The sequence below is a fragment of the Camellia sinensis genome, chromosome 12, assembly GCF_055761805.1.
Source record: "Camellia sinensis isolate YWXY chromosome 12, ASM5576180v1, whole genome shotgun sequence".
NCBI lineage: Eukaryota > Viridiplantae > Streptophyta > Magnoliopsida > Ericales > Theaceae > Camellia > Camellia sinensis.
The window spans coordinates 95006863-95151041 of record NC_138972.1 but is presented as its reverse complement, the minus strand read 5'-3'; the positions used below and the strand labels follow the sequence as shown (position 1 = coordinate 95151041).

The 144179-nt window shown below is 35.6% G+C and overlaps 8 protein-coding genes and 3 pseudogenes across 30 annotated transcripts; 4 read left to right on the top strand and 7 right to left on the bottom strand.

The window, feature by feature from the left end:
- Positions 1-15886: 15886 nt before the first annotated feature.
- ELF9 (RNA binding (RRM/RBD/RNP motifs) family protein) lies at positions 15887-30668 on the top strand. 5 transcript variants are annotated; one of them, XR_003638612.2, is made up of 15 exons: positions 15887-16110; positions 16736-16846; positions 17163-17276; positions 17369-17589; positions 18165-18353; positions 18716-18808; positions 18967-19005; positions 20200-20289; positions 20384-20486; positions 20880-20960; positions 25806-25882; positions 26667-26719; positions 27726-27936; positions 29868-29959; positions 30299-30668. XR_003638612.2 is itself a non-coding variant. In XM_028233193.2 (14 exons), the coding sequence occupies exons 1-14, from the start codon at positions 16071-16073 to the stop codon at positions 30420-30422; spliced, it is 1455 nt and encodes a 484-aa protein (XP_028088994.1). In that variant the 5' UTR covers positions 15887-16070; the 3' UTR covers positions 30423-30668. The 5 variants fall into 5 exon arrangements, 1 of the variants encoding a protein (XP_028088994.1); XR_003638610.2 differs by having other exon boundaries at positions 26639-26719; XR_003638611.2 differs by lacking the exon at positions 27726-27936.
- Positions 30669-33396: 2728 nt separating this feature from the next.
- On the top strand, positions 33397-41833 carry IQD5 (IQ-domain 5). 4 transcript variants are annotated; one of them, XM_028233192.2, is made up of 7 exons: positions 33397-33963; positions 36590-36706; positions 36813-37052; positions 37976-38203; positions 38660-38773; positions 40018-40507; positions 41189-41833. In XM_028233192.2, exons 2-7 carry the CDS (start codon positions 36623-36625, stop codon positions 41338-41340), a joined length of 1308 nt encoding a protein of 435 aa, XP_028088993.2. In that variant the 5' UTR covers positions 33397-33963; positions 36590-36622; the 3' UTR covers positions 41341-41833. The 4 variants fall into 4 exon arrangements, with proteins under 4 accessions (XP_028088993.2, XP_028088992.2, XP_082755427.1 ...); XM_028233191.2 differs by having other exon boundaries at positions 33431-33963; positions 36804-37052; XM_082899301.1 differs by having other exon boundaries at positions 33962-34183.
- A 414-nt stretch (positions 41834-42247) lies between these two features.
- LOC114289455 (serine/threonine-protein phosphatase BSL3) lies at positions 42248-70657 on the top strand. Of its 2 annotated transcripts, none has more exons than XM_028233190.2 (21): positions 42248-43451; positions 44450-44510; positions 44626-44704; positions 44823-44902; positions 45025-45119; positions 45209-45308; positions 45393-45462; positions 46369-46470; positions 46634-46715; positions 46828-47007; positions 64280-64553; positions 64679-64916; positions 65034-65204; positions 66341-66579; positions 67441-67525; positions 67646-67744; positions 67857-68056; positions 68145-68220; positions 69411-69546; positions 69644-69783; positions 70029-70657. In XM_028233190.2, exons 1-21 carry the CDS (start codon positions 43040-43042, stop codon positions 70110-70112), a joined length of 3003 nt encoding a protein of 1000 aa, XP_028088991.2. In that variant the 5' UTR covers positions 42248-43039; the 3' UTR covers positions 70113-70657. The 2 variants fall into 2 exon arrangements, with proteins under 2 accessions (XP_028088991.2, XP_028088990.2); XM_028233189.2 differs by having other exon boundaries at positions 65010-65204.
- A 4380-nt stretch (positions 70658-75037) lies between these two features.
- LOC114289472 (E3 ubiquitin-protein ligase PUB23 pseudogene) lies at positions 75038-76709 on the top strand (annotated as a pseudogene). Its single transcript, XR_014346833.1, has one exon. The product of XR_014346833.1 is annotated as an E3 ubiquitin-protein ligase PUB23 pseudogene (transcript).
- Positions 76710-80207: 3498 nt separating this feature from the next.
- Positions 80208-80729, bottom strand: LOC114286979 (uncharacterized). Its single transcript, XM_028230201.2, has one exon. The coding sequence runs from the start codon at positions 80727-80729 to the stop codon at positions 80208-80210; it is 522 nt and encodes a 173-aa protein (XP_028086002.2).
- Positions 80730-90334: 9605 nt separating this feature from the next.
- Positions 90335-90673, bottom strand: LOC145803746 (26S proteasome regulatory subunit 7 pseudogene; annotated as a pseudogene).
- Positions 90674-90677: 4 nt separating this feature from the next.
- LOC114258447 (uncharacterized) lies at positions 90678-93006 on the bottom strand. The gene is made up of 2 exons (XM_082897081.1): positions 92137-93006; positions 90678-90782 (listed from the first exon to the last, which is right to left on the bottom strand). The coding sequence occupies exons 1-2, from the start codon at positions 93004-93006 to the stop codon at positions 90678-90680; spliced, it is 975 nt and encodes a 324-aa protein (XP_082753207.1).
- An 11864-nt stretch (positions 93007-104870) lies between these two features.
- LOC145803745 (26S proteasome regulatory subunit 7 pseudogene) lies at positions 104871-105209 on the bottom strand (annotated as a pseudogene).
- A 1795-nt stretch (positions 105210-107004) lies between these two features.
- Positions 107005-107541, bottom strand: LOC145803744 (uncharacterized). The gene has a single exon (XM_082897080.1). The coding sequence runs from the start codon at positions 107539-107541 to the stop codon at positions 107005-107007; it is 537 nt and encodes a 178-aa protein (XP_082753206.1).
- Positions 107542-111213: 3672 nt separating this feature from the next.
- LOC145803743 (uncharacterized) lies at positions 111214-112174 on the bottom strand. Its single transcript, XM_082897079.1, has 2 exons — positions 111676-112174; positions 111214-111386 (listed from the first exon to the last, which is right to left on the bottom strand). The coding sequence occupies exons 1-2, from the start codon at positions 112172-112174 to the stop codon at positions 111214-111216; spliced, it is 672 nt and encodes a 223-aa protein (XP_082753205.1).
- Positions 112175-122963: 10789 nt separating this feature from the next.
- Positions 122964-128107, bottom strand: LOC114287024 (BEL1-like homeodomain protein 1). 14 transcript variants are annotated; one of them, XM_082899292.1, is made up of 6 exons: positions 127845-128107; positions 126481-127473; positions 125226-125605; positions 124978-125038; positions 123664-124409; positions 122964-123552 (listed from the first exon to the last, which is right to left on the bottom strand). In XM_082899292.1, exons 2-6 carry the CDS (start codon positions 127357-127359, stop codon positions 123543-123545), a joined length of 2076 nt encoding a protein of 691 aa, XP_082755418.1. In that variant the 5' UTR covers positions 127360-127473; positions 127845-128107; the 3' UTR covers positions 122964-123542. The 14 variants fall into 14 exon arrangements, with proteins under 14 accessions (XP_082755418.1, XP_082755421.1, XP_082755422.1 ...); XM_082899295.1 differs by having other exon boundaries at positions 126481-127400; positions 127845-128083; XM_082899296.1 differs by having other exon boundaries at positions 126481-127394; positions 127845-128042.
- Between the last annotated feature and the right edge of the window lie 16072 nt (positions 128108-144179).

Here is a 144179-nt window from a genome sequence, read left to right as displayed (position 1 = left end):
AGTAGAGCAGAGGCTGAGGTACAAAAACAGTACAATTTTCTAATTGTGCAACAAAGGCATTCAGGTAGAGAAATAGAAAGCATTATCGGGTGGAAATCCACATCCATGCATGAGCCATCCCTCGATTCTCGGGATTCATCAAAATGATGTTGTAATATTAGTATGTTGTGCTTAGAGTAGCGAACTTGTAACTAATTAGTTAAAATAGCTAGTTAGTTTTGTGTTGTAATTATTTAATTAGCTAGAATGGTTAGTTAAATTTGTTGTTGTAATAATTAGTTAATTAGCTAGTATAGTTAATCCATTTCATTTAGGTTGTAATAATTAGTTAAAGTAGCTTAACTAGTTCATTTATTCGGACCCTCCTGCACGAGGGCAAACTTGTAATAATGTGTATGTCTTCCAACCCCACGTCTTTCTCCCTTTTATTTACGCACTTATGATGGGTAATTAGAACATCATGTTTCATTTAACATATTCCATGATTTGCATCCACTTGTCTTGCATGAATCGAGGCTCGGTTCATTATTCTAACAAGCATTGTAGTTTACATACTTCATTGAAAACGTGTTAAAGCGCATGCTATCAAATTGATTCACATGTCATAATTAGTAGCCGAGCCTATTAGTTGCATCATTACATGTGTTGCATTAGTCATGTTGCATTAGTTAGGAGCACGCATGTTTTCTAACTCTTTTGTTTCTTTCGGCTTGCCTTGGAGTACTAGGTGAGCATTTTATTTTCTTTAGCACATCGCATGCATGTATTGTTGCACTGCTTAGCATGCTTTCCATGAGGTTAAGTGCTTAATTGATATACTTACTTGAATGTCTGTGGATAAAGGCTAATTGCTGAAATTGGAATAATTTGAGTAATGTACATATGCGATCACTTTTTTCAAGTGGTGCATATTCGAAACAACTTTCAAAACAAACAAGAAATCAAAGTGTTCGAATTTTTACAAATTAGTCTATACTTGTGTGCAACACATAGTAATGTTAGCATAATAACCGGAATAAGAGCACATAATGTCAATAAGATTCACATCATGATTAGTAGAGGCCGATCTTTGATCGGGCGAATGGGGTGCTCAATTCATGACCTTCCCCTCTCGTACCTAAATTCCCGAACAGAGACAATCTTGGTGATGATGGACACGTGGCCTTTAGCACGAGTCATTGGTTTTCATTTTTTGGTTTCAAATTCAACTCCATTTTGATTCTGCGAATGTGGTGCTCATGATGCGCAAAAATAATAGCTTTTTTCATAAAACTATATGGTTTTCCCCCCAATCATAGTTTTTACAAAAGAGAGTACAAGTTTTCAAAAGCAAAAGTAAAAACCTATCTGAAGCTATACATGTGTTGAACTACTAAAATAAAAGAAACTAAGTAAAAAAATACAAAAATCGGCGCCAGTCGTCTCAATCTTAAGAGGCCGTCTTCGTCCTCATCCTTAGAAGGGACTCAGGGGCACTGTCTCTGTCAGCACCGCTATCAAAATCAAACTCTAAGTTAGAGCCAGTCTCATCATCTCCGCTCTCTACCTCAGAACCAGCCTCGGTGTCATCTCCGCTCCCTAACCCCGAGCAAACATCATCACCTCCGCTCTCAGACTGAGAGCGTTGTCCTACTGCCTCCTTAGAATCACTGGCCTCAGTATCATTCTCACTCAATACGGGCTCGGACTCGCTGCTCTAGCTTCGAGCACCCTTGTCTCTGCCTCAACCTCGACGCTCATCTCGGCCACGTGTTGGAGTCTATCTACCTCTCCTCCCTACAGTCGGAGGAGGTGCCGCTGGTGCCGCTGGTGCCACTGCTGCTGGTGTCCTCAGTACAGATGGGATTTGGAAAACAATTGTCGACATATTAAGTACAGTGTTTGTATACAGAATGAGTGCAAAAGGTACAGTATGATTACAGTGTGTCAGTGCAGTGTGGGGTGGTGTGAATGTTACGGTATGCGTATTAGTGCACCAGTGGGAATGTGATAGTGTAGTGCACAACAGTGTGAGGTAGTAGTAAAATGTATGTGGAAAATAGAAAAAATACCTAGATACCGTGTAGATCAAGCAACATCTCTCTCCTCTACACCATGCCAATCAGCGAAGCAACCAGCTGGAGCAGGCCCTCTGTGTACTCAGTCAGTGCCTACAAGTGCATTTGAATGATCAGTATCTGGGGTAATTAATATCTCGAAAGAGAGAGTGCGGTTACAAGCTGTAAAGTGTGGTTTATACCTGAGGTGCACCACGGGCTCTAACATACCCGTGCCTTACCTCGGGTGGCTCTATCAAAATCTGATAGGTTGAGCCGGTCGGCCGCCAACATATAAGCGCAGTCGGAATCACTGGCCAACCAGCAACCTGCACAATGGGAGGCCCCCCCCCCCAATATTGGCCTTGGTCTCCTGAGCAGCCTCACCCACCAAAGGAGAACCTGCTGCATCACTCGTGCGAACACCTATCAGAGGGGACATGAGATGAGTCTGGATGAAAGTTGTATAATCACCCTCTGCTCTAAAATAATCAACATCCAGCCCCACCATAAACTGAATAATAACCCCAGCTGGGAGGCTATCAGCTGCCCTCATGGATATTGGAGGTGGCATAAGAACGACTGGAACAAGTTAGCCTAGAGTCTGGCGTATGAAATGCTCACCCAAGAACCAAGCCTGGCAAACTGGGCCCTCCAATAACATTCAGAATCGAGACGTGGCCTAAGCTCCGGTATATTGGTCCCTCACTCTAGCTGGCATCATCGCCCAAGGCTGCCATATGATCTGCAAATAGAGAATGCACAGATTGTTAGTTGTCAATTGTCGAAATATGAATCAGAACAGTAGTAAAGCAAAAATGACTGTGAGTTTCGGATTAGCTCATGGGCAATCACCGTGTCGAAGTATCAACAGTAGAAAGCGAATGTCATATTGTTATGGCTCCGGCGCGAGCACCGGCACTGACCGTCATATCGCCGCGAGTAAGACACGACATAAAGGATCTCATCCACTAGCTCTGGAACCAGAGCCGGGAAATAGGTGTAAACCCATAACTACAACAGAAAGTGAAAAACAGAAAGCACAAGTTATAAACAGATGTAAAACAAAAAGTGCAAAGCAGAAAGCACAAGTTGTGAACGAGTATGAAACAGAAAGTGCAAAGCAGAAAGCACAATATGTCAACAGAAAGGGCGAAGCAGAAAAGTGTGGTGCATACCTCCCAGGCACTCTAGTGGCCTCTGACCCGCTCTTCCTTCATGCGGGAAGTGGAACTCATATAGCCGTAGAGTGTGGCGAGGCCAGCTCCACCCCAGTCGTAGAACCGAACTCGGGACAAGGCCACGAGGGCGCTCAGTAAGTACAAACCCACGGGGTTCCACCTGTTCTCAAACAAGGTGGTACCGAGTAGGATCATCAAGAAGACCCGGACGTACTGCTCTACCTCCTCCAGTGTCTCGAGCTCACTTCCGTGGAAGTGCTCGGAGAACCAGCTGTATCTAGCCATCACTGGCCTTTATAGAGGTAAGCGCGCTCCAAGCAAGTAGCTCCAAGTCGACTCCCACTCACTCATATCCATGTCAAAGGGGATCAGATCACCCCCTACTCTTAAACCTGTGATCATGGAGAAGTCATAGGGAGTCATCGTCATCTCCCAGCGGAAGAGAAGTGGAAAAAGTTAGTGGTGTCCCACCACCTCTTCACCAGCGCTACGAGAAGAGCCCAGCTCGCCATATGTCATAAGAGTCCGATGCAGAATTAGCCAAAGCCATTCTCATCAACAAGGTCGCGGACCTCGGAAATGAGCTCATAATACCAATCTCTGGTTGTCACTGCCCCGTAACCCCTGTAAAAACAAAAGTCCCCCTGTGGCAAAGAAAGAGTGAATCAAATGAAAGACAGTGATAAAAGAGCATTCAGAAGAAAGGCAGTGTAAGAGATAGAGTCAAATGAAAGGCAAGAAAGCATGAAAATAAAGTTTGTACCTCAGAAGCACCATAGGAAAGGTGGAGTACGGCTCTCTTAGCAAAACGTCCTCTGGCATACCACTAGCAAAATCGTCAAAACGCATCATGCCGCCAGATGCCAGCATGTGCATGCAAGGGTGATAAGTGACCGGATCAAAGGGCCGTATCCTCTATGGTAATGGCTTAGGCTCGAGTCCTGGAGTGAACTTTGCCTCAAAGTCGGCCGCAAGGCCTTTCGCTGCTTTCCCGGCCTTGGCAACCGCCGACTCCTCTACCTTAACAGGGGGTGAAAGTATAAGTGGAGCCTCTGGAAGAGCCTTAGCATGAGAAATGTCATCTGCCATCTGAAAAGTGGGTGCAGACTGGTGAAAAGTGAAGAAAATGAAGAAAAATAGGGAAAACTTGGAAAAAGTCAACCCTAGAAGAAAGAGAATGAGAGAAAAAGTCAAAACCCGGTAATGTTCGCAAAACCTGAGAGAAACTCGAGGGTAACAAGCCTGAAGTGGTGAAAATGCAAAAAAATCAACGAAAACAAAATCTGTTCGATTCAAAGTGTAGAGGATTAAGGAGTGTTTACAAATAAAGTTTGCGTGGGGCATTAGAAAACGCGTATAAAGCATAAATCTAGAGAGAGGAAGCACCTAGAGAGAGAGGGAGAGTGTTTTCAAACTTGGGTGTGTGAGAAAATGAGGTGTGGTGGTGTATTTAAAAAGACCGGGGCCGAAATCCCAATTATGCCCCCGATTTTGCATTAGTGGCCGACAGTTTTCATTTGTGGCCTCATTTGTGGCCTAGTGCTGTTTTGTTCCTCTTTTGCCCTAGCAGTGTATGGGAGGTTCTCTTTTGGGTCCAGATTGGTTTTGAGGAGCTCAAGACTGTGTTCCGATTGCACCGTTCCCAATACGCGCTGTGTTCTGGCGCGCGAACGTTCTCCACTTGCCAATATGAACAGGGTGTATCCTTTTGAGCATGTTGCAAAGTCTCCGAGGGGTAAGTCGGAGGTTGTCGCCGAACATCACTTTTGTTCGTTTTGTCAAATTACATAGTTGTTCTCTTCTATTGCATAGAATGTGTGTTTCACATACACTTATGTTGCACACGTGCCCTGCATCGTTCATGACTCATGCATAAAATATGGTTTCAATTTTGCATAGAATATGCTCTTGTTTCTTGCATAGAACATGCTTTCAATTAACATCATACGTCGGTTGTCTATCTGGCATGGAACATGTGTTGTCACTGTATTGATCTGTAATCTTGTTCACTTTGTGCATCTATCGTACTTGTTCACTTCTTGCATCTATCGCACCTGTTCACCTCGTGCATCTATCGCACACTTTTACTACATTGTGTATTTATTGTACAATCTCATAACTTTTGGTCTTTATCTTAGGACGCGTGAAACGCGACCCTGAGCTGTTTTTCTCCTCTTCTCACAATTTTAACATGATTAGAGTATCTTAGAATTCATGAAACATGACCCTGAACGGTTTTTCTCCTCTTCTCACAATTTCAGCGTTATTAAAGTATCTCAGGATGCGTGAAACGTGACCCTGAACGATTTTTTTTTTCTCTCATCTTTTCACAATTTTGGCGTGGTTAGAGTGCGCGTTTTAGTTCTTCCTGCGTGAAACGTGTTTGGACTTCTTGTTTATTCCTTATCGCATCTGTTATTGCTTAGTGCATCATCTTGCATGATCATGAGTTTTCAAAATAGCTGGCTTCGCGAGGCGTGTGAGTCCAGTTTTCAAAGTATTTTTTGTATATATCATTTGCATCTTGCCTCAGAACTATGCTGGTTTGATTCCCTACAAAGGGAGACATAGACAGGTTGCGAGCTCAACGAATTTTATTTATATCTTGATTGTTTGCCCAAGTCTTACGGCCTTGTCAAAATGGGTCATCTTCGGGCTTTAACATTCACTCACGTCATGTCATAACTTCGAGCTCTGTCAAAGAGGGGCAACTGTAGACACTGCATTTTTGGCAGCCCTTAAGACTTGGTTACCACTGATTGATTACTTAATGATGAATGTGTATGCTTGTCAAATGTTCGATTTCCTCAGCAAGAAACCTCAATGTTGAACCTACAAACTTTATGCCTTGTTTTGGATCAAAACAGTGTTTTTTTCAGGCCTGGGCATCCAGGGACCTGCAGACCCACTAGTGTGGCATACCGACCACTAATGTGGCCTGCCGGCCACTAGTGCAAAAAACCAGATATTTTATGCCAGTTGTCTCTACAGATGCATGCACCATTCCAGCTGTGTTTGTAAGGATATTTTTGAGGGTCTCTCATATATTTCTATATATAGATGACCCTCTCTTATGTTGCAAAGGTTAGAAAAATTTTGGAATTTTGAAAATTTTAGAAGAGTAAAATTTTGAAAAATCTCTCTCTACAATTCTCTCTCTCTCTCTCTCTCTCTCTTGCAAGTTACATAACCTTTGCCTAAACACTCTAAACCAAACCTGGAGAGTTCCTTGCTGAGGTGATTTAAGCTTGCATTTTAACTCTAGAGGCACTTAAGAGTGTGAATTAATGGTTTGTAACTCAAGGGATCATTCTTCTTCAAGTGGTATACATTCTAGTGCTTTTGTACCATTTCTACACTACTTGTTTTCTATATTTTCTTGTTGTTTTTGAGTTGTTTATAACCTATCTTTTTGGGCTGAAACTTGTAATTTAAGGCCATTAAAGGTAGAAGGGTTGATAACTCTTCTTTGAACCTTGCTTCTAAGGCCTTTGCCCTTGTATTTTCCACCTTTTCATCAACATTTTTTTAGCTTCTTACCACTGATTTTCAGAGATTTTTCAGATGCAAAAATCATGTTTTGAAGTCCCAAAAGTGGAGGGGTTAGCCTCCTCTCCTTGTGCTCGTGTGCTAGTTTTAATCCCTCAATATTTTAGCTAGTTGTTGTAGCTGTTTTTGTCTTAATTTCAGTACTTTTTTGGATTGTTTTAGGATTGTTTTCGTGAGTTAGCTTCATTCATGCTTTGTATAGTATGCTTGTAGTGTAAGGGTCCTCATAGCCTTGGTGGTTTAGGCCTTAGCCACCAACCTATTTGTGTTGATAGCATTTATTTCTTGCTTTCCATACTTGTGTTCACCTTTAAGCATCCTTGCAACCTCCCTCATTTCTTGATTTTTCATTTGTTTTGAGAGTTGTTTTACCCGATGGATTGTTTAAGCTTGAGATTATGGTCGTTATGCTTAATGGTTTAATCTCTTCAGAAGTTCATTATCAAAGGCATAACATCTCTCTCATGCCTAAAACAACCCTTTGTTTGACACTTATTTCTATTAAAGGACTTAATCTTTTCTTTTGGACTAAATGAATTAAGAAATGGAAAGGTAATTAAAATGAAGTAATAAAACTTGGACTAAAATAGAACAAGATAATAAGATAATTTGGTGTTCAATCGGACGTTAATTGAACACATGGAGACTTGAGTCATTTCATACTTGTTAGTGATGAAATGGTTCAAGTTTCCAAGGTCAACCACTTCCCTTTATCAATCCATGATAGAGAGGAGGTTTTGTTGGTCTTTCCTTACCATTTATTGAAATTGTGTCCCTTAATTCATAAGTCATCATGCAATGCAATTGCACTGATTGATGGCTTGCGAATTGAGCCTATCACTCCTTTGAGCTATTTGATGATAAGGAGAGGCATGGTGGACAAACATCCCCTGAGAATACTCTGGTTTGTGCTTTGTTTGTTCTCTGTTGCTGTAGGAAAGAACTAACGTTAGTAGCTGGCATGCCACTTTTACTGGACTGTCAGCCACTACTTCTGGGTTGCCCGCCACTTTTTCCAGACAGACAGTGTCCTTTTTCCAGAAGAGCAGAGCAGAGGTAGAAAAACATTGCAATTTTCTAACTGTGCAACAGAGGCATTCCAGTAACAAAACGGAGAGCATTATCGAGTGGAAATCCACATCCATGCATGAGCCATCCCTCGATTCTCGGGATTCGTGAAAATGATGTTGTAATATTAGTATGTTATGTTTGGAGTAGCGGACTTGTAACTAATTAGTTAGAATAGCTAGTTAGTTTTGTGTTGTAATTATTTAACTAGCTAGAATAGTTAGTTAAATTTGTTGTTGCGATAATTGGTTAATTAGTTAGTATAGTTAATTCATTTCATTTGGGTTGTAATAATTAGTTAAAGTAGCTTAGCTAGTTCATTTATTCAGATCCTCCTGTGTGTGGGCAAACTTGTAATAATGTGTATATCTTCCAACCCCACGTCTTTCTCCCTTTTATTTACTCGCTTGTGATGGGTAGTTAGAACATTATGTTTCATTTAGCATATTCCATGATTTGCATCCACTTGTCTTACATAAATCGAGGCTCGGTTCATCAACATATAAGATTTGGCTGATCTTTTCTGTCTTGTAGCGGCAGCTGAAAGGATTTGGCTGGCCACTTTCTGTCTAATAATGCAGCTTGCTCCACGTATCTGGGATAAGGTTGGAGTCGATCAGGAGATAGCTGCATTTGATAGTGAGGTCCACTATGCTTCCATCCGATTTATGAGATTGTGATATTCTTCATCAATCTCTGAAGGAGGAGAATTAGGATCCTGGTTGTATTGCTCATTTCGAAAATGTTCTACATCATCCGCGGTCATGGCTAGTTCCAACGGAAGATCCAAATTTTTTCTCTTTTTGAGATTTAATAATATGTCAAGAGTCTCATTAATTTGTGTAGGAAACCTTTGATATGGTATGGGAAAATGGGTTACAAATAGTATTCTACCATCTGTGACCATAAATGGCAATTTTGCTGAGCCATAGATATTTGACGCTGCCTGTGAAATAGATATTAGACTGTCTATCCAATATTCTATCAAAGAAAGTTTTTGAATATTTTCTAATCGGCAATCTTCATCCAAATAATCATCTTCAAATTCTAAATCTTCAATTTCTTTAATATACCAAATCTGGTATGGTTGGAAAAAAATGTTCTTATTTTCGCCAACCAATAGTGCTGGAGATCCAAAAAGTAAAATATTTGCTCCATTGGAAGCCTTTTTCTACCCATGAGAGCATTGCTTTGATGATCATTGGATATTCTATCCATTGGATTGGATCTAAAATTTGGAAATAACTTGATTAGTTATTCCCCAATCTATGTCTTCAAAAAACTACATGTCATGGTTTGCCATGATGGTTATTTTGGGAATTCCATCTTTAAAATTTAATTTATCATAAGATCGTTCTAAAATTTGTCTAATCTTATCACGATGATCTTCAACTCAATTTTTGATTGACATAAAACTTTCTTTTGGAAGCAAAGTTCTTACTTTTTTAAAAAGACAAATTCTTTTTATTTTTTCAAAAACTAAATCAGAAAACTCGTCTGATATGAGGTCTGATAGTTGAAGAAAATTGTTTTTTTTTCAAAATTAAAATCTTCATTCCAATTCATTTGTTTAAGGATATTGAAACAAAGATTTTGCAAATCTTGTAATTTAGCTGTTTGCTCAACTAATTTGTTGGCCAGAACTCCATGCGTTTTCGAAATTTCACTTTGTTGTCTACAATGTGAGTTTTCCAAACTCCATTGAGTTCTATATAAATTTATCTGGATATACCAAGGTTAAAAAAATCTTTTATTTTAGATTCATCTGGTCTAGATGTCTGAACATTAGTTAGAACTGAGTTAGTTCTTATTTGACATAAATTCTTTTGATAAACAGGCATTGCTGGTGCACTGTAAAAAGCTTTTTTAGTTTTGGTCATGCTATCATATGCTTTATAACTTGCTCCTAAAAATCCCCAAACTTGTGTTTTGCAATCATTCCATTCTGTGTAAATTTCAGGTTGTCTTCCAGCAAACACAACATAAATTTTTTCTTCTCTGGGGATTGCTTTTTTAGCAATTGTCACCCAATCTCCTTGAGCGGATTGTTTACACTTATCCATTGTTTCCTCTTAGTCTAGAGGTCTTCTGCAAAAATTAAAATTACTTGTTTAGTAATTTAATTTTTTTGAAACAATTTCTACTAAGAGAATCTGCAAGAAAATTGTTAGTACCTTTAAGATGTTCTACCTCGAAAGTATATTCAAAAATTTTATTATACCAAGCTAATCTTCTTCCTTGCTCAATAGGTTTTTTATTGATCAAAAAATCTTTTACTGCCTTATTATCAGTGCGTACAATAAAATTTTCTAGGGCTAAATAAATATGAAAACTTTTTATAACCAATTTTATTGCAAGTAATTCTTATTCAAAAATAATATATTTATGTTCATTTGGTTTAAATGTTCCATAATTATATCCACAAATTAATTCTTCTTTTTGTAATTTAATGGGTGTTGGATTTTTTCTTGGTCTAATCCCATTTTCTGATAAAGTTATCTCTTTATCATGTCATAAATTACTAGGTATTGCTTTAAGAACACATCCCCAGCATGCTTCTGAGACATCTGTTTTTAAAATTAATTTATCACCTGTTTTAGAAAGATAAACATCTGGTAAAGTTTTAGCATTTTCTTTAATTTTTTTAATTAAAGCAACATCTTCTGTTGTCCATTCAAAAATAACATTTTTTCTTAATTTGGTTAACCAAGGAATTTCTATTTTTGAAAGATTTTTGATAAAATTTCGTCCATTATTTAAATTGCCTAATAAACTCTGCAATTGTGTTATATTTTTAAGAGTATCAGGAAAATCTCGTACTTTAGACAAAATATGTTCTTGTAATTTTAAACCTTTCTAATCTAAAATTATTCCCAAAAATTCAATTGATTCTTTTTCTAGTTCAATCTTTTTTGAGACAAAATAATTCCATGTTTTTGGAATTTTTCATAAAGTAATTTTAAATGTTTCTTATGCTCCTCATTGGTTTTAGAGAAGATAAGTATATCATTAATATAAACTACACAACAATCTTTAAGATTTTTAAAAATTTTGTGTAGAAACTTTGTAAAAGCCTATTTATAAGTTTGTAGACTTCGTAGAAACTTGAAAAGTTTTGACCGTATTAGTTTGGTAGTTGTTAACAAAGTAGATATGTAATAATGTTAGGATGACTTTTGGGTTTTGTTTGTATATACAACATGTAGTCTATAAATTGGCTTGCTAGCCAACATAATAAAGCATGTAAATTCTCTCCATCTTCGTTGCCAAAAACTTCTCTTTTTGCTTACTTCATCTCTAACTTCATAACTCCTTCATAATTTCATAAGAAAAATAGTAAAAAGTTCATTTCCTTTTTGTTTTTATAATTGGTATTAGAGCTTAGTGAAGAGTTTTTGAAAGCAAGATCAAGCTATGCAAGTATTTCTCTCTACGTCTAAATTTTTGATACATATAAGTGTGTATGGTGTGCTTTATGTTATAAAAATTAAAAAAATAAATAAAAAAATTTCATCAAAGTTTTTAATTGTGTATCCTTTATATTTTATATCTTCATAATTATTTGTTTCAGTTATAGTTGTTGTAAAACCTATATGCTTAGTGTATGTCAAAGCCCATATACTCATTAAGATCTTTTGACTATTGGCTATAATTAAGTCTTTAAGATCATAAAGAGAGGTTTTAGGCACCGAATAAATACACTAGGAGGGTCTTAGGTACCAACAACAATCTATAATGACAATTAACTCTGAAGATATAATATGCTTTGGAAATACAAAAAATAATGTTAATAATAAATATGACCATAGTTTGCATATTACTAAAGAGTCTACAAATATAAATAGTGTGTTATAGTTTAAATAATATTACTGATATTATGTGTTCTTAGTTTTCTAAATTAGATAAAAATCAAAAAATAAATCAAAATTATTTAGAAACCAAAGTTGAGTCTATAGAATCTAAAATAGACAATTTGGGTTCTATAATAAATATTGACTTAAACAAAGAAGCAAAAAACCAAATAAACAATTTGGTGACAAAATTAGAAACTATAACTTTCATAAATAATGATAGAATGAATAGTCTCAAAGATAATTACATTCCTAGACTATTTTATGGTACATAAGATATTATGGTACTTTAAACCCATAACTATAATAGGACTGAATATGAAAATATTGTTGAAATATTGAATTATTGGAGAAAATTATATAAAGACCCAAATTTAGGTATTGATAAAAGAATAGGTTACTAGACCAGATAAGAGAAACTTATCTAAAACATGAAACCCTTTTACAGTACTTTAATTATGATATTAATATGTCAACTAATGATGATGACGGCCAATCATCCTCATCTAAAGAAACATTAGATCAAGATATCTCACCAGAAATAAATAGAGAGAAAATAAAGAGAGAAAAGCCAATTGATCCCGAATTATTTGGTACATGGAGAGATAGAGAAAATTTTAACTTTAATCAAACAAATGAATTTAAAAATGATACTAACATTGGAAGTACCTCTAATCTTACACCTGAACCAATAATATCTAGAAAAGATAATAATCCTAAGTATTCAATAGTTCAAAATGGTACTTATTTAGACTTGTCTCATGTTCTATTTAAGGACCAGGAACAAACAATCGATGATTGGGCACAATCTTTGTTCATCATTATTACCAATTATAAAAATAGTTGGTCAAAGGAAAAATTCATTGATTATATTGTAGCAACTCTCCAAGGAGATGTGTTGCAATGGTTAAGACAGTGGGGAAAATATGAAATTGGAAAAAGTCAAAAAACGGCTTTGTTGACAAATTTTCTCACACTTGACATAATTTTAGCTGAGTTTGCAAAAATCATAAAAGAAAATTTATGTGATTTTGCAAGAGACACTAATTTGCAAGCAGATGCAAATTATATTTTGACTAAATTAGAATTATGTAATATTTGTCTTTTTGAAGACTATGTTCAAACTTTTAAAAAATATTACTATCTTATTGATCCACCAGTAAATCAACCTTGGTGAGATCAATTTTTCTATACACTCCCTAATACATGGGATGAGTTATGTATTAAAACATATCCTGATTTTCTCAAAAAAATGGAAAGGAAGAATATGATGGTATTGGTTTTCGCATTAATTATGTTCTAAGACTGATAGCAAATCAATGTCTAGAAGCAAAGGTGAAAAAAATAAATAAAAAATTAAATTTCCAACTCACAATACGGTAAAAAATGTTATGATAAAATTTTAAAAGAAAATTGAAAAATTGGTTGTAATACATTTCCTAAACGAAAATGATTTTCCAAAAAATGAAGAAAATATAAATAGAAACCTTGCAAAAAGAACAAAACTTTTTCAAAAAAGAAAAAGTATATTCGAAAAAAGAAACCAATAGGTGTTTCAAAAAAGAAAACTTATAAATGTTACATTTGTAACGAAGAAGGTCACTATGCACTCGAATGCCCAAAAAGAGAAAAAACTGTAAAGAAAATTATCAAAGTTCTTGAGAAACAAGATTTTGAAATAATGTATGGCAAAAAAATTTCTGATGAAGAATAAATTTTATACGAAATTTATAGTGATGAAGAAAGTTCAGATGAATAACTAATTTTCATGATGACTAATAATAGTCAAGAAATATCTCAAGAAGCAGATGATATATCTCAAGAAGAATTACAAGCCATTCGACTTGGAGATGTAATCGGAGAAGAAAAAACTTTTACCGACGAAGAATTAGCAAAATTCAAAAAAATATAAGAAGTTGTTGTTCTAGAAATTTATAAGCTTTCAAAATTCAATTTCTTTTCAGCAAGAGTGTTTGAACAATACAGTGGTAACACTCAAGCAAAATGATCCGAAGAAGGAAATATTAATATTCCTTTTTTTAATAAGAAAAATGGACATTAATGAAACATCTAATTTTGGTTACTGGAATTGATGGGAACCATACTTCTATACAATTCATGGCTAAAAATATAGGTATTTGGTTAAATGATAGCAAGTTCATTATATCAAAAATTTTATGTTTTCCGTATATGCATGGAGATTTCCTTATTGGAAACAATTTTATATATAAATACCTTCCAATACAAATACAGGAAAAAGTCATTTCATTAAGCATAAACAATGTCTTAATTCATATTCCCTTGTTAGAATAACATAAATATATTTGTGATAAAGAGTTTGCGTTCGTGTCGCGTGGTGATTTAACCTCCATTATCAAAACCATTGATGAATCATATTGGATTTATAAAATTTTAGAAGAAAATTTTAGTGAACATCCATTAAAACTATGGCAACGTAGTCCACGTTATTGTAGTTTGAAATTAAAAGATCATAATGTTATCATTAGAATAAGACCAATGATCTATACTAGACAAGATATAGATGAATTTGATATTCAACTCCGGGAATTTTTAGACAAAAAGTTAATCGAATAAACTAGAAGACCTAACTCTAGTCCAGCTTTTATGGTAAGAAACCATGTTGAAATTAAAAGAGGAAAAGCCCGAATGATAGTCAACTATAAACGGCTAAATGAAAATTTAGAATTTGATGGATATTTTATTTCAAGAAAAAATGTTTTGATTAACTTAACCAAAGGATCAAAAATCTTTAGCAAATTTGATTGTAAAAGTAGATTTTGACAAATTCAATTGACTAAAGAGTCAAAAAAATTGACAGCTTTCAGTACATCTAGAGGACATTACCACTAGAATGTTATGTCTTAAGCATTGTAGTTTACATACTTCGTTGAAAACGTGTTAAAGCGCATGCTATTAAATTAATTCACATGTCATAATTAGTAACCGAGCCTAATAGTTGCATCATTACATGTGTTACATTAGTCATGTTGCATTAGTTAGGAGCACGCATGTTTTCTAACTCTTTTGTTTCTTTTAGCTTGCCTTGGAGCACTAGGTGAACATTTTATTTGCTTTAGCACATTGTATGCATGTGATTATTGCCATGCTTAGCATGCTTGACATGAGGCTAAGTGCTTAATTGATATACTTACTCGAATGCTTGTGGATGAAAGCTAATTGCTTGAATTGGAATAATTTGAGTAATGTACATATGCCATCATTTTTTCAAGTAGTGCATATTCGAAACAATTTTCAAAATAAACATGAAATCAAAATGTTCCAATTTTTACAAATTAATCTATACTTGTATGCAACACATAATAATGTTAGCCTAATAACTGGAACAATAGCACATAATGTAAATAAGATTCACATCATGATTAGTAGAGACCGATCTTTGATCGGGCGAGTGGGGTGCTTAATTCATAACCTTCCCTTCTCGTACCTAAGTTCCTGAGCCGAGACAATCTTTGTGACGACGAACACGTGGCCTTTAGCACAAGTCATGGGTTTCCTAAATTTTTCAAAAATATTTAGGTGGCGACTTTATATCTGGAAAGACAGTCAATTTTTGACATTTCGATTCAAAATCGATTTTCCAAAAGATTTGCTGGATTTGGACTCTTTGGTGTTTATCTGTTTTACATTGCACTTGTGAGATTAGATTCAAAATCACGGGAGTCCGAACTGTAGAGCTAGTCATATCTGAAAGGAGCACGAAAAGTGGAGTTACACGGGGCAGGGGAAACTATCACCGTCCCCACCTTGAAAATTGTCAAAGATTCATTTTCGAATACCATCCCTAGTCTATCAGGAGTATTTTTAAGGGAAAAAACCGTTCTAACCAGGGTTGGGGGCGGGTCCCTGTTGAGTCATGTGTAAATTGCCATCCCTACCTATGAACCTAATCAATAGTGGTCACCGGTGACTATAGATTATAAAGAGAAAGAAAAAAATAAAGGCATAATCGTGGTCATGGTCGTCACAGATATCAAAGAAAAAGAGATATAGAGAAGCCATGCATAAAAAAAGAGGAGAAAATAAATACGTATAGGACTTTTGAATCTATATAAAATGTTTTAAAATTAAATAAAATATACACTTTTCGAAAAAAGATTTATGGATAATTTGTCCAAAAAAAAGGTACTTACCTCAAGGCCCAAACCCTATGGCCCAACCTGACCGATTCATCTGGTTTTGCCGCCCCAATCCGTATTCGGTGATCGTTCAAGCCCTAAAAACCAAAAAAAACCAAAAAAACAAAAATTTGCACAGAGAGCGGAAAAAATTGGAAGCTAATGAAATTGAGAAATGTGAAGTAGTGAATTTGCTTCATCTGATTTTCACAGAAGAGGAGTGCAAGAATGTCGTCGCAACAACCTCAAGATCTTCCTCAGATTACCGGTAAATTCACATCTTCTTCTTGTTCTTCTTCTCATGTATTGTATATATACAAGCAATGAAACCCTACATCCAATAATTGGTAGATAAACATGCTTATATGTATGTGTATATATATGTATGTGAAGTCGTGTACTTCCTGTGCTCACTGTTGTTTTCTTTCTCAATATCGTCTTTTGTTTTTCAAAAAATTTAAACTAGAATCTTAGGGTTCGGAACAAAAGTGGGGTTATGAATACATGTGTGTGTATATGTAGGGATATCTATCTACTCAGGGTATCTCCAATGGTCAAACTCAGAATTAAGCATAAATTTGAGTAAATGCTTCAGTAATTATAGAATTCTAAGTTTGAAAGCTGCAAAATGTTCATGAAAAGAATTGAGTAAACATTTGAGTCTCCTTGATTTGGGTAAAATGCATTTTGATATAAGTTTGAGGCAAGGAGTGTAGAGGTTTTTGAGTGTTTTTACCCAAATTTAAACTAACTAGTCAATGATTGGAGATGCCCTTAAGTTCTGCATTAGTTTCTTTTATTTTTAATCTGCAACTTTATTTTTGTTTTTGTTTTTTGTTTTTTGTGGCTACGATAAAAATTGAGTTATTTTATTTTATTTTTTGTATTTGTAGACACACAAAACAGTTTTGATGGGAATTATGAAAGGACTACAGAGGTAGGGTGGTATATTCTTGGTGAAGATCAGCAACATATTGGCCCTTATACTTTCTCTGAATTATGTGGTGAGTCTGGCATCTTTCTACTAATAATTGCTCATACTTTAATGGATTCATTGTTGCAGTGAAAATGCTGTACTGAATAAGGGTGTCTGTCTGTTAATCTTTATAGCAACTTGTAATTCTTTTATTTGTTTAATTTGTTGTGTCTTCAATTCTTAGATGCCATGCCTTCTGTTTTTTTACACTCCCTTCTCGGATTTTAGTTCTACTAGTAACAAATAGGTACAGTTTTGGGATGATTGTTCTGTCCATGTTGTGTTCAAATGGTCTTACAAGATATTGCACCACTTACTTAAGCTTATTCATTTCATCTGGGCAGAGCATTTTCTCAGTGGGTACCTCTCTGGAAGTACGCTGATTTGGTCTGAAGGACGGACCGATTGGCAGCCACTGGCCTCGATTCCTGAGTTGATGACTCAAATCTCTCAACAGGGTATTGATTATTTCATTTCAGAGGATGATGTCACTATCAGTTGCTAGTTTCATTTCCTGATTAGTGATTTTACTGTGTGGTGTATTTTGCAGTCCCCTCCAACAATGATGATGAGTTTGAAAAATGGCAAAAGGAAGTGAGTGAGGCAGAGGCAGAAGCAGAGGCGGAGGTGGAGGTGTTGAAGCATGACCCTACCGCTAGCAATGATGATACTGATAGGCCTTCAACGCCACCAGAGGGTGAGGAAGAATTCACTGATGATGACGGAACCACATACAAGTGGGATCGGGGTATTAGAGCTTGGGTTCCTCAGGTAGGTAATTGGACATTTGCATTAGCTTATTATTTTAGTTGCCTGGTGTTTGTTGATTTTCTTATGGCTTTGGCTTATGGAACATCTGCTTTGGTATTGGAGAACATAAGACAACGTCACCTGAATTTTTTATTTGAAGTGATTTGAGTTTTTGTACTCAGTTTGACACTCCAAAAAAAAAAAGAAAAAAAGTACACATTAATGTGTGTTTGGAAGGGGAAATATTGAGTACACATCTAACCTTTTGTATAGTAAACGAAGTGATGGTTCCAAGACTTGAACCTATAACCTTAAGGTTATTAGGCCAAGTCTTAACCATTGAACCAATGGTCACTCAGTTTGACAAACAACATAGAATAAAATTACTAACTGAATGGAATGTGGCTAAGGTTAGGAGGCCCCATTGCGTTATGCACTTACATATGTATGTATGTATGTATGTATGTATGTATGTATGTATGTATGTATTCTTTATGTTTAATGCTTTCTCCATCTTTGGCAATGTTTCTTTACTTGCACAAACAGGAACCCTGTCATGATTTGAATGTAGCTTGACTAACTTGATTTTATTATAGGATAATACATTAACAAATAGTGGGGAATACGGGTTAGAAGAGATGACTTTCTTGCAACAAGAGGAAGTCTTTCCAATAGTGCAGGATGTTGATGCCTCCTTAAAGGAAGAAATCAATGATACCAGTGAAGCAGTGGAAACCAAGCGCGATGCCAAGAGAAAGTTGCCTGACCAACCCGCTGAGAAAAAGGTTCTCCTTTTATTTATCTATTTATAATTTTCTTGTTTTTCTCTTTTTGTTAATTTAGATTTAGAATTTTCCTTTGCTTGTGTTCTTTTTCTTTATTTCTTATTTTCTTTTCTGTCCTAGTAATTAACTGAAATGTTGCTATATCTATAAGTGTGTGTGTGTATATATAATTACTTTCTTTTTCTTTGGTGAACTTAATGATTCCAAATGTTATTATTATCATTATGCAATTCGATTTGGAACATATATTTTTTTTTTTCTGGGAGCCTAGCTTGAAGATGCAGGCTTCTATTCCATCTACCTTATGACATGCCTTTCAATTTTTTTGTAATACATTTTTTTTTGGTGTGATAAATTTGCAGGAAGCAAATAAACCTCCTGATAGTTGGTTTGAATTAAAAGTAAATACACACGTTTATGTTAATGGGCTGCCAGATGATGTTACTTTTGATGAGGTAAGTTGCTCTTTCAAATTTTATGACTTTGATGAGTTTGCTTTGTGGTTACCGTGCATGAATATGACAGGAGTGTCTACTGGCGGTGTCCTCTTGATTTGTCCATTATATATATAATTTTTTCTTGTGGTGTGACACTAATTTTGAATTCCTTGCAGGTTGTGGAAGTCTTTTCCAAATGTGGGATAATAAAGGAGGTTGGAAATCTACACTTTAACACTGTTTTATTTTTCTTTCTTTTATCTCTTTCTTTCTTTCTCTTGGACTGCAAGAAATTTTTGGCAATAAAGTCATGGTTTAAGTTCCTGAACTTACTATGAGGCGATGAGCTTGCACTCAGCTCATATTGTGTCCAATTATTGTCAGCAACCCATGAATGGGATGTCATGATTGGTTAAATCATCCTTTTTTTTCCATGTCTCATTTTTCACCTTTTCATGTCTTTTAGTGTGTATATGACTACAGATTATTTGAATAGGTGAAAATCAATTTAAACTGAAAGAGTGAAGTCTGTGGATAATTCTTCAAAACTTGTATACACGTATTGAATTGCTGCACTGGCATAGAATTTGACACATCCATATTAAACCATTATATGGATTAGCACTTGACAGATTAGTTCCATATATTTTTTTGGGTGACAATAATTAATGATACGAAAAGTATGTATTATATATGTAGTAGTGAGTAGAAGAGCCTTAAGGGGTTATTTGATAACCTAAGTGATGAAAATTGATAGTTTTAGTGGTTGTTTTTTAAGTTTGTTGGAGCACACACTACTTATATAAAATAATTTCACTTAAAAAGGGTTTGAATTTTTAGTCAAAGAGACATGATTTTTTACTGAATAGTACAGATCATGTTCAGTGTAAGGTGCTTTCAAATTTTAATCTGAATTGAAAGATTCAGCCTTTTATACAATTTTACAAATTTAGTTGCTCAGTCTTCCAGCACTACAAGTTTAGCTCTAAAATTGTTTTACAGCCGAATTGGTTTTAGTTAAAACATTTTTCTTCCTAACAATGGAGAATAAAATAATTGAATTATGTTTTCTTTTTATAAATAAAGATAATTTTATTAACAAATGAACGAGTATCAAGACAATGCAAAGAATAAGCTGAGATTATCAATGAAATCCAAAACCTAAACACGAAGAACATCTATATTCTATGAAATCCACAAAAGCAAACAAATCTGGAGACACAGTCCCCGTGACCCAAAATAATTGAATTATTGAATTATGTTGCATATTTGCGAATGGTTTGGTTGTGAATGGTGATGTTGATGAAAGTGTTCTGAACCCTAAACCCTAAACCCTAAACATAGTGTGTCATTTTCACATTCATAGAGTAAAAAGTAAATCTAAATATTTTCATCATTGAAACTTTTAGGACCCTGAAACCAAAAAGCCTCGTGTGAAGATCTATGTTGACAAAGAGACAGGAAGAAAGAAGGGGGATGCACTTGTTTCTTATCTGAAGGTAATGCTGCCATTGCCTTAGAGTGCTGCGTGTGACATATTCACACTGTCATATCCTTATTTGTTGTCTTTGATTGTGTCTACCTATGTATTAGGAACCTTCAGTTGATCTAGCGATTCAAATTTTGGACGGGGCACCTTTTCGGCCAGGTGGAAAAATTCCTATGTCAGTTAGCCGAGCTAAATTTGAGCAGAAAGGTAACATGTGTGGGCTTCTATTTCTGGGTGATTAATCAAGACTTTTTTAGTAACTTTTTGGTTTTTTGGCTAAAATATGATGTAAAAAAAACTAGTATGTTTGGGGCAATTTTTTGGTTTTTTACGAAAAGATGTGCAAAAAGTAAAGAGAAAAGTGAATCTTTGACTTTTTGGTATAGGTTGTTGGCTTTTTAATTTTTTTAGTGACTTTTTGACTTTTTGGCTAAAAAAGTCACTTGCCAAACGAGGCCTAAGATTTTTTTTTGGTCCAGTTGCGTACTTACCATTTATGATATGCAAAAACATTTGTGTGTTCTGGATAAAAGACTGGTCTTAACTTGTGTGGAGGCTTGTCATTTGTGCTGATGAGTTGCCATTGCACCACTTCTCCAGGGGATAAATTCATAGCAAAACAAACAGACAAGAGAAAGAAGAAGAAACTTCAAAAGGTTGAACAAAAGATGCTTGGCTGGGGTGAGTTCTTATCACAGTTAAAAATCCTAGTCAGTATGAACATAAAGAACATTTTGTCTTGCTGATCAAAAAATAAAATAAAGAACATCTTGTCTTTTATGCTGCATGCCAGTTCAATTTTAGCAAGGGGAATTTCCCCCTTTTTATAAATTGAATTTTATGTGATTTCTTGAACGTTTTTGACTTATGTCATGAGCACCTATTTTATATATGAGCAGCTAACTTGTTTCATATTTTTTAATATACCACAATGCATTAACTTATGCGTGGATGAGTGACATTGAATTTAGGACGCGCATTTTTTCACTTGGAAGATGATTTGTGTATGGATATTTTGGGCCATAGAAATAAGTGGGCTCATCATTAAGAACAATGTTTTGAAAAGCGCACCTAAGCGCGCGCCTAAGCTCAAGGCGAGGCGAGGCGTAGCTCTGCGCCTCATGTATAGCAAGGCAAGGCGACATAGAGGAGGCACAGCTAAGGCGATGAGGTGTGCGCTTTTTTCTGAGGCTCGAGGCGTGCACTTTTGGCGCTTCGCGTTTCTTCTACTGCTACAACCCATCTGGTTTTGGTGTGAATACCCACATGGAATAAATTTTCTTTTACAATATCAAATGATCAAAACGTGGGTCAAAAGAGCAGGAAAAAAAAAAAAAAAAAACCTAGTGGAGAAGAAGAAGACAACGACGAAGGGCCACGATCGCTCTCTCGCTCACGATTGCTCTCTCTCTCTCGCCTTCTCTCTCGTGATCGCAATCGCGATCTTTCTCTCTCTGTCGGCTTCTCTCTCGCGATTGCGATCGCAATCGCAATCGCAATCGCGATCTCTCTCTCTCTCTCTCTCGCTCGCTTCTGTCTCTCCCTCTTTATCTTCTCACTTCTGTCTCTTCCTCTTTTATCTTCTTGATTCATATATATATATTATATAATACCTATTATATACCTAGAATACCTATTATATAATATACTTTATACTTATAGATAATATATAAAATATAATATATATTTATACATAGTAATAAAAAAAATAAACACATGTATATAAAATAAAATAAAATAAAAAATTAATTGAAACACATTATTTAAAAAATATAATAAATAAATAAATAATATATATATATATTAAAAAAATTAATTATTTTTTTTCTTCTTCTCTTCTCTTCTTATTAAAAAATTAATAATATATATATTAAATATTTGCTTATGTTGAAAATTGTACTATATTAATATTTTGCTTAACTTCTATAACTTGCGCCTCGCTTTGGTGAGGCGCGCGCCTCGGCGCTTAGGCTCCAGGTGACCTTGGCGCCTCGATGCGCCTCGAGCTTTTTAAAACACTGATTAAGAATTTATGCAGATTGAATTAGTGTTCTAAATTAGACATAGACTGTTAAAATAGATGTATTATTGATTGATATAATGTTAATTGATATTACAATGATTCATGATTCCTATATATAGAAGAGGGTGAGTGTGTAGTAGGTAAGGAGTAGGTGAAGTGGAGGTGGTAGTGGTGAAGTGGGTTAGGTTTAGTGGAGTAGGTGAGGTGGTAGTGGTGTAGTGGGTTAGGTTTAGTGGAGTAGGTTTAAGTGGGTGAAGTAGGTGATAGGTTTTAACAGCCCCCCGCAAACTCAAGGGGGATAGGAACTAACCAACTTGAGTTTGGAGAGTTACAAAACAAGAAAATACATAAAAATAAAAGAGGATAGGTGACACTGTATGGTCGTGTCAGACCATTGGTGAAGACACTGGATGGTGGTGTCATAACGTTGTAGAGGACACTGTATGGGGGTGTTATAACGTTGTAGAGGACACTGTATGGCGGTGTCAGACCGATGTAGAAGACAGTTTATGGGGTCATGTCGGACCGTTGTAGAAGACAGTTTATGGGGTCATGTCGGACCGTTGTAGCAGACAATGTGGTGACAGTTGTTGTAACAGTTTACAGAGTCTTGTCGGACCCTTGTAGAAGACAGTTTATGGGGTCTTGCTGGACCCTTGTAGAAACTAACCGGAATCAATGTCGGAACAATTTACAGAGTCTTGTCGGACCCTTGTAGAAACTAACCGGAATCTATGTCGGGACAGTTTACAAAGTCTTGTCGGACCCTTGTAGAAACTAACCGGAATCTATGTCGGGACAGTTTACAGAGTCTTGTCGGACCCATAAAGGAGCTAACCGGAATTAATGTCGGGACAGTTTATAGGGTCATGTCGGACCGTTGTAGAAGTTACACCCTCAAAAGGTGTGCCCAATTTTGTCAAAAGGCGTGCCATCAAAAGGCGTGCCCAATTCATCAAAAGGTGTGCCGGACATGATGGCGAGGCACGTGGGCGCCTTGGCTTGCGCGCCCGTTTTGTCGTCTGGTGACAAGAGGCGCGCGATGCGCGTGGCTGCCTCGGCTATTTAAGCAAGACGGAGGCTGAGGCTGAGGCAGACAAAAAACTTCTGAAAATCCTCTGAAACAAACTCTTCCTTTGCTGAGAAACTCTGTAATACTCTGTAATCTGAGAGAGAATTCTGAGAGAGATACTGTGTAACACTCTGGTGCCTAGAAAATGGCTTCATCGTCTTCCCGCGGGCTGCTCACCCTCTTTCCCGACCTCAACGAGTCAACGAGAGAGAGAACTGGTGCGGTGGCACTGGAAACTCAACCAAGCGCCCCGGAGTTTGCTCCGTTGAACTTTCCGATGCGGTCGGTGGAGCAAAGAATGACAGTGCAGTCAGATGTGGAGGCCAACCAGTATACTTTGAAGGCATGCGTGGAAAGCATGACGGCGGTCACAAACTTGTCGAACCGGCTGCAGAGTAGGACAAATGAGGTGCAGCAGTTAACCTCCCAGCTGGCTCTGCTCCAACGCATGTATAAGGAAGCGCGAGCAGAGATAAGTGTGCTAAAGACAGAAAATAAGGAGCTGAAGCGGAAGGCCACCGTGATGTTCCGATTTGGAGGTCCTCCATATGCTGCAGTGGAGGAGCAGGGAGTAGTGATCATGCCCAGTGGAGTGGGAAATACGGAGGCAACACCGTCAAGGGCCGTCCAAGACGGAGGCAAGAAGAAGAGACCGGCTGCAGAGTAGAGAAGAAAAATCCCACTGTGGGTGTGGTTGTTTTGTTGTTTTTGTTTTGGTTTTTTTTTTTTGTTTTTTTTTTTGTTTTTTTGTTTTTTTGTTTTTTTATGTAAAATGGGGATCGGGGTGAGCCCCGACATAAATAAAATGAGTTTGTGGAATGATGAATGTTTTTTTTTTTTTTTTTTGTGAAAAGTAAGGGAATCGAATAAAAAATAAAAAATAAAATTTGGGTGGTGAATGGGTGTGATTAAAAAAGAAAAGTAAGCATGGTGATGATGAATATATAATAATGAATAAAAATAGAGCACCAATTAAAAAATAAAATTTGGGCGGTGGGACAAAAAGATGGTGTAGAAAAAGAAGAAGAAGAAGGGAGGTGGTGGAGTGATGGATCAAAAAGTAGAATAAAAGAAAGTGCACATGGGTTGGTTCCAGAGTTATATTGGTCTCTTCAACCACTACCTCTGTCTCTTTGAAAAGTGAAAAGCTAGTCATCTCTCTCTCTCTCTGCACCTGGTCTCTCTCTCTCTGGCATGAACTGGTTCGGAGATGAAGAGATCACACGCATACACACATGCATCTCTCTCTCTCTAGATCCATGAGTCTCTTCGGTCTGGGCAGGAACCAAAGGACATTTCGCCCGGAGTAAGGGGGCACAGCTGAGAAAGCACATTGATGCAACATTAGGTAGTGGAAATCTGAGAGAAGCAGTAAGACTTCCTCCAGGGGAGGACGCTAATGAATGGCTGGCTGTCAACACTGTGGACTTTTTCAACCAGGTGAACTTGCTGTATGGTACCCTCACAGAGTTCTGCACTCCAGAAAACTGTCCTACAATGACTGCAGGCCCCAAGTATGAGTACAGATGGGCAGATGGTGTACAAATCAAGAAACCAATTGAAGTTTCAGCTCCAAAATATGTTGAATATATTGAATACAGGGAAAGGAAAATGGAGGAAAAGATGGATGTGGATGGTGGAAATAATAGAGTGGATGATTCTCCGAGCCCAACCCCGAGAGAGAGAGATATCAAGCATCTCTTGTGTATATGAGCTGGTCTGTGGTCTGTGTGGAGGATGGGTCTGGAAAAGCTTGGTCTTCGTTGGCAGCCATTGTAAAGGCAGAGAAGAGCTTAATTATGGAAGAAGGTATGTGTAAAAAAAACAAGCAGACTAGGTTGAGGTCCGGCGGGCGGCTAAGGTGAGGTTGCCGCCCGCCGGGAAAGCGAAAATACTAGATTCTTAAACCTGCTCTGATACCATGTTAAAATAGATGTATTATTGATTGATATAATGTTAATTGATATTACAATGATTCATGATTCCTATATATAGAAGAGGGTGAGTGTGTAGTAGGTAAGGAGTAGGTGAAGTGGAGGTGGTAGTGGTGAAGTGGGTTAGGTTTAGTGGAGTAGGTGAGGTGGTAGTGGTGTAGTGGGTTAGGTTTAGTGGAGTAGGTTTAAGTGGGTGAAGTAGGTGATAGGTTTTAATATAGACTCAGGAGGAAGGTCTATAAATTAAATACTTACAGCAATATTTTTTAGACACTATAGGCAAGTGTTGTGTAGTTAGCTAGTAAATAGCTACATTCTATAATATATATATATATATAAGTTCATGTTCTATTATATCATCTTTTCTTTTGTTTTCCTAATACTTATATATTTGCTTGAGCCTTTGCTCTTCTCATGTTTTGTTTTCTTATGCTTGTTATATGATGTATGATGTTTTATGTAACTTTTTCCTCTTCCTCCCCATTTTGATGGTTTAGGTGGCCGTGATGATGCAAAGGTCTTGATTTCAGCTACTGTTGTTCTTCGTTATATGTTCACTCCTACAGAAATGAGGGTAATGATTCTAAACCAGTGGGATATGAAAAAAAAAAAAAAAAAATGTAATCTCTTATTTGCTAATTTTTATTCACAGAATGCCAAAACTGTGAAATTTAATTCAACGTAAAAAATTACTCAAATCTATTATTTAAAATCATTAAACATACATAATACTATTTTATCAATCATTAAAAAAAAAAGCCCATTACATCGTAAATGTCAAAAGCATTTATGGTCTGTTCTCTGGTGTTTGAAGTGGAGTATATTGATGATGGATCGTTGATGGAGGCGGCCACTGATGATTGATCATTTGTGGTCTGTTCTCTTAAAGAGTTATGCGCCTTGCCTCTCTCAGATGAATCTTAAGGCTCAAATTAGAGGCATCGAACATATTGAACTTATTTTTTCTTTCAATTTTCACTCTCCTGTTTCCAAATATTATATTTTGAATTTTGATCACTAAATCACCTTTGTAAAATTATAACCATTGGCATGTCCAGGCACAAGACATGCCCTTGAAGTGCCCCTCAATGTGTCCACCGATAAAAATAATAAAAAAATTACACACCTCGTGGCGTGTCCGACATGTGTCTCCACATTACCAGCACAACCGAGCCATGTTTATGTCTGACATCGGACACTGCTACTACAGCAACTAAATGGAGTGTTCATGCTTCATAGGTTTCAAGCTTTTCAATTACTAAGCCCATCATTTTCATTTTGTTATATAAAGCTGTAACTCTGTAAGTTGACATTCTTGTAATGTTTACAGTCTGATGAGAATCTTCGTTCTAATTTAGAGGCTGATGTTGAAGAGGAATGTGTGAAGCTTGGACCGGTAGAATCAATAAAGGTATTTTAACATTATACAAGACTGAATAAATAATCTAGTTTTTTCTTCATCTATGCTTTTAGATGCATGTCATAATTCATAACCTAATGCTCACCTCCAAGTATATTCAGGGCCCTAGTGGAAGCTTTAGTAATCTGTGAATTGATGATTGTTAACAGGTTTTTGCTTAAGGAATAACATTCTTCTGATCCAATTAATAATAATAGGAAGTCAGATGTGATTTACGTGTATAATCTTTTCTAAAAATAGCCTGAAAAGCTAGAACCTATTAAAGTCTTTTTACCTGGTAAACTGAAGTTGAAAAAGATGAAAGTTGAAATGGAAGAAATCATTGAGGTTGTCAGTGGAGCGTGCGATTCCCCATAGTAGCAATCATCATGGTTTTCTATAAAAATAATCTCATTGTATTTTTTATTGTTTTTTATGCATATGTATAAATTTTGTTGACCTAGTGATTAGCCTGATTATAATGGCAAAAAAGGATAAATTGTTGTCTGACCTATTGTTCAGTGTTGTTTTAGGTCCATGTGTGGGCTTCTTGCTTTGAGTCTTACACGAAGTCGAGATGGCGATTTTGGGTGAACTTTGTTCATTTAGGCTATGTTTGTTTAAGGGATTTGGAGGAGGTATTAGAGGGTTGGTTGATGCTTGGGCCACACATGTCTACTAATTCCTTGTTTGCTTCGTGTGTCTGTGTGTTTTTTTGGATTTTGGAGGGATATACCCCATATGGGGTATTAATGTGGTATAATAAGTAATACCACCTCCCCCAGGGTACTACTTATACCAAGCCATGGGATTGTCTCCCTCCCTTCATTCAGCAATAAAAATAACCATTCTTGCTCATCTCATCCTCTATCATACTCTAACCAAACATAATACAACTAATTAAAAATACCATCCATTATCCCATAGTGTTACTTATTCCCACTAATTCCAACAGCATTCACACGTGGCCTTAATACTCTTTCAGACTGATGATCTATATGGGCTGCTTCAATTATAGGGGGAATTGCAACTCAGTGGGAAGAAGTGAAAAGTAATTGCAAAGATATGGATGTGCTGGTGGGGTTTGTGCTATGATGCAAGGCTGACCACTGACCTTACCACAAACCCACTTGCATATACCTTATGAAGCACGGGTACGGGTACGAGTACTGGTATTGGTACGATACGGATACGTCGATACGGTAAAATCTAAAAAAAGTAAGGTACAGGTACGACTTGGTACGCTTGTGAAAAAATATTTATTTTAATTTAGAGTAATGTAAAAATTAATTAAATGATTTAATTTGTTAAGATTCAACGTACAATTAATATTTAATGTCAAAAGTAAAGGTATAAATCAAAATTAAATGTCAATATATTTTACAAACCATAGTTTGATTTTAAAAACATGCTAAGTATAAAACTAAAAATAAAAAAAAAGTCTAGTGAAAGGAGTTTTATCTCTGTAGTAGAAGAAAATATTGTTTTAACTGAGATACAGTACGGTACGGCTTGAGTATATAGTAGGTATGATTGGGTACACCAAAAATTAAGAAGAAAAAATTTGGGTACGTGTTTCGTGTACCCGGTACGTATGTAGAAGTACCATACGGGATACCACATGCCAATAAGTACCCGGTATGGTTACGGCATGTTTTTCGAAGTCCCCATGCTTCGTAGCATATACCACTGACTCACTAGTGCACAGATTCACTTGAAACCCATGTTTTGCAATTATTTTCACTTCTTCCCACTGATTTGCAATGCCCCTTTGCTTATCCTAGTGCTGACAGGGCAATTAAGGGACTAATTCAACCTTGAGTTGAGGTTTACTACTATGTAACCCAACTCTATCCCACTACATGCGGATGTGTTACCAATTTTAATTGGTTCAATAATTTTCAGCTGACAAATACTCCATCTATTCTATTGTAATAGAGTTTTCATTTGAATCTTGAATTCATTGGATTGGGGGGATGGGTTAGAGGAAGGATGCGCCCCCATCTGTAGCACTTCATAGCTTTTAAGCGTGAAAATGTGAGATTGAGTTTAAGAGCAGATACTTTGTGCAAATTATGCTAAAGGGTAGGTCTATATGCAGTCTACCCCTCCAACATCCTCAATTTTGGGGTCTAAAATTGGGGAATGGCCACCAAGAACCTTGTTATTAAAATTCTAATGTTGACCCAAGCAGGGTGAGGCATTTGCTTGATCAACCTTATTGCAAGTCTTATCACTTGGTGGCAGGATGGCATTAAGTTGGCCTGGATTTATTGGTTGGTTGGCCATGACTAGATTGGCAAATTTTGCTATCTTTTTATTGTCCATCCAAAATAGAAGACAAAGTAGTAGTCACAACTAATTTCTTGCATTTCCACCCTTCCACTGGAATATTGTTTAGGCCTATTAGGATGTGTTTGAGGTGTAGTGTTTTCTATTATATGTATATTTTTATATGGACATGAAACTTAGAGAGATAATAGGCTGCTAATACCCTATACGCTGAGGAGCAAAAGGAGGAATCCACTTGAGGGGCTCACTATAAAGGGAGTGACATGAGGTTATAGGAAGACCAGGAAATCTTTGAGGAAGAGATTGAAGGAAGGAGATGGTTGTTGCCAGCAGCCCTCTCCATGATGAGCGAAAAGTGAATTAACCTTAAAATCAAAGCAGTACAGCTTGCTTTATTCTCTCTCTCTCTCTGTGTGGACTGCAAAATAGCAATCATGAGAGTTAAAGATGAAGATGATGTGTTTGTAAGTAGACATCAAAGTTGCATCATGAGAGCTAAAGATGAAGTATATGATATAATATAACACAAATAGAACTTCTTCCTAAATGGAAGTAGCAAGTTTATCACATATTAATGCTTGCTTACATATTCATATTCAAATTTCAGAATATCTTTTTTTCCTGCTGTATGCTAATATAGAGCTGACTAATTTGTTCTTCTTCATTAATTTATTTTTCCCCAGTATTAGTGTCCTATTATTTGCTACGTCATAGCTGTGTTATTTTTATTTTTACACAGCATAACTGTGTTTATAGTCATATCCAAATCTGTTTTTTTTGGGATGTGTCGTTTTTACTATACATTGAAGCTTCTACTTGTATTATGTATCGTGTGGCCATTTATGCTCTGATTTGGTTTTGTTTGCAGGTGTGCGAGAATCACCCGCAGGGTGTTGTTTTAGTTAAATTTAAGGATAGCAAAGATGCCCACAAGTGCATAGAGTTGATGAATGGAAGATGGTATAGTTCTGATCTTTTGAGAATTTTTTTTAGGTCTGTATTTGGGAAATAATAGTGCTTCTGTGTTAGTTGGCCTTGTGACCCTGGTTCAAAATGTCGTAATCCGACAATATTCTAGGATATAGTGAGACCAATACTGGGATTTACACAAAAATATGCATATTAACAAGAATTTCAAGCCATTGCTTTGTGGAATTGGAAGTGAGTAGTGGACCAACCTTTACTGATCTTTTTTGTAATTTGCAGATATATTATTGTGATGATTTATTTATTTTTATTTTTGAGATGTATTATTTTATTTTCCTCACCTTTCTGATCATAATTCTGTATGCTATTTAGGTTTGGTGGTAGGCAGATACATGCCAGCATAGATGATGGATCTGTCAACCACGCTGCGGTCCGGGATTTGGGCGCTGACGCCGAACGATTGGAACAGTTTGGAGCTGAACTAGAAGCCGATTGAGTTGAATTTTAGATTCGAATTCTAGGCGTATATCACCGATCTTAAATCCCCTTTTGTATAAGTACAAATGAGAGGACCCTATAAATAACTGATGCTGATGCTGTAACTCTAGTACTTTCGCATGAACAGACTGCTAATGTGCAATTTTGGAAATTTCCAATTTTATTATTTCTCAGTTTTACATGTAAATTATCTGGAAAGTTGTTTATTGGACTGCACTTGTAATTCAGGAAGTCATTTTTATTTTGTCTTTGAGATTCTAACAACCTAATTGTGTTCCATTGGCACAATATAAAATTAATTTATGTTAGTTTGCATTGAAATATGTTGCGAGAAGTGTAAGTAGTTAAATTGTATTTAAAAAATATATATTTTTACAACGATAAAGTTATCAGTGAAAGTGAGTAGGATTTTTTGATATTTCAGTCCAGTCCATGGAATTTACTTGTAATTGTCCTTAAAAATTAGGGTTATTTATGTCAAAATCTCCTCACTATTATTAATGAATGGAAAATTCTATTTACACACCATTAAATCTCTTAGTTCACACTATTTTTAAATTCTTTTTGTTTACAAATTTATCCCTTAATTAAATTACTTTTGTGGACAAACTCTACACACCAACTACCATCCTTCGATACATACACTAGTCACAACCCAACTATTTTTAAATTCTTTTTGTTTACAAATTTATCCCTTAATTAAATTACTTTTGTGGACAAACTCTACACACCAACTACCATCCTTCGATACATACACTAGTCACAACCCAACACCACTGCCGGAGCCACCCCAACCTAACTGTTTTTCCTTAACAGCTGCTTTTCATCCTTATTCTCTTACACCACACCTCCTTTCCAGCCTTCTTATATTTTTTTATAAGGTGTCAATGTTTGGTAAAGTTGGAAGGGAAGAGAAGAGGGTTGAAGAGTGAGTGGCAATGGGGAGAGATCGTGATTGTGAGGGAGAGAGAAAGAGAGAGATAGAGAATCGAAGGTGAGAGTGATAGAGAAATGAAAGGTGGAAGAGAGATCGCGATCTAATGATTGCAATTGAAGGGGAGGGGGCTGCAGTGGCGGAATGAGGCATCGACGACGAAAAAGGGCTGTAAAGCAAGGAAATAGAGGTTAGAAATAAGGAAACAGCAGCGGGAGGGAGAGAGAGACTGGGGAGAGGTGACAACAATGGGAAGTTGAGAGAGGTTGGGGAGGGAACGGCGCCAATAGAACGCGGTGATGGCTGGCGATGGTTAGGGTTAAGGTTTAAAAATTTGGAAAGATAGGGCTATTTTGGTATTATGTAAAAATTAGTGGGGTGTAGAGGAAAAGTTATGTATTGTGTATTGAGTCTTTATGTGGTGTGTAAATAGAATGACCCTTAAGACCATCTCCAACGGTGAATCAGATTCATCACCAGATTTGAATTTGATGAAAAAGTAAAACTTTTATCTCTCCAACGGTTTCACCAAAATGATATCAAATTGAAAATCAGCCAAAACTTTTACCAAAATGAAAACTTGGAGCAGATTTTACCAAAATACTGTGCGTTTACGTTGGAGGTGGCCCCGTTGGACAACCAGCTGGACGTCTGGCCAGTTATCTCACCAGTCATCCGACTAACTGAACAATTCTTAGAACACAGCCATTTGTCTACTTTCAAGTTTTGACTCTTCTCTCTCTCTGGTGGACACACATAACTGAGGCATTGTATGTGGAGGCTTTGCATTTAATTGGGTTGCAGAAAAGTTAGAGATAGAATAAAGAGAAAGCTTGGAGCTCTTTTTGAACAAGGGATTCAAGTCGGTTTCTTGTTTTTCTAAACTCTTTTCTTGCTACATTTCGCTGAATCAATTTGCTGCAGTATTTTCTTTGCCAATCTTTTTGAGATCTTTGGGTTCCAAGGTTTGAGGCTTTGATTTCATCTCTGTATTGGGTTTTTCCCAATTCGATGGTAATGTTTTGACTTTCAAATTTTAATGGGTTTGGAGTTTTGTAATTCCATGAATCTTTTGAATCTTGGGTCTTGAATTTCTTTGTAATTTGAGTCTCTCTCTCTCTTTTTTTCTTTTTTAACCTTTTCCCTAATCCTATTTTTTTTTTTTGTCACTTTTCCAAAATGTTGAACTAGTCCACTAGCTCACTGACTGAACCATAAAATCTGTGGATAGATTTTATCCTCTTCTTTTTCTTTTTTTACTTTTTTTTTCTTATTACATTTCTGGGTTTCAATTTTGCTGTCTTAATCTGGCTTGAATCCTCAGCTACTAGATTTTCAAGGTAGTCAAATCCAGGGTTTCTATTTGATCTGGTCAAAGATCAAAGAGAATTGAGAAGAGCAGAAGAAGAGATGGGTCTTTCAATACATCTTTTACTATAGAAACCAATTTGTCACTGTGCTGCTTTGATCATGGATAAAAAGACCAGAAAAAGAGATGGGTCTAACCATTCAACAGAATAAAACAAGAGAAATCTATCATTTTTGAGGAAATTGCAAGAGCACAAGCTCAGGGAAGCTCTTAAAGGGAAACAAAATTGAAACATAAATGGAGGGGGGAAAAAAAAATTTAGTGGCGTAATTGGTCAATTGGTCGGTCGTCCGGCCGGTTATCCCACCGGACGTCTTCAGGTATTTTATGCAAGTAACAGTGTTCATCATTGGAGCAACTCGTATCAAATTGAAGAAAGAACTTTTTTTTTTTTTATCAAATTTGATGAAAAAAATAGTTCATTATTGGAGATACTCTAATGAATATTACTTTTTGACTTATTTATTCATAATTATCCTTTAAATGATATTCACTAATAATAGATATGATTTTTTTACTTATTACAAAAAAAGATATGAAAAAAATAAAAAGATGATTCAAATAAATCAATAACTCTAAATAAACTAGTTATTTTTTGTGGTGTCAAAACCAGCCACGAATGGATTTTAGTGTAATTAATCTAAAATATGATTGAGGGTCACATTATTTAAACCAAAAATTGGGCCCGGTGGTCGCATGCAGTAGAATACGATGAGTCCGGAGCAGTTTATTCTCTGAGAGAGGTGAATGCTAAAATGCGCCTGGTGGTCACTGCCACCTAACCCAACCGATAACTGGACGCTAAGACCGCACTGGGGATCGAACCGGTGGGGTACGATCCGATTACGATAACAATCATAAAAAATCCCGTGATTGACTCTTGGTTTCATTCGTGAGAGCGACACGTCCACACCAAACGACGACGTACGTCTCTACTCTCAACCCACCCCCGGCGTACGTTAGTCCAGTCCACCACCAACCTCTGTCGTCTGCTCTGGCTTTTATCATTTCAGTGGGTAACCAATCCAATCCCTTTATTTGATGTGTGTGTGTGTGTGTGAGAGAGAGAGAGAGAGAGAGAGAGAGAGAGAGAATTTGATATCAAAATCAATTCGAATTCGATCTTCAAAGCTCTCAAATTGACTATTTGTTGACTGATTGATAGAGATCCACCATACAAACAAAAGGGCGCTCTCTCACTTTTCTTCTCTTTCATCAATGCCTCTCAAATTCCAGGTCAATTCACCACTATAATATATACTCTTTCAACTATATATATATGTACGTGTGTGTGTGTGTCTGTTCGTCACTGTGATTATGTAACTATTTCTGTGTATTGTCGGTTTCTATTTCATGATCTGTATCGATCTGCGTTGTTTATGCACTCAATTGGGACTTTTCTTTACTGAATTTACTTATCTTGGTGCTTCAATCAAGTATGGGTTTTTGGGATTTAGTAAGCATTTAACTTGGCTTTGCTTAGAACCAGGGTTACTAGTTTTATAAGCTGTTTGAATTAATAAATTTATCATCATCAAACTAGGATTACTTCAATTTAAGTCTCATAATTAACTACAATGATGTGTAAGGGAGTTGGGTCTGATTTTGTGACAGATCAAAAATTGATACCTAACTTATGTTATTGTGGGTCAATTTGGGGGAGACTTCTTAGGGGTCTCAAACATTTTCCATACATATTTGGGGAAGTTGTTTAAAGTTTCAAGATTTGTACTTCATGGACCTTATTATATTAAGATTTTTTATTTGTTGAATCAAAGTTTGAGTTGCATGCGGGTTTTGAACATAATTTTTCCTCGCTATAAATGAATGTATCTTGATTTTGTGTCATATATGTTGATGGCCGTGCTTCCAACATTTGGACTTGTATGGTCCATGGCGGAGTTCTTTGACACACCTGCCCAAATGTTTCTTCTTCTGCCTTTTTGTGAGCGTTGAGTGCAACGAGGACTTTAAATCTGGCTGTTGTTGTGTCTTTTGCCTTTTAATGGTTACCAGTTTGATGTAGTTGGTGGTCAAAAATATTAATAATAATTTAAACAAAAAATCTGTCCTATTTCCCAGGATACACATACTTCAAATCTTAATTTTAAAAAGGGTTCTCTCTCAATATTGTTCCAAATTGGCTTTACCAAGAAATTTAAGGTATTGAAGTTTCTTTTTCTCTTGCCATTTTGGCATTGGATGGTGCACATATTTGTTGTCTTTTGTCAATTATACAACTTGGCTTCAAGAATTTTATCACCATTTTCAAGAAGGATACTATTGTTTCCCACATTGGCTTGGTGCCTTATTCGCCATTAAGGGTTTCAAGGCTGCAAGAACCTCTTCCTTTGAGAGAAAGCGTTCTAGTTAACTACCCTCCTTGAAAGATAATTGACTGAAAACCATTTTGTCAGGTCTAGGCCACCATCTCCTCAACTTAGAATACAACTCCTAATAGAAGCTGACTATACCATTCGAAATATCATCCTCTAACGACAAAAGCCTGTCTCCAATTCGTATATTCTCAATAAAGATGCATTGTCTATGAGCATTTGCTATCTTGTGAAAGAAGCGGGTGTTCTAGTCTCCAACTTTGCAATCTTTAGAAACTCCTTATTGTCCTATTGATGCTACTCGACCTCTGACACCCTCCTTCCTTCTAGCTAATCCAAATCTCGAAGCTCTTCCAACACCTGCGCCATCTACACTTCCAAATTTCTAAACCCTCCTTTATTCCACCTCTTCATGCCTTGCTTCAAAAGCATCAATTTTAGCTTGCCCTCCATCTCATAACCTTTCCACCATCCGCCTACCTTCTCACGAACACTTCAACTTGAAGCCACATGTTTTTGAATTTGAGAGATCTCCTTCACTTGATACCCCCACGATCTAACATTTCAAGATGAGGACGATTACGCGGTTGATGGGAACCATGGTATTATGAGGAAGTGGTCCAACATTGGCCTAGGTAAAACGCATTGAATCACTTAAGCATAAATACTTTTCCCACTCTGAAGACACCAAGAAATTGTTTATGCTAGACATGGAGGGAGCCTCTTGATTGTTAGAGTAGGTAATAAAAGGTAGGAAGATCTATCGAACCCAAGTCATCAATCAAGATGGAAAAAATTCGCATAGATCTAGAGATATGCACACCAAACAACCTCCCTGAAGGAAAGCAAATGATATTCGAATCAGCCCTTAAACACCAAGAGAAATCCCATCTAAGTGCAACAGTGCCAATTCATCAAACATCTCTATTAAATTGGTGAAAAATGGTTTTCAAAGGTGAAAAGGGAGAGGAATAATCAAGCCTGATCAAGGAACCCTTCCCTTTGTATTTCTTCTGTAATTAATTAGTTGAGGGGGGTAGGAGAGGGCAAAGAACAAGGGGGGTTTTGATACTTAGGGAGACTTCTACCCAGCATGTCCAGGATCATCTATTTATTTTGATTTTTGTGTAAAAACTAGCCATTCATGGGAAGATATGTGGCCAGTTCTAAACTGCTCATAATAAATGGTCTTTGTGGCTTAAACATTGTTATGAAGTTGTGCTTGAATCATTCGTGCTGGTTTTATACCCCAGTCAGGCTAACACCCCAAGTGTCCATGTCTTACAAGCTCAGATTTCATATCCTTCTTCTAAGTTAAATGCTACTACAGTTTTTCTTTTCTTTCTTCTTCTCTAGGCTTTAATCAGTTTGTTTCACAAGAAGCTTAGGGTGCTAACTATCATGAAGCTTAATTATTTGTCCTTGCTCTGATTGTCTTTGCAAGTTTTTCTCTCTGGCTGCTAAGTGGGGTTATGTATGGGAAGCACAGGTCATGTACTGAGTTTTTGAAGACTTTTTTGTGATAGGTCCAAAGTTGTTAGAGCTAAAGCGACATCATCATGGGTGTCTCAGGAAAATGGATTAAAGCATTGGTTGGTTTTAAGAAATCAGAGAAGTCAGAGTCTTCAGAAAGGGATGAAAATGTGGGTAGCTATTTTGACTACAAAAAACTTGTTAAAAATGCCTATTTAGTTCCAGAGATTGTCAAATGTGAAACAGTTGGAAACTCATATTTTCTAGACATTGCAGAGAACTGGAAAGTTCCGGCACCGGAGAAAGCATTCAGTCGAGATTGATGCCGACATACTTCAAGACGATTTCAGTCACAATGCTGCTCCACCCTTTGTAGATGCAGACATCCGTTCAATGCCTGATGCTGCTGGGTCCCCTTCTATCTCGCTTCAAGTGGAGGATGCAGCTAAAATTCAACAGAATTTGAGAGAAGAATGGGCTGCCACCCGAATCCAAACAGCTTTTCGAGGATTTTTGGTACTAAATTTTTTTCTTTCAGTTTTTTAGCTCACCCAATTACACACTAAATTTCAGGCATTTTCAGAAGAAAGGTGTTCCAGAGCTCAACATCTCTTTAAACCATACCTTTTTCTATTTTCTCTTGTTGAGTATAATAGTTGTTTTCAAGGAGGAATTATTTTCTATTTATTAGCTTAAGCATGTGATGCTTAGCTCTTTACCTTCATGGTTTCCACATGCTTATTGTTTTCTTTGGATATTTTGTCCAATGATGTCTTGCTGACCAAATGGGACATTTTGGTTTTATGGACTACCCAAGGAGAGATTAATTTGAGAAAAAGAGAAGCAAACAAGGAAAGAAATTTATTTGGAGATATCCATCAACAGGCTAATGAAATTTTACCATGTTTGTCTAATGTTGTTGGAAACGCATTGCCTTCCAATAGATTGATATTCGGGCCCTTGACTAAAAAATAACTTTAGACTACATAATATATTTAGATGCTTGAATCATTTACGAAAATTGGACAAACTCAGAGTACTTATCTGAGGATCAAAAATTCTTTAAGCCTGACAAATTTGCTACGAGTTCCTTCGCTACTACTCATGAGATTCAGCCTAAAGAGACTGCTCAAAACTCCATGAAGTCGGATCTTTACTAGGTAACTTGAATATTTGACTCATTGAACCCTGTACGTATTGGCTGCAATCACAAATCTTCCTCAATCCTTAAATGCCAATTTTGCACTGAAACTTGAGTGATCTATATTTTTCCTTGAAATGTTTTATCTCTACAATGCAAGTTCGATATAATGAGTTTCTGCATGTAATGCATCTCGATAACTATAACTATATACAACATTTATGTTTTAAAAATCCTACTTGGGACTTCATTTTTATAATTTGGAGATCACTTGAAATATTTTGGTGATAAATGGCAGGCTAGGCGAGCCTTACGAGCTTTGAAAGGTTTGGTAAGACTTCAAGCCCTTGTTAGGGGCCACGCTGTGAGGAAGCAAGCAGCAATAACTCTTCGTTGTATGCAAGCTCTAGTAAGGGTTCAGGCTCGTGTTCGAGCTCGGCGTGTTCGTTTGGCATTGGAAAGTCAAACAGTCCAACAAAAACTTCAGCAACAACTTGAACATGAGGCTCGTGTTCGAGAAATTGAGGTAAGCATCCTCGGGTTTCTCTCAATGAAATATTTTTTTCTCTTTTTAATAATATGACAATAATTGGTGGTTGCATAAGGCTCATACCGTGATTTTTAAAAATTTACGTACAATGAACCGAGTCTGATGTCATTGATGTTTGGAATCTGATGTCATTGATGTGTGGAATAGGGATAAACTGGAGGTAGCTGAAACAGAAGAGTCAGGATCAGAAAATATATGCGTTTAAATTGTCTAAAGACACCTTTGTGAACCTGTGCTTGTTTAAAAATCCCATTTGCAGCAGGGAACTTTGGAATGTGTTTAATATGAATAATTTACTTGTGGAAACGGTGCTGTACTTGAAATGACAAATTTTCTTTGTTGCCAAATATATATATATATATATATATGTAAATGTATCACTTTCTTCTTCCACTTGTTGAGTGTTACATGTTGCTTCTGTTTTTGGCGCAGGAAGGGTGGTGTGATGGTGTAGGATCTGTTGAAGAAATTCAAACCAAGTTGTTAAAGAGGCAGGAAGCAGCAGCCAAGCGTGAGAGGGCTATGGCGTATGCTTTGGCTCACCAGGTAAGAATGCAACAGCTTCTTCCAAGGACATCAAGTAGAAAATTATGATTCTAACTAGAGAAGATTTGGACATTTATATCGTGAAGAGGGGTCCAGATCAGGATTAGGACAAAGGGAAACATATAGATGTTAGCTCATCTGCTTTTCAACAGCCTTGAATTTTTGTCTGACTTTTCTCTGAAATATGTTACTAGGTTTTTAAGATATCATATTATTTTGTATATGCTGTTTCTGAAACTTTCACTCATATTAAACTCTACATTTGCCATGATGTGTCTGATGTTGCATAATTATCCCAACACCATAAAACATTCTTGAAAATCTCTTGTCCTGGCCTTCTTTATAATTGATTCATGTTCTTGATAATGATTTTGGATTGGTGCTGAAATGATTCTTGGATGTCCTGAGAAAATGTTGTAGACAAGTTTAGTTTATTAGATTGTGGTCAGGCTGAAGTCCTGGTAGCTGAGTGATTAAGCGCTGTCGTGTCATTTAAAAAGGGTGCAGGCTGAAGTCCTGGTGGCTGAGTGATTAAGTGCTGTCATGGCCTTTAAAAGGGGTGCATTTTGGCATTTGATTCTTACCATTGATCTCAAGTTGTAAGTTATGATGAGTCATTAGAGTTCATTTATTTATTATGTGACTTGCTTTCATTCATGACTTGTGGGATCTTTGGGTATTCTTCTTGTTAAACCTTTTGACTTGACGAAGAAACTGTGGGACCCCATGGCTAGTGTTTCAACATTGAACGTTATATTAATTATTATTATTTTTTATTTATTTTTTGTGTGTGTGTGTGTGTTTTTTTGGGGTGTATTTTTAAAGTTTTAGTATTGCTGGATATGTTGTGCCCTAAAATTTCTTTTGATTACATTATGTATCTATAGGTTGAAAAAAGGTGGTATTGAGAAATTTGGAAAATTTCAGTTAAAAATGTGAAGTGTGTAACAATTCATCCATATATAATTCAAAACTTTGAAATGATGCCTAGGAAAATTATGACCGTCTTTGTAGCAATTAAAAGTTTTGGTAAAAGAAGACTTTTGGGAGGTGTTCTGGCTGATATGGTTTCCGGTGTTATTATCTACCTTCACATCTTGAAGAATGAATGTTGTGCCTATAAAAATTCTAGCATTGATACTAAATTTGTGGGGTAGTGCTGATTAGACATGCTTTGTAGGGTTTTTTATTTACTATATCTACAGCTGGCTCAAAGATAGGATCTCTCTATATATATTCTGTAGTGGCAAGCGGGATCGAGGCAGCAGGCAGCTCCCTCTGGGTTTGAACCAGATAAAAACTACTGGGGCTGGAACTGGTTGGAGAGATGGATGGCTGTTCGTCCATGGGAAAACCGCTTTCTTGACAGTAATATTAAAGATGGAGTGATGATTCATGAGAATGAATCAGCTGAAGAAAAGAATGGAACTAAAACCCTGTTAAAATCTGCTGGCAAGAAACCCATTTCTTCAAACCTTCAGCCAAACCTGTCAAATCGCAAAATGGGTCTGTCTCATTTGGACGGCTTTAGTTCGTCACCCAACAAGTTCACAAGTACACAAGAGGCAACTACTACACTGTTTATGAAGCAAAAATCTAAGCCACCTCTTGAAGATTTGGTTGAAGAAGCTGGCTCAAGACCTGGTATTGCGTCAAGATCCCACAGCAATCCTAAAGAGAGATCTACTCTTTCAGATAGGCAGGCAAAGAAGCGATTCTCTCTCCCTAATAGCGGTGAATTTCTCTCTCTCTCCCTCTTGCATGGTTATGCTCACTGAAGCTGTCCTTTACTCAAAAGGATTGCTAGAGATTATTGTGTTGTGCTCTTCTTTGGCTGGCTTAGCGTAGGAATCATTTTCTGGTTGTCATAGTCCTAGTACACCCAGTAGATCCTCAGTTGTGCATGCTAGATGTTGATGCATATCCATTGAGTAGATTAGCCAACAAATAGCTGTGCCTTGTTTCTGAGAGGTTTCACCTCTTACACCATTGTCTGTAAGCCAACTATGGAAGTATGAAACATTTAGACTCTGTTCAATTTTATTTTATTTTTTAAATTGTGTATCGAACGCGACTTCAATTTAAAGTTGTGTTTCGAAAACACAATTTCAGAAACAACTTGGGTTTGGGAAATAAGTCAAAAACACTAGTGTACCAACTAGTTATGCCATTATTACTGATTTCACCTATTATATAAATTACAAATACCTAAAACTTCTTAAATTATACCATATCATCTGTTAGTATATTAGTTAGTACATTAGTTGGTACATATAATATTATTCTTAAAAAAATGACTAGGGGTTGGTAAAAGCTCGAGTTTAAAGCCTTTCCTATTTGTGAATTTCTCTTCGTTTCTTATCTATATAGGATTTTTTCTACCCCCTTTTGATTATTTCTTGGTTATTTGACCAGGGCAAGGGCTTGGGGCTCAAACTACAAAGCCACCTGGTAGAACTGCTCTAAAAAGAACACCTACTGCACAGAAGCCTTTGAGAGATAAATCCAAGTACAATGGAAATGACGTAAATCTGACAAAAACTGTTTCACAGACTGTCAATCTGTAGCTTCAAGACTCTCACGGATGATCTTTCTCCACGAAAGTGCTGCCTTTTCACCTTGTACATTCCGGACCCTTCTTGCAATTGAGATGCATTTCGTTGCTTTGGTTTCTGTCTTTTCTGGTGGTGTCCTCATGGTGTAGAGTTGAGGAGATAGGTTTGTCGGGGAAATAAGAAAAAACACAGGATTTGATTAGCGCTGTTGTAATCTGTTATTATTGTCATCATTTATTTAATTGGTGGTATATTTACTTTTAATTTCGGTTTCTGAGCTGCTGTGCCTTTCTGTCATGGCATGTGTTTGTTGGTGTCTTGAAAGTTGTGAAGAATGCTCGCTGTCCAACCTCAGAAAGGGATTATTGGAGAATACAGTGTGCCTGAAACAGAAAAAAATTGTTGTAAATAGGGATTGTTTTATTTGATGGAACTATGTTGAACTAGCATTCATTTGTAGCTTTCTTATGAGATGAGTGTGAAAGAAAAGTTTTAGTTTTGTTTATATTTGTATTACAAATAGAGAAAGTTAAAAATCAAGGGGAAGTTTAATAGGGCTCTTTTTTGAAGTTGTTTTTTGCAGGATAATCCCAGTGTTTTTCAGATATGGTTGAGAGTTAGGTTATGCTTGTTTGAATAGAATAGAATGGATTGATTGGATTGGTATTTTAAAAATTATAATCCGGATATTATTAATCTGTTCAAATTGTGTATATATTTAGATTGATTCAAGATTAGGAGGGATTGAATTTTGTTTTTATCAAATCTGTAATTTAGCCAATTATTTCAAAACTTGGTTTGAGAATCGAGTAGTAATTAATTACATTTACTTTATCAATTTCACCGATTTTTTTTAATACGTGTCTTCACTCCACCAATCTTTTTAATTGAGATGAAGCCAAGAAAGAAAAAAATTGAGAATTAGTGAAGCTTTTTTCAGTCAGACAAGGATCTTTTTGTTTTAGGTACGTGACAAAGATCAGATATATACCAAATCTAATCTAGGTTTGATTAAGGCCCTTTAACACATTAATTTTTTTTAAATAACAAAAATAATCTATGAACATTTTTTTTTTGTTTTAAATAATAATAAAATGTGATTAATAAGATTTTTTACTCTAATTTTTGTTTACAGATAGAATATTAGCAAACTAGTAAGTTAAATTAATACTTATAAGAACTTAATAATTCTTTATATGTTTTAACATTATATTTTTGTCCAATATTAATATTTTAACAATAACGTAAACATTTAAAAAAAATGATTGCTAATTATATTTTATTTATTTAATTTTATATAAATAAAATGTAGTAAAATAATTAAAAAATATTTAGAGAGAAAAACAGAAAATCAGTTTAGAGAGAGAAAGCAAGGGATTGGGTACACTTTGGTTTGGGTGGTCTCTCTCTCCTGGCTTTTTAGATTTTCTCCTCCGTCCCGTTTCTCTTTCTCGACCGCCTCGAGGGTTCAGAGAAAGGAAAAAAGAGAAAAAAAGCAAATTCAAAACCTAAACTTTCTCTCACTCGTATAAAATTTTTCCCGTATTTTTTCAAAATTTGAATTGAATCGAACGATCCAAGCTAGGGTTTCCAATTCTAGGTATTGCCTTCCCGGCAATAATTGGATTTCAATATGTTGATCATAAATGCGAATCGGTGAGAATTGGAGCTCCGATCTAGACACTAAGGTAAAAAACCAAGGGTTCGAGATATGGATGTTGATTCGTCAATGGCGTCAGAGACCGATCACGATTCAACAGGCCCCAACAACAACGGCCCGACGTCTGAACAGGTCGAGCAGGCTCCGGCGGCCGTGACTTCTGGATCTCCGGCGGAGCCACCGCCGCCTCAGCCACCTCCGCCGCTGGCTCAGGGGCAGCAGAGCCCCGTGGCCGGGCCGAGGACTGCTCCGACGTACTCTGTGGTGAACGCAATCTTAGAGAAGAAGGAAGATGGGCCGGGGCCGAGGTGCGGGCACACCTTAACGGCTGTGGCTGCAGTTGGGGAGGAAGGGACGACGGGTTACATTGGACCGAGGCTGATTCTTTTTGGAGGAGCCACTGCTCTTGAGGGCAATTCTGCAGCTCCAGGGACTCCATCTTCGGCTGGAAGTGCTGGAATAAGTATGTGTTTGGTTATTGGTTTAACCCTTTTTTTGCCAATTTTCCAATTTATTGTATTTTATGATTTTTGGGTTTTCATTTTTGCCTATGTAGAAGAACCGTAGATACGTTTCAGTTTAAGTTGATGTCTTGTGTTTCTGGTTTTTTGGGTGTTCATTCTTGCCTCTGTAGAAACCCTAGATAGATATGTTTCGGTTCAAGTTATTTGAGTGCAATTTTATATTTTTATAACATGGGTATGCTCTTAATGAATGTAACTGGAATCTTTGTAAATCTTGATGTTGAGGTGCCAATGCCATAGTAACCGTAATAATGCTGAATTCTTGTTGCATGTGTTGGTTTTGTTTTTTCCCTTTTATGTATTTTGAAGTCCATCTGATTCAAATGGCATTTAAATGTGGGTTCAGTTGAACCCTAGTAAGTGAAGTTACTTTGGTTTTTGCTTTGTTCAAGTATTTTATGTCATTGTTCTTTATGCTTCGTTTGTGATGTAAACAACCCCAACTTTGTTGAAAAGCTCAACTATCCAATTCTCAACCTTAGATATGTAATTGATTTGGTATGAATGCAGCACAGGTATGCCCACCGAATAAGAGATGCACACATAGATGTGTGTGTGTGTGTGTTTTTTTTTTTATTTTTTTTTTTTATGCTTCGTTTGTGATGTAAACAACCCTAACTTTGTTGAAAAGCTCAACTATACAATTCTCAACCTTAGATATGTAATTGATTTGGTATGAATGCAGCACAGGTATGCCCACCGAATAAGAGATGCACACATAGATGTGTGTGTGTGTGTTTTTGTTTTGTGTTTTGTGTTTTTTTTTTTTTTTTTTTTTGGGGAGGGGGGGGGAGGGGGTTATATCTGATATTTGCTACCCAACATGGATGAATCTTTGTAAAATGAAGAATGATACTGTTAATTTTATGTCATTTTTAGAATGGAAATGTTTTACACTTTAAACCTTTGTGATCCTCAAGGTTGTGTTGGATTGTAGGGTTAGCGGGGGCCACTGCTGATGTGCACTGCTATGATGTGTTGACAAATAAATGGTCTAGGTAAGCCCAGACCCGTAACCACTTATCAGCTAGCAGCAATACTTTTGAGGTTATGCGTTTTTTTTGTGTGCTTGTTATGTAGTTCTATTATGCTTTAATGAGCTTTCTTTTGCAGGATTACACCCTTTGGAGAACCTCCCACTCCAAGGGCAGCACATGTGGCAACTGCTGTGGGTACTATGGTAGTTATTCAGGTTGGAGGACATATCAATAATTCAACAGTTTATCCTTTTTAGTGCTTTGGCTACTTTTTCTTCTTTCATTTAGTTAGTAAATAGTAACTGCGCCCTGTTATCTTTCAATCCAACACAGGGTGGAATTGGTCCAGCTGGTTTGTCTGCTGAGGACCTCCATGTTCTTGATCTCACACAACAACGACCACGATGGCATAGGTTAGATTCCGCAAAATTGTCCTTGCCCATTTATTTATAGAAGCACTTTCACATAAATGTAAGGATGTACAATTATGTATTTTTGTCATACATCTATTAAAGCAACATCAATATCCCTTTAGGGTTGTGGTCCAAGGTCCTGGACCAGGGCCACGTTATGGGCATGTTATGGCTTTGGTGGGGCAAAGATATCTGATGGCAATTGGTGGGAATGATGGTGAGTCACTTGATATCTGCTTTATTTAGTGTGCTCGAGTATGTTTTCCATTTTCTGGTGTTAAGCAATAATTTGATGTATGATTCTAGGAAAGCGTCCTTTGGCTGATGTATGGGCCCTGGACACAGCTGCCAAGCCATATGAATGGCGGAAATTGGAACCAGAAGGAGAAGGTCCACCTCCGTGCATGTAAATTTCTCTTGCCCAGACCAGTAGCCATATATTTAAAAAAATTTTAGTTGATCAATCATTTGTTCCTCTTGCTTTGAGTAGGTATGCAACAGCAAGTGCACGTTCTGATGGCCTTCTTCTGCTTTGTGGAGGGAGGGATGCTAACAGTGTGGTAAGATATATTTTTTTGCATGAACAATAGTTTCAATTGGTTGATATATTATAAGCCATGTACTTGAGCTAGCTTATCTGTAAGTAGTCTACTTTTCTCAGGACAATTGATGATTTTCTTTGTGTTTTATATGTTTTCTCCCCTAAAGTTGGTTGTTGGTTTCCTTCCTTGGGGAGCCAGGAGTTGTACTTGTTGAACAATCTGCCTTTTCCTGTCTTCTGGTTTGTTTTTAAGGAGCAGAACTTGGGACGGTTTACTATTTTTCATTTTAGTTTGTCTACAAGTGGTTAATTTGGCAGTGTTCCATATCTACTTTGATGGTGTCTAGTCATTGAACGTTTAAGAGCTTCCATTATGGGTGGCACTCTTTACTTTCATGAATTTCATCAAAAGTTTAAAAGGTGTTATTGAGGTTGCCTCAAGCAAGGCTTAGGAAAAACGCATAAAAGTTTTGATTTTTGGGTAACACTCCCCAAAGACTTGCGTATCAGAGTCTAAGACATGCCTCGAGTGCTTTTTTTTACACTTGTTGTGTATAAGCATATGAGGAGTATGCAAATGGAGAGCTTGGTTTGGTTGTTGTTAAATTTAGTCTAATACATGGTTTAAACATCAAAAAGAAGAATCTCTTCTTTTTTTTTTTGGGCATTAAGTTTTGTTCTCTTTCTTATAAGATTACTTAAATTTTTATTAGGATGATGTCTAATCCATGCATATATAGTTAGTTGTGTGTGTGTGTGTAGAGGTTCATGCTAGCATGTTTGTCTTGAATACTGCTGTATTTGCTGTGAATATTATTGTACAATTTTGTCTATATGATTCCTTCTCCCTATCAAGGTCAAGATACACCTCTTCCATTGTCATACATGTTTGACTTGTTACATCCTCTCTTAATGATTTTTTCAGCCACTGGCCAGTGCATATGGACTTGCAAAACATAGAGATGGTCGGTGGGAATGGGCAATTGCTCCTGGTGTCTCACCATCTCCTAGATATCAACATGCAGCGGTGAGTTTTTCTTTTAAACTCCCAACAAAAAAAAAAAAAAGAAAAAGAAAAAGAAAAGAAAAAGACCCCACTGTTAGTTGACATTCCCCCCCCCCCCCCCCCCCCCCCCCCCTCCTGTTTGGTATCTAGAAACCAGTCATTGAGATGTGCTATGCTCCTGTAGGTTTTTGTAAATGCAAGGCTCCATGTGTCTGGTGGTGCACTTGGTGGTGGACGCATGGTGGAGGACTCATCAAGTGTTGCGGGTATTTCCTTTATTTTCTTTTTCCCTGTAATCCAGCAAATGTGTTGAAATTGTTGGTGTACGAAATCTACACTTAAGTCTTTTTCTCAGATTTGTCATGTTTGTGTGTGTAGTTCTGGATACTGCGGCAGGAGTCTGGTGTGATACAAAGTCTGTTGTTACCACTCCCAGGACAGGCAGATACAGTGCTGATGCTGCTGGTGGAGATGCTGCAGTTGAACTGACGAGACGTTGTAGGCATGCTGCCGCTGCTATTGGTGACCTGATATTTGTCTATGGTGGTCTACGTGGTGGTAAGACGTCACAACAGAACACTCAATTTTTTCCCCTTTGTATTTAGTTCTAGACTTTAAGTTGACTAGTACCTTCTAGTATTGTACATTGTTTTGCATTCTGATGCCCAACATAATATGGGTCTGTCCTGATTTGTATTGTCGTAACACAATATTTGTCTACTCTGAGTTGCTTGTAGTAAATTGGTTGAGCCTTTCAAAGTGTTTCAAAGTGTTTGCATAACTTGAAACTACGGATAAAGTAGATTCATTTAGAGGAAAATGAAGACTCTTCTTCTGTGAAGTTGATGTCTATGATACTCAATTGATGGTTCATCCTTTTTGTGAAAATGTTATAGCTGATTCCCTCAAATCTTTAGTCTCATTGTCGCGGCACAAATTTCAATATAAAATTTGCATTGTTGCATGTTATTTATCATTGCATTGAGTTTTTGATAGAATGGTTTACTGAGTAATAGTTTTTGATAGAATGGTTTACCTATGTAATCTGGAGGCATGCTAAAAGATCAATGATGGCTCCTACTAGAGGATTAATGTTTATGTGTACTAATGGAAAGGGACATTGAATTGGCGGAGGATGGTGTACTTTGAACATGAAGAGAAGTGTGGAAATATATTTGAATTCTTATCTTGAAGAATAGATGACTTGGAACTTGCTGGTGTTGTGGAACAAGGTTTTATGTACAAATTTGTAGAAGATTTTTAAGATACTTGGCAATTTTCAATTGAGTGTCCGAAATGTAGATTTTTGCTAGTTTACATGGAGTTGAGTTTTAATTGGCCAGAGATGGTAGTATTTGGCAAACACAACAGTGATGTAATTTTTTTGGGAGTTTGAAACAAAATACATTGGTTTGGTTTGGGAAGTGGGTTGACTTTTTGGTTTTTTTGACTATTTTAGCTTGGGACTAAAAATCTTGGTTTGGGAAGAGTTTTTTGGCTTTTTTGTGAAAGAAAGAAGGTAATGGTTACAGTGTTATCAGAGGCGAGCCTAAGCGCTCGCCCAAGCGCTAAGCGAGGCGAGGCGAGGCTTCAGCGCTTCACACACCCTGAGGCGAGGTGAAATGGTGAGGTGATGGAGAAGCGCCTGAAGCGAGGCTTCGGCGATGAAGCGCGAGGCGAAGAGAAGCGACGCTTCATCAGATTTTGGCCTGATTTAAGTTCGAATCATCTGGGCCCTTCATCGACTTCGTTTGAATCATCTGGGCCCTTCATCGACAAAGTTAGTTATTAAATAAGAAGTCCAAACCCTAGATCGACTTCGTTCGTCGACGTCTGGGTCTTCTTTTTCCGAAGTCGAAGCATCTGGGTCTTCGTTTGTCGACTTCGTTCCTTCTTCGGACGTCGTTCCGAGGTGAGTTCCTACTTCTTCGTTTCTTCTTCTTCTTCCTTTCTCCTTTGTTCACTGTCGACTTCACCTGTTCTTTCCTTCGACTTCCCTTCGACTTCACCTGCTTCCCTTCGACTTCAGTGTTCTTCTTTGAACACTGTCAAACCTGTTAAAATTAATTCAATTAATTTTTAAAATTAATTTTTAATTCGCAAAAATTAATTCGTAAAAATTAATTTTTAAAATTAATTCAATTATTTTAAAATTAAATTTTTTTCAATTAATTCAATTATTTTTTTTCTTATGTGTTAAAATTTCAATTAATTCAATTAATTTCCTGGTTATTCAATTAATTATTTTAATTCAATTAATTTGTTTAATTCAATTAATTCAATTAATTTGTTTATTTTAATTCAATTAATTTAATTCAATAAAATTAATTTTCTGGTTATTTTAATTTTCTGGTTATTCAATTAATTATTTTAATTCAATTAATTTGTTTATTCAATTAATTCAATTAATTTGTTTATTTTAATTCAATTAATTTAATTCAATTAATTTCCTGGTTATTCAATTAATTGTTTTAATTCAATTAATTTCAACTATTTTAATTTCTTTATGTTCTTTAATGTTGTTAAAATATGTTCTTTAATTTCTTTATGCTGAAACATTGAATTGCTTGTTGGATAGAATTAATTTTTATCTATACCATTTATTTAAAAAAAATATCTTTTCTGGTCGCCTCGATTCGATGAAGCCCTCGCCTCGCCTCATCGCCTCGCGCTTAGGCATTAGGAGACCTTGTCGCCTCGGTTTGCTTTTCGCCTTAAAAAACACTGAATGGTTATGGGTTGGATGTGATGTTTTGTCTTATTGGGGATAAAAAGCCTATTTTATTTTATTTTTGGCTATTTTAGCCCCAAACCCACCCAAACCCACTTCCCAAACAGTGGCATTATTTGTTTAGATGTTTGTGGCTCAGTAGAGCTAACTTGAGCAAATAGATCTGTTAACAAAGACTAGCCATTCAACGAAGGAACAGATAAATCTTATTAGCAGCACTATTTTAGCTTAAACAATTAGCATTGAAAAAGAGTATCCCAAAATAATTTTAGCTTCGCTCTAGATGTTTCTCATGGAAGTTACTTTGTAATGGGATTGTTGAATAAGTTGTACAAGAAGTGGAAGAACCTACTTATCTTCTTTGGTTAAGTAAATTATATGATAGTTTATTTGATAGAGGAAAGATTTTCTACTCATTTAAATTTGGGAAAAAAGAAAAGAAAAGGAAAAGGACACATTGATAGTTGGTCAAGGATGTGTGATCAAGTGGCATAAGAATAGTTCGAGGAGAGAGGCATGTAGTTTTAGTTACTGAAAACTTACATTAAGATCTGGGGGTGAGCATTCCTCACTTAAATAGTTCATCCATAATTTCGTACAATGATGGTAGGCATGCTATTTTATGGTTTATTGGTTTAACCAAAAATATGGTCCTGTATAGAGCATATGGTGGGAATTCTGTTGTTGAAATTGGAGTTATTGAATTGTTATGTTCCCGGTTTAAACTAGGTATTGGAAGATTTGATGACATCTAAGGGCTATGCCGATTTTGATTTATGCCTTTTCATAAGGCAAATCTATTTAGTTTATATGATTGTAGTGGTGGTGTAATTGTCCAGTACTTTTTAACTTGTCATGTTAAAAATTTGATCCAATAAATATCATATTTTATGTCAAAATTTTGCCCCACTTTCTTCCCTTCACAAAAGTGTGTGTTCTTGTTCCTGCTCTTCCTTTTTGTTGTTATGAAAATTTTAAAGATTTTTCATTGTCATAGTTCTAATGCTCTTGCATTCATGTCCTACCCTAGCAACTCCTATTTCATCCTAGAAACTTGTTAAGTGTTAGGGTAGTTTGGTCTTTATGTCTTATGCTTATTATTATAAATAGGTGTAAGGGGGAAATCCTATTCTTTTGAATAAAATAAACAATATAGCAACTTCTCTCTCTCTCTTTCTGTTTCTTTTCCTTCTTCTTCTTCTTCTTTTTCTTCTTCTCATCTATACATTCAACATGGTATCAAAGCAATATCTTCCTCCTTGAAGATTGTTCCTCTTAGTCTCTTTCTTGTTCTTGTATCCTGGTACGTCTGTTTTACACACACACACACACACACAAAAAAAAAAAAAAAAAAAAAAATCATAGTTTGCTCGAAATTTAATGGGTAATCACCCTATAACCTCCTTTTGATTGTTTGGTCATTATTGATTGAGTTTTTCAATTTTTTGATTTTTCGTCAAAACTTGGTGATTTTTTGAAAGTCACTGTTTGAACCTTTGTTTGCTGGTTTTGTCCCTCCTCTTCCTATCCTGGGGAGCCGACTGGAGCCCTAGAGGGGTTTGTTATCCCTGGTTTAACGTAATTTGGCCCTACCTTGGCTTTTTATTGCTGTTCAGATGCTCTGTTTCAGTTTTCTGGCTTGTAGTTGATCTGGTTGCTCTGTTTTGGGCTTATCTTGGACTGTTTTAGCTTTAGAAGATGATTTGCTGTGCTGGTTGGGTGGTGTCTGGACTTGTTTGATATCTGGCTTATGTTTCTGCACCCTCTTTTTCTCATCTCATGGTTGACAGCTTGGTTCAGGACTTTAAGGGGAAGGAGGAGAGTGGACTGAGTCGTGGTTTGACTCTTGGTGATAGTCCTTCTCTCCAGATTAGTCCGGTCAAGCTTGATGGTCTTAATTACTTGATTTAGTCCCACTCCTGTAGTCTTGCTATTGCTGCCTGGCGTTCGACTAGCTATATTACTGGTAGTACCTAGCAACCTACTGCGGATAATGCTTTATCTGCGCAATGGATTTCTGAGAATGCTTTAGTTATGACCTGGCTAATCAATTCTATGGAGCCTCCTATTAGTTGGACTTTTCTCTTGATGGATACTACTCACAAAATCTAGATAGGTGCCTCTCAAATGTATTCTCAATAGGGTAATGATGTATAGGCCTATGAATTGAGAAAGAAGATTAGGGGCTTGGATCAGAAGGATCGTTCTCTTGCAATCTACTATGCGGAGTTGAGTGGTTTATGGCAAGAGCTAGATTACTACCAGAGTTTCCAGCCAGTTTGCTCCACAGATGCCGCTATGTTTCAGCAGGCTGTGGAAATGGAGCGGGTGTATGACTTTCTTGCTGGCCTGACTTTGGAGTATGATTAGATATGGGTTCAGGTGTTGGGTCGCTCTCCGTTTCCCGCACTACATGAGGCTTATGCATTGGTTCTGTAGGAGGAGAGTCGTTGTAATGCTATGGTACATGTCTCTACTCAGGATCAGTCAGCAATGGTTGCAGCCCCAAAGTCACGTGCTACTACGGGTCCCTTGGTTGATTGGGATTGGTTGAAGTGTGATTATTGTGGGAAAGATAGATATGATAAAGAGCACTGTTGGAAGTTACATGGTCGGCCTACTTGAGGCCGTGGTCGTGGTCGTGGTGTTCGTCCCCAAGCACATGTATCGGAGACTACTGCTAGTGCCTTGGGTGACACTGCTTCTCTTTTCCAGGATGAGCTTCACACTCTCAGACGCTTGATGGCTCGCCATGATTCTTCATCTACCTTAGCTCCTTCCTTTTCTACCTTTTCCAACTTTGCTCACACAGGTATTGTTGCTAGTGCACTTAATACCTCTTCGTCGTCTCTTTGGATCATTGATTCCAGTGCTACAGATCACATGACGGTTACTTCTAGTTTTTTGCGTTCTTATTCTCTTAGTTCTGGGCGAGATAAGGTTAGAGTGGCTAATGGCACTTTATCCTCTATCTCCGGCAAGGGTTCAGTTCATTGCACCTTTTTGCTTTCTCTTTCATTTGTTCTTTATGTTCCTAATTTTTTCACTAACTTACTTTCTGTTAGTAGCATTACCATTGCTCTCAACTACTCTGTAACCTTTTTTCCGACTCATTGTGTCTTTCAGGAATTGGCTACGGGGACAATGATTGGCAGTGGTAGAGCACCAGGTGGTTTGTACTTTTTGGATGCCGTTCCTTCTCCATCAACTTTGTCCTTTTAGGCTCTTTAATCCACTTCCGGCTCCTCTCTACGTCTGCTTCATCAGTGGCATCGTTGTTTGGGCTATCCTTCTTTTAGTATTTTAGAAAAAAAAATTCCTTCCTTAGTTTGAGATTGTCCTAGGAATAACTTTGTTTGTGATGTTTGTGAGCTTTCTAAGCATATACGTACTTGTTATCCTTCCATTAATAAAAGAAGTACTTTTCCTTTTATGCTTATTCATACTGATGTGTGGGGTCCTTTCCCTGTAGTGTCTACCTCTGGTTATAGGTGGTTTGTCACATTTATTGATTATTATTCCCGTGTGACTTGGATTTATTTACTTCGTACTAAAAATGAGGTTTTCTTATGCTTCCAAAGTTTTCATAAAATGGTATCCAATCTCTTCAATGCTAATATCAAAATTCTTAGGAGTGATAATGGGACTGAATATGTTGATGGGGCTTTCAGGCCATACCTCGAGGAGCATGGCATTCTTTGTCAGGCTAGTTGTGTTGACACTCCTGAATGGAATGGAGTTGCTGAATGCAAGAATGACCACCTCTATGAGGTTGCTCGTTCTTTCTTGTTTACTATGAACGTTCCTAAGCCTTTTTGGGGGATGCTGTTCTTACCGCGGCTTACCTTATTAACCGTATGCCCTCTAGTGACCTCCACTTCCAAATTCCTCTTGAGCTTCTTCCTGTGCCTTATCTCACTTCTTCCCTTCCCCCTCGAGTTTTTGGCAGTGTCTGTTTTGTTCATCTCCTACCTCGTACTCGTGGAAAGCTTGATCCCAAGGCTGTCTGGTGTGTCTTTCTTGGTTATTCTGCTACTCAGAAGGGCTAAAAATGCTATAACCCTCACACTTGTAAGCTATATGTTAGTATGGATGTTACCTTCCGTGAATCTGAGTCCTTTTTCTTGTGTCCTCCGCTATCTCCCCAGGGAGAGTGTTACGGATGAGATTGCGGATGAATCATATCAACATGAGTTGTCTTTTTTCCTTCCTAATTAGCAGGCTGTTATTTGTGGTGAGGGGGAGCCTAAGAGTTCTGTTGAGAAGGAGATTAATATCGGTGGTTGTTTAGATAGACCTGATCTTAAGACTTATTCACAGTGTCAGAAAGAGCAGACTTCTCTTGTGGCACCCGGTCAATCATCATCTCTCATGCCAGTTCCATGCCTAGTTTCCACTAACTCTACAGGTAATAATGCTCAGCCTATTTCTTCACCAGATGTTGATAGCCCTGTTGTTGATGATTTGAGTCTTCTTGTTGCTCTTAGAAAAGGGGTTAGAGCCTGTACTCAACACCCCATTTCTAAATTTGTGTCATATGGTTCGCTGTCTTCTAGATATTGTGCCTTTGTTTCGTCTCTTTCTTTTGTATGTATTCTATAGGGTTGGAAAGAAGCTATAATGATCCCAAGTGGAAGGTAGTTATGGTAAAAGAGATGCAAGCTTTGAGTAAGAACAACACTTGGGAATTGGTGTCTCTTCCTAATGGAAAAAAAACCAGTTGGATGTAAGTGGGTGTTCACCATTAAGCACAATGCAAATGAGACGATTGAACGGTACAAAACAAGATTAGTAAAGGATTTACTCAGACATATGGGATAAACTATCAAGAAACTTTTGCTTCTGTAGCGAAGATGAATTCCATTCGAACTATTCTTTCGTGTGATGCTAATTTGGGATGGCCTTTACAGCAACTAGATGTGAAGAATGCCTTTTTTCATGGAGATTTGGAGGATGAGGTATATATGGATGTACCTCCAGGATTCTCATCTTAAACTATAGTTGGAAAGGTTTGTAGATTGGAGAAGGCTTTGTATGGTTTGAAACAATTTCCTCAAGCCTGGTTTGGTTGATTCCTAAAGGCAATGCTGGGATTTGGGTATAAGCAAAACAATGCAGATCACACATTGTTTGTCAAACGCAATGTACATAAGGTAACAGTGCTTATTGTATATGTGGATGACATAGTTGTGACAGGTAATGATGAGGAGGAGGTGACTCATCTCAAGATGCGGTTAGCTAAGGAGTTTGAGATTAAAGACCTTGGTCCATTGAGGTACTTTCTTAGGATTAAAGTTCCCAGATCAGATAAAGGCATCTTTATTTCTTAGAGTAAGTACATTCTAGATCTTCTTGAGGCAACGGGCATGTTGGGTTGCAGACTAGCTGATTCTCCAATTGAGATTAATCATCATCTTTGTAGTGGGGTTGGTGAGCTTGTGGAGAAGGAAAGATACCAAAGACTTGTGGGAAGACTGATATATCTATCTCATACTCGGCCAGATATTGCCTATGCAATTGGGATAGTGAGTCAGTTTATGCATGATCCTCGTGTAATAATGCTTTATGCACTAATTAGTGTACACACTAGTGTACCAACTAGTGATGTAGCATAATTTTAGAGGCTGTCCCTGGAAAAGGAATTTTGTTCTCCAATCATGGTCACTTGAGGTTGGAAGCATTCACAGATGCAGATTGGATAGGCTCTATAGATGATAGACGCTCTACCTTCGGTTATTGTGCTTTTGTAGGGGGAAATCTAGTCACATGGCAGAGTAAGAAGTAGGCGGTAGTATCCAGATCTAGTGCTGAAGCTAAATACAGAGCTATGACACATGGAACATGTGAACTGCTGTGGCTTCACTCTTTGTTGAGTGATATAGGGTTTGATTACCGAGATCCCATGACTTTGTATTGCGACAAAAAGGCTGCCATTAGTATTGCGCACAATCCTGTTCAACACGACCAGACTAAGCATATTGAGATTGATAGACATTTCATTAAGGAAAAGTTGAATAAGGGTGTAATATGTATGCCTTTTGTTAAGTTTGAAGATCAATTGGCAGATGTTTTTACGAAGGGTCTGAGTAGTAAGGTCTTTCACCTCATTTGTTGCAAGTTGGGTATGAGAGATATCTTTGCACCAACTTGAGGGGGAGTGTTAGGTGTTATAAATAGGTGTAAGGGGAAACCCTATTCTTTTGAATAAAATAAACAATACAACAGCTTCTCTCTTTCTGTTTCTTCTTCTTCTTCTTCTTCTTCTCATCCAGTGTTTTAAAAAGCGCGCTTAGGCGCGCGCCTAAGCTCGAGGCGCAATGAGGCGCAGCCTTGCTCCTCGAACAGGTCGAGGCGAGGCGCAGCTTAGGCGCTGAGGCGAGGGCTTTTTTTCGAGGTGCGAGGCGCGGGCTTCATGGGCTTTACTTTTTTTTTTTTTTTTTGGAAAAAAAAATAAAAAAGTGCTTTTTTTGTGGGCATGCCTATAGGGATTCAAAACTTTTCAATATAAAATGACCAAATGTGGTCAAAAGAGAGCAAAAAGTGATACCTATTACATAATATATAATATACTTATATATAATATATAAGTATTTTGCTGGTTTACAGCAAAATATAATTCATCTCCTTCATTCAAACTGAAGGAGATGGATTACGAAATCAAAATGATACAAATTTGAACATGACTGGAATGCACAAACATTAAAACAAAATTAACAAAATATTAATATTAAAAACTTTTAACTTACAATTACAAGTAGCAGCAACTGCAAGGATCTTAAATAGATTACAGCACAAGGGTGTTGGTTTTCACTCAGAGCTCTTAGAATTTTCAGAATTTTTTAAGTTTGCCGAATGAGATCAACTTCATTACATTATATACAAAATAAAAGAAAGAACATAATAATTTGACTGATGAAAGCAGCTGGTAGCAGTGCATGGGGTAAAAGTAGATGCTATCGGTTGCTTTCGGTTGATTGATTGAACAGTTGAGCAGCTTTAAACAAAAGTTGACTGGGTGAATAGTGATGGTGAACAGTAAAAGTGAACAGTAGCTTTTACTATTCATCACTTTCGGTGAAACATGTGAATAAAGGAATCAATATAAATACAAATTGGCAGCTTTTCTCAAAAGAGTATTGATCGAAGCTAATTTGTATCTATATGGAATCCAATGTTGATTATACAAATGGATCTTGAGCATCTTGAAATTCGGGTCCTGAATATTGATTAGTTGATTCTTTAGAGGAGTGAGCTCGTGTTGAACCTTCGTCTGAACTGTCTGAATCGGTGGATTGGGTTTTAGCTTGATCCAAAAGTCGATGGGCTAACTGGATCATGTCTTCTTTAGATGACTTGGATTTACTCCTGGACTTGTCTGTGGGTTGAGCAGGAGGTGCAATGGGCTTTGCCTTTGCTTTGGACTTTGATTTGGGCTTTGATTGGGCTGGCTGGGCAGCAACAGCTTTGGACTTTGGTTTGGATGATTTGGGCTTGGAACCACTGGATGAGGGGCTTCCAAGGTTGACTGGAGGAAGACTGGGCTGGCTTCCTTGAGTAATTGCAGCAGTTGGGTTCTGCTGGGCTTTAGCAAGAGCAGGAGTTGGAGCATATTGATCAGGTGGGAATTCTTCTTGAACAATTTCAAGAATCCTGGGCACATTGAACTTAACCTACCATTTAACTGTGTGTTGGCGAATGATGATGTTATCATCAATCTCATAGTGCCATTTGAATATCCATGGAATTTTGTATTTGGATATAAAAATGAGCAATAATGGAAATTGTTGTTGGTGAGCAGTGAATGGGTAAACAGAGGCAAAATAATGAATTATGTTACTGAGATCACTGGGGAGGTTATCTGAAATGGCGCCATAGTGAGTCCACCATCTCAGAAACCAAGTAGGGATTTCAGATTTGAATTTTTGATCAAATGAGATGAACCAAGAATGACTGAAAGTTTCATTTTGGTACAAGAAAATCTTGAACCAAGCATCAACGTAGTCATGGTAATTATATTGAATAGAATAGCCAGGTAAATCACGAAGCTGGTTAGGGTTGCCCCATTCAGCCATGGAAACAATGTTGTGAATATAAATTGAAATCCATTTGTATAATCAACATTGGATTCCATATAGATACAAATTAGCTTCAATCAATACTCTTTTGAGAAAAGCTGCCAATTTGTATTTATATTGATTCCTTTATTCACATGTTTCACCAAAAGTGATGAATAGTAAAAGTTACTGTTCACTTTTACTGTTCACCATCACTATTCACCCAGTCAACTTTTGTTTAAAGCTGCTCAACTGTTCAATCAATCAACCGAAAGCAACCGACAGCATCTACTTTTACCCCATGCGCTGCCAGCTGCTTTCATCAGTCAAATTATTATGTTCTTTCTTTTATTTTGTATATAATGTAATGAAGTTGATCTCATTCGGCAGACTTAGAAAATTCTGAAAATTCTAAGAGCTCTGAGTGAAAACCAACACCCTTGTGCTGTAATCTATTTAAGATCCTTGCAGTTGTTGCTACTTGTAATTGTAAGTTAAAAGTTTTTAATATTAATATTTTGTTAATTTTGTTTTAATGTTTGTGCATTCCAGTCATGTTCAAATTTGTATCATTTTGATTTCGTAATCCATCTCCTTCATTCTCTATATGCTGCTGCTTCCTTCTTGGTATCAGAGCCAAGTAAGATTGTATCCTGTTTCTGACTGTTGTGCTGCTTCTACTCAATCGTTTTTGTTGTTTCTTTGATTAATCCTGTTTTCAGTTCATCTTAATCACCCACAAGATCAGTCTGTTCTATCCACGTAGTTTAACCCATTTCTTCCCAGTCTAGTGTAAGTCCTTCGGTTTAGGCAGAATCAGACTTTGGGGTTCCAAGATAGGGTATGTATGTATACTAGGTATGTGGTAAAATTGACACGAATAGGGTATGTATTAAGATATCTGTAAAACTGGTTAATTAAACAAAACAATGAGTCGATTATTTAGAAGTAACTCATCAATCAGTTCTAGGCCAACAACTTTGCCCTCAATACCTAATCAAGGATTAGTAATTAATGAAGATGTTGAAATACAAAATGATAAATTTGATGCTGGATGGAATATACCCAAACTACCAATTAAAGAAATTTATAAAACTATTTTTTTACAAAACATTTTCAAAGTTGCTCTCCATGTTAAAACCATTGAACAAGTTTATGCTTTGGAAAAACCTCTCCAAACCTGCCAATTATTTGATTCAAAATTAATCAAACGACATTTAGATAATGGTTATAATTTTATGCATATTGGTTTAATCCAAGTTGGTGTCAATCCATTAACAATAGTCGGTAAAAATACCTCTGTTTTATTATGTTTAAGAGATGTTCGCTTTCTTAATTACAATGATAGTTTAATGGGTATGATGGAAACTGGTCTTCATAAAGGTCCAGTCCATTTTAATTGTTTTCCTGATTTTACACTAAGTTTACGTGATCCACATATTCTTAAAGCTTTAACATTAAACATTCAACTACATGGTTCCTATACTGAAATGTTAGAAAAAGTTCATAATATTGCTTTAATTTATCGTGTTCATTATAAATGTATGCAAACTAATTTAAATGTTCATGCTTTACATAAAAGCCCCAAAGATAAAACTTTATTAATACAAAGCAGTAGTAGTAATGAATCCAATATTAATATTCCCCAAATGATTGAATGGCAAAATATAAATTTACCTGAACAATGGGTTACTGTCAATGAGAATTATAAACACAATCAACAACAATCTTCAATTCAAGATATCCAAGATATTCAACAATATAATGATGGTTTTGTTCGAATTAAATTCAATCGAAGTCAATCTTCTAGGCATAGTACCTCTAGTATCCCTACTGAAATTACAACTGAAGATGAAATATTTAACACTCATTTATTTCGCAAAAATAGTCAAATACATCTTGGTCAAACCAACCCAACTTCTCAAAATAAACTAAAAGGGATTGATAATTCTACTACTTCCCAGATTAGTAAACCTGTTTATACTACTACCACACATTTACCAGAAGAAGAACTAGCTTCAAATACTTCTCCAACTCAAACTGATTTCGAAGAATTTATACAACCAGTAAATCCCCAACTAATAACAATCAACAAAGATTTTACTCCTGATTTAGATAAATTACTTATTGACTTTAGATCCAAAGAAAATAGAACTAAACGATATGCTTATCGTGCTAAATATGATTCTGCTCAACAATCCCGCATAACCAGAAAATGGTATGATTTTATGGTTCAATATGGTTTTGAATTATCTTTCTTTGATTATATGGATCAATATTACAAAAAGATCAACACAATTACAAAACATAAATGGAAAACTTCTCCTAATACTTCTGTTAGTTCTAATCATCCTCCATTAGAAAATATAATTATTGATCATCAAGGTTCTGAAGTTCCAGCCTCTCCTTTTAAATTACCTGGTACTAACTCTGAAATTAAAAAGGTTATTGAACAAAATAATTATACTAATCAATTTCTCAAAACCATTGGTAAACAATTAGATAAACTAGAAACTAATTTAGATGAACAATCTACAAAAAATACTAAACCCCTAGATCAACCTTTACTTAATCTCCCTAGTCATCGTTCTAAACGAACTAGCTTAATTACTAATGATCAATCTACTGTCAAAGCTATTGAACATTTATTTACTAAATTAACTCCCAATGATACTTCTACATCCAAAGACAAAGGTCTTACTGTTTTAAATCAACAACCTGTTACCAACACTGTTTCTGATCAATCAGAAGCTGACACTAATGATAATGAAATAGATCAATTAGCCCAACAATTTCAATCCTCTCATCTTAATAAAATCCATTATCCAAAAGTTAATCCCCACACTACCATAAATTGGTATTCACGACCTACTCCACCTGACCTCCAATTTGAAGAAACTAATTTTAATAATCAATTTTCTGTTTCTGCCAAAAAATTATACGAATGGAATATTGATGGTCTCAATGAAGATCAAATCTTTCAAAAATTAAATCATTTATCTATGGTAGCCAATAGTTATCTCAGTAATTATCCCCAATATTTTCAACCTGAAATAGTTTCCTTACTCACCTCTGGTTTTACTGGCATGCTCAAATCTTGGTGGGAAAAATACCTTACTGAAGAACAACGAGATTCAATTATTCATGCTAATCAAACTGATGAAAATGGTCTCCCTATCTTTGATGAAACTATAGGCTGTTGCCACCCTGATGGAATCAATCAACTAATCTATACCATTGTCCGACATTTTATTGGAACTCCTACCAATATCTATTCTCGCATACATGATCAACTTAGTAATCTTACCTGTCCAACCTTAAGTGACTTTAAATGGTATAAGGATGTATTTACCTCTCGAGTTATGTTAAGAGACGACTGTACCAAACCATTTTGGAAAGAAAAAATTATTAATGGCTTACCTAGCTTATTTGCTCACAAAATTAGAGATGTTCTTAGTCAACCTACTGGTATTGTTGAATATGATACTTTAACATATGGAGATATAATTAGCACTATTCAAAAAGAAGGTTTAAAAATGTGTATTGATCTTAAACTTACTCAAAAAGCTAATAAAGATAAACACAAAGCTAAATATGAATTAGGCAATTTCTGTGAACAATATGGTTTACCTCCTGTTGCACCCTCTCGACGGAAATCACATAAATACTCCAAACATAAACATAAATCATCATACAAATATTCTAATAAATATAAAAAGAATTATTCACCTTCTAAATCCAATGATAAATTCTATACTAAACCCAAAAAGAAATATTATAAATCCAAATCACATCCAAAATCTAAATCTAAATATACCAAAGATGTTACTTGTTATAACTGTGGTCAAAAAGGCCATTACTCAAATAAATGTAAAGACAAACAAAAATTAAAAGATAAAGTTAATCAACTTCAAATTGATGATAACTCCAAAAATCAATTATATGAAAATTTTCAATTAAATCAATCTATTAGTAGTTCCTCTTCTTCTGATCATTCCAATTCTTCATCTGATTACCAATCACCTAGTGATGATACTGATAACAATATTAATATAGGATGTAATGATGTTTGCTGTAAACCAGTTAAACAAATTACTGTTCTTACCAAAAACACTCAAGAAGAATCCGCTCTTATTGACCTCATTAGTAAATTAGATGATCCAAAGTTAAAACAAAAATATACTGATAAATTAAAATCCTTATTAATCCATTCAGATACCAAACCAAAGTTTGATAAACCTATGATTAGTCTATCCAAAACTTTAGACAGATTTAAAAATAAACAAAAAGAAGTTACATTACAAGATTTACAACAAGAAATCAATCAGATTAAACAAACCATCAAAGACTTACAACATAAAGATAAAAAATTAGAAGACGAAATTATTACTTTAAAACTTAATAAAAGTCTAGATAATTTCCAAAACAACGATCAAGGATCTCCAAATGAATCTGAATCTGATTCTGATCCCACTAATCCTGGTAATCTACTATTTGACAACAGATCACACCACTCTCAATCCCACAATCCTGAAGAAAAATGATTAAGTCTAATTAATAAGCTTTATATTCAAAAATAGTATTCTAAAGTTAAAATAATTATCAATGATTTTGAATTAGAGTTGATTGCTTTAATCGATACTGGTGCTGATTTAAATTGTATACAAGAAGGTTTGCTTCCTACTATATATTATGAAAAATGTCAAGAGAAATTAACTTCTGCTAATGGTACTAAAATACATATCAGATACAAATTACCTAAAGTTCATGTTTGCCAAGATAATGTATGTTTTAAAATCTCTTTTGTTTTAGTAACAAACATGACTGATAAAATTATTTTAGGGTTGCCCCATTCAGCCATGGAAACAATGTTGTGAATATAAATTGAATGATATAGGATCTTATAAGCATAGGTGCGATCCTGGATTGGTTTGATCAAAATGGAATGGTGGTTGAGTAGAATGTCTTTGTAGTAGGGAAGGGTTTTCTCTGGATGGGGAAGGGTGAAATGGCATCCAGAGCCAAAATGGAATTTAGCAATATCATTGATGGTTTGATTTTTTGGGTGACTGGGTTCTTTGTAGAACAGATTAGTAACATGTGAATTGGTGTATTCAGATCGGGATGGTTTAATAGAGTTAACTGGGAATGGAGTAACATAAACTGATTGGCTAGATGCAAAAGGATCAGAAGCCAATGTAGATGAATAATCAGGACGATGAATGGAACCAAGAGTTTGGTATCGGTTAACTATTTCAAGTGAATGAGATTGGGTGACTGACTCCAAAGGAGGAGGGACAATGAGTTGATTTGGTTTACTGGAAGATGGATCCAAAGCCTTGGAGGGAGGGGAGGCGTTGGATGAGACATCTGTCGAGAAAGAAACAGTGGTTAGCAGCTAGAGAGAAGATCTAAATAATCTTGATGGCGATGTAAACAATTGTAGTTGTGAGCAAGTAAATTGCGACGAGTTTGAATCTGATGGTAATTGATATATTGGGCTCTTTTGGTAGTTGGTCTGGCTAATTTGAGGCGGTGAATACGATGGGTAAGTTGTTTAATTTGGGTTTGGAAATAGGTAATTCGGGTTTTATGGTAAGAAATAAATGGTGCAGTCATCCCTTACCCCCTGTAAAAATTTCCGGGTAAGAAAATCAGGGAGGGAATTTTGACAACCAGGTATATAGGTAATATCAAAATAAAAAATGCTTAAAATAGCTTGCCAACGGGCAAAAATTTGTTTACTAGCAAGATTTTGAACATCTTTTTCTAAAACATATTTAGCAGATTTACAATCAACACGAAGTAAAAATTTTTGATTTAAAATATCATCTTGAAATTTTTGAATACATAAGACAGTAGATAAAATTTCTTTTTTAATAGTACTATAATTTAATTGTGCTTTATTCCATATACCAGAATGATAGCGAACAATTTGTTCAGATGATTGAGGAGTGACTTGCTGAAGCAGAATGCCACCATACCCAATGTCGGAGGCATCAGTTTGAATGAAGGAGATGGATTATATATAAGTATAATCCATTAAGAATTAGTTGAAATTAAGAATGAAGGAGATGGATTATATATAAGTATAATCCATTAAGGTGGTATTGACCACCTTACATTAAGAATTTTGATGAACGACAAATTCGTACTAAATCTCGACCAATTCAAATGAATCATGAATTACTTGAAATGTGTAAAAAAGAGATTAATGAATTATTACACAATGGCATTATTCGACCAAGTAAATCACTATGGTCTTGCCCTGCTTTTTATGTTAATAAAAATGCTGAACTAGAACGAGGTGTACCTCGCTTAGTCATAAATTACAAACCATTAAATGTTGTTTTAAAATGGATCCGCTATCCTATTCCAAATAAAAAAATTTGCTCACAAAATTAGAGATGTTCTTAGTCAACCTACTGGTATTATTGAATATGATACTTTAACATATGGAGATATAATTAGCACTATTCAAAAAGAAGGTTTAAACAATGGCATTATTATATATAAGTATTTTGCTGATATATTATATAATATACTTATATAATGTATAAAATATAATATATACTTATTTATAGTAATAAAAAAAATAAACACATGTATGTAAAATAAAATAAAAAAAATTAATTAAAACACATTATGTAAAAAATATAATAAATAAATAAAATAATATATATATTAAAAAAATTAATTATTTTTTTTCTTCTTCTCTTCTCTTCTTATTAAAAAAATTAATAATATACATATTAAATACTTTCTATGTTGAAAATTGTGTTATATTAATATTTTGCTTAACTTTTATAATTTGCGCCTCGCTTTGGTGAGGCGCGCACCTCGCCTCGCGCCTCGGCGCTCAGGCTCCAGGTGACCTTGGCGCCTCGATGCACCTAGGGCTTTTTAAAACACTGTTCTCATCTATACATTCAACAAAACCAAATATTTTGAAGGTAATTTCCTATACATGATTAGCATGTTATGTTGACCAATTTTTTAGTTGATTCTAAAGTAGTAGTTTGCGTTTGATATGTTTGTCCTGCAGGGGTTTTACTTGATGACCTACTAGTTGCTGAAGATCTGGCTGCTGCTGAGACAACCAGTGCAGCTTCACATGCTGCAGCTGCAGCTGCTGCATCCAATGTACAGGCGGGAAGGTTACCTGGAAGATATGTGTTTGCTGATGAAAGAACCAGGCAAACGATTCCTGATGCAGTTTCTGATGGTTCAGTTGTGCTGGGAAGTCCTGTAGCTCCTCCCATAAATGGTGATATGTATACTGATATCAGCACTGAAAATGCGATGCTCCAGGGTAGCCGGTATGCTTGTAGTTGCATATCTACATTGCTTTCATTTATGTGTAGTTTTTAGCATGGTAGTATTTTGGCTTTTGTTCTTCTTATAAAGAGCTACTAAAGTAGGTCTTCTTTGGTCTTCTCTGCAGGAGACTGACTAAAGGTGTTGAGTACTTGGTCGAGGCCTCTGCAGCAGAAGCTGAGGCTATTACTGCTGCATTGGCTGCCGCCAAAGCACGACAAGTTAATGGAGAAGTCGAACTGCCAGAAAGGGATCGCGGGGCTGAGGCTACCCCTAGTGGGAAACAGATATCTAGCTTAATTAAGCCTGATTCTGCTGTGTCAAATAATTCAGCTCCAGCTGGAGTGCGGTTGCATCACAGAGCTGTCAGTATAAAGAATTTGATTCCCATCTTAAATTTTATTTTCAAGTCAATTTTGTCATAATATGCTTATCAATACATGACTCTGTTTGTCAAGGCATATTCTTCTATGCATTTGCAGGTGGTTGTAGCTGCAGAGACTGGTGGAGCTTTAGGTGGCATGGTCAGACAGCTTTCAATTGATCAATTTGAAAATGAAGGACGACGAGTCAGCTATGGAACCCCAGAAAATGCCACAGCCGCAAGGAAACTTTTAGACCGGCAAATGTCTATCAACAGTGTGCCCAAAAAGGTATAGAGTGTTATATTTTTTGTAAATGATAAAATATTCTTTTATTTACTCAGACAAATGGTTTTGGACGGGTTGAGTTGATCTGTACTCACTTATATATATATATTTTGTACTTGCATAAGCATTATGGAATGTGCCTTAAACATATGAATAATGCAAGCAAGTGTTTTCACATTAGAACATAGACTGTCCTTATGAAGAATGGGTACTCCAAAAATGTTGTCGTACTCATACCGGGTACTGGTACTCGTACCGATAGGGCTGCATGTGTACCGGATACTTGAAATAGGCACCGGGTAATTTTTATACATTCTTTGGCAGTTGGATACTCCATGGATACACCAAGCTATGGGACATTGGCAGGGATATGTTTTATTTATTAGAGAGTTCTTATTTACTTGAAATTGCAAATCCTTTACTTGATGTGTCAGAGATGAAAGATGTATTATTTAATGATGAAGTTGATGGAAGTGAAAACTAAAGCGTCAAGTTTTTAAATTTTGCTTAGCTTGCTTTTGGAATGAAACTTTATCTTGTAATTTCTCCTATGGCATTAAAATAGCTTATAGACTTTGCTTTGGTATTGGTATTGTTGAACTATGATTTCTCTTTTGGTTTTGTAATTTCTCCTTTTAGTTTTGGTATTGAACTTTGATTTGTAAATTGAATCTCAAACTATAAATTATGAAAAATAATAAATTTATTGACACACCCCAGCCGTACCCGTATCGTATTTATTTAGGTCTTGCTGTATCAGCGTACTCGTATCGTATCCATACCTGAACCCATGCTTCATATTCTAGAGCTCCTTTCCTCTGTTATTCCACCCCTTTTACTCTCTTTTACCCTTTCAAATTTTTTTAACTGGAAGTATACGAGAGTAAGAATTATACTTCTTTTGGCATGTGCCAACTAACAAAACAGCAAGCGCAAATCTGAATTTTGTTGGCTCTACCATTCCATTTCTTTTGTTTGACATGCAATGTTGTTGTCCTGTCCTTAGTTTACAACAATGGCATGGGGTTATCTTGTTTGCTCCCTCATTTGGCTGCTATTGTCAGCTGTAGTCTGTGTCCAATTACGATTTTTAGTTTCTGTTTTGATGGGATGGGAATACCTCTTTCTTCATTTTTCAGGTGATAGCTCATCTCCTGAAGCCTCGTGGATGGAAGCCTCCTGTGCGCCGACAATTTTTCTTAGATTGCAATGAAATAGCTGATCTTTGTGATAGTGCTGAACGTATATTTTCAAGTGAACCGAGTGTTCTACAACTCAGGGCTCCTATCAAGATATTTGGTGATTTGCATGGGCAATTTGGGGATCTTATGCGACTATTTGATGAGTATGGCTCACCTTCAACTGCTGGGGACATAGCGTACGTGTTTTTGTTCGTAGATTATGTTTCATTTTTTGACATTTTATTCCAATATTGTTTCCATCCTTTAACAAAGAGTTCATCATTGGCCCCAACTTCTTCTGATGTTTCGGAGGCAAACATTAGCCTCTGTAACTTGTTTTGTGTGTTTTTGTTTTTATATTGAAATTTTGACAAATCTGTGCCTTGATCACATATTGCGTGGATACATTTTTTAAGTTATTGGTGTAAGAATCAGTATGGCATTACCACGGCCTGGTGTTTGGTTAGACTTGAGATGTGATGCAAGCAATCAAAAGTTAAATAGGATTGAATATGTAAAAAGCATTCATTGAAACAAAGCAATTGTCAAAAGTATAGACCGGAACCACCTGAGGGTGGTGGACTGATGGTGGCTTCTTTGATTCGAACATTTCTTCATTGAGGAGCTTGATCAGGTGGCCTGATGGTGGTTTCTTTGATTTGAATATTGCTTCTTGTGAAGCGTGATTTGAATTTTGAAAATCTATGATACTTTTCAGACCCTGTTTTGTACTGGGTACTGTGAATTGAGTCCAAGGTGCAATAGTATGAGGCAACATATGATTTTGGCTAGATGCAGGGTCTTTTTATTATGCATAAAATGCTAGAAATAATTGTTGTTTATTGTCATGTCTCCATGGGCATTCCCATGGAACTACATTTTTCTATTGCTCTTACAGGTCTACTGTCTGCGTATTATGTTTTTTTCTTTAATGAAAGTGATTACTTCTGTTTGGCCTTTTTAAAGCATTTTCTAGGTCCTTCAGTGAGATTATGCAATTACTAGCAATTTTTTTCCCACCCTTTTATCATGATGCTAATTTCATGTATGACTATCAGATATATCGATTATCTCTTCTTAGGAGACTATGTTGATCGGGGCCAGCACAGCTTGGAAACAATTACTCTTCTGCTATCTTTGAAGGTATAATACTCTTATTTGGCCTGTATGTTCTTCCTTAGTGGTTAATTATCTTAGGGCTCAAACGTTTTCTTAAACTAAAACTTGTTGGCTGTGTTTCTGTCCATTTGATGAACTTTATAGGTGGAGTATCCCCTCAACATACATTTAATTCGTGGGAATCATGAAGCTGCTGATATCAATGCCCTTTTTGGCTTTCGAATTGAGTGTATCGAGCGCATGGTAAGGGATTATTTGTATGTTAAAATGTTTTTTTTTTTCTTCTTTTACCAGTTGTGAACTTTACAACATAGCTGATCAAAAACAACTAAAAACTTCATGATATGCTAAACAGGGTGAGAGAGATGGAATCTGGACATGGCATCGGATAAACAGATTGTTTAATTGGCTCCCACTGGCTGCTCTAATTGAGAAAAAAATTATCTGTATGCATGGTGGAATTGGAAGATCAATAAATCATGTGGACCAAATTGAGAATCTTCAGCGTCCTGTTACGATGGAGGCAGGCTCAATAGTTCTCATGGACTTGTTGTGGTCAGTGCTTGTCCATACCTGTTTATAGTTTTTGCATTTGATTTGTTTGTCAGTTATATCATGGATTTATGAATTTCTCTTTTTTAAGGTCTGACCCGACAGAAAATGACAGCGTGGAAGGGTTACGACCAAACGCTAGAGGTCCTGGGCTGGTTACTTTTGGGGTGTGTTCTCTGTTTCATTTTTTTTTTTATCTCCTTTCAGATATTTTCCATTTCTTAAGTTTAGTAATGTTCTAAATATGAAATAATTTTTGTATTGCCTTAACGTTTTGGAATTTTTTTGTAACTTTTGGGATTAAAAATAAGAAAAGCTGTGATGATATAGCAACAATGCCAAGATGAAACTGCGAACAGTCCATATAAAGATACAATTGTATTAATTCATTTAAAGCTGTAATTTAAATTATGTTGAACTGGCCTAATCCTCCTTTGAGTCAGCCAGTTGTTATTGTTAAATCCAATTCATAACTTTTTTTGAGCTTTCAGTATGTTTTCTCATCCCAAAGTTTTTCTATTGCTTATTTTTGGAGCTGACTCCATAATTCAACCACAACTGTATAGATAGATATGGTCAATTCTTTAATTTGTCCAAGGATCTCTGTGGCATTGCTTTTGATTGAGTCATTTTTACATTTAATGTAAATTGGTGATGTAAGAGTTCTGATAAGAATAAAGTTGCCAAACAATGTTGGCCCAGGTTTCTTGCATACTACTTGCTAGAGCTTGTTGAGTCAAACATCTAATTCTTATTGTACATCTGTATTTATGTGGTACAAAAACCATAGTGTTTGCCTGCCTTGTTGATATTTTGTGACCATGGAATTTTGTAGACCTCCATGTAAAAGAAATCATGCGGCTGTAGATTTGAATCCCTGACATCGTTAGGAAGCTTGAGATGATGGTTTTACAGTTCCTTAACTGAAAAGCTGTTAATAGTAACCTAAATTAGAGGTCATTTCAGGAGTAAGACAAATTGTGAAATTTCTGGGGTTTCTATGTCACATTGTACACATAAACCAAACCAAACCAAGCCTTATGTCCCTATCAAATCGGCGGCTACATATCATGTCACATTGTGCACATCAACCTCCAAAATAAGCGAAAGCGTCATCTTAAAGTACTTGTCTGGTTCTGGGTCATAATTATATGTTGATAGAATATGTGAAATTTGGTTGTCTTATTATGTGTCCATAAATTGGAGATCTATGTTACTATTGTCCCAAAATTGATAGTGTTTTTTTAATGCTTTGTTGCATATTCTTGTCTCTGGGGAGGAAGGTTTGTTTATTCCGTTACTAATTTGTATAGCATTTTGGATGATACTGTTCATCTGATGTGGTTTTCTGGTTCAGCCTGATCGTGTGATGGAATTCTGCAATAACAATGATCTTCAATTGATTGTACGTGCACACGAATGTGTTATGGATGGCTTTGAACGTTTTGCCCAGGGGCATTTAATTACTCTGTTCTCAGCCACGAATTACTGTGGTATGTTCTGGCCCTGACATCCTTACAAAAAGCTTCCGAGTTTTTAGCATGACTAGTGATTTAGCATATTTAAACATGGTTTTATTTGTTTCTTTAGGTACCGCAAATAATGCAGGGGCAATCTTAGTTTTGGGTAGAGATCTTGTAGTAGTTCCGAAACTCATTCATCCATTGCCACCAGCAATTTCTTCACCAGAAACGTCACCTGAACGCCATATAGAAGATACATGGATGCAGGTGCTGATATATTCTAATAATAATTTTTGGGTTAATTACACAAATGGTCCCCAAATATGCATTCCGTTCCACTTTGGTCCCCAAAATTTTAGTCCCTAGTATTAGCACCATTCAAAATCAGTAACAGATCACATACTTCTGGTACTAAAGCGTAACAAAACATATACTTCGAAGACCATTAGTGTGATTTTGTCTCCAACTTCTTGTGGGATTGATGTTGTATTGTGTTTTTTTTACGAGATTAGGAGCTTAATGCAAATAGGCCACCGACACCAACTCGAGGCCGTCCTCAACTTGCTAACGACCGGGGTTCTCTTGCTTGGATATAGTCTTTAGATCGTTCTGCATTCTCTTTGTAACTCATTTCAGGCTCATGCTGTCACCTGGGATTTCTGGTGTTCTGTATAGAGCATGAGGCCACATGGAGGTTTTTTCCAAGGCTTTTGGAGAGTTTGGTGTCCAACACATAACATGAAGACACCTGTTAGTAAACCAAGTTGATGGCGGCAGTTGCTAGCCATTTGAGTTGCTCTCCAAAAGTTGCCCTTTGTCGATTGATATCCACAGGCAGGTAGAAGTTGCCCTTTGTACATTGGTTGTTTCTCTTGTCGGATGAGTAGTGCTGGGTAATTTTCTGATTAGTTTTTATTTATTCCTCGTTTTTAGGATGTATTATTTTTGGTTTTTGTTTTTCGTTGAGAGGACGCTGGAGGTCCCTCCCTATACGGTGATTTGGGGTGAGATATGTAATGTTTAAAATATTTTCTTGGGGCATTATTCATATGTATCATAGAGGCATTGCTTTGTGTAATTGGTGCTTTTGTGCTTTGTACAATGTAACTTAATTTGTGTGAATGTATGAAACTTTCTGGTCTGAGGCACAAAGTGTGCTAGTTTGTTTTTGTTTTTCCCTTCAGTTTGTCTTTATGATTTTTTTTCTCTCCTAAAAATGGTCTTCAAAGCTTTGCATTTTAGCAATTGAATGATGAAATCCTTCTCACTCGGACCATCGATGAATTTGCAGGAGTCATTGGATTTCTTAATTCTGATTTCCCAAATGTTTTACTTTTCCCCGAGAGGGATCTAAAATGACAAATATATGGAGTTTTACATGTCCAAAATTAAAGAGCTGTCGTTTGGTTTCTAGGTCTAAAAATTTGCATCATCAATAATGTCATGAATTACGCCTAATCTGTCATTATCAAACAACTTGGTCTGGTGTGAAGGTACAAATTGGGAATTGGTTAGGCCCTTGTGTTGCTGGACTAAAAAATTGATCTCGACTCATTATTTAAATGATTCATAAATTAATTGTTTTGAGCTCAAATGATTGAATGATACTTATATTTCATATTTTATAAAAGAGAAAGAAACAAGTAAAATATTGGCTCCAATTAGGAAAGGGAGATCCCACTTGACTGTGGAAGTCGAAGGGTTGAAAAGTTGCTAAAATTAAATTCAAACTATTTTTTGTTGCCAAAGTTTTCATTGTCCACATTTTTTGATTTTAAAAATGTTATGTTTTAAGATACTTATTTTTTTTTGATCCAAACAATTCCAATTACTCAGAAATGTAAGAAAGCGAATTAATAAGAGCCATTGGATTTGGAGAAAATGAAACCCAATCAAATGGCAAAAACTCATCTAAACATGCGAGCTGTTCAATGGGCCATCCCATTAGCACCCTAGAAAACCATATCATACTGTGATGGAAAAAACAAAAGAAAATTATTGTAAAAAACTATGAGACCAAAGGTTCTTAACAATTTAAAATTTTTTAAACTAAATCTAACCGTTGGATGTGTATAACAAGATCAATTAGCACAATTGATTAACGCTTCGCGTTGATAACATGCTATAAGTTTTTTAAATATAGAAAGATATTCAAGAGAACATAAAACTAAAAAACAGTGTATGAGGATTACGCCTTTAGGAATTCATCAAAAAAATTTCTTTTAGATCATCAACTTTTCATTTCATTCATATCTGTGTAATTTCAACTCGAGTCCTGTCAACATTGCTTAAAGTCCATTGATTAAGAATCAAATAATACTAAAAAATTTAGAGCTTCAAGACCTATTTTATTTATTTTTATACACTTATTACATTTCAGAACTAATATCAATATTAGTTAATGTCCATTTTATTGCTTAGTGGTTGGCATTTCCCTTTCAACTTTACAAAACTTTTTTATAGACCTCCACTCACAACAAGGATTAAATATATAAAAATTAAAACAATATATGGAACCAATCAAGAGATGGAAGTTTGGAGAATCTATTCATAATGGTAAATAAAGTGGTAATCATTGTACTTGGTCTTTGTTGAAAGCTTCTAGTTTTCTTGCCATTGTACAAGTCTCATTTTTTCAAAAACTAAGGCCTAGTTTGGAAAGACTAAATAAGTGTATTTTTTGACTTTTTATGAAATATGGGTTGTGTTTGGATTGGGTTTGAAGTGATATATTAGAGAGGTGATGTGACTTAAATAAGATGATGTGACTTAAATAGGATAGTGACTTTTTGACTTTTTGTCTTTTTTCAATCTTCCCAAACTAAGCTTAAAATGAAAGAAGTAAACCATGTGGAACATAATTAATTCAGAAAAATATTTTGTATAATGGATATCTCATGCGATTGAATTAACGTAATATATATTTTCATTTATTGTTAGGCCATGTCAAACTTGATATACTACTTCCGTTATATTACACAAAATACCTTTTACAATAACCCTAGTTACTCATTTAATTTTAAATTGATCATTATCATTTTTTTTGTTGGTTATTATCCAATTATATATAATATAAAATTAACAAATTTCTAGAACCCTGTAAACAGTAATCAAAATCTCAGTCAAAGAAGAGAGACCAAGTTCACGTGGTCAATTGTCATCTTGAAGTAACCTATTGAAAGGGCCAATCCATAAATCACTATTTAGCTACCAATAAAAACACCAAGCGCATGTTTGTTTGGACGGATTAGATAAGGAGAGATTGTAATTTACTGTTAATTCTGAGATACATTATCTCCGGACTATTTGGTTAGACTGAATTTGTATCTTATGTTTGTTCATTCATAGGATTAGATGTCTGGATTTGACTATTTTATTGAATCTTATGTTTGTTTGGAATATTATGAAAAAGGATAAATGCTTAAAAGATTATTTTGCCCTTTTGAATTATTTATTAAATAATAGGATTATTAAATCTGAATTATCAATTTTATTTAATTTTTTTACTAGAACTTTTAAAAAATTAATAAATAGAATATTAATAAAAATTACATAAATTTATTTTAATTTGTAGTTGAGATTTTTAAATTTTATTTTACTTTACTAAGTATAATTAATACCATATGATTATTAAAATAAATAATTTAATAAAGTATAAATAATTTAATAAAAAATTTATTAAGTATAAATAATTTAACAATAAATTTTATTTTTAAAACTATATTAAATAGTAAAGAGTCAAAAATGTAATTTCACTACCTAACCCCATACGATGAGTTATCCTATGGATTGTGTCTCACCCCCCTCCCCCCCCCCCCCAATGGGATAGAACAATTCCATAGATTTGGGATTCATAGTCCGGTATAAAAGTTTTGAATCAAACAACGGACTATTAATCATATACCATGCTTAAATCCTTCCAAACAAACACTATCTAACAGAATTTGAAGATGCAGCCAAGAGCCAAAAATTGTTGTACACTAAAAAAAATATATATATATTGTAAAATACAAAAAGCCCCATATATATATATAGTGCCATAATCTAAAATATGTATATATATATATATATATATATATATATATTTAAAGTTCAATATTAAAATATGTGAACAAAATTCATTGTAAGTATAATCCAAAATGTACTAATACTAAAATTTATACCTTAACACTTAAAACAGTTGTGCTACATATACAAAAATTATTCACATAATAATTTACAAACAAGAAACAAAAGGGTTAGTACCAAATATATGCAACCAACTTGTTGTGTCTTGGAAAACTATTTAGTGTGTTTGATTTCAATTTTTTGACAAATTATGTTTTTTATTTTTTGTATTTTTTTTTAATTTTTAGTGAATATTTTTTAAATTTTAAACAATTTTTTACTTTTTTAGATGCACCTTATTTAGATGTGCCTAGATAGTAAAATATTTGTGAAAAAATATTTTAAAAGTTAATAAATACATAAAAATACAAAAAAATATACTGCATTTTTGAATTTTTTTTGTTTTTTTGGTATTTAGTGTATTTTTTAAAGATTTTTTTTCACAAATATTATAATTTTAAGTGTATTTATGTTTAGTTGTGTCTAAAAATTAAAAAAAAATTACTTAAAATATTAAAAAAAGTCTTTGAAAACATTAAAATACGGAATATAAAAAAGTAGAATTTTCTAAAAATAATTTTCTGAAAATCAAAACCAAACAAACTGATTACATTTATGTGCTAATAGTTTTACTCCATCTAAAATTCTTATTAAGTTTTTATGATAATTAGATTTAGGTTTAGCATTTTTTTTTATTAGCAAAAAAGAAGTTCTATTGATGAAAAAAAGAGTTACAACACAAAGAGCATACATCAATAAAGTAAAATAGTGCAACAAGCATCATAACTAAACTTAACGACCCTAATTAGATTAGTACCACAAAACAAGCTCAATCATGTGCTAACTCTACTCCAAGATGGTGAGTGACCAAACAAACTGATCAAATATGAAGAAAGGCAACCAAACACTGCCAACAAAACAACAAAACAACAATTTGAAAGATACACATTAACAAAATCTATATATATAACGTATTACTAATGACAGTTTTAAGGATGGTCAATAAAAAAGACATACATCTAACATATTTATAATTTCAATATATTTCTTTGCATATCCCAAAATAATTTTTCATATTTTATATATTTGTTACACATTTTTCAGCATTGATAATAGTCCTAAAAATTATTTTTAGCATTTTTCATATATATATATATATATAGTGGAATGTATGCATTGTAAAGAGAAAGAGAAAGTCGAAATAAGGGGTTAGCGTAAAGAGAAAGTCAAATGCGCAGCAGCACCTGCTTTAATTTACCCAGCTCACATTTGGAACATTTTCCCTTCCAAAACCGAAGGAAAAGTCCTTAATTGACTCTCTCTCTCTCTCTCCTTTGTTGACTTTCTCTTTTTGAACAAGTACCTTCTTTGTCTTCATATAAAAACCTCACCTTCCTTGACAAACTTCATCAAACCAATTTGCAACTGCTAAAACAACTTCATTCCATCTCTCAACTCATTCCTTCTCTCAAGTACGTTAGTTAACCACTCTTCTATATCTCCTTATTGCTTAGTTTGGCCTTTAGGCCATTTCCTTGACATCTTTTAGTTTTTCAATCACTAATATATCAGTCGATATTATTTACATCACCGATACATATTAACTTAAAGTATTCTTGATATATATATATATATATATATTTTTTTTTTTCAAATGGAAGAAATTGATGTTCCTTCTTATTTTCTTTGCCCAATCTCAATGGAACTCATGAGAGATCCAGTCATAGTCTCAACCGGTATTACTTACGATAGAGAGAGCATAGAGAGATGGTTATTCTCATGTAAGAACAACAATTGTCCCGTCACCAAACAAGTATTGCTATCTGATACTGATCCAACACCGAACCACACGCTTCGACGATTGATCCAAGCATGGTGCACCCTCAACACTTCACATGGGATCGAGCGAATCCCAACTCCAAAACCACAAGTTGATAAAACCCAAATCACAAAACTCCTCAACGATGCGAAGAAATCCCCAAACATGCAAAAAAAGTGCCTCCAAAGGCTCAAATCGATCGCAAACGCAAGCGAAACGAACAAAAAGCATTTGGAAGAGTCCGGTGCAGTTGAGTTCTTGGCTTCAATCATTAGAAAAAATGAATTTACAATAGTTGAAACAAAGGAGGAAGCATTATATTTACTTCATCATCTCGAAACCTCAGAATTATCTCGCAAAAAGCTAGTGAACTCTGATAATGGTGAATTTATTGGGGGTTTAATTCATGTAATGAACTGTGGGAGTTACCAATCTCGTGCCTATGCGATAATGATAATGAAATCCATTTTTGAGGTGGCCGATCCAAGCCAATTGATCGGTGTTGTTCCCGAGCTCTTCATTGAAATAGTTCACATTTTGGGTGATAATAAGATCTCGAAGCAAGCTTGTAGGGCTGCATTGAAGCTTCTGGTGGAGATTTGTCCATGGGGAAAGAACCGAGTCAAAGCAGTCGAAGCCGGTGTAGTTTCAATCTTGATTGAACTACTTCTTGATCTTGACAAATTAGAAAGAAGAGATTGTGAGCTAATAATGGTTGTTTTAGACCGGGTTTGTGGTTGTGCTGAAGGGCGAGCGGAGTTCCTGAAGCACGGTGCAGGGTTAGCCGTTGTGTCAAAGAAAATAATTAGGGTTTCACATGTGGTGACTGATAGGGCAGTGAGAATTTTGTGTTCCATAGCTAGGTTTTCTGCAACTTCTAGGGTTCTTCAGGAGATGGTGCAAGTGGGTGTTGTTACAAAGCTGTGCTTTGTGCTTCAAGTGGACACTGGTTTGAAGACAAAGGAGAGAGCCAAAGAGATACTCAAATTGCATTCTAGGGTTTGGAAGAACTCTACTTGTGTTCCTCCTCATTTGCTTTCTTTTTATCCATCTCCTTGAGTCTTTTTTTGTGTACATAATTTTGATGAAGCAAAAATGTCATGTACTATGAATTTTTACTCCACAACTTATCTCAAAAGTGACGTGTATAATGTAAATTTAAAGTTAGGAGTCACATCTATAATGAATGTAGTATATTGGTTTATTTTTCTGAATAATTTTCTAAATAATTTTTTGAATATGTAATATTGTTATTGTTGAGCTGTGCTACACATATAAGTTTTTTTCACATAAATGATCACAGAAGGATAAAGAAATACTATATCTCATTAATTTTTTTTATTATTTTGTATTACTACCCATATGAATATCCATAATTAATTCTTTTATTTAGAGATAATTATTAAGAAATTAATATAAATAAATGATATATTGCCAGGTAAATTGGTAATATAAAACGGCAAAAAAAGAAGTAGTAATTGTCGAAAAACAAAGGAGTGAGGTTCATATCTGCGGGGCCTATCTCCCTGAGTCAATTTTGTCACCGGTTATGTGAAATAATTCTGACTTTTTCCACACAAAATTGAATAGCAATTCAAATGGTGTTAAAATTTAAAGTTGGATTTCTTCTCTTGAGTTTGGTGGGTCGACTTTGATGATTTAAAACGTTTGTCTCATAAGATTTGACAAATAAATTATTTTTGTAAAAACTTATATTGATTGAATATTAATAATTATATAATTAAATGACATTTGTGTTTTTTTTAAAAAGAAGAAGAATTAGGCCTTGTTTGGCAAGAGGCTATTTTAGCCAATTAGCCAAAAAGTTACTAAATTAGCCAAAAAGTCAACAACCCATACCAAAAAGTCAGAGATTCTCTTTTCTCTCTACTTTTTGCACATCTTTTCGTAATTAGTCAAAAAGTCATCCCAAATATATAAGTTTTTTTTACCTACCTTTTTAGCCAAATAGCCAAAAAGTTACTAAATTAGCCTGTTCCCAAACGATTTACGTATGATTTTGATAATAAGTTATTCATTTATAAATAAAGAAAAAAAAACATATATGATTAATATTGATGACTGCTCATGTTGATTTTTTTGAATAGGTTTTTGGTTTAGTCAACTGTACAAAATAAGCAATTTTCTATGATGCAATTCAGTCAAGTCCTTCTTTTCTATCTATTTATCAATAATATTCTTTCTTTGCTGATCAAAAAAAAAAAAAAAAAAAAGCAATTTAAATCACTTAATAAACTCTAAAATAGGATAGTCAAAACCCAACAGGAGCTCTCCAATCTAATGCCCAAGCCAAGTTTGTTTTTATTACAACACAAGTTCTATGCTTTTATTCAGAAAATTATGTGACTCCAAATATTTGAAAAAAACAAAATAAAATTTCCCTATTGTAAAAAATAAATAAATAAACATAATTATGACAATAATATTTTTATAATTTTAAGACATAATTATGAATGTTTTTTTAGGCCAAGTTTGGGAACACCCCAAAAAGCCAAAAAGCTAAAAAGTTACTCAAAAAGTTAAAAAGTTATCACTATTCACCAAAAGTCAACAATTACGGCTGCACAACTCTCAATTCTAATTTTCTCCTACAAATCAATTTTTACAATTTTTTATTACACATTTTTTCATAAAAAGTCAAAAAGTTAACCCAAACATTCATATTTTCAACCTCAACTTTTTAGTCTAAAAAGACAAAAAGTGCACTTATTTAGTCTTCCCAAACTTGACCTTAAATGAAAGAATCATAAAATGCCACGTCATTTTATATAATTAACTTCTCAATTGATTTTATATAGAAATCAAGTAAGTCTCATTTTTTGTTTTTTTTGTTTTTGTTTTTTTGGGATGGTGATAGAACTGCAATTATAAATATTTCAGCCAATAATAAAGGATAAAATTCAGATTGGTCAAAGCTTTTGTGAGTAAACGAAAAAGTAAGACTGCATCTACCAATTATCTGTCGATTTTTTTTAATTTAATTAATTTATTTATTTATTCAAACTCACAACATTTTCAAACTATTCTCTTTTTTTTATCAATGAAAGGAAAAATTTTATTGTTGAAAACCAAACAAAGTAAACTTTATTTTCAAACTTTTCTCTCTTGATCTGTTTCTCTCTCCACCGTCCTTTTCTCTCTCCATCAGTGTAAAAGTCAAATTATTCGAATCAAATTTGATAATGGTAACATGTTCTTCTTTTACCATGTTAATTGCAACCGTCAATTCCCATTACCAATCAAAATGTATTTAAAAAAAATCCATTTCTGCTGCAACAGTCTATTAAAATTTGGTTTTAAAAAATTGAAATTTTTGTAAATGATAAAAGTACATGTAATAAAAATTGTTTAAATATTTTTAAAGATCTTGATAATAATAATAATAAAAAATTACAGTACTTTCCCTTGAGATTCTTGACAATTACACTGGCCTCTTATTTTATTTTTTTAAATTACACTAACCTCTTCTATTAACGACGATGTTAATGGGAGAGTTGTTTAGTAATTTTAACATTAGAAACAATTTTATTGATAACCATTAAATATGCAATTATTATTTTAGTTATATCTTACGTGGTGTTTGCTTATGATTCGTTTTTTTTTTTTTTTGATCGGCAAAGAAAATCTTTATTGATGAAAGTATACAAAAAGGATATAGGACATCAATAAAGAGGAGCTTGGAGCTAACTGAAGCTCCAAGCTCCAGTTGGTGAGAAACCAACAACAACACAAAAAGGAACAGAAATGAAGCAAACAGACTGCATATCAACAAATTGTACTGAACACAAACACCAAAAATTGAGCAAAACTCCTACAACAACTGGGCTTGAAACAATACTGTTCAGAAAAGGGGAGCAATCCTGTTCAGAAATAGAACCACCATCCGGGCTTGAAACACCAAATCACACAACTGATAAATCTGACCAACAAATGGGGCTTAAGGAACAAAACCACTGTAGAGAAACTAGATCAATCTCCACCCAGATTCAGAGCAAAATGCAGCACACAGATTGAGACCAATCCATTGAACTGATAAATCTGGACAGCAAGGAATTAGATCTAGACACCCAAAATTGAACCACTACTGATTCTATGCTAGGAAGGAAATAGATTGAAACCCTGTACTACAACAGATAGAGTAATGGAGTAGCACTCAATCTCTCCTACAACCAACTGACTACAACACAGCCAAACAACACCCCAAACTGCAGAAAAGGGAGCAGAGTAGATCAGAGCAGTCACCAAAGCTATACATCAGATATACTTCAGATTGCAGATCAGTCTTCATAACAAGCAGATTGCACAACATATATACTTCAATTTTGCACAGATGCAAAGCTGGGTGAGGACACCTAAACCCAGAAATTACACAAACTACACCTCTGGCCTTAGTTCAGAATTTCCACCCTTTAGAACAACAGCATAGCTACACCACACAGATGCAAATCTACACACTACTACCCTTCAGAGTTTCCACACTGCAACACACATCTGTTCCTCAGCATAGATGACAACACAACAAAAACACACCAGCAAAGGCACACTACAGCACACTACAGCAGTTCAGCCCATTGCACCTACCCCTCCCAAACACCTCCTAATTTGCCTCAGATTGGTTCCAAAATCTTGTACAGAGAACTGAAAATCTCTTAGATATGGATTTACCCAGAAAGCAATCCTGTTTTTAATTAATTCACAGAGATCCTCTAAATTTGGGGGAGTTGCTCTGAAGACACACTCATTCCTACATCTCCAGACTGACCACATCACTGCCAATGGAATTGCCCCCCCAAATCAACCTTTCTTTCTTCTTTAACTTTCCCCCAGCCCACCACAGGAGGAGACTCTCCACAGAGCATGGCAAAGCAGATTGGACATCCCACCACTTTAGCATTTCAGTCCATATGTTCCACACAAATGGGCACCAGATTAAGACATGGTTCAATGATTCACTTTCGCTGTTACAAAACACACAAACTGTGGAGTCATTTTCACAGATCACTCCTAGTTTTTGTAAAAACTCCCTGGTCTTAATTCTCTCTTTCCAAGCAAACCACCCAAACAATTGTACCTTAGGAGGGACATGTTTGAGCCACAACAATTTAGTAATTCTCAGGGTGGCACCAGCATTATTCACAGCAAAACTATACAAATTTGCTACTTTTAGAACCCCAAGAGATGAAGCTGCCCAAATTGGATGATCTTCACACTCAACACGTAGATCAGGGGCTGCCACCAAGAGATTAATGAGCCTAACCAATTCCATCTCCTCCCATTCATATAGTTGTCTTCTAAAATCAAAAGACCAAGCCCCTGCTATGGTTTTTTTTATCAACCAAGACTCTCAAGCACTCTTTTTTTTTTTTCCAAAGACAACCTATACAGAGTTGGGAATTCATCTTTCAGACACATAGATTGACACCAAGCATCTGACCAAAATCTAATCCGCACCCCATCCCCTACTTTCAATTTGAAATTATGCAAATAAAACTCCTTTAAGCTACTGCTCTGCTCAGCAACCGAGATAATTCCATTCCACACCGCTGAGTACCCATTGGATGGATTTAAAAATGGAAACCAACTAGTCACCTTCAACTTATATCTACTACAAATGATTCTTTTCCACAAAGCATCCTTTTCACTACCAAACCTCCACCACCACTTGACTAGCAAGCATTTATTTACATCCCTCAAGTTTCTAATGCCCAAACCACTTTGATCTACTCTTTTTGACATTTTCTCCCATTTTATCATATGAATTTTCCTTTTCGAATCAGAACCACCCCATAAGAAATTAGCTTGAAGCTTCTCCAATTCTTTAGCAACCCCTTCAGGCATTTTAAACAATGATAAATAAAACACAAGCAAAGCTGAAGTTACTGATTTAACCAGTATTAACCTTCCCGCAAAAGATAGCATCTTCCTCTTCCACCCAGGTAGTTTACTTTTCACTTTATCCACTACTGGTTTCCAAGTAGCTAATCTCCTTGGATTAGCTCCTAGTGGCATCCCTAGATAAGTAAGTGGCAACGATTTAACTTTACAATTTAGGATTGCAGCCATATCATTTATCATCTCCGCAGAAACACCCACACCACATACCACGCTCTTGTGAAAATTTATCTTCAAACCAGACATGATTTCAAAGCACCTTAACACCCTTTTCAATTTCCTCACCTTCTCCACCTCTGCTTCACTGAATAAAAGTGAATCATCCGCAAACTGTAAATGAGTTAACATCACCCCCTGACAACCTACTTTTACCCCTTTGATTAGGTTTAACTCACAAGCTTTACTCAACAACATGTGTAGGCCTTCAGCTACTAAATTGAACAGAAAAAGGGATAGGGGGTCACCTTGCCTTAGCCCCCTTTGAGGGCTAAACTCTTCGGTAGGAGAACCATTGACGAGTACTAAGACCCTTGCAGTTGTAACGCACTCTTTCATCCAATTAATCCATTTAGCTCCAAACCCAAACTTGGAGAACATATCAAACAGAAAACCCCAATTAATAGAGTCATATACTTTCTCAAAATCCAACTTAATGAGCACATCCTTCTTCTTGGCCTTCTTCCAACCCTCGACAACCTCATTAGCAACAAGTACTCCATCTAGAATATTCCTTCCGTTTAAAATGCAGACTGAGGCTCACTAATAATATGTGGCTCACTAATAATATGTGGCATTATGGATTTCAATCTGTTTGCCAACAGTTTTGCTATGATCTTGTACACTGAGCCTACCAAACTTATTGGTCTGTAATCAGAAAGCCCTAGTGGATTATCTCTCTTCGGAATGAGGGTTATGAAAGAGCTATTTATACCTTTAACCAATTTGCCATTAGTATGAAATTCTTTCACAAAATTAATGACATCGCCCTTCATCACTTTCCAAAACTTCTGATAACACAGCAAATTAAACCCATCCAGACCTGGTGCTTTATTCCTATCACAATCCATCACTGTAGATTTAATTTCTGATTCTATAAATTCTGCTTCTAGCAATCCAAAACACACCCTGCCTTCAACTGATGGAAACTGACCCCCCAACATAGGTCTTGAAGGCCATAGTTCTGCATACTGTAACTTAAAAAATTCCAGCACTTTACTCTTCACTTGACTTGGATCATCAAACACCACCTCCCCTTCTGAAATAGAGTTTATCTCATTTCTTATTGTTCTACACTTTGTAATGACATGAAAAAATCTTGTATTTTTATCCCCTTTCATGGCCCAATTAAGCCTAGACTTTTGCAACCATAGCCACTCCACGATCCTACTCAACCTCCACATTTCAGCTCTAGCTTTACTTCTCCTCATTTTTTCCTCTCCATCAAGGTCTCTAACCTCAGCCAGCAGATCAAAGCTATGAAGCTCACCCTCTACTAACTTCAATTTATTTATAACACTACAAGAAAATACACAATTGGCGACCACTTTTGCCGACTAAAAATATTTTGGTTGCCAAAAGTTGTGGAATTGGCGACCAAAAATTATGTTAGTCGGTAAAAGTACAATATTTAGCTACTAAATTTTTTTAGTCGGGGTATATTAATTTTTGGCGACTAAAAAAAAATTAGTCGCTAAAAATCTCACAATTGGCGACTAAAAAAATATTTTTGTTGCTGTATATATAGTTTTGGCAACTAAAATAATTTAGTTGCTGAAAGAAAAATAAAAATTTATTTTTTATCTTTCGCGACCAAAAGTTTGGTCGGCAAAACTTTAATTTCAGCGACTAAATAATATTTTGGTCGCCGTATATATAGTTTTGGCAACTAAAATATTTTCGTCGCTGAAAGAAAAATAAAAAATTATTTTTTATCTTTCGCAACCAAAAGTTTGGTCGGCAAAACTTTAATTCCAATGACTAAAAATTATTTTGGTCGCGGTATATATAGTTTTGGCAACTAAAATATTTTAGTCGCTGAAAGAAAAATAAAAAATTATTTTTTATCTTTCGCGACCAAAAGTTTGGTCGGCAAAACCTTAATTTCAGCGACTAAAAATTATTTTGGTCGCGGTATATATAGTTTTGGCAACTAAAATATTTTCGTCGCTAAAAGAAAAATAAAAAATTATTTTTTATCTTTCGCGACCAAAAGTTTGGTTGGCAAAACTTTAATTTCAGCGACTAAAAATTATTTTGGTCGCGGTATATATAGTTTTGGCAACTAAAATATTTTAGTCGCTGAAAGAAAAATAAAAAATTATTTTTTATCTTTTACGACCAAAAGTTTGGTCGGCAAAACCTTAATTTCAGCGACTAAAAATTAGTTTGGTTGCGGTACATATAGTTTTGGCAACTTAAATATTGTAGTCGCTGAAAGAAAAATAAAAAATTATTTTTTATCTTTCGCGACCAAAAGTTTGGTCGGCAAAACCTTAATTTCAGCGACGAAAAATTATTTTGGTCGCGATATATATAGTTTTGGCAACTAAAATATTTTAGTCGCTGAAAGAAAAATAAAAAATTATTTTTTATCTTTCGCGACCAAAAGTTTGGCCGGCAAAACTTTAATTTCAATGACTAAAAATTATTTTGGTCGCGATATATATAGTTTTGGCAACTAAAATATTTTAGTTGCTGAAAGAAAAATAAAATATTATTTTTTATCTTTCGCGACCAAAAGTTTAGTCGGCAAAACCTTAATTTCAGCGACTAAAAATTATTTTGGTCGCGATATATATAGTTTTGGCAACTAAAATATTTTCGTCGCTAAAAGAAAAATAAAAAATTATTTTTTATCTTTCGCGACCAAAAGTTTGGTCGGCAAAACTTTAATTTCAGCGACTAAAAATGATTTTGGTCGCGGTATATATAGTTTTGGCAACTAAAATATTTTCGTCGCTGAAAGAAAAATAAAAATTTACTTTCACTCATCACTCTTTCTCTCTCTTTCTATCTATCTGTCTCTCTTTTTCTCTCTGTGTCTCTATCTCTGTCTCTCTTCTCTTTCTCTCTCCCACTCATCACTCTTCTCTGTCTGTCTGTCTCTCTTCTCTTTCTCTCTCTCTCACTCATCACTCTTCTCTATCTCTCTCTCTCTGTGTCACTCGCTCATCTCTCTTTTCTCTATCTCTCTCATCTCTCGTTTCTCTTTGTCTCTCTTCTCTTTATCTCTCTCGCTCATCTCTCCCTGTATCTCTCTCGTTTATCTTTTTCGCTCTTTTTCTCTCTCTTTCTCTTTGTCTATCTCTTTTCACCTATTTTTTTATCTTCCTCTCTATTCTCTTTCTCTCTCTTACTCATCACTTTTCTCTCTCTGTCTGTTTGTCTATCTGTCTATCTATCTGTCTGTCTCTCTCTCTGTGTCTCTCACTCATTTATCTCTTCTCTCATTTCTCTATCTTTCTCTGTCTCTTTCGTTCATCTCTGTTGTCTCTATCTCTCTTGCTCATCTTTCTTCTCCCGCTCTCTCTCATCTCTCTTTTCTCTCTGTCTCTATTGTTCATCTCTCTCTTATTTCTATCTCTCTCTCTCTGTCTCTCTCGTTCATCTCTCTTCTCTATATGTCTCTCTCGCTCATCTCTCTTATCTCTATCTCTCTTTCTGTCTATCTCGTTCATCTCTCTTCTCTCTCTGTCTCTTTTTTTAACTCTCACTCTCTATCTCTTTCTCTCTTTGTCTCTCTCTCTCTCTCTCTCTTTGTCTCTCTTCTTTTTCTCTCTCTCACTCATCACTCTTCTCTATCTGTCTGTCTTTGTCTCTTTTTCTCTTTGTCTTTCGCTCATCTCTCTTCGCTCTATCTCTCTTATCTTTTTTCTTTCTCTATCTCTCTCATTCATCTATCTTCTCTCTATCTCACTCTCTGTCTTTCCTACTCATCTTTCTTCTCTCTTTACCTCTTTCTTTTTCTATGTATTTCTCTCGATCATCTCTTTTCACTCTCTTTCTCTCTCTTTGTTTATCTCTTGTTTCTCTCTGTCTCTTTCTCTTTCCTACACTGTCTCTGCCTCTGTCTTTGTCTCTGTCTCTTTCTTTCTCTCTCTCTCTCTGTCTCTCTCTCTATCTCTCTTCTCTCTTTGTCTCTTTCGTTCATCTCTCTTCTCTCTATCTATCTTGTTCATCTTTATTCTTGAGCTCTCTCGCATTTCTGTCTCATCTCTCTTCTCTCTTTGTCTCTCTCGTTCATCTCTTTTCTCTCTATCTCTCTCTCTCTGTCTCTCTCGCTCATATCTCTTCTCTCTGTCTCTCTCGTTCATCTCTCTATTTCTCTCATTCATCTCTCATCTCTCTCTGTCTCTTTCTCTCTTTTTCTATCTCTCTCTCTCTCTTGCTCTCTCTTTTTTTTTTCTTTCTCTCACTCTCGCACTTATCACTCTTCTCTCTCTCTTTCTCTCTCTATTATTTATTATTATAATTTTACTTTTTATTTATTATCATTTTGAAGGGATTTTTAAATTAATTTGGTGAGGAACTCTAGAGGGATTTCAAACACACTTAAACACGTCTCTCTCTCTCTCTGCCATCGATTCTCGCACGTCTGTTTCTCTCATTCCATCACTCTCTTTTTCTCTTCACCCATTTTGTCATCTTCCTCTCTTTCTTCTATTTCTCTCTCTTACCCATCACTCTTCTTTGTCTGTCTGTCTGTCTCTCCCTCCATGTGTCTCTCACTTATCTATGTCTTTTCTCATATATTTTCTCTCTCTGTCTGTTTCGTTCATCTCTCTTCTCTCTATCTCTCTTGCTCATCTCTCTCTTCTCGCTCTCTCTCATCTCTCTTTCTCTCTCTGTCTCTCTCGCTCATCTCACTTCTCTTTATCTCTCTCTCTGTCTCTCTCGTTCATCTCTCTTCTTTCTATGTCTCTCTCGCTCATCTCTCTTCTCTCTATCTCTCTGTGTCTCTTTCGTTCATCTCTCTTCTCTCTATGTCTCTCTCGCTCATCTCTCTTCTCTCTCTCTCTCTCTCTGTCTCTCTCATTCATCTCCCCTCTCTCTTTGTCTCTTTTTCTGTCTCTCACTCTCTATCTCTTTCTCTCTTTGTCTCTCTATCTCTCTCTCACTCTCTACTACTACTATTACCTCTCTTTTACCACTACCACTCTATCTCCTTTACCACTACCACAACTTTACCACTAATCTCCTTCGCCATCACTACCACCACCACCAGCACCATCACCAGCACCTCATATCCACCACCTTCACCACTACTGTCGCTCCCTCTCCTCTGCCAAAAAAATTAGTTCTTGATTTTTAGTATAAAAAAAAAATGGACCACAAAAAAATATTTTTAATTGACCATAAAAAATTAATTTTATTTTAACGAAAATTATTTTTCATTGAAATATTAGCCTACTTCTACCAAATAAAAAAAAAATTCATTAAAAAAAAATGAAACAAATTTTCCCCCTTTTTTTCACTGACCCGCCCGCCCAAACTTATTTCCCCCATTTTTTCCGTCTTTCCCCCCCTTTTTTCATTTCCTTTCAGGTTTACAGAGCCCTGTTTCGAAACAGCACGTCTCTCTCTCTCACGGAGGCGAGCGACGAGTGGCGAATTTTGGTTCGAGTTATGAGCTCCGAAGCTGCTTCTTCAAAGCTTCTTTACCAATTGCTGGGACCAGAAAATGTGCAGCGTTGGTGTCTGGGTTGTCCTCTGTTACTTCACCAACGATTTCATCATTCAACGAGGTTCCAATCAGCTCAATCTCTGTTTTTCTTTGTTAAAAAATGGTTTTGATTTTTGGGTTTTTGTTTTTTTGTGCAATTCTGATTTCTATCTATGTAGGTTTCCTCTGTAGTTGATTGAGTCTTTGATTAATCGAGTTAACTTGTCGGAATCAGAGGCCGAGGCGTCTTTGGATTTTCTTTTGCATGAAGCTAATGAGGCGTTGATCAGTGCCTTTCTTGTTCGGTTGAGAGCAAAATGAGAGACTTATGAAGAAGTATGCTCTCTCTCTCTCTCTCTCTATATATATATATATATATACACACACACACACACACACTTTCCATACTACTATATGATGCACACAACTCAGCTAGTGTCACTCATTTTCTGATATACCCAAATTGTTCTAAAGGGAGATATCTTTTGTCCTTTTTGCCATAGGCGAATTGAAACATCGATACACATTTTTCTGCTTCACGATTTTGTTAGATCAATTTGGCTTGGTTCTCAACTTGGTCTATTAACTTACACAATCCAGACATCTTCTTTGTTCTATTGGTTGGGTTTTTGTTTAATTTTGCCTTCAATTGCAAGCCTAAACAATTGGATATTCTACTCCAAATTTCTTGCATTTTATGGACCATTTTGGATGGTAGGATTAAAATTGTATTTGATTTGAAAAAGCTTTGTCCCCTGCAAGTTACGCTTCAAGCGAAAATCCTTTACTCTTCCTTTCACAAGCACACACTGTCTCTGCCCCTGCTCATATTCCCTCTGCTCGCCAACTTTCAGTTGAACCTTGCATTCAACCCTCTTTTGCATTCAAGCCATTGCTGCTGTCAAATGGGCCCAAGAGCAGTCTTTTGTAACTGTTAATATCATTACAGAATCTCACTAGATGGTAGCTGGTTGATCTCACAAGCTCTCCGTTTGGCTAGTTTTGCTGCTTTTTCAAGAATTCATGCAGAAAGCAATACTTTCTTCCCTTTTGATAATGGATGAATAGGCATTTAGCTATGAAAGTTTAGCCTTTTTTGTTCTGTATGTAACTGTTCAAGTTTCTTAGTTAAATCGCGCATAACTTTAGAACAGTTTCTTGTTGACATATAGCAAACTAGAAAGGGGTGACCGGATTGAGCTTCTTGTTGACAAAACAGCAACAATGCAAGACAGTGCTTTTCATTTTAAGAAACAGTCTAGGCGCCTCAGCCTTGCTCTTTGGATGAAAAATGCCAAGCTCTTGTAAGTACTGGTCCCTTGCTATTGAGTTAGACCTTTTTTTTTTCCCTAAACAGTGTTACATGGCCAAATTAGACATTTGGGTTCTTTAATATTTTTATAATGTTTGATGAAGAAAAACACCACCTTTGATAGTAAAGAAAATTTTTTAGCTTGTTGCATTGATTAGAGATAGAAATCCTTCCATTTAATTTCAAGTAAATTCCTACGTAATGACAACATATTATGCCATAATATTACACGCTATTGACTATACAATGTATTTAAATGTTCAAGATGTGTCCACATACTCATACCAAAGTTTTGAATATGTGCATATATATTCTTTTATCCTAACATACAATAGGTTTTTGGGAGGTTCAACACTTAGACACACACCCTGGTCTAATACTCATACCAGAATTAAACAAAATATGTAATGAAGTGGATAATCATCTTAAGCCCAACGAAAATAAAAAAGGAAAACAAAGAGGTCAATCATTGTGAAAGTAGAGAAGGCACTATGATGGGCATGGGAGAAGGCACCCTGCTCTGACATGTCTTTGGGTTTTTCTTATTTCTTGCACATAAACTTGTGTTTTGTCTTACGACAGGGCCTTGTCGACATGCTTGATTGTTGTGCTTCTGTACATAATAATTGCTGCTTCTTGTGGAGGAATCACTCTACCATCCTGCAGATCATAATGTCCAGCTTTGTAACTTTCAATTTCTGCTGAGGACATGCGCACATGATTTCAGAAATGACGCACATCACATTATACTTGAAGAGTGCCTTAGCTGTTTCATGGTTCAGAATTCCAAGGAGTGTTTGGAACTATATTCTCTCTCAAAGGTAGCGCAAATTATTCCATTGATTCTTGCATTGTGTTTCATTCGATGTGTGCTTATTGCGGGGAGCTTGATGAATATTTATGATATTATTGCAAATCATCTCTGTATTTTTAAATGGTCATTTTTAAAACACAATTAAAAACTTACACAAGCAGCCTAACACTGGTCATTTTCTAAACTATGATATCATTACATTTGAAAATGGTCATCTTTAGTCGTTAGTTTGAAGCTGATAACTATTGCTCTATTTGATCAACCTATCTGTCTAGATGCCCCTTTTGAATTTTTCCCCCCTAATAAATTTTATGTGCTAGAAGCTCGATTTAATGATATAATGTTTTGCTAGATGGACTCTCTACCATTTGAATGCTACTGGAATTTTGACTTGTTTAGATGATTACTTGAAGTCTTATTATATACACAATTAAGAAAACAAAAAAAAAAGGCCCAATTAGTACACATTAATTTGTCTTTAAATAACCATAATTTAGATACTTAGGAGATATTGTAGGATAATCCAAAAAACTAGGAAACTAATATAACGTTATAAATTTATTCCTAAAAAAATGCAAATATCAAATAAAATAAAATAAATAAATCAAATACAATTTTAAAATTACAAAATAACAGTCCAAAGGGATATGAAGCTTGTTCCACACAAAATTGTGAATAAAGATGGAAAGCCTTGTATCGAAGTTAAGATTAAGGATGCAAAGCCCAAGGTATTTAGCCCTAAGAAGGTCAGTGCTATGATTCTAATTAAGATAAAGGAGACTGTAAGGCATTCCTTGGGAAGAAATTCAATTAAGGATGCTGTTGTCGCAGTTGTTGGTGAGTAGAACTCTTCTAAATTACTACTATTATTCTCCACTCTTCCAAGGATGCTGTGGTACTCCCTTTTACTTTTTTTTTGCAACCTGTAGCCTACTTTAATGATGCCCAAAGGCAAGCTACCAAGGATGCTGGTATTATTGTTGGGCTGAATGTTGCTAGAATTTTAAATGAACCATCTACTGCAGCTATTGCCTATGGATTCGACAGTAAAGGTGGTGAGAAGAACATCCTTGTGTTCAACCTTGGTGGTGGCACATAAAAAGTTAGACAATTTATTTTTTATTTTTTTAGCACAACAAAGCTATTGCAAATCTCAAACTGTCATGATGATACATTTGATGGACTATATAATCAAATAGCACCAACCACGGATCCACTAGTAATAGAAGGGTTTAGAGTGTCTGGTTGATTTGATGCCATTAGAACTTTGATGTTCCCTCGAGCAACAAATCCATCAAGCTGATTCACAATTTCAAGCATAGTGCGCTGAACCTCATTGTCTCCACCCACACCATCATCAAAACGTGCACTTCCTATGGCATCTAGTTCATCAAAAAACACGATACAAGATTTTTTGGAATGTGCCATCTGAAATAGTTCACGAACTAGACGGGCACCCTCCCCAACATATTTCTTAACAAGTTCACTTCCAATAACACGGATGAAACACGCATCAGTTCTATTAGCCATAGCTCTAGCTAAAAGTCTTACCGGTACCAGGTGGACCATAGCATAGAACAACCTTAGGAGGGTCGATTCCGAGGTTCACAAACTTTTCAGGATCATTCCTTTGAAGTAACTACATAAGGAGAAACAAATAAACCATAAACAAAGAAAAAGAAAAGAAAAGAAACGAAAAAACAGAGAAAACCATAAATAAGAGGAAAATTGTTTTCAACACTGTAGTAGTCTTCTATGTCTGTCTGTGCTTGTCAAGCTTGATTGTGTTTGCCATGACCATATATGAACCTTGCACTTTTCTCTGTGTAAACATGAGTCTCATTGTCCAATTTGTTAATACCCATTTCAAATTTGTAATTAGCAGCTTATACTCTGAAATTGATAATTTAATTACCTGCAAATGAGTTAGACATTTTGATTTGAACTTACGATTCTCTGAAATTGATAATTTAATTACCCATTTCAAATATTTTCATTAAAAACAAACCTAACATTATTTCTCATTTTCTTTGGTATAGATGGATGATGGATGATCTCGTGCACGAAGCTAAATTGTACAAGACTACTTGGCAGTATAAGGATTTTTGGAAGGATTAAATATTTTTGGATGGATGTGTATGGATAACAAATATTAGTAGTTTTATTTGTTGATAGCTGCGCATGGATAACAAATAGTTATGTTTCAAATTGTTATGCTAGATAGATGTGACTTGTGAATGAAAACTTAGAATAGTTGTATTGTGTCGAATGTTAATGAATTATGTATTGTGTCGAATGTTAATGATTCAGTTGGTTTGAATGATGTTTTAAAATTATAGGTTTATTATGGATTGAATGAATTATTAGGAATTACAGGTGTATTGTTTTCTTGCTTTTGGTGACCAATTTATTAGTCGCGACAAATAAATAATTTTTTTTTTGCAAAAAATGACAATTGCCGACCAAGAGTTTTGGTCGCAAAAAATACATCTATTGCCGACCAAAACAACACTTGGTCGTGGAATCTCACTTTTGCTGACCAAAAGTTTTGGTGGTGAAAAGTAACAAATGGCGACCAAATTTTTTGGTTGTAGAAACTATTATTTAGCGATGAAGAAGTTTTGGTCGTGGAATGTAATTTTTGCCGACTAATTTTGTTGGTCGTTGAAAGTAATTTTTGCCGACCAAATTAGCGACTAACATGTATGGTCGTTGAATGTAATTTTTGCCGACCAAAGTCTTTTCGCGACTAAATAGGTTAGTCGCGATAATTATATGTTTAGCGACCAACAATTTAGTCGCCAAATAGAACATTTTGCCGACTAAAAATTTTTTTAGTCGCTAATTACTTTCCGCGACCCTCAATTGGCGACCAAATTGGCGACCAAAAAAATTGGTCGGGAATATGTTTTGCCGACCAAAAATGGACTTTTAGCGACCAATTTGTTGGTCGGCAAATGTGTTAATTCTTGTAGTGTAACATTACCAAACACCTCCACATTCCAACTTTTAAGACCATTTTTCAAGAACTTAAGCTTCTGTGCCAGAATAAAACCAGCCCAACCCACAACAGTGCCCTCTTCCCATTTAGACTCCCAGAATCTTCTAAGGTTTTTATGCAAGAACCAAGCACTTAGAACCCTAAAAGGCTTTGGGCCCCAGTCCCTCGCATCCTCCATCATAAGGAAAGGGCAATGATCCGAGACCAAACGAGGCAAACCCCATAACTTTAACTTGAACACCTCAAGCCATTTTGGATCTACTAACACTCTATCTATTTTGCTCCACTTCTTCCCAACAAATGAATTACACCAAGTAAATCTCCTTCCAAGTAAAGGTAATTCAGAAACCTCACACTTATCAATGAACTCATTAAATTCATTCATGCCTTTATCCCTCCTTGAGCACCCTCTCCTTTCCCCAATCTGTCTAATCTCATTGAAATCTCCTCCTAAACACCAAGGATCAGGAAACTCCTCCTTCAATTTCAATAAACAATTCCACAGCTTCCCTCTTGAGCCCACATCATTCGGTGCATAAATGTTTATAATAACACAATTGAACTGATGGAATAAAGTACCTGATAATAGGATGAACCTTCTATTGCTGCAGCATTCCTTCACTTGGAATACATCTGGGTCCCATATACACAATAACCCTTCTGCCGAGCCTTCAGCATCCACCACCATAAACTCCATTTTGGCTCTAACCCATACAGATCTGACATCTTCCTCTGAAAACTCTGACTTTTTTGTCTCTTGGAACAGTACCATGTCTACACTCTTCTCCTTTAAGAGCTTCTTCACTTTGCTTCTCTTCTCCATCCTTCCCAACCCACTAACATTCCATGAAAGCAACTTCATAATTAAGCATGTTTACACCTATCTGGCCCCCTGCTAGTGTACTTTATAGCCCAGCTTTCTTCCCCCCTTCAATACGCTCCATATCCTTCAATTCAAGATCCACTCTTTCCTTCACCACTTCAGCTCTCTTGCCATTAAACTGCATCCCGAGAATTTCTCCCATTTTTACGGTTGCTTCGGCTTCATTCAGTATAAACCTCCCTTTGTCGACTCTACCCTCTATTGAAGCAGATAGAGACGTTGCCGCCACTGCTGCACGCCAAGCTGCTGCCTTACGCATGGCTCTACTAGTTGAAGCACCTCTGCTCCCATACTGCCTCATCATCTCGAAGGGTCTTCTCCTTAAAATGTTCTGATTAGATTTTCTCCTACTGTTACTCCTCTCCTTTACCTTTTTCTTCTCCTTCCTACATCTTGAATGCTTGTTACTTGGCTCATTCTCTTGGGCTTCAGAGGGGCTTGACAGTCTCCCACAATGCCCTACTTCAGCAGCGTTAATTCTTTCAGATGATTTCGGCTGCCCCAGCCCAGTTTCTATTGGCCCCAGCCCAATTTCTGCTTGACACAGGCCACCCACTTGCTTTAATAAATTATTATGGCCCAAAACTACTTCTATATTCACACCAGACCTTTCAAGGCTAGACCCTCCAAGACTTCTAACAAAACCTGGCGTGCCCACTTGGTTCTCCAAACTCTCACTGACAACCGTCTCCTCCTCAGAGCTGATCCTCTGGCTTCGCACTTCCATCATTTCTTTGCACGACTCATCACTCATTTCTTTCCCCTATCACTTCGAAGATTTTGAGCTTCAACTACACTCCTCCAGCATGCCACATTTTCCACCTCCTTCCTCACACTACGACTACTTGGTCTGGTTTCTTGGTCCACCCCAAAGCCAACCTCCAGGTCAGCGGCTAACTCCTCCTCCATGTCAGCAACATCATCTACTTCCGTTCTGCAATTTCTATCCTTATCTTGTTCTCCCAGCACATTTGAACTACCAAACTCATCTACAACTTGATGCTTATGACATCTACAGGTAAATTTCAAAGCTCTGACCGTTACCACATGTTCTTCGCAGACTCCTATTGGAAATACCATACCTCTGCATTCCAGTTGCACAACTGAGTTTATGCTTATGATTCATTTTTTTAGTTAACTGAAAAATGAATTAGTAATGATATTTCTGATAATTATCACCACAAATATTATAACTTGTATATGGTTCACATAAAATAGTGTGTATTCTAAAACAATATGTTAAGACAAAAAAAAGTAATGACGAAATAAATTTAAAAAATTAATTACATAAATATAAGAGAAGTTATTTGATAGTTTTTAATCAATACTTGATATCATATAGTTCAATTGTCTTAAAAAAAAGAAAGAAAGAAAGAAAGAAAGAAAGATAAAATTGATGAGTCTCACTATCTAAATTAATAAAAATCAAATTGGAGACACCACATGTATTTATTTGAATAGTATCAAATAATATTTCTAAATACTTACATAGTTTGATTATAAATATATATAATTTATTACATTACGTGCATACAAGTTCTTGTATTTCTTATTGGATTTCAATAATGTAATATGTTTACCTAAAAAATGATTAATTGATTCTTTTATTTTTAATTTACAAATAATTACTTCAAATGTTACACAAATCAAACTAAAATCTCTCGATGTGCTAATCTAACAATCAATCACTAACGTTTGCGCCCTCCCAAAAAAATGTTAATCAAACTAACGGTTAACAAACGGAAATAGAGAATCTGCAAATTAAAAATAAATCTCAATGGAAGTCAATGTAATTTCAAAAAAAAAAGAGGGGAGGCCAATGTAATTGCCAGAAACTTCAAGGGAATTGAGTATAATTTACCCTAATAATAAAAAGATTCTCCAATAAGCATTTACTAGTAATTGAAAATTGGGTAAATTATACTTTGCACCCTTGTATTTTGTATCAAATCTCACTTTGACCCCTACACATAAAATCATGACAGATAACCCTCTGTACTTATAGTCAAATTCTACTTTGGTCCCTACACATGAAATTATGACAGTCAATCCTTTATACTTTTGATCAGCTCCATGCTATGGTTCCTACACAAGTGTTAATGTCCTCATTCTGTTACTCCATTGTTTAAATCTGTAATAGAATCCAATCATATGACAAGAATATGACTATGAAATGAGGGAAAGAGAAGAAAATCATCTCCATTTTTTACCAATACACACTTTGTCCCAAAATTGTATCAAATTATGACTGTATTAGGTAAAATAAAGTGTAGACTATGCACGATTAAGAAGATAAATTAGGATTTTGTATGAATTGGGATCACAAAACTCTATTTTCTACAGTAATACAGTCCTCTGTATATTACTCTTTTTCTTTTCGATTTCTTTGCTGTCATTTTTTATTTCAAAAGTTTTATTTTCTTACATTTTCATCCCAATTTTCAGTATACATATATATATATATATTATATTATATAACTCTCATGAACTTATCACGTAGGACAAAATGTATATTGGTGAAAAATATAGATAATTATTCTCTCTTATCCTCATTTCGTAGTCACATTTTTATCATGTGACTGGATTTTGTGAGATTTAAACAATTGAGTATCAAAAGAAAAGCATTTGTAGGGACCAAAGTAGAATTTGACTAAAAGTGCAGGGGGTTGACTGTTACAATTTCATACATAGGGACCAAAGTGAAATTTAACAAAAAATATAGAGAGTTAATTGTCATGATTTCACATGTAGGAAACCAGTCTCCCCCTTCCAGATTGTGCTTGTTGCATATTACCTTTTTCCATAAAGATTCCCCTTCATTTGCAAACCTCCACCACCACTTAAGCAAAAGGCATACATTAACATCCCTAACTCTCCGAATACCCAATCCTCCCTGACTTTTGCTCAAAGTTACCTCATTCCATCTCACCATATGCATTTTCCTCTTCAAGTTTGTGCCTCCCCATAAGAATGCAGCCTAAATGCTATCTATTTCCTTAGCAATTCCTTTAGGCATCTTAAACAATGATAGGTAATACACTGGTAGATTAGATAATACTACCTTGATCAACGTCAACCTACTAGCAAATGACAAAAATCTCATTTTCCATCCAGAAAGCCTGGCCTTTATTTTATCCACAACTGGTTTCCATATGTTCTTTCTACTTGGACTCACACCCAAAGGCAGCCCAAGATATTTCAATGAGAGCCCCTGAGTTGTGCAGTTCAAAAGTGTTGCAAACTCCTGGCTTAAAACTTCAGAAATACTCACCCCACACACCACACTTTTATGATAATTAATCTTAAGACCTGATAGGATTTCAAACCACCTAAGAATCCGTTTGATATTTAGCATCTCCTGCCTATTAGCCTCACAAAACAAATGGCAATCATCAACAAATTGCAAATGAGAGACTACTATTCTATTGACACCAATTTCCACCCCTTTAATGATTTCCAGTTCTCTTGCTCTCCTTAGTAAAACACTCAGCCCTTCGGCTGCCAAGTTAAATAAGAATGGTGATAAAGGATCCCATTGTCTAAGCCCTTTCTGAAGAGAGAACTCTTTAGTTGGTGCTCCATTCACTAAAACTGAGACTCTGGCTGATGACACACATTCCTTCATCCATGAAATTCACTTTGATCCAAACCCAAAATTTGAAAGCATTGAAACAAGAAATTCCCAATTAATGGAATCATAAGCCCTCTCAAAATCAAGCTTAAACAACAACCCTTTCTTTTTAACTTTTTTTCATCCATCTACTATTTCATTAGCTATTAACACTCCATCCAATATGTTTCTCCCTCCTAGAAAAGCAGATTGAGTTTTACTAATTACCTCCATGAAGCACTAACTTTAGTCTAGTTGCAAGAACCTTAGATAGGATCTTATGCATAGATCCTATCAAACTTATTGGCCTAAACTCATTTAGACTCAAAGCATTTTCCTTCTTAGGAATGAGAGTAATAAATGAGCAGTTAAACCCATACTCCAGCCTTCCTCTAATATAAAACTCTTTCATAAAATGGATCACTTCTTCTTTGACCACCCTCTAATTCTTTTGAAAGCACAACAAATTAAAACCATCCGAACCCGGTGCTTTATTACCATTACAATTCTTCACTGCTGCCCATATCTTTTCTTCAAAAAAATTTGCTTCGAGTTGTACAAAATTTTGACTGTTCCTTACAGACTTGAAATCCCTTATTAACACAAGCCTCCTCCTCCACTCTTCTGAGAAATGCTTTTTGAAATAAGTCCACACCTCATGTTTTACTTGGTCAGGTTCTTCAATTACATCCTTCCCAACTGTAATGGAGTTTATTGCATTTCTATTGAGTCTGCAGCTTGCTGTGATATGGAAGAATCTAGTATTCATATCCCCTCTTAGATTCCAATCCAATCTTGATTTTTGAAGCCATGTCCATTCAATCATACGACTAAGATTCCGCATCTCACTTCTTAACTCTCTTTTGTTTTTCAGTTCTGCCTCCACTAATGGACTGATTTCAACTTTCAAATCAAGCATATGCAATTCATCCTCCATTGTTTTTAGTTTTGATTCCACAGTACCATACACCTTTCTATTCCACTGTTTCAAAGCCATCTTTAGAGCTTATAATTTCTTTTGTAGAGTGAAGCCAGCATCCCCTACAATGTGTGACTCTCCCCAAACCTTCTCCATTAGAGAAGCAAACTTAGGATGCAATAACCACGCATTCAAGAACTTAAACAGTTTTGGTCCCTAATCCCTCACATCTTCCATAAGTACTAGGGGATAATGATCTGAGATGGTTCTTGATAATCCTTATAATTTGAGCTTAAACCTTTCAATCCATTCAGGGCTAAGAAGGAACCTATCAATTTTACTCCATTTAATCCCCTCATAAACATTGGACCAGATGTATTTTCTACAAAGCATCTGAATTTCAGTCACCTTACATCTATCTATAAACTCATTGAAGTCTTTCATTCTCCTATCCCTTCTTGAACACCCTACTCTTTTAGCAACATTTCTAATTTCATTAAAATCACCACCCAAACACCAAGGCTTTGAGAAGCTACTTTTCCTAGTCTGAATCAAGACAATAGGAGCTCAAAAATCTAGAGGGATATCTTGGTTGTGGCAAAGTACAGAACGAACTTGGTTCAATTTTATGTTAATCATTTCAAGATTGCAGTGGACAATGGCCTTAGAGTGAAGTTTTGGCATAATAAATGGTGTGGTGATGTATGTCTTAAAGAGGAATTTTCTAGATTATTCAGGTTATCTACTGAGCAAAGGGGATCTGTACGGCTCCTTGTTGAAAAGAAAGAAAATTCAGAAAATTAGGTGTTTAGTTTCAGAAGGCAGCTGTTTGTTTAGGAGGATGAGGAACTTATTAGGCTCCGAGATGTGCTGAGATTGGCTCCATCTCTTAATCTGGATGGTGTGGACAACACCAGTGTGTTTGGCAGCCAAATCTGGTCAGTCTTTTGTATCATCATTGTACAATTACACAGCAATAGAGGCTGAGGAGTTGGCATATATTAGTAAGTCAATATCGGGAACTATCTTCCACCCAAAGTGCAATTTTTTGGGTGGCTTGCTTGGAAACATAAAGTAAAGACTTGTTGTAGACACCCTATTTTTGACCGCCCTTAAGACTTGGACGCGACTGATGGTTTACTTGATGGAGAAAGGTGTGCAGGGCAAAGGTTCCGTTTCTTCGGCAAGGAGAGAATCAAATCTCAACTTCATACCCTTTTTGAACCAAAACAATCTTGATCAAAAGATCTTAGACTTGAAACCCTCTCTTTCAAAATGTTTTGAAAATAAAGTTCCTACGATGTTCCGACGCTCGCATTTCGTTAAATGTTACGCTTTTCGGTAAACCGAGCAAGGACAAAGTGGAAATGAATGAAAGAGAGATGAAATCTTTGAAAAATCTTTCAAAAACACCTTACTTAGGGATTTTGAGTTGAAGAAAAGAAGAGAAGAGGGAAGAAACTAGTTTGGGAGAAGTTCGGCATGAATCCGGGTAGGAGAGAGTCGAGCAGCCCTCGCTGAATTAGGCCTATTCATTTGCATACTTGAATTTTAGCTATGAGGCCACTGCCATTGGAAATCTTACCTCTGGGGCTTCATTTTGCACTCAAGAATCTCCTAAATCCAAGTCCGGACGGAGGAGATATGGTTGGTTGAAGTAGGGCATCAACCCGGTTGGACCGAATCCGCGCGGCTTCATCAAAACAGGTATAACTTTTTGCACAGATGGAATTTTAATGCACGGTTTGCTCCATTGGAAAGCTAACTTCCGGGGCTTCAATTTGGACACCTGGACAACCACTTTTGGACTTCCCAATCACTGGCCGGCCACCTTTCTTTCCGGAAGACCTTTTTTTTGTCCTAAAAAACTAGAAAAGTAGCAGGCCGACCATAAAAGGTGGCAGGCCGACCACTTATGCCCAGAAAGCCCAAAATTGATAGATATTCTCCCTTCAGCTATCTTCCACAATCTCCAGCTGTCCATATCAGATATTTTTCGACCCAAGCTTGTTGAGGAAGTTATTCTCTTCATATTAGAGGGTTAGAGCATATTTAGGAAAGGGGGAGAGAACTTAGGAGACTTAGAACATTTTGAGAGCTTCTCTCACTAAAAAAATTTCCTCTCTCTCTAGAATTCTCAACTCTCTCTCTCTCTCTCTCTCTATATATATATATATATATCTACACTTGAGCTTCCAAACCCTAGTTTTCTTGGACCATTTGCACCACAACCTTTAGCACCACACCTCCTCCATCCATTCCAGCACTTTGGGACTGATTTTCAAGGGTTGAAGGTTCACCAACTTGGTCTAGAAGCTCCAGCTTTGCTGCTCTTCAAGGGTAAGCACCTATCTCCCTTAAACTTGCATTTTTTTGCTCCATTGATTAGCCTTACTTGCAAGTATTTCTGGACTTTGTCATAAACTAAAAAGTGTCATATTTTGAGCTCCTCTTCAACTTGGTTTAAGGGCACTTTGCTGTTTGAGGTCATCTACTTCCCCTTACCTTCTATCTCTCTTTTAGGGCTTTTTTTGCATCATATTTTAGCCTTACTTGTGAACATTTTCGAGATTTGTCATAAACTAAAAAAGATCTTGTTTTAATCTCCTCTTCAAGTTTGGTTAAGGTCTCTTTTCTATTTGGGGTCATCTTCTCCCTATGCATGCTTCATCTCTTCATGATTAAGGCTATGCATTAGAGCACTTGCATTGGCCATGGTTTGGCCTGATGCATTTTTGAGGGCCAAAATTAGAGGGGGGTGACCCCCTCTCTCCTTGTCTTGTTTGGGGGTCTTTTGGGCCTTCCAAAGGGACCCTATTTTGCATGCATCGAAGTCTTGTTTCAGGCCTCATTCTGTGAGTTTTAAGGTCTTCCTTGGCTCTGTCCAAGGCCCTTTTGGTCATATTTTATGTCTATAGTGCATGTGTTGAACAATTCCATTCAAGGCCTTTTGAGGGGGCCTTTCATCGTATGCTTCCTTGACTGATTTCAGGGCCTACTTGGTGAGTTTTAGGGCTGTCATAATCCATTTCCAGAGGTGGTTTTGCTATGCTTCATGTCTATCTTGTATGTGCTTAACAACCCCTTGCATGGCCTTCCAAAGAAGCCCCTTATTTTTGCATGCATTGGCTGCATTTCAGTGATTATTCGGGCATATTTTGGCATGTTTTATTCATTGTTTTTAGCTGGTTTAGTGAGTTCTCATTTGCTTCATATACATGCCATGTAAATCATGCTTGCTAGCCAACGTTGCATGCTATTTTAGTCTATCATGTTAGCATCTTTTGGCCATGCTCTAAACTAGAAATGTGCATGTTTTGGGACTATCTTGGCTCTGTCTTTTGACTTCATGATCAAATAATGCTTGCTTTGTATACTTATGGTTCAATGCATGTGCCTAGTATTGAGTTTCGAGGCTTATTCAATGCATCGGGTGCCATATTTCCATATTTTGGGACCATTTAGCATCATGTTTCAGTGCTGAAATTTACATGTTTGACTGCCTTGCTTCATCCTTGCCATGCTTTGGTAGGGTGGCATTTGATGCCTTAGGTTCGGTCCTCGGTATGCGTGCATGTGTGTACGCGTTTCGATTATTTCATTTTCATCCAATGGCCACTGATGTGAGTGTGGCTGAGGTTCACTCATGTTGGTGTAAGTCCATTATGCATTGTGTATGCCGTTTCGTTTCATAGCATTGCGTATGCTAGGTTGCATGTTGGAGCATTGTGTATGCCATGTTACATTGAGCAGTGTGTATGCCATTTCATAGCATTGCGTATGCTAGGTTGTATGTTAGTCGCATTATGTATGCCATCTCATTTGCGTTGTGTTTGGGATAGGAGTTAGCCTGAACACGGGAAACGAGGTACGTTTCGTACTCCGAGTGACGGAACGTGTCTCAATTTCCCGTCGCCGACACTCCGGATTATCCATGATGGAGTTTAGGTCTTGTTGTGTTTTCATGAGCATTCATTTCATATTGAGTCGTGCAATTCGACTCCTCGGCCATCATGCATCGATATGTGTGATTGGTGGCACGAGGATCGAGGACTACACTCCTTGAAGAGTAGTCACGCATACATATGTGAAAATACTTTGCCATGCCCCTTTGTTGCTCTCTGTTGCAGCAAATCAGAAATCAGCAGCTTTCTAAAGTCTTGCATAGCATTCCAGCATTAATTGCAAACAGAGGCGAATCGGGGCATCGCAATGGATTTCCGCGCCAGGCAATTCAAGCATGCATCATTCCACCATTCGAAGCAGAGCTGAGGCAGTCCATAGGCTTACGTGCTAGTTTATCGCTTTCCTAGTTAATTTGTTAATTAATTAGGGTTTTGTAATATTTAATTATTCATTCCGGACTGTAATTATTTATTCGGACTGTATTATTCTTTTGGACCCTCCGAGCGAGGGCAATGTTGTACTAAGTGTGCGTTTGTGTGATGTATGTCTTCTAACCCCACGTCTTTCTCCATTTTATTTACCAGCTTATGATGGTTAGATTAGGGCATGTTTCAATTAGCATACAGTATGATAGCATGTTTGCATTCATTCATCTGTCTTGCATGCACCAGGCTCGGCGCATCATACTAACTGCATTTGTATTTCAATTCCAAATTAAATACGTGTTAATTGTAGCATCATCACATGCCATCTTTAAAATAGTCGAGCCTATCTCAGTTGCACTTTGCATGTCTTGCATTAGGCATTTCTGTATAGTTAGGACCATGCATGGATTTCTAACATAGCTTTTGTTTTGGCTTGGAGTACTCGGTAAGTGTTTTTGCTTTAGCATCCTTGCATGTGTGTGAGTGACTGCCATGATAGCATGTTTACCATGAGGCTATGTGCTTATATGATATACCTGCTTGAATGTCTGTGGGTGAAGGTTGGGTTACTTGGATTGGAACAATTCATCAAATTGTGAGTTTTTAAGCCCACTAGAGAGTGACAAATCACCTTATTTTCTAAGCCCACCTAAGGGTGGCAAATCCACATTTTAGCCTACTTGCGAGTAGCAAACCATTTTCAAAATAAACATGAGATGTTTCGTTCCAATTCAGGCGATCCAGTCTATACTTATATGCTGCGCGCATCACATAGTAAATCTAGGCTAATAACCGGAATAAGAACGCATAGTATTTTCAAAACCCGATATCATGGTTAGTAGAGGCCGATCTTTGATCGGGCGAGCGGGGGTGCTCACGAAAGTGACCTTCCCCAATCGTACCCAAGTTCCCGAGCCGAGGCAACTTTGGTGATGACGGACACGTGGCCTTAAGCAACGAGTCAGGGTTTCCTAAATTTTCCAAAATAAAATATTTAGGTGGCGACTCTGTATCTGGCAAAGCAGTCCATGTTTGGCACTTCTTTTAAAAAATCTGTTTTCAAAAACGATTTGCCAGATTTGGACTCTTTGATGATTTTATCGGTCTTGCATTGCACTCTGCGAGATTAAGTACAGGACCGTGACATTGAGTCCTGAATTGTAGTGAGCCAATGAACAAAACGGGGGGGATTTCCTCCCGGGACGTTCGGGGACGTCTACAGTTTCTGGCGACTCTGTTGGGGATTTTGGAGAATTTGACTCGAACTCATGATATCTTGTTTTTTATTACACTTATGTGTTTCTTTGCATTGCATTTGCATTGGTGCGCTTAGGACACTGTGTTTGCCATCTGCTATTCCTGAACGGTTTACCGGAGGCTTGCTTCGAGAAGCATGCCATAAGGCTGACCGGTTACGGGCTCTGCCACGACGGGAACACAAACCCCGATTTTACCGGGGCACCCTTTTTGACCATTCGACCTAGTGCATATTCGGAATCCATAGTGACCATTCCAAGCTAAGACAGGTTGTTTACCCGAGTTTAGGTTATTTGAAACCACTGTGTGCGTAGTGAAATCCTAGCTCTTGACAAAATAGGACAGGGAAATCCTACCCCACCATAGGGGTGTTTTGGCTCTCATTTTCTTGCTATGTGCTTTTAGAGTACGTCTCTACAAGAGGACATGCGCACATGATTTCAGAAATGACGCGCATCACATTATACTTGAAGAGTGCCTTAGCTGTTTCATGGTTCAGAATTCCAAGGAGTGTTTGGAACTATATTCTCTCTCAAAGGTAGCGCAAATTATTCCATTGATTCTTGCATTGTGTTTCATTCGATGTGTGCTTATTGCGGGGAGCTTGATGAATATTTATGATATTATTGCAAATCATCTCTGTATTTTTAAATGGTCATTTTTAAAACACAATTAAAAACTTACACAAGCAGCCCAACACTGGTCATTTTCTAAACTATGATATCATTACATTTGAAAATGGTCATCTTTAGTCGTTAGTTTGAAGCTGATAACTATTGCTCTATTTGATCAACCTATCTGTCTAGATGCCCTATTTGAATTTTTCCCCCCCAATAAATTTTATGTGCTAGAAGCTCGATTTAATGATATAATGTTTTGCTAGATGGACTCTCTACCATTTGAATGCTACTGGAATTTTGACTTGTTTAGATGATTACTTGAAGTCTTATTATATACACAATTAAGAAAAAAAAAAAAAAAAAAAGGCCCAATTAGTACACATTAATGTGTCTTTAAATAACCATAATTTAGATACTTAGGAGATATTGTAGGATAATCCAAAAAACTAGGAAACTAATATAACGTTATAAATTTATTCCTAAAAAAATGCAAATATCAAATAAAATAAATTAAATAAATCAAATACAATTTTAAAATTACAAAATAACAGTCCAAAGGGATATGAAGCTTGTTCCACACAAAATTGTGAATAAAGATGGAAAGCCTTGTATCGAAGTTAAGATTAAGGATGCAAAGCCCAAGGTATTTAGCCCTAAGAAGGTCAGTGCTATGATTCTAATTAAGATAAAGGAGACTGTAAGGCACTCCTTGGGAAGAAATTCAATTAAGGATGCTGTTGTCACAGTTGTTGGTGAGTAGAACTCTTCTAAATTACTACTATTATTCTCCACTCTTCCAAGGATGCTGTGGTACTCCTTTTTACTTTTTTTTTGCAACCTATAGCCTACTTTAATGATGCCCAAAGGCAAGCTACCAAGGATGTTGGTATTATTGCTGGGCTGAATGTTGCTAGAATTTTAAATGAACCATCTACTGCAGCTATTGCCTATGGATTCGACAGTAAAGGTGGTGAGAAGAACATCCTTGTGTTCGACCTTGGTGGTGGCACATAAAAATTTAGACAATTTATTTTTAATTTTTTTAGCACAACAAAGCTATTGCAAATCTCAAACTGTCATGATGATACATTTGATGGACTATATAATCAAATAGCACCAACCACGGATCCACTAGTAATAGAAGGGTTTAGAGTGTCTGGTTGATTTGATGCCATTAGAACTTTGATGTTCCCTCGAGCATCAAATCCATCAAGCTGATTCACAATTTCAAGCATAGTGCGCTGAACCTCATTGTCTCCACCCACACCATCATCAAAACGTGCACTTCCTATGGCATCTAGTTCATCAAAAAACACGATACAAGATTTTTTGGAACGTGCCATCTGAAATAGTTCACGAACTAGACGGGCACCCTCCCCAACATATTTCTTAAGAAGTTCACTTCCAATAACACGGATGAAACACGCATCAGTTCTATTAGCCATAGCTCTAGCTAAAAGTCTTACCGGTACCAGATGGACCATAGCATAGAACACCCTTAGGAGGGTCGATTCCGAGGTTCACAAACTTTTCAGGATCATTCCTTTGAAGTAACTACATAAGGAGAAACAAATAAACCATAAACAAAGAAAAAGAAAAGAAAAGAAACGAAAAAACAGAGAAAACCATAAATGAGAGGAAGATTGTTTTCAACACTGTAGTAGTCTTCTATGTCTGTCTGTGCTTGTCAAGCTTGATTGTGTTTGCCATGACCATATATGAACCTTGCACTTTTCTCTGTGTAAACATGAGTCTCATTGTCCAATCTATTAATACCCATTTCAAATTTGTAATTAGCAGCTTATACTCTGAAATTGATAATTTAATTACCTGCAAATGAGTTAGACATTTTGATTTGAACTTACGATTCTCTAAAATTGATAATTTAATTACCCATTTCAAATATTTTCATTAAAAACAAACCTAACATTATTTCTCATTTTCTTTGGTATAGATGGATGATGAATGATCTCGTGCACGAAGCTAAATTGTACAAGACTACTTGGCAGTATAAGGATTTTTGGAAGGATTAAATATTTTTGGATGGATGTGTATGGATAACAAATATTAGTAGTTTTATTTGTTGATAGCTGCGCATGGATAACAAATAGTTATGTTTCAAATTGTTTTGCTAGATAGATGTGGCTTGTGAATGAAAACTTAGAATAGTTGTATTTTGTCGAATGTTAATGAATTATGTATTGTGTCGAATGTTAATGATTCAGTTGGTTTGAATGATGCTTTAAAATTATAGGTTTATTATGGATTGAATGAATTATTAGGAATTACAGGTGTATTGTTTTCTTGCTTTTGGTGACCAATTTATTAGTCGCGACAAATAAATAATTTTTTTTTGCAAAAAATGACAATTGCCGACCAAGAGTTTTGGTCGCAAAAAATACATCTATTGCCGACCAAAACAACACTTGGTCGTGGAATCTCACTTTTGCCGACCAAAAGTTTTGGTCGTGAAAAGTAACAAATGGCGACCAAATTTTTTGGTTGTAGAAACTATTATTTAGCGATGAAGAAGTTTTGGTCGTGGAATGTAATTTTTGCCGACTAATTTTGTTGGTCGTTGAAAGTAATTTTTGCCGACCAAATTAGCGACTAACATGTATGGTCGTTGAATGTAATTTTTGCCGACCAAAGTCTTTTCGCGACTAAATAGGTTAGTCGCGATAATTATATGTTTAGCGACCAACAATTTAGTCGCCAAATAGAACGTTTTGCCGACTAAAAATTTTTTTAGTCGCTAATTACTTTCCGCGACCCTCAATTGGCGACCAAATTGGCGACCAAAAAAATTGGTCGGGAATATGTTTTGCCGACCAAAAATGGACTTTTAGCGACCAATTTGTTGGTCGGCAAATGTGTTAATTCTTGTAGTGTAACATTACCAAACACCTCCACATTCCAACTTTTAAGACCATTTTTCAAGAACTTAAGCTTCTGTGCCAGAATAAAACTAGCCCAACCCACAACAGTGCCCTCTTCCCATTTAGACTCCCAGAATCTTCTAAGGTTTTTATGCAAGAACCGAGCACTTAGAACCCTAAAAGGCTTTGGGCCCCAGTCCCTTGCATCCTCCATCATAAGGAGAGGGCAATGATCCGAGACCAAACGAGGCAAACCCCATAACTTTAACTTGAACACCTCAAGCCATTTTGGATCTACTAACACTCTATCTATTTTGCTCCACTTCTCCCCAACAAATGAATTACACCAAGTAAATCTCCTTCAAAGTAAAGGTAATTCAGAAACCTCACATTTATCAATGAACTCATTAAATTCATTCATGCCTTTATCCCTCCTTGAGCACCCTCTCCTTTCCCCAATCTGTCTAATCTCATTGAAATCTCCTCCTAAACACCAAGGATCAGGAAACTCCTCCTTCAATTTCAATAAACAATTCCATAGCTTCCCTCTTGAGCCCACATCATTCGGTGCATAAATGTTTATAATAACACAATTGAACTGATGGAATAAAGTACCTGATAATAGGATGAACCTTCTATTGCTGCAGCATTCCTTCACTTGGAATACATCTGGGTCCCATATACACAATAACCCTTCTGCCGAGCCTTCAGCATCCACCACCATAAACTCCATTTTGGCTCTAACCCATACAGATCTGACATCTTCCTCTGAAAACTCTGACTTTTTTGTCTCTTGGAACAGTACCATGTCTACACTCTTCTCCTTTAAGAGCTTCTTCACTTTGTTTCTCTTCTCCATCCTTCCCAACCCACTAACATTCCATGAAAGCAACTTCATAATTAAGCATGTTTACACCTATCTGGCCCCCTGCTAGTGTACTTTATAGCCCAGCTTTCTTCCCCCCTTCAATACGCTCCATATCCTTCAATTCAAGATCCACTATTTCCTTCACCACTTCAGCTCTCTTGCCATTAAACTGCATCCCGAGAATTTCTCCCATTTTTACGGTTGCTTCGGCTTCATTCAGTATAAACCTCCCTTTGTCGACTCTACCCTCTATTGAAGCAGATAGAGACGTTGCCGCCACTGCTGCAAGCCAAGCTGCTACCTTACGCATGGCTCTACTAGTTGAAGCACCTCTGCTTCCATACTGCCTCATCATCTCGAAGGGTCTTCTCCTTAAAATGTTCTGATTAGATTTTCTCCTACTGTTACTCCTCTCTTTTACCTTTTTCTTCTCCTTCCTACATCTTGAATGCTTATTACTTGGCTCATTCTCTTGGGCTTCAGAGAGGCTTGACAGTCTCCCACAATGCCCTACTTCAGCAGCGTTAATTCTTTCAGATGATTCCGGCTGCCCCAGCCCAGTTTCTATTGGTCCCAGCCCAATTTCTGCTTGACACAGCCCACCCACTTGCTTTAATAAATTATTATGGCCCAAAACTACTTATATATTCACACCAGACCTTTCAAGGCTAGACCCTCCAAGACTTCTAACAAAACCTGGCGTGCCCACTTGGTTCTCCAAACTCTCACTGACAACCGTCTCCTCCTCAGAGCTGATCCTCTGGCTTCGCACTTCCATCATTTCTTTGCACGACTCATCACTCATTTTTTTCCCCCTATCACTTCGAACATTTTGAGCTTCAACTACACTCCTCCAGCATGCCACATTTTCCACCTCCTTCCTCACACTACGACTACTTGGTCTGGTTTCTTGGTCCACCCCAAAGCCAACCTCCAGGTCAGCGGCTAACTCCTCCTCCATGTCAGCAACATCATCTACTTCCGTTCTGCAATTTCTATCCTTATCTTGTTCTCCCAGCACATTTGAACTACCAAACTCATCTACAACTTGATGCTTATGACATCTACATGTAAATTTCAAAGCTCTGACCGTTACCACCTGTTCTTCGCAGACTCTTATTGGAAATACCATACCTCTGCATTCCAGTTGCACAACTGAGTTTATGCTTATGATTCATTTTTTTAGTTAACTGAAAAATGAATTAGTAATGATATTTATGATAATTATCACCACAAATATTATAACTTGTATATAGTTCACATAAAATAGTGTGTATTCTAAAACAATATGTTAAGACAAAAAAAAGTAATGACGAAACAAATTTAAAAAATTAATTACATAAATATAAGAGAAGTTATTTGATAGTTTTTAATCAATACTTGATATCATATAGTTCAATTGTCTTAAAAAAAAGAAAGAAAGAAAGAAAGAAAGAAAGAAAGAAAGATAAAATTGATGAGTCTCACTATCTAAATTAATAAAAATCAAATTGGAGACACCACATATATTTATTTGAATAGTATCAAATAATATTTCTAAATACTTACATAGTTTGATTATAAATATATATAATTTATTACATTACGTGCATACAAGTTCTTGTATTTCTTATTTGATTTCAATAATGTAATATGTTTACCTAAAAAATGATTAATTGATTCTTTTATTTTTAATTTACAAATAATTACTTCAAATGTTACACAAATCAAACTAAAATCTCTCGATGTGCTAATCTAACAATCAATCACAAACGTTTGCGCCCTCCCAAAAAAATGTTAATCAAACTAACGGTTAACAAACGGAAATAGAGAATCTGCAAATTAAAAATATATCTCAAGGGAGGTCAATGTAATTTCAAAAAAAAAAGAGAGGAGGCCAATGTAATTGCCAGAAACTTCAAGGGAATTGAGTATAATTTACCCTACTAAAAAAGATTCTCCAATATGCATTTACTAGTAATTGAAAATTGGGTAAATTATACTTTGCACCCTTGTATTTTGTATCAAATCTCACTTTGACCCCTACACATAAAATCATGACAGATAACCCTTTGTACTTATAGTCAAATTCTACTTTGGTCCCTACACATGAAATTATGACAGTCAATCCTTTATACTTTTGATCAGCTCCATGCTATGGTTCCTACACAAGTGTTAATGTCCTCATTCTGTTACTCCATTGTTTAAATCTGTAATAGAATCCAATCATATGACAAGAATATGACTATGAAATGAGGGAAAGAGAAGAAAATCATCTCCATTTTTTACCAATACACACTTTGTCCCAAAATTGTATCAAATTATGACTGTATTAGGTAAAATAAAGCGTAGACTATGCACGATTAAGAAGATAAATTAGGATTTTGTATGAATTGGGATCACAAAACTCTATTTTCTACAGTAATACAGTCCTCTGTATATTACTCTTTTTCTTTTCGATTTCTTTGCTGTCATTTTTTATTTCAAAAGTTTTATTTTCTTACATTTTCATCCCAATTTTCAGTATACATATATATATATATATATATATATATTATATTATATAACTCTCATGAACTTATCACGTAGGACAAAATGTATATTGGTGAAAAATATAGATAATTATTCTCTCTTATCCTCATTTCGTAGTCACATTTTTATCATGTGACTGGATTTTGTGAGATTTAAACAATTGAGTATCAAAAGAAAAGCATTTGTAGGGACCAAAGTAGAATTTGACTAAAAGTGCAGGGGGTTGACTGTTACAATTTCATACATAGGGACCAAAGTGAAATTTAACAAAAAATATAGAGAGTTAATTGTCATGATTTCACATGTAGGAAACCAGTCTCCCCCTTCCAGATTGTGCTTGTTGCATATTACCTTTTTCCATAAAGATTCCCCTTCATTTGCAAACCTCCACCACCACTTAAGAAAAAGGCATACATTAACATCCCTAACTCTCCGAATACCCAATCCTCCCTGACTTTTGCTCAAAGTTACCTCATTCCATCTCACCATATGCACTTTCCTCTTCAAGTTTGTGCCTCCCCATAAGAATGCAGCCTGAATGCTATCTATATCCTTAGCAATTCCTTTAGGCATCTTAAACAATGATAGGTAATACACTGGTAGATTAGATAATACTACCTTGATCAACGTCAACCTACTAGCAAATGACAAAAATCTCATTTTCCATCTAGAAAGCCTGGCTTTTATTTTATCCACAACTGGTTTCCATATGTTCTTTCTACTTGGACTCACACCCAAAGGCAGCCCAAGATATTTCAATGAGAGCCCCTGAGTTGTGCAGTTCAAAAGTGTTGCAAACTCCTGGCTCAAAGCTTCAGAAATACTCACCCCACACACCACACTTTTATGATAATTAATCTTAAGACCTGATAGGATTTCAAACCACCTAAGAATCCTTTTGATATTTAGCATCTCCTGCCTATTAGCCTCACAAAACAAATGGCAATCATCAACAAATTGCAAATGAGAGACTACTATTCTATTGACACCAATTTGCACCCCTTTAATGATTCCCAATTCTCTTGCTCTCCTTAGTAAAACACTCAGCCATTCAGCTGCCAAGTTAAATAAGAATGGTGATAAAGGATCTCCTTGTCTAAGCCCTTTCTGAAGAGAGAACTCTTTAGTTGGTGCTCCATTTACTAAAACTGAGACTCTGGCTGATGACACACATTCCTTCATCCATGAAATTCACTTTGATCCAAACCCAAAATTTGAAAGCATTGAAACAAGAAATTCCCAATTAATGGAATCATAAGCCCTCTCAAAATCAAGCTTAAACAACAACCCTTTCTTTTTAACTTTCTTCCATCCATCTACTATTTCATTAGCTATTAACACTCCATCCAATATGTTTCTCCCTCCTAGAAAAGCAGATTGAGTTTTACTAATTACCTCATGAAGCGCTAACTTTAGTCTAGTTGCAAAGGATCTTATGCATAGATCCTATCAAACTTATTGGCCTAAACTCATTTAGACTCAAAGCATTTTCCTTCTTAGGAATGAGAGTAATAAATGAGCAGTTAAACCCATACTCCAGCCTTCCTCTAATATAAAACTCTTTCATAAAATGGATCACTTCTTCTTTGACCACCCTCTAATTCTTTTGAAAGCACAACAAATTAAAACCATCCGAACCCGGTGCTTTATTACCATTACAATTCTTCACTGCTGCCCATATCTTTTCTTCAAAAAAATTTTCTTCGAGTTGTACAAAATTTTGACTGTTCCTTACAGACTTGAAATCCCCTATTAACACAGGCCTCCTCCTCCACTCTTCTGAGAAATGCTTTTTGAAATAGGTCCACACCTCATGTTTTACTTGGTCAGGTTCTTCAATTACATCATTCCCAACTGTAATGGAGTTTATTGCATTTCTATTAAGTCTGCAGCTTGTTGTGATATGGAAGAATCTAGTATTCATATCCCCTCTTAGATTCCAATCCAATCTTGATTTTTGAAGCCATGTCCATTCAATCATACGACTAAGATTCCGCATCTCACTTCTTAACTCTCTTTTCTTTTTCAGTTCTGCCTCCACTAATGGACTGATTTCAACTTTCAAATCAAGCATATGCAATTCATCCTCCACTGTTTTTAGTTTTGATTCCACAGTACCATACACCTTTCTATTCCACTGTTTCAAAGCCATCTTTAGAGCTTATAATTTCTTTTGTAGAGTGAAGCCAGCATCCCCTACAATGTGTGACTCTCCCCAAACCTTCTCCATTAGAGAAGCAAACTTAGGATGCAATAACCACGCATTCAAGAACTTAAACAGTTTTGGTCCCCAATCCCTCACATCTTCCATAAGTACTAGGGGATAATGATCTGAGATGGTTCTTGATAATCCTTATAATTTGGGCTTAAACCTTTCAATCCATTCAGGGCTAAGAAGGAACCTATCAATTTTACTCCATTTAATCCCCTCATAAACATTGGACCACGTTTATTTTCTACAAAGCATCTGAATTTCAGTCACCTTACATCTATCTATAAACTCATTGAAGTCTTTCATTCTCCTATCCCTTCTTGAACACCCTACTCTTTTAGCAACATTTCTAATTTCATTAAAATCACCACCCAAACACCAAGGCTTTGAGAAGCTACTTTTCCTAGTCTGAATCAAGACAATAGGAGCTCAAAAATCTGGAGGGATATCTTGGCTGTGGCAGAGTACAGAACGAACTTGGTTCAATTTTATGTTAATCATTTCAAGATTGCAGTGGACAATGGCCTTAGAGTGAAGTTTTGGCATAATAAATGGTGTGGTGATGTATGTCTTAAAGAGGAATTTTCTAGATTATTCAGGTTATCTACTGAGCAAAGGGGATCTGTACGGCTCCTTGTTGAAAAGAAAGAAAATTCAGAAAATTAGGTGTTTAGTTTCAGAAGGCAGCTGTTTGTTTAGGAGGATGAGGAACTTATTAGGCTCCGAGATGTGCTGAGATTGGCTCCATATCTTAATCTGGATGGTGTGGACAACACCAGTGTGGTTGGCAGCCAAATCTGGTCAGTCTTTTGTATCATCATTGTACAATTACACAGCAATAGAGGCTGCGGAGTTGGCATATATTAGTAAGTCAATATCGGGAACTATCTTCCACCCAAAGTGCAATTTTTTGGGTGGCTTGCTTGGAAACATAAAGTAAAGACTTGTTGTAGACACCCTATTTTTGACCGCCCTTAAGACTTGGACGCGACTGATGGTTTACTTGATGGAGAAAGGTGTGCAGGGCAAAGGTTCAGTTTCTTCGGCAAGGAGAGAATCAAATCTCAACTTCATACCCTTTTTGAACCAAAACAATCTTGATCAAAAGATCTTAGACTTGAAACCCTCTCTTTCAAAACGTTTTGAAAATAAAGTTCCTACGATGTTCCGACGCTCGCATTTCGTTAAATGTTACGTTTTTCGGTAAATCGAGCAAGGACAAAGTGGAAATGAATGAAAGAGAGATGAAATCTTTGAAAAATCTTTCAAAAACACCTTACTTAGGGATTTGTAGTTGAAGAAAAGAAGAGAAGAGGGAAGAAACTAGTTTGGGAGAAGTTCGGCATGAATCCGGGTAGGAGAGAGTCGAGCAGCCCTCGCTGAATTAGGCTAATTCATTTGCATACTTGGATTTTATCTATGAGGCCACCGCCATTGGAAATCTTACCTCTGGGGCTTTATTTTTCCCTCACGAATCTCCTAAATCCAAGTCCGGACGGAGGAGATATGGTTGGTTGAAGTAGGGCATCAACCCGGTTGGACCGAATCCGCGCGGCATCACCAAAACAGGCATAACTTTTTACACAGATGGAATTTTAATGTAAGGTTTGCTCCATTGGAAAGCTAACTTCCGGGGCTTCAATTTGGACACCTGACCGACCACTTTTGGACTTCCCAATCACTGGCCGGCCACCTTTCTTTCTGGAAAACCTTTTTTTTGTCCTAAAAAACCAGAAAAGTAGCAGGCCGACCATAAAAGGTGGCAGGTCGACCACTTATGCCCAGAAAGCCCAAAATTGATAGATATTCTCCCTTCAGCTATCTTCCACAATCTCCAGCTGTCCAGATCAGATATTTTTCGACCCAAGCTTGTTGAGGAAGCTATTCTCTTCATATTAGAGGGTTAGAGCATATTTAGGAAAGGGGGAGAGAACTTAGGAGACTTAGAACATTTTGAGAGCTTCTCTCACTAAAAAAATTTCCTCTCTCTCTAGAATTCTCAACTCTCTCTCTCTCTCTCTCTCTATATATATATATATATATATCTACACTTGAGCTTCCAAACCCTAGTTTTCTTGGACCATTTGCACCACAACCTTTAGCACCACACCTCCTCCATCCATTCCAGCACTTTGGGACTGATTTTCAAGGGTTGAAGGTTCACCAACTTGGTCTAGAAGCTCCAGCTTTGCTGCTCTTCAAGGGTAAGCACCTATCTCCCTTTAACTTGTATTTTTTTGCTCCATTGATTAGCCTTACTTGCAAGTATTTCTGGACTTTGTCATAAACTAAAAAGTGTCATATTTTGAGCTCCTCTTCAACTTGGTTTTAGGGCACTTTGCTGTTTGAGATCATCTACTTCCCCTTACCTTCTATCTCTCTTTTAGGGCTTTTTTTGCATCATATTTTAGCCTTACTTGTGAACATTTTCGAGATTTGTCATAAACTAAAAAAGATCTTGTTTTAATCTCCTCTTCAAGTTTGGTTAAGGTCTCTTTTCTATTTGGGGTCATCTTCTCCCTATGCATGCTTCATCTCTTCATGATTAAGGCTATGCATTAGAGCACTTGCATTGGCCATGGTTTGGCCTGATGCATTTTTGAGGGCCAAAATTAGAGGGGGGTGACCCCCTCTCTCCTTGTCTTGTTTGGGGGTCTTTTGGGCCTTCCAAAGGGATCCTATTTTGCATGCATCGAAGTCTTGTTTCAGGCCTCATTCTGTGAGTTTTAAGGTCTTCCTTGGCTCTGTCTAAGGCCCTTTTGGTCATATTTTATGTCTATAGTGCATGTGTTGAACAATTCCATTCAAGGCCTTTTGAGGGGGCCTTTCATCGTACGCTTTCTTGACTGATTTCAGGGCCTACTTGGTGAGTTTTAGGGCTATCATAATCCATTTCCAGAGGTGGTTTTGCTATGCTTCATGTCTATCTTGTATGTGCTTAACAACCCCTTGCATGGCCTTCCAAAGAAGCCCCTTATTTTTGCATGCATTGGCTGCATTTCAGTGATTATTCGGGCATATTTTGGCATGTTTTATTCATTGTTTTTAGCTGGTTTAGTGAGTTCTCATTTGCTTCATATACATGCCATGTAAATCATGCTTGCTAGCCAATGTTGCATGCTATTTTAGTCTATCATGTTAGCATCTTTTGGCCATGCTCTAAACTAGAAATGTGCATGTTTTGGGACTGTCTTGGCTCTGTCTTTTGATTTCATGATCAAATAATGCTTGCTTTATATACTTGTGGTTCAATGCATGTGCCTAGTATTGAGTTTCGGGGCTTATTCAATGCATCGGGTGCCATATTTCCATATTTTGGGACCATTTAGCATCATGTTTCAGTGCTGAAATTTACATGTTTGAATGCCATGCTTCATCCTTGCCATGCTTTGGTAAGGTGGCATTTGATGCCTTAGGTTCGGTCCTCGGTATGCGTGCATGTGTGTACACGTTTCGATTATTTCATTTTCATCCAATGGCCACTGATGTGAGTGTGGCTGAGGTCCACTCATGTTAGTGTAAGTCCATTATGCATTGTGTATGCCGTTTCGTTTCATAGCATTGCGTATGCTAGGTTGCATGTTGGAGCATTGTGTATGCCATGTTACATTGAGCAGTGTGTATGCCATTTCATAGCATTGCGTATGCTAGGTTGTATGTTAGTCGCATTATGTATGCTATCTCATTTGCGTTGTGTTTGGGATAGGAGTTAGCCTGAACACGGGAAACGAGGTACGTTTCGTACTCCGAGTGACGGAACGTGTCTCAATTTCCCGTCGCCGACACTCCGGATTATCCATGATGGAGTTTAGGTCTTGTTGTGTTTTCATGAGCATTCATTTCATATTGAGTCGTGCAATTCGACTCCTCGGCCATCCTGTATCGATATGCGTGATTGGTGGCACGAGGATCGAGGACTACACTCCTTGAAGAGTAGTCATGCATACATATGTGAAAATACTTTGCCATGCCCCTTTGTTGCTCTCTGTTGCAGCAAATCAGAAATCAGCAGCTTTCTAAAGTCTTGCACAGCATTCCAGCATTAATTGCAAACAGAGGCGAATCGGGGCATCGCAATGGATTTCCGCGCCGGGCAATTCAAGCATGCATCATTCCACCATTCGAAGCAGAGCTGAGGCAGTCCATAGGCTTACGTGCTAGTTTACCGCTTTCCTAGTTAATTTGTTAATTAATTAGGATTTTGTAATATTTAATTATTCATTCCGGACTGTAATTATTTATTCAGACTGTATTATTCTTTTGGACCCTCCGAGCGAGGGCAATGTTGTACTAAGTGTGCGTGTGTGTGATGTATGTCTTCTAACCCCACGTCTTTCTCCCTTTTATTTACCAGCTTATGATGGTTAGATTAGGGCATGTTTCAATTAGCATACAGTATGATAGCATGTTTGCATTCATTCATCTGTCTTGCATGCACCAGGCTCGGCGCATCATACTAACTGCATTTGTATTTCAATTCTAAATTGAATACGTGTTAACTGTAGCATCATCACATGCCATCTTTAGAATAGTCGAGCCTATCTCAGTTGCACTTTTCATGTCTTGCATTAGGCATTTTTGTATAGTTAGGACCATGCATGGATTTCTAACATAGCTTCGATTTTGGCTTCGAGTACTCGGTAAGTGTTTTTACTTTAGCATCCTTGCATGTGTGTGAGTGACTGCCATGATAGCATGCTTACCATGAGGCTATGTGCTTATATGATATACCTGCCTGAATGCCTGTGGGTGAAGGTTGGGTTATTTGGATTGGAACAATTCATCAAATTGTGAGTTTTTAAGCCCACTAGATAGTGGCAAATCACCTTATTTTCTAAGCCCACCTGAGGGTAGCAAATCCACATTTTAGCCTACTTGCGAGTAGCAAATCATTTTCAAAACAAACATGAGATGTTTCGTTCCAATTCAGGCGATCCAGTCTATACTTATATGCTGCGCGCATCACATAGTAAATCTAGGCTAATAACCGGAATAAGAACGCATAGTGTTTTCAAAACCCGATATTATGGTTAGTAGAGGCCGATCTTTGATCGGGCGAGCGGGGGTGCTCACGAAGTGACCTTCCCAATCGTACCCAAGTTCCCGAGCCGAGGCAACTTTGGTGATGACGGACACGTGGCCTTAGGCAACGAGTCAGGGTTTCCTAAATTTTCCAAAATAAAATATTTAGGTGGCGACTCTGTATCTGGCAAAGCAGTCCATGTTTGGCACTTCTTTCAAAAAATCTGTTTTCAAAAACGATTTGCCAGATTTGGACTCTTTGATGATTTCATCGGTCTTGCATTGCACTCTGCGAGATTAGGTACAGGACCGTGACATTGAGTCCTGAATTGTAGTGAGCCAATGAACAAAACGGGGGGGATTTCCTCCCGGGACGTTTGGGGACGTCTACAGTTTCTGGCGACTCTATTGGGGATTTTGGAGAATTTGACTCGAACTCATGATATCTTGTTTTTTATTACACTTATGTGTTTCTTTGCATTGCATTTGCATTGGTGCGCCTAGGACACTGTGTTTGCCATCTGCTATTCCTGAACGGTTTACCGGAGGCTTGCTTCGAGAAGCATGCCATAAGGCTGACCGGTTACGGGCTCTGCCACGACGGGAACACAAACCCCGATTTTACCGGGGCACCCTTTTTGACCATTCGACCTAGTGCATATTCGGAATCCATAGTGACCATTCCAAGCTAGGACAGGTTGTTTACCCGAGTTTAGGTTATTTGAAATCACTGTGTGCGTAGTGAAACCCTAGCTCTTGACAAAATAGGACAGGGAAACCCTACCTCACCATAGGGGTGTTTTGGCTCTCATTTTCTTGCTATGTGCTTTTAGAGTACGTCTCTACAAGAATGCATGTATCAGTTTGCGAGTCCGGGCATCTGGCCTGCGGGCATCAGTATTTGGAAGAATTAGTTTTACCTGAGGGTATCAGTTCACCGGTAGAATATTGGGCAGAATTCAGTAGAGAGCACACTCATTCAACTATGCTCATATCTGTTCAGGTGAAATCAGGCTGAGATGCTGTCTATTTTCTCTTTTGCTAGGGGTAGTCTTGGAACCATAGCTTCAGAAGGCTCCAATATCCCCCGGGTACACCGAACTTGTGTTAATAGACTTTGTTGGGTCAGAAATTCAGTTCAAGGGCAATCAGTGTTCCTTTACCAGAGGCAGGGTGAAAAGGTCGTTCAGGCACAGACCACCAGTACAGCAGCTACCAGCTCAGTGGTCTTTGAACAGCCAGGTTGAGATTTTGAGTCTACTGTAGAGATAGATATACTGGTGGTTCAATCAGATCAGGACAGTATGTCAGGCTTAGAAGAGATGGTGCGCCAGCTCCAGGATAATATGAAAGCCATGCAGCAAGACACTGCCCGTCAAACGGAATTCGCTAAGCAACAGGCCGTGGTCATAGCCCAACATGCAAAGACAATTGCCAGGTTAGAGCAGCAAACTGGTGTATCTACTTCACATTAGGCTCCTCCCCCACCAAGAGTTCCCATACTCGGGGAGGCAACCCACGTTCAGGATGATACAGACATTCCAGGCGGGCCAGCTCCCCCCCCGGTTCTACCGCAGCTATCTAAAACACTCACCAACCTGCCAGATTCTCCCTTTGAGTCCGAGGTGGACCCCACAGCATTGAAGGTGAGCAAGCTTGAAAAGCTGTTCAAGAAATCTCAAGGCGTTTAGTCCATCCCGGGCATTGAGGATGGGTATACCGATGCGGCCGTGACGCTACCAGACTGCTTTAAAATGCCACATATTGACCGCTTTGACGGGTCCGGGGATCCCATGGTGCACTTACGGCTATTTTCAGACATATTAAGGTCGATGGGCCTTACCAGACTACAGAAGCTTTCTTTATTCGGCCGGACCCTATCGGGTGTGGCTGCTATTTGGTATGCAAAATTAGAAGACGATGTCAAACGAAATTAGGCACACCCGATGCAATTCAAGCATGCATCATTCCACCATTCGGAACAGAGCTGAGGCAGTCCATAGGCTTACGTGCTAGTTTATCGCTTTCCTAGTTAATTTGTTAATTAATTAGGGTTTTGTAATATTTAATTATTCATTCCGGACTGTAATTATTTATTCGGACTGTATTATTCTTTTGGACCCTCCGAGCGAGGGCAATGTTGTACTAAGTGTGCGTGTGTGTGATGTATGTCTTCCAACCCCACGTCTTTCTCCTTTTTATTTACCAGCTTATAATGGTTAGATTCGGGCATGTTTCAATTAGCATACAGTATGATGGCATGTTTGCATTCATTTATCTGTCATGCATGCACCGGGTTCGGCGCATCATACTAACTGCATTTGTATTTCAATTCCAAATTAAATACGTGTTAGCTGTAGCATCATCACATGCCATCTTTAGAATAGTCGAGCCTATCTCAGTTGCACTTTGCATGTCTTGCATTAGGCATTTTTGTATAGTTAGGACCATGCATGGATTTCTAACATAGCTTCGATTTTGGCTTAGAGTACTCGGTAAGTGTTTTTACTTTAGCATCCTTGCATGTGTGTGAGTGACTGCCATGATAGCATGCTTACCATGAGGCTATGTGCTTATATGATATACCTGCCTGAATGCCTGTGGGTGAAGGTTGGGTTATTTGGATTGGAACAATTCATCAAATTGTGAGTTTTTAAGCCCACTAGATAGTGGCAAATCACCTTATTTTCTAAGCCCACCTGAGGGTAGCAAATCCACATTTTAGCCTACTTGCGAGTAGCAAATCATTTTCAAAACAAACATGAGATGTTTCGTTCCAATTCAGACGATCCAGTCTATACTTATATGCTGCGCGCATCACATAGTAAATCTAGGCTAATAACCGGAATAAGAACGCATAGTGTTTTCAAAACCCGATATTATGGTTAGTAGAGGCCGATCTTTGATCGGGCGAGCGGGGGTGCTCACGAAGTGACCTTCCCCAATCGTACCCAAGTTCCCGAGCCGAGGCAACTTTGGTGATGACGGACACGTGGCCTTAGGCAACGAGTCAGGGTTTCCTAAATTTTCCAAAATAAAATATTTAGGTGGCGACTCTGTATCTGGCAAAGCAGTCCATGTTTGGCACTTCTTTCAAAAAATCTGTTTTCAAAAACGATTTGCCAGATTTGGACTCTTTGATGATTTCATCGGTCTTGCATTGCACTCTGCGAGATTAGATACAGGAGCGTGACATTGAGTCCTGAACTGTAGTGAGCCCAATGAATAAAACGGGGGGATTTCCTCCCGGGACGTTCGGGGACGTCTACACTTGTGTGTTTCTACAGAGGATTGGGATATTGGATGGGAGTGTATCTACTAATTGTGTGTTTTGCAAAAATGAGCCTGAGACAATAGAACATGTTCTTATCTTGGGCCCCATGGTTTGGAGGGTGTGGACAGGTCTGTTACAGTGGTGGGCATGCTTTGGGTTGTGCCAAACTAAGTCGAATGTCTGCTGCATTAGTGGGCTGGAATTTGGCTTAACAAAGCAGATGGGAGAATCTGGAAGGCCATTCCACTTGTAGCTGTTTGGTCAATTTGGAAGTGTAGAAATGATTGTGTATTCAATGGTGCTCAACCAAAAATAGGAGAGTTGCAGGAATTAATCATCCTCAGAGTTGCTATTTGGCTCAAGGCTTCATTCAAAGACCTCAATTTCTCTGTTACTGATTTTCTGTTCAACATTTATCAGATTAGGAAATGTATTGGTGGAATGGTGTGAATTTGTCCATTTGCTGTGATGAACTATACTGGTGCTGTTGTGATGTTGAAGGGTGTGCTTTGCACAGGTGCAACTAGTCCATCGTAGCGTTGCTGTGATGCTGTGATGCTAGTTTGTGAGCAGTGGCATTTGCTGGGCAATGATGGGAGCTTCAATTAAGTCTGTTGTTGATGGGTGCTCTGCTTGGCCACTGTAGCATCCTGAACTGGAGATGTAGTGTTGCTGTGACGCTGGTTTGTGAGCAGTGACATTTTGCTGGGCAGTGATGTTGTGTACTGGTGTTACTGGAATTATCTGCTGCAGATTTTGCTGTGAAGTCATATGGTTCTTGGTGCTGATTTTTGCTTTCAACAGTGTAGCATCCCATTGCTTTTTGATACTGTGCAACAGCTCCTCCACATTCGGGAGGAAGGAAATTGCAAATTCCTACTGGCTTATGTTTCCCGAGCCAAAGTGAGTGAGGAAAGTGTTGGTTGGTGTTTGCTGGATCAGAAATGGGAAGGCTGAAATGTTGTTATGATCAGAAATGGGAAGGCTGATTGGTTATTCTGTTTTCGTGATCATCTAGAATGCAAATGGATTAAGGGGAGTTCATTGGGATGGCTGAAGTTTCTGCTTTATGTGTAAGTTTTGCATGCTTTGTTGTGGCTGCTTTGCTATTTGGTGTCCAAACTAGCAAGCTGCTTTTAAGTTTCACTCTTCTTGGGGTTCTTGTTCAGGCTGGTTTGGAGCACTGGTTTGGAGCTCACACCTTTTTTTTTGTTTCTCTTTGTTGGTCTCTCACCAACTAGCAGGTTGGAGCTTTCTTTAGCTCAAAACTTATCTTTATTGATGTAACTTTTCATACTCTGTATGTGTCTGTCATCAATAAAGTCTTTCATTTTGTCGATAAAAAAAAAAAAAAATTTCACATGTAGGAACCAATATAAAATTTGATAGAAAGTGCAGGAATACAAAATATAATTCACCCTTGAAAATTACATTTACACATCTCTTGATCAAGGGAGGCTCAAAAGAAATCCTTGTGACGTCTATATATGTATATATTTATTTCATTTTTTTAATAGGAGGGGGAATTTTCAACATGGTAAGATTTAAAAAGAAAATATCACATCACTAAAGTGTGAAAAAATAATTATATATTAATAAAAAAATTATAAATATTAATAATTCTTTTCCATGAGCTTGTATTTTATTTTTTCTTCTAAAATATTGTCACCTAATGACCCCAAATTTAAAACCAGTCGTCAGTTTAATAAGAGATTGTCATCATTTACAAATCGACTTTCAGTATAATGGAAAAAAAATAATAATAAAAGTAAAAGAATAATGTGATACAAACTAATAAACTTTTTTAACACACTAACAAACACGACGCTATACTATCATATTATTGACGTAGATTTTATTTAAGATTCTAAAATTTTATTATTATATATATCACATCAATTAATAATTTTAATTTTTTCTTTTGCTAGTAAAATTTATTAGTTCTGGGGTGCACTTTTAAGCAGATTACCGTTTCTTTCCCATGTTCATGGTGGGATTTTATTAAGGAGCTCTTAATTAGCCTTTGCCAAATGGCTGTGGCCCGGCACACATTTGGGCTTTTTTAATCGAGTAATGTTAGGTGTTATAAAAAAAAATATCATGAAATTTTTTTTATTATTAGATTACATATAAAAAAATCACCACACACTAATTAAAAGGAAGAGAAATCTTTATGAATAAAAAAAGACCTATTTATTTACAAAAATAATTTTTATTTACAAAAATGATATTAGGATATTATTCTTCTAGCATATTTTGCATAATTTATTTATTTATTTATTTATTTATTTTTAATGATAGAATTTAGAATCTTGTCAAAATTCTTCTTTCAAGTTTTTCCATCTTCTCCAACAGCAATAACTCATACAAACATATTTACAAGAATTTCATAATATATATAGGATTGTTATACCCAGATAACCAATTCACACATTCATCAAAAGTATCAACCTATCTATATTAAAGGTTTAAAAATACAACATACAATCCTCAACCTTATACACTGAACCTTAAACTATCTATATATTCTATATCAGCTATGAGAAAACACAAGTCCTATATGCAGCTATATAACTGTCCTAACTGCTCTTTTATCTTTACACTAAGCATGAATCTCCTCTCTTCCCCAAGCTGAACAAAGGAGGTAATAGAAAGAGAATTAGACAAACTAAAACCAATTTTATCCCAAAAAGAAGTTATTTTCACAGAAACGGATCACAGAATACATAGAAGTGAGAGCAATGTTACGGACACAGAATCCGTGCATAAAAAAATACCCAAAATTTTAATGTGGTCAACCATATAAGAGTTAAATCATAATTGCACATTATTTTTTTGGATATTTTTCTATGCATGAATTCTGTGAACATATTTTTACTGCACCAGGGATAAGTCCCACGCTGTGACCTACACACTATGGGACTCGTATTCTTATGAGTATTCTGTGATCCTTTTCTATGCACGCGGAATTGTTGTTTTTCTTCTCCTTCCTCCAAGCCATGGGCTTTTAAGTCACCTATACCTGCAATGTTTTTGACAATCTCTTAGGGTGGTGATAGAGAGTTTTGAAGAGTGGTACTTTCTTCAAATTCTTCATCATGCTACAAAATCATGTAACAATTGAGCAGCAAACCTCTTCCTGTCTTGAATGTTGATGCTCTCATACCCGGTATTCGAATGGGAAGCTTGTTGTGGAGTGTTGATGATACCATTGTAATGACTCTCCATAGTTCCCATATTAAGCCTACTTCCCAACTGAATGTTGCTCTGGTTGTTGGAGAGGTAGTTTTGCTGATGCGTCAAGTTTTCACAGTGAGGAAGGCCAAGAGTGAGTGAAAATCCACTTCCTTGATTATGGTATCCCGTTGTTGCCAATTGCTCATGATCAAATCTTTCGATTTCGCCAATCGGGTACATGCCAAATGAGTAGCTATTCTTGATTCCTTTGTCTGTTTCGCCTCGCGATTTCGTGTCCATGTCCATTGAAAGGATACTGCTCGGCGAATTCTGTTTATCTGAATTTCTCGGCTTCTTTGGGCTTCTTTGACCAATCCCTTCCATGTCTGTTGATCTCATGAGGCTGGTGAAGTCAGTTTGGGGTTGAATGGATCCTCCTGGGGGCGGTGTTGAAGCGGTTAAATTTGAAATTTCAGTGGGAGAACTGTTGTGGTTGACTGGTTTTTCTTGCTTGGATTTGAGAGTATTGCTTTGAGTTTGATCCATTTGAAAACTACTGTTTTCTTGCACAGCAGTGGATTTTGACCCTGACTCCTTGTTCTCAGAACCATTTTGTTCTTGATCCTTCATTTCTTCCATGTACATTTCCTCCACCATAGGCTTCCATAGCCGGACTCGAGCATTTATGAACCAATTAGACACCTGCATTTCATATCACAATTCTTTTATTTTTTACGATCCTTTTGTTCTGGAAAATATTTTTTGTGCATTTTCTAGCATTTAATACGATCAGAAACGAAAGTTAACATAAATTTTTTTTTTATTTATTCCGTCGGTCAAAAATAAGTAAATTTATTTTAAAGGTGAAAAACTTTTTTCATTTATTATCAACGCTACCATCCTACCTTCATCACCCTACTGCAAGGATTTGAATATTGATTGTTACATAAGTTTTAGATTTTTGATACTGTTATTGGCTGATGTTGGTTAATACCATCTGATGTCGGTTGATATACAATTATATTGCTAATATTAATATGAATCCTGATACTCTTATTTACAACCATGACCTATTGCCACTGCCCCACCACAGCCACCTCTACACCAATACTATCACAACTACTAGCACATTCGTTTCGAGGTGTGAACCAATAATGGAAAAAACATTTTTTATAAAAAAAAATTCTCAAAATAAACAAAACATTAGGTTTAATGCAACTGCCCATTGAAAGATAAAATAAATAAAATTGAAGTAGAACCTAATTGATACCTGGCCCCTAGTAAGCCCTGTTTGCTTCGCAAGCATGTGTTTGTCTGAATCTTTCGGATAGCTGTGTACCAAAGTAGTCAATTGTTACAAATGAAGTAAATACCATATGATACTACATATGGTAATGGTAATTGAAAGAAAAAAAAATGGACCTTTAATTGATTAAATAAATCTAAAAACACAGAACTAGACACAGTCAGATTCTGTAATAGAGTTTTGTGTTTGTAATAGAACTGTAGAACACTTACGGATGAAGGAAGTGTTCAAAGAGCCAGGCACGAAGAACTGAAACAGCTTTTTCGGGCAATCCTCTTTGAGGTCTCCAAGCATTGTGTTGGACTTGGATCATTCCGAATTGTTGTAGAGCCCGTTGTTGACGAAGTTCTTGATCAACAAACTTAAGTCTTGATCCCTCAGCCTTCACTCCTGAGCTATCGTCTTCACCTAGGCTCTTGTTCGTGGCTTTGATTTGCGCGGTAATCACATCTTTTAGACAACGGAATTGCTTTGAAATCGTTTGTAAAGCAAGGGCAGTGTACGATTTCGCTGATCCAATTCCTGCTGCCTGCTCAAATGATGATACTACTCTCTGCATTTGGTGATGGTACTGTCTGTATCTTTGCTCAACCTTTCAAATTTTACAAGAAACATACACAAATCAGTTTAGACACATGTGTTAATTAGCAACATGCTCTCGTTTTCATTCTCTGGTGTAGCAATATGGCAATCATGCTCTCAGAAAAGAAGATGTAATTGGAGAACACAAAATCGATTTCGTGGCATGCACATAGCTAATTCACAATACTAACCCAACCCAACATTTCTTGCCAATTAGGGTTTTAAATATTAGCCGTTGCGGGATTTTAGACTTTTTGATACTATTATTTATTGATATATATTTGATATTGGTCTATCTATGACTGTATCACCAATATTGATACACAACTTGATACCGTTAATTAAAACCATGCTGCTAACTCAAAAAAAAAATAAAAAAAATTTACATACTAGCAGATCCAGTAATTTCTTGGCATTAATTGTGAGTTACATGGTTGATCAATCAAAGCATCAAATATCATAGGAGATAGGAAAGTTAAACCTCATGAACCCACCAACCCCACCACTGTTAGTAAATGAGTTTGGCTATGCCAACTTGTCCCAAGTTAAGTAGAATTGAAACTCCATTCAAATTTTTTTTTTTTTTTTTTTTTTTTTTTGTAATTTATTTCTTATTTATTTGGTCTGGTCCAGATTGGACCTACACAACTCAAACCCAAACTAGTTTTCAATATATTATTATTATTATTATTATTATTATTATTAGAAAACAGATTATGAAACCGAAACAAAACAGACCGAACCAATAACAAAATCAAACTCTATATGAGATCATCAAACCATATTTAATTTCCATTTGACACAGACCCAACTCAAAATCAAAAAGATTAAATAGTTTGTAAATTGTAAAAGTAAACAAAAAACAAAGAAATATGACATGTTTACCTCATCAAGCATGTTAACAAGCTTCGCCCTCTTCATCTGAATCTCCTGCCTCTGAGCTGCGGTGAGCTCGGCCACACTCTTCACACTACTTTCGCCTCCAGTTGAACCATCACAGCCACCGGTCACCACCGTTGATTCTCTCTTCATCTTCATCTTCTCTTTACTCCCCTCTCCGGTGTCGAGCTTAATTTCCTTACCCACATTAACAACTTCATCAAGAACTTGCTGTGCAGCTTTCAAGTACTTTGAACCCAAAATCACACTTTGCAAACTAGAGATTCCATTAGAGACTGATGACGGCGAGCCACCAGATCCACGGACATCGTCATCGCTGCTCGCCGGAGGTGGCTGCCCGGAAATTTCATGTTCTCCGGCAAGTGACCTGAAACCCGGGTTTTGGGAGGAATTCAGGCTTAAGGACAGACCCTGCTGTTGATGGGCGGTGGTGTTGGGTGACACCGCCACCACTGGTCTCCGAAACCCTAATTGTGACAAAACATCACCGGAATTACTAGCCACCGTAGCTCCGGCGGTGGTTTGATCAACGGTGTTCCATAGATTGTAATGGAAACGAGGCACCATGCCGTGGAGGGTTGGAATTTCATGGACCGATTGACGGTTAGGATCGTCTGAATTGGTCGATCCGACGGTCGAGAGGGGGATTCCGACAAAGTGGTGGTTTTGGGGTGGTGGCGCGTGTGATATACTTGCGTTGTGGAGCGCGTTTCCGGCGGCGGAATTCAAGAAAAACATGTTGGCTTGTTGTTGTTGATGTTGTTGTGTGTCAGAATAAGATGAGTAGTTACTAGGGTTCATCAGATAAAGTGTTTGCAGAGTGTCAGCTTGGATTTCCGAGCTTCCATGAAAGTATGTCGCCATCAATTTTCAAAACCCAAATCTCAAAAACACTGAAACTGAAACTGAAACTGAAACTTGTCAGATCGGAAAATTGTTCTTTATCCTTCTTGTCTCTATCAGACCACCACCATGAATCTGACAATGGAAGAAAGTGAGAGAGAAGAAAGTAATGATGAAACCACAAAATATCCTAAAGATTGCAAACATTTTCAACACAAACCCACAAATTATAAACTTAAAAAACTGATCTAAACCATGGATTCAGAGGAATTGGATATAGATAGTTATTGTAGAAGGAGAAGAAGAAGATGTATATAACACGTGAGCAAGCTCTTTATATATATATATATATGCAAAAGATAAGAAAAAGAGATGGATTTGTTTAAGGTATTAGTTAATTGTTTACTTACAGTGACAGGAAACCCATCAAAGATCATCACCATAATTTAAAAGAGAGAGAGAGAGAGAGAGAGAGAGAGAGAGAGTATACATCAGAGGACACTCACATGTCTATCTAACTGTCTGTGTTGGTAGCTTAGGCATTGGAGGAGTTGATCTCTTGTCAGACTCAGTTTTCTGCAACTCTCCGACTGAAAAGGAAAAGGAAAATAAATAGAGAGAGAGAGAAAGAGGGGTGGGGTTCAAGCTTTATTGGAGTCTCGCAATAAAAGATGCCCTCCTTGTGATATTTATGAGCTTTTTTCTTTGGATGGGAAAATTCAACGATAGAAAAAGAAAAGAAAATAATTGAGAGGTTGTGAGTTTCACTGAGCATTTAAATTATTGATGTAATTGATTTAAGATGAACTTCAGTAATAATCAATTATTACAAGAGTAATCATATAGAGTTACAATTTTTTTTAATATAAAATTTATATAAAAAAATATGTGGTTTATTATTTTAAAAATATTATTACCACATTACTGTTATTTTTTTTTTTTGTGGAGTAAGGATCATTTATCCCCAAATAATTCTGTCCTACTGTCCTAATTTATTCACTGTCATTAGATCACATGAAAATCTCAAGATGTGAAAATCTCAAAACATATCCAACGGTAAATATATCATGTAATTAAATGTGATAAAAAATTAAGAAAATTGTGACTTGAATAATGTGTTAATTCTCGTTTAGGAACAAGTTATTTTAGTAACTTTTTGACTTTTTACAAAAAAATATACAGAAAAATAGAGAGAGTGATGTGACAACTTACTGTGACTTTTTGACTTTTTAACTAAAATATGTAGTTGCAAAACGAGACCTTAGTAATAACTTTTTGGGTAAATTATGCAAATAGTTCCTGTAGTTTACACGACGTGTCAATTTGGTCCATGTAGTTTCAATTTGTTCGATTTTGCCCATTAATTTAATAGATTGTGTCATTTTAGTCCAATAACGGTTGCTAAGCTAATTTAACAGAAGGTCAAACAATGTGTCAATTTGGTCCCTGTAGTTTTAATTTTTTTGATTTAGACAATGACTAAATTGACACATTGTAGAAAATACAGAGACCAAATTGACATATTATTTGACTTTACGTTAAATTAACTCAACAACCGTTATTTATTGGACTAAAATGACACAATCCATAAATTAAGGGCAAAATCGAGCAAATTAAAATTACAGGGACCAAATTGACATATTGTATAAATTACATGAACTATTTGCATAATTTTTGCCAACTTTTTATATTAAAAACCATGTTAATGAGTTTTTGTTTTAAGATGATTTAAAAAAAAAAAAAATTGTATATAATTAAATTATGTTTGTTTATTTTTGTATACGGTGTAATACTAATGTACAACAATTCTACAAGCTACTTTTTATTTACTGTCTGTGTTTGTGATTAGTGTTGTGTGTTAGGTATGCATGCAATGGATAAATGAAGGGAAACTTTCAGTGACCTGATCCCCCTCCTTTTCAAATCTGATGCAGCCACGTTTGGCTGTGGAAACACACCCCCCTTTCAAAAAACAAATCTTAAAAAGAAAACTTTTAATAGGTGAATTTATTATTTAATAACTCTAATGATAATTAATAAAAATTTTTATTAAATATTATTAAAAATATCACTAATTATTAATTTTTAACGATAATTTAAAAAATTTATCACAAAATATCATTAATTATAAGTTTTTAGCGACAGTTTAAAAAATCGTCACAAAAAGTCACTAATTTTCAATTTTGGCGACATTTAAAAAAATTCATCATAGAAAAATGTCACTAATTGTAAGTTTTAAAGAAAATTTATAAAAAACGTGATAAAAAAAAGTTACTAATTGACAATTTTTAGCAATAAAGAAAAAATCATTACAAAATTATTTTTTGCAATAATTTTACTATGATTTATTTTCAATAGAACTTGATGAAAAAGTAAGTCGAACTATATTAGGACTTATTGGTCGTTTATACAATAAAAATTTACACGTATTATCACAAAAGAATAGATTAATGAAAAAATTTATTAATTTAATTATTAAAATTTGTAAGATTTATTAATGAATTGATTTTTTTTTTTAAAGGTACACTCGGTTGTGATTTTCTCAAAAAATTAAAAAAAAAAAAAAAACCAAAACCAAAACAGAAACGAGAGTGTAGTGTTAGAAAAATAATTATAAATTAATAAATTTTATTGTTGATAATAATTAAAGTTATTGTTTTCTTTTAATAATTATATAATTATTTTTCTGACATTATATTAAATTTTAATTTTTCTTTAGTAAAGTCTAGAAATTGGGATAGGACAAAAGACGCATACAGTTGAAAAACGAGGAAACGTCTACTTCCACCATAGCTTAAAATAATACTTGTGAAAAAGAATGGTTGGAGAAGAGGTCCCTCGCCTTTTGGGTAAATTATTGATTCATTTCGATTACGATGTGATATTATTTATGTAATTTTTTTTTAGGACATTTGATTCAAAAGTCTACATTTTAATTTTGTTTGTTCAAAAATTCTGACATTGAAACATTTTGTGTGAAAAGACAAACTCAATAACAATGATCAAAATACCCTTCTTTATATATCTATACATCACGGTCCAAATCCTCTCAGTCACTCCTTAGATCTCTCTCTCTCTCTCTCCCGCCTTCAGATTCGTTGCTGTCATCTCACTGTCGCCATTCCCTCTCGCTTCATCGACTTCGCCGCCCTCTCGTCGTCGACATTGTGTTTGCGTTGCCATCAACAGTTGATCAAGTTTGAGCACGAAATAATCTGTCTCGTATATTTCTGTTGATCAAGTTTACACTCATTCAAATGTTGTCGTCTTATCATTTGAAAACAAAAGCATCAGCTAGCCAGTGGGTGTGTGCCGAAAATCTCTCTGATGACTAAGTCAACAAATAGACAATAGACACAAAATTTCTATGAATTCGTATGAATTGCAATACTTGGAAATAGGTGCAGTCATAAGCTTTTATAGATTCTTCGTGACACAATCCTAATAGGACTCTAACTCTCTTTAACAGAGTCCTTCTAGGAGTCACATTTCCTAAGTTAGCTTATCCCTGGGTCACCCTCATCCCCGCCAACCAAGTGAGATGACCAGAACTCTTTACTCAACTATTGCTGTGCTCAACCAAGCTATATTACTTTGTTCTACTTCTAGTCGAGTCGTGTTAAACTTGACCAAAGAGTGGTGTTTTGCCGAGCTACGTCTAGCTCGGCCTTCTCTTATTGAAGTCGCCTCAGTCCGCTTACTGACCGTGCACAAATAACTAGGTCCATATCCAAACAACCATCTTTGACCAGCCTAACACAGGTTCAATCTAAAACTGAGCTACACGAGCTCTTATCTCGGCCTATTGCGTGGCTCAACTTCCAAAGGTAATCTTACCTAGCTCGACCCAATTAGTTTAAACAAATTACCCTCTCAATTCCATATCTAGATTCTTCTTTAGTTCGTAAGTTGTCGACTCCATTGCCATCTTCTCTAGATCTGTATTTGTGTTGAATTTGAATGAATTTTGTCATAATTAGGAACCAGAGAATGGAAATCGGTAGGGAGTTACAGTACTTGTGGTTATCCCTTTCATTGTGTGTGTGTGTGTGTGTCTATCTGTTGTGCGTTGGACATAAAATGTTGTGTTTGATCTAAAATAGAACATATAATATTGTGTTTGATACAAAAATTGAACAGATAGGTCAAAATTTGAATAGATAAAATTATATGATCAAAATTGAAGTAGATAAAATCAAAAAATTGAATAAATAAGATCAAAATTTGAACATATAGATTAAAAATAAGCTTAGAGATTTAACAGATAGATTCAAAAAAATTCAACAGATTGAGAGAGAAAAGAGAAGAGAGAGAGAGAAACAAATAGAGAAAGAAAGAGAAGTAGTGAGAGAAAGTTCAAAAATAGTGTGAATTTGAGCAGATAGAAAAAATAAATTATAAAAATTTAATGGATAGGTTAAAATTTAACAAATGGACAAAAAATTTGAACAGATAGAAAAAAAACTTGAACAGATAGTCAACAAAAAGTTAAACAAATAAAAAAAGTGAAGGGTTAAAATTGAAAATAAAATATTCTCCAAGACTTCTCACCAAATTATTTTACAAAACGTGAATCTATCAACAACAAAAAATATCTTTGGACCTAATACTTTAGACGATTGTTAAAGTGAATTTTTCACTATTTTTTCTTTTATTTTAAAAGAGAAAAATCTTTGTAGGATGTAATGTTTATTGTGTTTTTCTACAAAAAAAATTAAAAATAATAATTTTATGCATTTGTAATTAGTTTTAGTCAAATATCGTGATATGTAGATATCTTAAATTTTACGAGTGAAATAATATCGACACTCAATATGTGTGCTGTGATTTTTTATTAGCTCTCAATATTATGTGTGGAATGACACATGTTAATCCTCAACACTCAAATATTTTTTGTTGGGATTCTTTAAAAATCTTACGGATATAATTAGGGATACATAAATTATTTAGTTTTTTTTATTTTTTATTTTTTATTTATTTATCTATAGAGGGGGCTTACATCATCACATGGTGTAGACTTCATTATCAAAGCATCATATTGATCAAAAAAAATTATAATCGAATGATCCAATCATATTTGTTATTAAAAAAATGCTTGGTTATTATATTTTAAAAATAAATAATTTATTATTTTAAAGTCAAATATAATTTGATCTTATGATTACTATTGATTGATGAGTCTAATTTTTGACATATCTTAAAAGCACAATCTATTTCTATAAACAAATTATCAAAATGAGTCTTGTGATTAACCTATCATGGTTCAACAACACAATCTATTTTTATAAACAATCTCATTCCAAGTGTTACATGTACACAATATATAATAAATCCACATACATATATATGTGGAGAAAAAGGATGAAAATATTGTTTTCATACAAAACAATCATATTTGTATATATAAAATTCATCAAATTTTAAAATTAATGAAATCTAGAGTTTCATTGCATCCCCAACTTATTCAGTCAAATTTTATATAAGTCTTATTTGGAATGTTTATTTGGGCTAAAATAATTATATAGGACAAAATATTACATCTAATTCATAATCATTTTATTTTATTTTATAAAAAAATTAAAAAACTTATCTTTAAACGGCAATTTTTAATCTCAAAATAAAATAATTAAAAAATTAAAAAATAATTCAAATTCCAAACCAACCCATAAACATATCCCCACCACAGTTGTGTTAGAGATAAGAAATTCAGACCCAAAAAAAAGTTTTAAAATAAAATTTAAAAAAAAATTATGTCTTGTCAGGTTCTTTCTGGAGATTGTCCTCGCCTGTCAGTGCTACTTTCACTTCTCACAAGAAAAGGACTTTGATGGGAAAGTAACTTAGAGAGAGAGAGAGGGGGGGGGGGGGGGGGGGGGGGGTTGTGTTCATAGCAGTGATTGCATAAAACATAGGTCAATTAGGTTGTACATCTTAGGAAACATGTAGATGACTAGGTGTTTATGCTATTTAAATCATGTGAGCTATTGAGGTATGTTTAGATTGCTATACCATCCCATCATGAGTTTAGGATTGAGCTATTTGCTATAACTGTGAATGTGAAAGTCATATGGAGGAATTGGCTCATACAACATCAAAAAGACATTTTCTTGATGGAGTCGTCTTCCACCATATGGAAAGAGTGATGATTTTTCACTCTTTTGTTTGTTTATTATTTATTTTTATCATATGATTTGTTATTGTTGTAATGCTAAGCAATATAAGTGACAAAACCTAGGACAATTGTTAAGATTGTAAGTACATATTATATATATTTTTATAAATTTGTATAAATATATATAAATTATCTTAAAAATTTATGTTAGTTTTTATAAATATATGTAAGTTAATTTAAAAAAATTAAAAAATCATGAGTTACATATATTTGTGAGAATTTATATAATTTTATAATGTATTTTATGTATATTTATAAAAATTTATGCAAATATATATGGATGCACCTTACTTTGTTTGGTTGAGTTTTTATAATTTATTTTTAAATTTTTAAAAAAAATAATTATTAAAATTTATTTTTTGTTTACAGACCCTGTGCGCCGCCCGGGGGGGGGGGGGGTTGTGTTAATAAGCAACTTTCTAACCCACTTTTTCACAAATAAAAAAGTACTTTTTTTAAACAATTTTCAAATTTATTAATTTTTTTAGGAACAATTTTATCTTAAAAAAAGAATAAAGAATCTCAATCTAGGCCATGATATGGGTCGACGCAAAGAATTTTTGTAGATGGGATCACTTCACAATTTAAATTTAACAAATTTTATAAGAAAAAAAATTAAACTAAACAACATTCATTTGGTTTGATTTTGAATTTTCAAAACCAATTTAAGTTATTTTAATTTTTGGTGTTTTGTTTTCTTTAGGAATTTTTTTGAATATTTTAGTCATTTGTTTTATATGCAACTTGTACTTAGAAAGTAAAATATTTATAAAAAAAAAAATCTATTATGCATTTTGTATTTAGTGAATTTTTAAAATATTTTTCATAAATAATTTATTTTTGAAATGTATCCAAATTAAGTGGAGCTAAAAAGTAATATAATTTTCTTAAAATACAAAATAAAAACTTATAAATATTTTTAAAAGTTGTTAACCGTAATTTAAACTTGTAAACAATAGGTCTCTAATGGTTGTGATCCGAATTTGATGGGGTCCTTTAATTTGTTTTAATACATTTAAACTATATTAAATAAAATACATTCAAAAATAAAAATTTAAGGGTTTTTCATAACTTGATGGGGTCATCTCTCACTTGGAGTCCCTGCCCACAATTATTTGAACATCTTTTTCCCATTAGGGGACTTATTTTTTGTGTTAATAGTGTTAATTTAATGATTTATGTATTTATTTTGTTTTATTTTTGGTAGGTGTCAATAAAATTAGAGTAGGATAATAATACCTTATTTGGAAACATATTATTTTAGGGGTAATTTGGCAACATCATAAAAAAAAGGTGCAAAAAGTTAAAAAAATCTTTGGTAGCGCTTGATTGTGTTTTGGAATTGTGATTCTAATAAAAAAAATTTTAAAACTCATAACCAAACAAATTTTCTCAAAACTCAATTTAAAAATTATTTTCAAAACTCATAACCAAACACACAATTCAAACTCTTTTCAAAACTCAAAATCAAACTTTTTTAAAAACTCTATTTTTTAAAAAAAAAATTCAAAAAAAAAGTTTTTATTTTTTAAAAAATTATTTTTAGAATCATGATTTGAGTGTGGAATTGTGTTTTGAGTTATGAGTTTTGAAAAGAAAAGATTTGTTTGGTTATGAGTTTTGAAAAGAGTTTTAAGTTGCATTTTGATTTTTGAGTTGTATTTTGAAATTTTTTAGATTTAATTTTTTAAATATTTAAAAATTTTCTTATTTTTATTTTTTTAGGGTAAATATTTTATATTTTAAATATTTATTTATTTATTTAAATGTTCAAACAAATTTTCTCAAAACTCAATTAAAAAACTATTTTCAAAACTCATAACCAAACACACAATTTAAATTCTTTTCAAAATTCAAAATCAAACTCTTTTCAAAACCCTATTTAAAAGAAAATTCCAAAAAATAGTTTTTATTTTTTATAAAAATTATTTTTAGAATCATGATTTGAGTGTGGAATCGTGTTTTGAGTTGAGTTTTGAGTTGTATTTTGATTTTTGAGTTGTATTTTGAAAATTTTTGGATTTATTTTTTAAAATATTTAAAAGTTTTCTTAATTTTATTTTTTTAGGGTAAATATTTTATATTTTAAATATTTATTTATTTATTTTAATGTTGACTATATTTCATACATTTGTGTGCTGTATTTTTTAAAAATATTTTAAATATTAAAAAAAATTTAAAAATTATTTTTTTATTTTAAATATGTAATTTTTATTGTAAATATTTTTTATTATTTTATTTTATTTTATAAATATATTTTTATTGTTATGTGTTTTGTTACGATTTGAGTGTGGAGTTTTGAAACTAGTGTGGAGTTTCGAGTTATGTGTTAAATTATGAGTTTTAATAGTAATTTTTAAATTGAGTTTTGAGTTATGTGTTTTGTTACAATTTAAGTGTAGAGTTGTGTTTTGAGTTTAAAATATTAAAATTAAAAAAGCGAAAATATTTACAAAATAAAATTATATATTTAAATAAAAATTATATATTTAAAATAAAAAATAAAATTTTCTTAAACATTTTTTTTAATATTTTAAAAAAATAAATCCAATTTTTTTTTAAATATAACTCAAAATTCAAAAACTCAAAATACAACTTAAAATATTTTTCAAAATTCAAAAACTCTTTTCAAAACTCATAACTAAACAAATTTTTTTTTTCAAAACTTATTTCACAATTCCACACTCAAATCATAATTTCAAAATTAAACCAAACGAAGTCTTTCTTTCTTTTTATATAATTTATTGATTTGTTAAGGCCATGTTTGGTTCTCTTTTGGAATAACAATTCCAATAAAAAAATTTCAAAACTCATAACCAAACACACATCTCAAAACTCAATTCAAAAATTATTTTCAAAACTCATAACCAAACGTACAATTCAAAACTTAATTCAAAATTCTTTTTTCAAAACTCTAGTTTAAAAGAAAAAATTCAAAAAAATATTTTTTTTATTTTGTTTTTTAAAATTATTTTTAGAATCATAATTTGAGTATGGAATTGTGTTTTCAGTTATGAGTTTTGAAAAGAGAAAATTTCTTTGGCTATGAGTTTTGAAAAGAGTTTTGAGTTTTATTTTGAAATTTATGAAAATTATTTTTTTTAATATTTTCTTAATTATATTTTTTGGGGGTTAACATTTTATATTTTAAATATTTATTTATTTATTTTAATATTCACTATATTTCTTACATTTATGGGATTTATTTTTAAATATCTTAAATATGAAATTTTTTTAATTTTTTTATTTTAAATATAATTTTTATTCTAAATATTTTTTATTTTAAATATTTTATTTTATTTTAAAAATATATATTTAAATATTTTAATTTTTTTTTGTTATATGTTTAGTTACGATTTGAGTGTAGAGTTTTAAAAATATTGTGAAATTTCGAGTTATGTGTTTTTTTATAAGTTTTGAAATAATTTTTGAATTGAATTTTGAATTATGTGTTTAGTTACGATTTAAGTATGGAGTTGTATTTTGAGTTTAAAATATTAAGATTAAAATATTTACAAAAGAAAATTATATATTTAAAATAAAAAATTAAAATTTTCTTAAACATTTTTTAATATTTTTAAAACATAAATTCAAAATACAACTCAAAATTCAAAAACTTAAAAACTGAAAATACAACTTAAAATTCTTTTCAAAATTCAAATTTTTTTTTTTTGAAAATCCTTTTCAAAACATATAACTAAATAAAAAAAAAATCAAAAAACTCAACTCACAATTTCACACTTAAATTACAGCTCCACACTCAAATTATAATTATAAAACTAAATTAAATAGAGCCTAAATTTTTTAATATTTTTTTGATTTTTAAAATAAAATTCAACGTTTCCGACGAGATCACTTTGCATTAGCATCACACCATCATCATAATCGTCATCATTTGTTGGAGCAAATATCTTATTCAGTGAGGAATTAATAAGAAGGAATCTATGTGAGTCATTACAAAGGAGATTAAGGAAAGTAGATTGAAAAGAGGGATTAGAGTTTGGCACTTCTAATTTTAGATGACCATGATGGGCACTGCCAACTTTTAAAATTTTTAATGTTTTTTATTTTTATTTCTTACTTTTACCGATCAACATCAATCAAGTAGTTGTTGCATGACCATCTCCTAATTTTATCTCAAATATATTCTACTAAGGTACTACTTTAATCATTTCAAATTTAAAAGAACATTTTACAAGGGAATTTTAAGTATAAATTCAAAAAATGACTTGTATATAGTTATTTTAAATTTAGTAAAATAATTTAACTGAATAATGAAATTGATAAATAAATTATTAAATTTAACATCTCTTGATATTTGAAAAAATTACAATAAATCCTACAAATTTAACATAATTACATTAAGCTTTCATAAGATTTTAATTCACATAACACTTAGTTCCTTTTTATCAGAAATTCATTATTCATATAGATAGAAAAATAATATTATCATCTATTTTACAATAAGATAAATATTTTGCTATATTTATTTTTGTATTTTCTTATAATTTGCATTAATTTCAGTCATATTCATTTCACTAAATGAAAAGTTAGCGTAATTGTATCAAAATTATAAATTTTACTATTTTATTTTAAACCTTAAGTAAAATTAGTATAATTTTATAAAATCATACCCCACAACAAATACTAAATGTATTTATATGTATATGATACATGAATTATTTAATTGTTTTTAACATGGGAAAATTGAAAACTCAAAATATTATATTTAATATTTATTTTTCATCATACATCTTTTAACTTTCATTAATTATAAATCACTATTTATAATATACTATATTATATATAATTTTTACGAATATTTATATTTTTTAAATTATAAAATTAACGCTTCACCCATTCTATTTCCATCACCAATTCAATTTGTTCCACCCCTAATATAATAAGGTACGAGAGCAAAGGACAACAAACCCGCCTGAAACCTGATCCATGACCATCCTTAACTCTTATACTCACCCCAACCCATGAGTCCATGAGCCATCCAATCCCAAGCTTGCAAGGTCACTTTTGCATAATGCTCAAAATAATGATGGTTCAAAATGGTCCACGAAAATGCCTTAAAAGTCAATACCATTTGCTTGCTCTTGCACGTCTCTTATCTTGATTTTGACGCATCAAAACGAATATGTAAATCCAATTTTGCTTTCAATTATTATGAATATATAATATAGTTTAATACTATCGATTAAAGCTTGCAAATAATTACGCAGCTTGTTATTGCTTCAATGACGGATATATAAAATTATTAATAAAATTTTATTTTACCAATTTAGGTTTCGTTTGTAACGTGGATTGACTATAGGTTCGTTTAGAAAGTGGGTTGTCTTTTTGGTATTATAATTTTTTTACTATTTTAGCCTAGGGTTAAAAAATCTCGTTTGAGAACGGTTTTTTTGGCTTTTTTAATTTTTTGTGAAAAAAAGAATGTAATGATTATGGGTTGAATATAATGTTGCCTTATTGGGTTTTGGAAACAAAATAAAAAGCTAGTTTTTGAGTCACATCATCTCTCATATTTTTTACCTACAAAAAGACAAAATAGGCTAAAAAAGCAAAAAAATCAATTTTTTATCAACTTCTCAAAACACCACATTATTTTTTTGTGACTAAGGTCTCGTTTGGAAACATGTTAATTTAGTAACTTTTTGGCTATTTGGTTAAAATATGAGATAAAAAAATTAGTAGGTTTGGAATGACTTTTTGACTTTTTACTAAAAGATGTGCAAAAAGTAGAGAGAAAAGAAAATATTTGACTTTTTGGTATGAGTTGTTGGCTTTTTTATTTTTTTAGTGACTTTTTGACTTTTTGGCTAAAAAAGCCACTTACCAAACAAGGCCTAAAATAGCCCCAAACCTAACTCAACCCAACCCCTCTTCCCAAACGAAGCCTTTTGGTTTTTTTTTTTTAACTTTTTGACTATTTTAACCAGGGGCTAAAAGCCTCGTTTCGAATAATTTTTTTGATTTTTTTGACTTTTGTGAGAGAAAAATGAAATAATTATGGGTTAGATGTGATATTTTATCTTATTAGATTAAAAAAACTTACTTATCTTTTTGTGACTATTTTAGCTAAAAAATCTTTGATTTTTTTATGCCAAACGAGCTCTTAAAAAAAAAAAATATATATATATATATATATATCATTGACAGATGTATATCATTGATTTTTTTTTTAATCACTTTATGTCGGTGGGTATATGTCAAAATTTTATTAGTATTATTATTTTCTTCCTAATTAATTTCAAATGAAAAAAAATTAGCCTGTTTAGCATTTTTTTAATGCTTCTTTGGTTAGTTAAAGTTGGCGAAGAAGAAATTTTTGGCTACATTCGAATTTTGTATTTATTGTAAAAAGAAAGGAAAGTAGAACTTCTAATACATACCAAATAAACTAAATATTGATTCTTTTTACAAATATTTGTTGATTTCACTTTCATTTTTCTAATCCACCAAACAAAAAATTAACACTTCATTTTTTTTTATAATCTTTTCACTTCTTCGTAGTTAGAAACCGCCTTTTGTTTTAAACTTGTTATTATTAGGGTAAATTACAAATATATCTCTTGAAATCTGCTTAATATACATATTATCCTATGTGGTTTAAAAAATTATAAATACTCCATTATTAGAATTTTTTATTTAACATAATTAACTAAAAAAATAAAATTCATAATTACTTTCCTGTACAATAATAAAATTAACTAAATTATTATTTGAAATATATTTCTATCATTAAAAACTATAAACTAACTTGATGATTTACTAATAAAAATAACAATTTGTTATGAAATTAGAAACATTAAGAAGTGGAATGTAATTTTTAGAAGTATAGGTAGCAATTGGTATTTTAATCAAGTCACAAGGAATATATTCGTAATTGACCCTTATTGTTAACAATATTTTTACTTGAATGTAAAAATTTGAAGAAAAAAATCAATGTAAAAAGGTAGTTTAAACAGTATTCAACACAATATAAAAAACTTGATTAATAATCACCCTTTTATAAAATTTGAGAACCGCTATTCACACTTCACTTTATTTTAAGTACATTATCTTCTTTATTGTAAATCAAAGCATAAAAATTGCAGCGGATGAAATATTTAGATCATACCTTTAGATGATAGAACCTCGTGGGTAAATCATGTGCTTCCAGAATCTGATAAACCAACCCAGCAGTGAAGTGATATTACAGAATGAATATCACACACACAAATCACAGTGTCAATGACTTGATCGTTGTTTTTGGGAGAGAGTCAGTATATGGGTAAAACTCAGATCATACGTTGCTTTTCTCTTAATCACCCATAACCCATATACCAGATATATAATGTGTTATTATTATCTATCCATATCAGTTAATGGAGATAATATCTGTATCCTGAGTGGCTATCCTAAATAGGTTTGAATTCAATTTCAAAACCTATTTGGATAAGATTCAAATTCAAATTCAAATGGTCATGCCACATGGGCGCCCATTACTAACATCTTCCACTCGCACATGAGTTGGCATGACACTGCCACATCTCTATCTCAATCTCCTCAAAAATGAACAATCTCATACTAGCCAATGCACCGTGCGACCGCTGAGAACACCTGCATGTGGGAGCTCTATACTAGAAACTCAATATGAGTCAGTATAGAGACATCAACCCAAAAAGAACGGAGATTGTGTCTCATATACCCCAGACTCATCTAATTACACCGGTCCAAAAAACATCTCTAATCCCTCAAAAAGAGCATGTTTGACCCTCTCAATTCTTGCAATATATTCACACTCAATTCGCTTTTCATACAGAGCGATGTGAGTTGCCGGCAGTGAATATACAACGGTGGTGTAATACTAGATGATCTTCCCTTTGCCCTCATGCCATTTAGTTTAGGATTGACCGCTTTCCCAGTGATGTCCCTTAAGACCGAATCATACATGACCGCAGGCAACATACCAAAGTAGCAGAATATCAACCCCTTACCTTATGACATAGTCAAAAGTCACAAAAGGGTACATAGTGAAGTCATATCAATAATGACACGTAAGACTCACACGGTGAGGAAGTAGGGATCCATTCTCTCACCTTATTACTCGGTCGCTAAGCACATATAGTATGAATACATGCTACGGTGGAGTAACTCTTCCATAAAGAGTGACGTCATACTCGATACACCTACAGATATTAGTTTAGTCGCTTTCTAGCGCCTAACCCGAATTCTTTATATGCTCGCCTTCTAGGCGCCAAATGAGATCTCGCATCTGGCTAATCATAACAGGCACAACATGGAGAGTGGGTACTAACATCCATGTTTGGTCCTTAACACGACCTCATTTTGGTTATAACCAAGGCGACATACATAGTGGATGATTTAAGCCTCTCTTGGCTCCAAAATAAAAATAAACCACCAGTCTCATCCTTGCTCGCTTCCAAGCGCCAAGGGCGATTGCTCGTGTGAGTGAGCCAATCTTGCCTGCTGACATCATCATCTGCTAATCATTATGACACAAACCATAATAGTGTCAACATCCCATCATCTCAAAATAAGTGATCGATTTTAAAAAAATTGACCACAGCTTGCGCAATTATAGATTCTAAACATAAGCTTTATCAGTACCTCTTGCGATAAGTATATACAACGGAATCCACCATGTGCGCCTCACATGAAGTAATTTAAGATCACTACCTCTTGCGCAATAACCTCTCTAAAGATATTTTGGTGACCAATTTGCGTTCATTCTTAGTGCGCCCAACTAGCACAGATGCGCCCAACTAGCGCATTGAATCTTACAATGAGCAAATTAATATACTACTAGTAAAGCATTTTATCCACAGTCTAATGAGCAAGGTCAATGTCTAAACAACTCAGTTGACCATTTACCAAAGATGGCGTACTTTAGGCTCCCACAACAAAGAAAAGATCAAGGGATATAGGTCATCTGTTTCTCCCAAAGACAATCCGAGGATTCACTTAATAGCTAAGGCTCTGGCTTTTACCGATAGGTAAGTCAATGGGTTTGCAATTTTGCATCTAGAATCGTTCTAGGATATTCCTTATGTAAGTCATCGAAGACAAAACATGAATTCTCCCAAAGCAATCCCTAAGGATCGTACATCCGAGCATATAAATTACATCACCCATGTCCATCATATCTAAAATAGAGGACTGCCCACCCTAGGTGGCGATAACCTTATAAATTCCTGGCTCATAATGACTAAGTAAGGAAAAAACTTCTTTTGGACCATTGATCATGCCTCAGTGGTCTTCATCGATCATCGTTGGCCTATCATGGCTTGATGAAATCTAAGAACCACTGTTTGGATAACTGCTTTAGGCTGTAAAAGATTTATTGGAACTAGCAACCTTTTTGCGCTCCTAACTTTTTACCATAAAAGTAGAAGGTAAATCCCTACGGATCTACTTATCCAATTCTCTAACGAGAAATCGGGTCACCATGTCCACAAATCAATGTTCCGAACTTATGTCAACCATAGCCTAAGTCGAAATAACCTCACTCTCCAGGAGGAAGTCTTCTCATGGTCTACACTTTTCTCAATGGTGCGACTTTTCGGTATCTAGCGAGCCTTATGTCTCAACAATGACTATCCAAATTACGCATAAATTTAGAATAATTTTGCGTCATAATGGAAAGTCAACCAAATTATAGAAATGGTTAATCCTCAAAGACTTTGTCTTAAACTGCGCAACATTGATCCACTTTCTAAAAACAGGGGACTAGAGCCTTTGGCATTATCCTAGGCTCTTTATCATCTTATGGAGCAATCATGAATGTTTCCCTCTCAATCACCCAGTGATGACGTGGAAAATTTTCACATTTGCTACCACGCAACTAAGAATGTAGAGTATTCTTCTCTAATGGAGTAATCCATTAGTAGGCACATCGCTCCCACTGTCCCTAGGATATTGGAAATTTCTTTCCATTCTCAACTAGGCTACATAGAGCGCTATGCTTAGAATTCTCTATCTTATAGAGTTCCAAAAACTCTATTCACGTCACCTTTAAAACTTTATGTGACTTAGTTACACTACCACAAAGCTGCTTACCTATATGCACATGACTTGGAGGGTTTACATGACTGCATACAATAATGCGCCACACGACCCTTTGTGTTTACAAGACAGCATACAATAATGCGCTATAGAACCCTAGGTCTTAACTTCGCAATCTTATGAGAAGTAAAATAAAGATAAGCTGCTTAACGGTTACAGATCGCCCATAGATGGCTCTCCGCTAACCTATTACTCAAAATGGAGTGTAAGATCTGATATGGAGGGCACTTAGTTAGGGATATAGGCAACAAACTAGTGCAATTTCCAATTGGGAAACATTTTGCGCTATTATCCACCTAACATTAACAATATTTAATTCATTATCTCTACTACACCATTGTGTTGTTGAGTACTAGGAATAATCAATTTTCTAAGCATCTATCTCTCTTCACAGAGTTTTCTAAAAAATAACTCAAATAGATACTCGCCACCTTGGTCAAAACTAAAAGCATGAAAGTTGTTATCTAATTGATCTCAACCTCATATGTGCAATGTCAAAAATCATCTCAAAACTTTTGACTTATGGGAGATCAAATAGTCTTGACTTAGATGCGTATTGTAATCTATAAATGTGTCGAGATTGAGGCTT

Coding starts and splice junctions, on each gene's coding strand:
- ELF9 (XM_028233193.2), top strand. CDS start 16,071: ATGTCGTCGCAACAACCTCAAGATCTTCCTCAGATTACCG. Junction 18,354..18,715: donor ACCAACCCGCTGAGAAAAAG/GTTCTCCTTTTA, acceptor ATAAATTTGCAG/GAAGCAAATAAACCTCCTGA. Junction 20,290..20,383: donor CACTTGTTTCTTATCTGAAG/GTAATGCTGCCA, acceptor CCTATGTATTAG/GAACCTTCAGTTGATCTAGC.
- IQD5 (XM_028233191.2), top strand. CDS start 36,623: ATGGGTGTCTCAGGAAAATGGATTAAAGCATTGGTTGGTTTTAAGAAA. Junction 38,204..38,659: donor CTCGTGTTCGAGAAATTGAG/GTAAGCATCCTC, acceptor TTTTTGGCGCAG/GAAGGGTGGTGTGATGGTGT. Junction 38,774..40,017: donor CGTATGCTTTGGCTCACCAG/GTAAGAATGCAA, acceptor TATATTCTGTAG/TGGCAAGCGGGATCGAGGCA.
- LOC114289455 (XM_028233189.2), top strand. CDS start 43,040: ATGGATGTTGATTCGTCAATGGCGTCAGAGACCGATCACGATTCAACA. Junction 66,580..67,440: donor TCAACTGCTGGGGACATAGC/GTACGTGTTTTT, acceptor TATGACTATCAG/ATATATCGATTATCTCTTCT. Junction 67,745..67,856: donor TTGAGTGTATCGAGCGCATG/GTAAGGGATTAT, acceptor TATGCTAAACAG/GGTGAGAGAGATGGAATCTG.
- LOC114286979 (XM_028230201.2), bottom strand. CDS start 80,729: ATGGAATTGGTTAGGCTCATTAATCTCTTGGTGGCAGCCCCTGATCTA.
- LOC114258447 (XM_082897081.1), bottom strand. CDS start 93,006: ATGAAGTTGCTTTCATGGAATGTTAGTGGGTTGGGAAGGATGGAGAAG. Junction 90,783..92,136: donor TTAAAAGTTGGAATGTGGAG/GTGTTTGGTAAT, acceptor CTCCTTATGTAG/TTACTTCAAAGGAATGATCC.
- LOC145803744 (XM_082897080.1), bottom strand. CDS start 107,541: ATGAAGTTGCTTTCATGGAATGTTAGTGGGTTGGGAAGGATGGAGAAG.
- LOC145803743 (XM_082897079.1), bottom strand. CDS start 112,174: ATGGCTTTGAAACAGTGGAATAGAAAGGTGTATGGTACTGTGGAATCA. Junction 111,387..111,675: donor AGCAGTGAAGAATTGTAATG/GTAATAAAGCAC, acceptor CTGCTTTTCTAG/GAGGGAGAAACATATTGGAT.
- LOC114287024 (XM_082899285.1), bottom strand. CDS start 127,359: ATGGCGACATACTTTCATGGAAGCTCGGAAATCCAAGCTGACACTCTG. Junction 125,606..126,480: donor TTGTTAACATGCTTGATGAG/GTAAACATGTCA, acceptor AAAATTTGAAAG/GTTGAGCAAAGATACAGACA. Junction 124,410..124,977: donor CAGGGCTTACTAGGGGCCAG/GTATCAATTAGG, acceptor TATGAAATGCAG/GTGTCTAATTGGTTCATAAA.